The following is a 144,179-nucleotide window of genomic DNA, read 5'->3' as shown; positions in this document are numbered from 1 at the left end:
GTGTCCATCAATGGATGAATGAATAAAGAAAATGTGGCATATATATAATGAAATATTACTCGGCCATAAAAAGAAAGAAAGAAATCCTGCTATTTGCAACAACATAGATGGGCCTTGAGGGCATTATGATAAGTGAATTAGTCAGACAGAGAAATACAAATACTATATGATATCACTTATATGTGGAATATAAAAATAATTGAACTCATAGAAATAGAGAACAGATTGGTGGTTGCCAAGGGCAAGGCAGTGGGGGTGGGGTGGAAGAGTTGGGTAAAGGTGGTCAAAAGGTAAAACTTTCAGTTATAAGATTAATTAAGTTCTGAAGATGTAATGTACAGCATTATGACTATAGTTAACAATACTGTATTGTATACTTGAAAGTTGCTAAGAGAGTAGATCTGAAGCTCTCATAGCAAGGAAAAAAATTGTAACTATGTGTGGGATGGATGTTAACTAAACTTATTGTGGTAATCATTTTGCCGTATATACATATATCAAATCATTATGTTATATGCCTTAAACTATTACCATGTTATATGTCAATTACATCTCAATAAAACTGATGGGGGAGGGGAAAAACAAATTGAGGTATGACTTGGCAAAGAACAAGGAAAATAAACAGAACTAATACAGATATAACTGGTTAAATTCTTTCTATTTTATGTCCTTAGGAATATTCTGGTTTAAACATCTGACTTTTTGTTTCTTTACCCTTAAATGCTGGCTTATACCATGTACTGGACATTGAATACTGATTTTTCAAGGAGTGAAACTCTCAGAACTGATTGCTTCTAATTCACTGAAAGAAAGAAATTTAACCTTTTTGTTTTTAGCCATTCAAAAGTTCTCAACTTCACTTCTTCAACAAACATTTACTGATCATCTATTTTAGGCACAGTGTTAAGCACAGGCTACGAAGATTAACATGGCCCAGACCCTGCCCTCAATATGCTCTCAGCCTTATGGAGGCAAACACACCAGCAGGTGTTGCCATTAGCAGTACTGCCATGATACAGTAGTCAAGGACACTAAAGACTGTGTGGGAAGCAGGATAGGTGCTAAGGACAGGAAAGGCTTCACAGGCAAGATGTTATTGGAGGAGTCTTGAAAGGTGAGAAAGACTTAAATAATAGAAAAAGACAAGGAAGGCCTATCAGGCAGATGGAAGAGCATTTAGCAAAGGCACAGAGGTGTGACATATATGGACACCTGCTTTACAACAAAAGCCCTGCGGAAATTCAGTAGAGAACTGATGGTCTTTTTGATCATTGATTCTGAGTCATGGGATATTCATATGGGAAAAAAAGAACTTCAATCTCTACCTCCCACTGTACACAAAAATTAACTTATGATTGATCATAGAACTAAATGGGAAAGTTAAAACAATAAAGTATGTAGGAAAAAAAGTAGGAAAACATCTTCATGACCTTGGGGTAAGCAAAGATTCCTTAAACAAAACACAAAAGACCCCACTAACTTTAAAAAATTTGATAAATTGAATTAAATTAAAATGTAACACTTTGGCAAAAACAAAACATTGAAAGAGTGAAAAGGCAAGCCACAGACTGGAAGATACATACTGTATCCTGCAAAGAGCTTGCATCCAGACTGTAGTATGAACTCCTAAAAATCAATAAGAAATAGACATAAAGGGCAAAAGAACTGAACAGGCACTTTACAAAGAAGAATATAAAAATGGCCAATAAAATGTGAAAAGGTGTTTAACATCATTACTCATCATAGAGGTACAAGTTAAAATCACAGAGAGATACCACTACCACAAGGAGATACCATTATACTTTTAAGTGGTTAACATTTAAGATTAGTAACATCAAATGTGGGCTGCAAAGTAGAATAACTGGAACTTTCTTTTGTTCTTGGTGGGAGTGTAAATTGGAGCAACCAGTTTGAAAAAGTTTGGACAGTAACAACTATACCTAAACATACGTACATTCTATGACCCAGCAGTTCCACTCCTGGATCCATACCCAACAGAAACAAGTGCTCACGTCCACCAAAAGGTTTGTACAATAATGTTCATAGCAGCTTTGTTCATGGTAGCCAACAACTGGAAACAACCCAAATGTCAGTCAACAGAAGAACAAACAAATAAATTGTGGTGCAGTCATATAATGGACTACTACTCGGCAATGAAAAAGAATAAACTACTGACACCAGCATACCATGTTGAAAGAGAGAATTAAGACACAAAACAACACATGCTGTATGGTTGTATTTATATCAAGGTCTAAAGCAAGCAAAACCAATCTATGGTGATAGAGGTCAGAATAGCAGTTATCTTTAAGGGGTACTAACTGCCAAGGGACTAAAGGGAGCCTTCAGAAATGATAGAAAAGGCCTATATCTCAATCTGGATGGATACACATGTATGCATATATGTTTGTAAACATGTATCAAGCTGTACAATTAATATTTGTGCACTTTACTTGAAGGGACACCTCAATTTAAAAAGCATTTTTTAAGTCCAGACGTGTGAAACCACCTGACAAGTTTGGGGATTATAGGTGCTCTGGACTTATTAGAATGTGTGGTGTTGAGGACAGTATGGGAGGAGATTCATTCATTTAACGAATGCCAGGTGTGGCGCCTACTATGGGGCACTAGCAGTCTGGACTCAAGGGCTACTGCCTTCGTGGACACTGCATTTTCGTGCAGGAGACAGCAATAAGAAAAATAACCAACAAATATGTGATTTCAGGTGTAATGAAAAAACAACACGAAATCAAGGTAAAAAGATAAGAGTGACAAGAGTTGCTATTTTCATGAAGAGAGGTCCAGGAAGGCCTCTCTGACATTTGGCCCATAACCTGAAGGAGCTGAAGGAGGGAGCCATGTGGATATCCGGGGAAGAGTACTCCAGGTCGAGGGAATAAGAAGTGCAAAGGCCCTGAGGTGGGCTATGGAACAGTGCAGAAGCCAGAATGGCTGGTAGAATGAGAGAGAGAGAAACGGTAAGGGAGGACATTAGAGAAACATCAAGGGGCTAATCACAAAGACTCTCCAGGACCAACCACTGGTAAGGGCCTGGAATTTCAGCCTGCATACACTGGGACTCCGTGGGGGGACAAGGGGGTGCAGAGTCTGAGCAGGGGAGTGACATGACCCAATTTAGGCTCTCTGATGCACGTGGAAGCAGGAAGACATGTTGGTACATGAAGGGAAAAGTCAGCAGGGGTATGGTCATTAAAGACCTTATAGCCAGGACGTGACTTGCTCAGATTCATATTTTAGAAAGATCCCTCTGGTGGCCGTGAAGAATGACCTTGAAGTGGAGAGTGGGTAGGGAGGAGACTTGGCAAGGAACCAGGTGAGTGGCCATTAGAAGACTTCCAAATCTTCCCCAGGATCAACATTCTAAGCATCTATAAACAGCTTGTTCTAGACAGATGGGAGTGCTGATGAGTTGGGAGTTCTGGTTAACAGGATGCCCGATGCCAGAGAGCTTTCTCGACAGAATCCCCACAGCAAAATGACAGCATGCCCCTCAGCTCTTCCTCACAGTGTTTTACAGGGAGGCAAAATGAACAGCTGACCGCGACGTGGACTTTTTTTTTCCTTTTCTTCAAAGAAAATAGCAACCGGAGCAGAGCACAGCAGAACGTGGAGGGTTTGGCTGCTATTTTGGGTTTAGCTCAGCTTCCTAGTTCCTAGTCACTCCCATGTGCCCATGAAGAGCTGGTTTATGGGCACATAAATGAAGACCAGCTGTGAGCGAGGCAAGCGAAAGAAGGGTCATTATCATCTCATCTGAATTTCATTCTAGCGTGTCCAAACAACGGAGGAAAATTGAGAGATTAAATTCACTGAGAGTCAAATGGAGCTTTCTTACTTTCAAAGCGATGTTGCAACTCATCGCTGAAAAAATCACAGAGGCCTGGGGGCAAACAGCCATTTGCAAATACCACCATGTCAGAGAAGACCTCTTTTTGGGTTCAAGCTCAGGAATTTAGTGTAACATTCAAAGGAGTGGAGTGTAGTATAGGTGGAGTGTAGGAGTGTAGTATAAATTCTTTTTTGTGCTTTTTGAGGGGGGCTGGGGAATAGGTTTTAAACATTGAACAAGTATAAGCAAACCAGAATATTGCTTATTACACTCAAGTGCTGTAGAAATAATACGAAAGGCACTCCCTTTCATCTGAAAAGCAGGGAGCAGTGGGGTGGTTACAAGAAAACAACAGGGAATTCGGAGTTGGACAGATCTAGGTTCAAATCCCAGCTCTACCATTTATCAGCTGAATGATCTTTGGAAATTTATTAAACCTCTCTGAGCCAAGTTTCTTTCTGTAAAATAGGGATAAAATGCTTATCTTTCAGGGTTGTTGAGAATACTAAACTAAAAAGTGCCCATAAAGCATTGGACACATAGTAGGTACTCAATAAAACAAGATATTTAAACACTTTACCATCTACATAATGCTTTCATATGTGTAATTGTATACACTCGATAATAACGAAACGTATTGGAAACATCAAGTAAAATGGTCATTTTGAATATTCCTCCACCAGGCCTCCTACATGATGCTCCAAGGGCCCATTGTCACAGGACCTTCTTCCATGTGAGACCTCATGCCAGCCCAGGAGGCATTCGCAGGAGTCTCCAGGTCCCCAAAGGCCTTCAAAGGAAATAATGAGGTCTCAGGAGCTATCGTTGGTATTTCAAGAAAAGGCCAACAAAGACTTTGCCTTGTATAAATCTGCACAGACTATCTAAAAGGTCAAGTGTTATTGCTTTTGTCTGGAATTAAGACAGTATAGGTGTTAACGCATGCTGAGCAGGACCTCAGATTCTTTGCCAGACACGTTCGTGTCTTTGATGATTAAAAATAGGCAAAATGAATTATACATTTTTACTCAGATTGTCTTAGTACATTCAGGTGACATAACAAAATACCATAGACTGGGTGGCTTATAAAAAACAGACATGTATTTCTTACAGTTCTGGAGGCTGGGAAGTCCAAGATCATGGTGGTGGCAGATCTCTGAGGCTGGTGAGAGCCCGCTCCCTAGGCAGCTATCTTTTTTCCGTAATCTCACATGAGAAGGGGCAAGCAATCCTTCTGGGGCTCTTTTATAAGGGTGCTAATTCCATTCATGAAGGTTCTGCCTTCATGACCTCATCACCTCCCAAAGGCCCCACCTTCTCATACCATCACCTTAGGGGACAGGATTTCAGCATAGGAATTTTGGAGGATACAAACATTCTGGCCACAGCACAGATGAAATTTTTCTTATGGAAGCCAGAGGTCAGCTGGGGCCTCCCTGCTCCTCTGAGATCTGGGGAAACCTGGCTCTAGTCTCTCAGTTCCATAGTGTGAGAAAGTCCAAGGCCATTGCTGAGGTGTCTGCAGATCTCTGGGGCTTTGGTTCCCATGATGACCTCACTCTCTGTCTCCCGTGCTGCCTCCTCTTTGACTCCATTTCAATCTGGGGCTATATCGCCATTTACACACACATAACACTGTCCACTCACAACATGCATGGATTTCGTGAGTTTAGTTGACCTCACTAAGATTTGGGGGTCACAATGATGGGGGTCACAGGCAAGGATCCCTCCTCCTGCTGACTTCACACTAAAACCCCCTTTCTTTTCTGTCTCCCTCTTCCCTCCATTCCTTTCTCATTTCTCACCTGGTCTCAGCCAAGAAGTCTAGCCACATCCTTTGTAGCTAGAGCATAGCTTCTTTCTCCCTCCAAATATGGCTCTCTTCCTCCCATGAATGGCAAGAAATAAAAAGTTTTCCCACTTAATTAAGCTTAATATAAATTTCTTTGAGGAAAATCATCAAGAAAAGGGGTCTTTGCAATCAAGAAATGGGCAGAAGACCTAAATAGACATTTCTCCAGAGAAGACATAGAGATGGCCAACACACACATGAAAAGCTGCTCAACATCACTAATCATTAGAAAATCAAAACTACAATGAGGTACCACTGCACACCAGTCAGAATGGCCATCATCAAAAATCTACAAATGATAAACGCTGGAGAGGGTGTGGAGAAAAGGGAACCCTCCTACACTGTTGGTGGGAATGTAATTGGTGCAGCCACTATGGAGGTTCCTTAAAAAACTAAAAATAGAGTTACCATATGATCCAGCAATCCCACTCCCAGGCATATATCCAGGAACATTCTAATTCGAAAAGATACTTGTACCCCAATGTTCATAGAAGCACTATTCACAATAGCCAAGACATGGAAACAACCTAAATGTCCACCGACAGATGAATGGATAAAGAAGATGTGATACCTATATACAGTGGCATATTACTCAGCCATAAAAAAAGAATGAAATAATGCCATTTGCAGCAACATGAATGGACCTGGAGATTATCATACTAAGTGAAGTCAGACAAAGACAAATATCATATGATATCACTTATTTGTGGAATCTAAAAAAATAACACAAATGAACTTATTTACAAAACAGAAGTAGGCTCACAGACATAGAAAACAATCTTATGATTACCAAAGGGGAATGGGGGGAGAAGGATAAATTAGGAGTTCAGGATTAACAGATTCACACTACTATATGTAAAATAAATAACCAACAATGACCTACTGTATAGCACAGGGAACTATATTCAATATCATGTACTAACTAAATGGAAAAGAATCTGAAAAAGAAAATATTTTATATATATATATATATATATATATATATATATGAAACTGAACCACTTTGCTATACACCTGAAACTAACACAACATTGTAAATCGATTATACTTCAATAAAAAAAAAAAGAAAGGGGGGTCTTTGCAAACAAAAATATAGGAATTGTTAATCTAGGGCTGTGGTTCTCAAAGTGTGGTCCCTAGACTAGGAGCAAGGGCATCACCTGGGAACTTGTTAGAAATGCAAATTCTTGGCCATGCCCCAAATCCTTGGAAGCAGAAACTCTGGGGATAGAATCCGGCACCTTTCATTTTAACAAGGCCTCCAGGTAATTCTGATGTGTACTGAAGTTTGAGAAGCATTGATCTAGAAGGAGGACTTTGGCTGTAACAAGGTGGGGATTCCAAACCCAATGTCCAAAGAGACAGGCGGTAATAGAAAGGGTAGTAGGCAGAAGGGAATGTGGTGGAGATGGGAGTGAACTGTGGCTGATTTTTACCACATGAAAAGGGAGATCCAGGATGGTCAGTTTTTCTAAATTTGTAAGAGAAGACAGAAATTTGAATTTTTATGTGCAATCTCCAAATGTTTAAATGTTAGCAACAAATTCGTTTTGTCCTTCAAGGTTGATTCAAAGGCTTGTAGGCGCTGCCAACATCATCTCCCTGTTTAAATTAAGAATCACAGGTTTCCAAGCCATGCTCCTGGGTCTGCTACTTTCAGTTCAACTTTTAAAGCACAATTAGAAATGGAAAAGTAAAAAGAAACAGAGACTCTCATTTAACATGGATTCTGTGCCAAACATTAAAAATGGGTTTTTACGTTAATACAGGGCTATGGAGTAAAGAGCATATAAAATGGCGGTGAAATGGCAGTTGAACTAACGTAAGATATTGTTTCTGGGCAGCCTTTTTATTTCTGTCCTTATTTTCTCAGAAAGTCACCAGGGAATCCGTTTTGTTCCCCATATCATGTTTAAAGCCAGGCTTATAGAATATATGCAGTGCTCAGCCATTGCCATGGCAACCTATCTTTTCCTAATTCCTTTTCTTTTCTAAAAATAAAGTGCCCTTTCTCAAAGTATCTATTTCCAATTTTTATTTAAATTTCACTTTTTGCAGAGGTTCTGTCTCCCTTTGACCTGAAAGCTATTTTTGTTTTGCTCAAGAAAAGATGGTGATAACACACATTCTGGACATGACTAGCAGCTATCTCCAAGTATTACATTAGAAGACTAATGAGAGCTACAGACACTGGCCGGGTTGGAGGGTGGTTTTAAAACAACCCCACTGATTTCATAGAGGGGGTCATGGTCACATTCTTATAGTGCAGATACCACTTGGAACAGTGTTTCTCCAGTCCGTTATTATGTCTGCTGCTTCCGAAAAACAGTATTTCTACTACATGAAAGAATATTCAGACAAAGAGATGGGCTGAGGACCCAAAGCCCAAACATCTGATGAGGGATGGAACCTTGGACACTCACTCCTTTGATCCGTAACCAGAGAGTTCTCTCTCCTTGGTTCCTTGTCCTCATTGCAGGCTTTCCTTTGCCTGCAGAGGGGTCCTGATGGTCCACTTCTGAGGTATTAGAAGAGCTGCAGGGGAAGGAAATGTTGAACGTCAGCCTAAACTCTGCAGCATATTTACGTCAAAGACCAGGCCTTGATCAAAACACCCATGAAAAGTGATTGCTTGGAACTTCTGAACCGAAAGGGAAACACTCTATAGACTGCCCTTTTTGGGGCCATTTGCCATGCTGAGATGCTACAGAGATGCTACAAAGCTTGGGTATTGTCATGAGATAAGATGAAAAAATCTGCCCAAGACAAAAAAGACAAATGGCTGGGATTCTTGCCTTCTATGAGCCCACACCCAAGCAAGGCCACATTCATGTGTCCAAGCAAATGAGCAGAAGATTTCATAAAGTCACGGAGGCATCCCTGGCTCTCGGGAGGATGTGTGCTTGGAGTTTTCTCCACATGTTGGCGAGCCATCCATGCTCCTCCCTCTCCATCTCTACCATGGCCAGCCTGCTCCTTGACTCCAAGCCTCTCTGTCAAGTCTGTGATGGTGAAAAAGGTATGTTTCACCCTGCCAAGCTAAGTAGCCAAGGCAGAAATGGGAAGTGTGACTCTGACTCATTTACACCATAAACAGTTTGTGTTTGGGACACAATGGGTCTAATGAGAGTCTTAAAGCTTGCCCATTACAGATAATACAGGGTTAGGTGAAAACATTACTTTCTTTCTCTTCCTCTTGCAATTTCAAGGGCTAGTCCTGTCCAACATTCTGTCCTACTATAATGTTGTTCATTTGGATGATTGTCCTTTGGCACAGCTAATCTGGAGCCTGAGCTCTGTGGTGCCTCTACTGAGAGAATGTCACCCAGTAAATGTCACATCCGACTGTGTACCATGGCTTGGGGCCAGGCTGGACGTGATGGGTCAGCCACTTGGGACTCAAAACAGATGATTGAGGATCGCTTCTCTGGACTAGACAGCAGCCAAGAAGTCCAGGGCAGCAACTGGGGTCCTGACCATATCTTCAGATGCACAAGTTGCTCACCACAGAGGGCACTGAACTGTGGTGGAGGCACTGGGCAATCCAGCCATGAGGAGGAGAAAGTCCAGGGCTGGGGCCTTGCGCCGTGGGAGGGTGGGGTCCCCAGCGCAGAAAGGAGGAATGCACCGCGCTCTGACCGCTCCCCCTGCGTCTCACAGCCTGAGCCCTAAAGGCGCAATCACACACTCGTCAGCCGCACCTTGGCTTTCACAACACTTTCTCTAAGGTCTCATCGTAGGCTTAATAATCTTCATGTTAATACTTGATCTTAAAAACACTTGTTGACCCAAAAGAATGCAAAGCAGGGCTCAGATATTTGTACACCTGTGTTCATAGCACCCTTATTCAAAATTGTCAACAGGTAAAGCAACCCAAGTATTCACCAACAGATAAAAGGAGAAACAAAATGTGATACGTACATACAGCAGAAGATCATTCAGCCTTAAGAAGGAAGGAAATCCTGTCACAAGCTACAAAATGGATGAGCCTTAAGGACATTGTGCTAAGTGAAATGAGCCAGTCATGAAAAGACAAATACAGTATGATTCCACTTATATGAAGTACTAGGGTAGTCAGATTCACAGAGACAGAAAACACAATGGGGCTTTCCAGGCACTGGGGGAGGAAGAGAAGGGGGAGCTATTGGTTAATGGGTACAGAGTTTCCATTTTTCAAGATAAAAGGGGTTCCGGAGATTGGTTACACAACAGTGTCAATACACCTAACACTGCTGAACTGGACACTTAAAAACGATTAAGATGGTAAATTTTATGTTATGTTTATTTTACCACAATAAAAACAAACAAAAAGGAAAAAAGCACTTGTTGAGTAATTCCCCTTTTTTTCCTCAGCTACTCCACTGAGATGCACTGGAGCTCTGGTCCCGATCCCAGAACTGCTATGCATAAACCCAAAGACACCGTGAAGCTCACAAAAACTTCCTGAGCCTAACTTTCTTCATGGATACTTGGGAATAATAATGGTGACCCTGGAGGATCATGTGAGAAGAGTTTTGTGAAATAAAACGTGAATAGCACTTAAGAGATAATGAGGATTATGAAGCCATTATACCCCACACACCACGTAGCACAAGATCTTGCATCTATTAAGGATCAAACGTAGGGAATGAACGGATGGATGAAGAGTTGTGCCCTGGACAGCCATTGACCCACTGTGTTGAGACAGAACAGTGAGGTTAGTGAAACTGGTCTTCAGGCTCCACCTGGGTACCTGGTTTGGGTATCTTCCTACCCACCTAGACCCTCAGTGCTCTCATTCACCCCTTCCCAGAAAATTAGGTAAAGTTTTACACTCAGATCTCAGTTCACAGATATCTTGCACGGGTGTTTGCAGTTTCATAAGGCACACTGGGGAAAACAGAGCACTTACCCAAAAGAATAAATGCCAATGATGGAAGTTCAGGCACTAACAATAGTATAATGTGGAAGACGTGCTGGGGTAGGGGGCAGAAGAAAGGATTGTGACTTCTCAGCAATCTTTGAATCACAGCACACAGGCAGATGCTAGGTCCACCACCATTGTGCCAATGGGGAAGTCAGCAAGCAAAAACAAGGTCCTTATCCTTAAGTCATGCCACCATTTTGGTGATAAGCAGCATAGCTTAGGGTTAAGAGCAAGGACACGGGAACCCAACTAACTGGATTTGGATTCTGGCTCTGCCATTAGCAGCTGTGTGGTCTTCCACTTACCATTTAACCTCTCTGTGCTTCGGCTTCCTCAACTTTAAAATGAGGACGATGAAAACAGCACCCACCTCATAGGCTTGTCCTAAGGATTAAACGAGTCTTTACTCATAGAGTGAGTACTTAGAGAGCTCTTGGCACATAGAAAGTGCTCTATAAATATGTTAAATAAAGCCCAGAAAAATGTGTAACCCCCAGATCTATTCCCTGGCTTCTCCATTTGCTCTCCCTTCCCATTCCTCCTATCATCCGGATTCCCTGAGTGGAAAATGTACTCGCCACTCATGCCCTGACCACAAACAGATAAATCTTTCAGACTAGACTCCTGGCTGCTAATAAAGCTGGCTTTCAGACCTCATTTTCTAGTTAGCTGCCTAATTTAGAGACCTTGTCAATTGGCATTACATAGAAATAATGCAATAGGACTTCAGAGCTAGTTGGAACCATGCCCTGCAGCCCTATAGCTCTGAATCTTCCAAAGTGGATTGGAATAATCGTAAATTATTTGAGAGCATGAAACTTCTCCTTTGCCGATTCTCTTATGATCACTGGGCTAGGACACTTTTGGGGGTAACTGTATAGAAATAAATGCCAAAAGTGTGCTATTTTCTAACTACAGATGGAAGGTGAGTTGAAATTAAATGTTTTCATCATAATGATTTGGGTTATCCTGTTGTCTTTGCTGCTCTTGTTCATTTCTTTCTCCTACTTCTTTTCTTATTTTTTTTTTATCTAATAAACCTCTGTTTGAGTTTTAGATAAAATAGTGAGAATGCACAAATGCAACCTGCACCCAAATGTAAAAATATATATATTACAAGCCCCTCGAAGCCTCATCATGACCCCGTCTAGTCACTACTCCCCCCACCTTATTCCTAAGGGCACAGAAGAGTTTGGACTGTTTTGAAACTTTACATGATTGGAATCTTACAGAATGTATGGTCCTGTGTCTTTTTTCACTCCACATTGGGTTTGCAAGATTCGGCCACTTGATTGTTATGTGTAGTTGTGGTTTGTTCACTCTCACTGCTACATAGTGTTCCGCAGCGTGATTATACCACAATTTATTCATGCATCCTAGTGCACGGACATTTGTGGAGTTTCCAGTTCAGGGCTGTTTTGAATAGGGCTGCTAGGAACATTCTGATACATGTCTTTTGGTGAATGCGTATAATCTATCTTGTGGGTACGGTTGTTTTAGCTCCCCCTTTTTCTAACAAGCCTCCCTCCCTTTGTCACAGTGAGGCAGGGTAGCCCAGAGTGGGTGGAGGGTAGGAGGAAGAAGGAAAGGGGGACCCTGACTGCCTGACTTCTAGCCTCCACCTGCCTTCCTCCCCACCCCATCCCTCATACTTGGGGTTCTGTCCTACCCCAGCCGGTGGCTGCCTTCCTGCTGACGTGCTTTCCTGCAGCTCCTCCCTGGAGCTCCAGCTCCTGTGCAGAGGTGCTGCCACAACCTCTTTCACTCCCCTGCAGGTCAGAGTTCCTGGGACCTCAGGTGAGCCCTCTGAAGGCAGACTCCCAGCCCCGACCGACACTCTGGCCTGTCCCTGTCTTCACTGGATGCCATGATTCTCCTGCTCTGCCAGACTTCCTTCCATCCCTCATAGCTGTGGCTCCCGGGCTTTCATCACCCCACCAAACTTGTCTTAACCACTTTTAGTAGTTATGAGTGTAGGATTTGGGGGCAGGATATCTAGATTTGAACTTTGGTTCAAGGTTCTAGTTGTGTGATCCTTGCAAGTGATTTCATCTCTCTGCATCGCAATTTTCTCATCTGTGTTAACAGTAATAACACACACTGAGCTCATAATATGACTGTTGAGTTAAATAAGATAATACATTTATTATTCTGGTAGTCGCTATTATCTATGCTCTGTATTATGTATGCTGCTTTTTGCCTTCTAAAGAGGAATCGTTTTGCTTTAATTCTTCAAAGTCAGCCAGTTCTTATCATAAAAATTACTTTGAGAATGCTATTGAGAAGTAATCACAATCAGTCTGATTCTTTTGCCCTTTTTTGAATACAGTGTAAAGGCAGAGGGGTTGGGAAGTATTCATGATATACTGTTACATTTTTTTAAAAGGCAGGATAATAATTTATATATATATATACATAGTTTTCATTTTAGAAAAATCAAAGAAATATATAGAGAAAGACACTGCAAAGAAAGATATAAAAAGATAGCAATATTTCTCTGGATGGTGGTATTCTGGGTGATTTTTATGGTATCCCTTATATTTTTCTATAGATGCTGATATATATAGATACACACATACATGTAAACACATACACTTTTATACACATATACATACATTTATAGTCAGAATTTTAAAATAAGCCTAGTTTGATCAATGGAAAGGAAATCAAATTAATGGGCTGGTTATCTGAGGGTGGAGTCAGGAAATGGTTTAGTATTAGCCTCCTGGGTTTCCCTTGCTTTTTCTGGGCAGAACCAACTTGGGTTGCTGCCATGCAACGGGGGTGAGGAGGAATGGGTTTGGCACCCAGGTGACTCATTGGAACACCTCTTGGTATCTGCACCATTTTGACAGTAAGTATATGAGTGCAGCAAGCCCAACCTGAGAAGGGCAACAGGGGCACAGACCCCTCAGGGATGCAAATCTGAGTCAGACCACCAGGCAAGCCATCCAAGAAGCAGAGGTGCTGGTTGAGGGTGAGAGGAAGCTGGAACGGATGGTAGAGAGATGGTGATGAATAGCAGTCATGACTTTAAGACCAGATGCAACAGCAGGGACTCCAGCTTGTCTTCCTAACCTTCCTCCTCTAAGCTTCCCCCTGGAAAGAGGCCCCCTGAGCTGTGGAAGGAGCTGCTTCCAGAAAGTACATGAAGTGTGGATCTCACTACACAGGGTAGTTGCTGTGATGCATCACCTATGTCCCCTTTCGGGAACGGCTTGTGGTCCATCTCCTGGGAGTGCTGTTGGTGACTGCCTTACCTGTCAGCCCTTCACGACAAAGAAGTAACAGCACCAAATCTGTGGTTTAGAAACATTTCTCTGACAGCTGTTAAAAAGAATAATCTAGATCTGTACACATCCACACAGAGAACTATCCAAAACAAATCTTGAGGGTAAAACTCAGAATGTAGAAAAGTATATCTAGAATGTAACCATTTGTGTAAACCTTGGAACACTTACCAAACAGAGCCATATATTGCTTGGATATCCACATATGTGGATATATGTGTGTGTGTGTGTGTGTGTGTGTGTGTGTATCAAGATATACAAAATGAACACAATAGACACATTTGTGTTCATTTTGTAAATTTTCACATGCATAAATATTTTGAATTAGGTTTTTTTTGTTTGTTTTGTTTTTTGTTTTTCTGCTGTATAACAAGTAACCCCAGTATCTTAGGGGCTTACAATATAACAAATGTTTATTTTTACTCACAGTACTTGGAGGCTGCAGGTCGGGCATGGCTCTGCTCAACTCTGCCAGGCTCTGTTGTACTGTGATGACCTATGTCCTGCCTCTAGGTAGAACAAGAGGATGAGGAGGTAACAAATTATTGTGGGAAAATAACACGGACTACCATACACATCAAACTTCCGAGGGCAATTGCCTCTGGAAGAGCAGGAAGAAGAATGAAAAAAGGAGTTAGCGAATAGAGGGGTTGTTATCTAGAACTGTGGCATAATTTTAGAAAAGGCTGGATGCAAATATGACAGTTCTGGATGATGGAAATAAGGATGATTGTTTAATTATCCTTGGGACTTCGCTTTCTACTTTTACAGAAATGATAGCTTGATATGGGAAGACATTAAAGATGGAGTTGGGAGGGGGCGATTAGGAGGTAGAATTCCAGGTAAAATGATAAAGACCTGAACCATGACTAAGCATAGAAATGATATCATGGGGACTTCCCTGGTGGCGCAGTGGTTAAGAATCCGCCTGCCAATGCAGGGAACATGTGTTCAAGCCCTGGTCCGGGAAGATCTCACATGCCGCAGAGCAACTAAGCCCGCGAGCCACAAATACTGAGACCGTGTGCCGCAACTACTGAAGCCTGCGTGCCTAGAGCCCGTGCTCTGCAACAAGAGAAGCCACTGCACAACAACGAAGAGTAGCCCCCGCTCACCACAACTATAGAAAGCCTGCGCACAGCAAGGAAGACCCAATGCAGCCAAAAATTAATTAATTAATTAATTTTTAAAAAAAGCAATGATATCATGGAGTTACTTAAAAGCTAGAGTTCACGAGACTTGATGATCAATTACCTGTGAAGAGTGAGAGAGAGGTGAGTCAAGAATGCCTCCAGAGATGAATCCATGGTGATGGCAGGGCTCCCGGCTCGGGTGTCTGGGTGGAGTAACCATTCTCCACCCCAAGAAACAGAGGAGAATCAGGTCATCGGGTGGGTGGGCCAGGAGGAGGGGATGCCTGTCATCTCAAGGCTTGGTTGATAACTCTGAATCATTATGATTTTACTTTTTTCCCTGTTCATTTGTTTACTTATTTGTTCCTTTGCTTATTCTTTCCTACTACTGGTTTACAAACCAGGGGTACATACATCTAACCTTAACTGTCATTTTTTATAACAAGGCCCTTCACTTGAGGCTGTGAGTTCTGCAAAGATAAGGCCAGTGAAATAGTGTAGGCTGGTCAGGAATGAGTTGCTCTGAAGAAGAAAATGACCACAGTGACAATTCAATGACTGACCAGCACATACATACTGCAGACTTCTTAACTTTGCTTAGGACATTCCTTTGCCATAACTAAATACATGTATTTGTTTATTTGATATGAACCTGGAGCTTCTTACAGAGAGATGCTTCCATGAGAGCCTGCTAGACAGCAAAACAAGTCTTATAATTTAGAGTCTCAGTCCTTGTGACCTTCTTTTGATTTGGGTTTCATATTTGAAACCACTGTTCATCTCTCTCTGTCATTTTATCTCACCTTCAGCCAGTCTTGAGGGAGTCCCTCTGCCCTTACTCCTAGGACTTCCCAAAGGAAATTTGTAAACAAGCCAATCAATATTTAATCTCCAAATTGTTAAAAAAAAAAAATCTCTCCAACCTTTTCACATGATGAAATAACAAACAAAAGAAAAATAAATAGCTGCATTTGGCATTATGTATAGAAATAAATCCTAAACAACAAAAGGACTACTTTTTCTGATTAAAAGCCAGCCTGACATTGCATCTGGCCATGACTTAATTCTTCCTCAATCAGCTGTGCTTGAGGAGGAGACTGGAAACTAATAGCTAATTCCCTACCCACCCCTACGTTTCCATCTTACTCCATAGCCCTTCTCCACGATCGCCTGCATCTCTAGCTCATTATTTGCAGAAATGATAGATTTCAGCAGTAAAGTGCTACAATCTTACTCCACTTAAAAACAGTACTGGAAGAAACAGTGGTCCTAAAACTGCCTGGAACTCACCTCCTGCTTCCATCCCAACAGTACAGAGAACATAGTAGAAGAAATGCTGGGCTTGGAGACCCAGTCTCTCCTTTCCATTTTGTGGTTTTGAGCAAATCACATAACCTTTCAGAGGCTTGATTACCTCATCTGTAAAATAGGGAGAGTGATATCCACAATGCAGATTTTTTTATGAGGATCGAGTGAAATAAAGTATGTGAAAGTTCTCATGTTTGTTAGAGCAGAGCTTCTCTGCTCAGACATGGATTTGTGTACCAATACATGGGAATGGAAAACAGACTCTGATTCTCTAGGTCAAGTTTGGAGCCTGAGGTTCTGAATTTCTCACAAGCTCTCCAGTCACGCCAAAGCTGCTGGTCTGTAGACCATAACTTGAGTCATAGGCTGTTTTCTGTGCCGTCCATTATGGTAGCCACTGGCCATGTGTGGCCACTTAGACATAAATTAATTTAAATTCAAATTCATTTAAAATCCAGTTTGTTAATTGCAGTAGCGACATTTCAAGTGTTCAATAACCGTCGGTGGCTAGTGGCTCCCATATTGAACAGCACAGATCTAGAACATTTCCATCATTACAGGAAGTCCTACTGACGTTTACTGTGTTAGAGCATCACAGAGATGTTAGAGAGCCATTCGACAACACTCAGACTGTATGTACGGAGCACCTTCCATGAGCCAGAAAATTTTCTAGGCCCCTGTGATACAGCAATGAGCAAAATAGATAAAATTCTTGCTCTCATGGAGCTTACCTTTTAGTGATTATTGATTTGAAAACATAAGAGATCATTATTAGATGGACGTAGACATGGCTGCTGTCCCATAAATAGACTCTAACTTTATTTTATGACAGCCTCACAGTGGAACTCCACATTCCATTATATCTCCCCAGAGCACAGCCACTCAGATAACCATAAGTGAAGAATTAATCTGAAGATTTTACTGAAGATTTCTTAAAAGATGGTAAGGGGAAGTTTACATTACATAACAAAGAGCACTTTTACTATTAATTTTCTTTTTCATTTTTCAATTACACAGGTAGTAAATGGCAAATAGGATTTTACCTGCTTCCCACTCCTAAACCCCCCAAAATACCCCATATATTTCTTCCTAAGTCTTTCTCTTCCTGGCCACCCACTACAGAGATCTCCCCCAATATTTCTCTTTTTTTATGCAGAGAAATTGATCTCTGCCCAACTCCTCAAGGTGTGCACCCCTATACCTCTTACTTCTCTGGGTCCCACCACAGCTTTAATTAGAGCGAGAGACGAAGTCCGCCTGCCCTCACATTGTTGACAATAGAACACTGATGGTGTGCTGGGACCAGCTCAAAACAACTCACAGGAGCCAATAGTGAATATCTCTTCCCAACTCTGCATTCAGTGACCTCACATTGGAAAGCTTGCAGTTGACCATGGTGGAGGTATTTACACCACAGCAATAGGCACATGCAATAAATCAAGGCTCCCTGATTTCCCCCACCCCCAGAGAGCCAGCTGTTAAACATTTACTAGCACACCACTGGGTGTAGAAATTGTGGGGAGATGACATGGTACCCAATGTAATTTAGAATGACTTGGAAGACTCTTATTCTGCAGTCCCAGATGCTTCTTTCTCTTTGTTTTCTGCTATGGGGTCTGACCTGGGAAACCTGCCTCACTTCTCTGAGGGGGACCCTTCCTGACAAGATACAGGAGAAGCAGCCAAATATTGCTTGGTTCAAATGACACCAAATGGTTCAAAGTCACCATTCCATGGCTTAAGACAGTGTGATCTCCAGTGCCAGAAAAGATACCAGGGAGATAATGAGACATGAACCAACACCCCACACACACCCCACTCCTGATAGGCTGCACCTCTTACCTGTCTGCAGGTGTACTTCCTTGGGTTTGGTGGTCAAGCCAGTTGAACTCATTTCTCCTGTGAATATTAAACTGAAAACCAAAAATGTGCAGAGGTGACAAGGGAAAACTGGGCTTACTTTTCATATCTCACAACTGTCCTCAGCGGGCCATAACCATCATAAGAACACTCTGGAAGTAGGGAACACCAAGAACTAGGTGATAGTCACCTCTGCTCAGAACTGGGGTTGAGGGTGAGGAATTGAACACAAAGATGTGAAAGTCATTTGGGAGACTGACAGAAGCTCTGGGTGTGGCAGCCCCTGGGCAGCTTCTCTTCAGCTCTGTTTTCTTTCCTTTAGAGAAAGTACGTCAGGGACTGAGGCTTGAGCCAGCTCTACAGGATTGCAGTGGAAAGTGCCTCATGAGAGATTCCTACGTCCATGCCTGTTCTTCTGCACTTCCCTGTTCAGTTTCTTCTGAAGGCTGACTTTGACGTTCAGTGAAGCCTCTTTTGCTTTGGTTCAAAGTCCTGGAAGTGGAGAGGGAGAGAGTAGGGAGGTTTCCACTATGATTTACCCTATAGTTTCAGCAGGGCCCCAGGTTCATCCACTCACAACAGCACTGGATGCTAGGTTCTTCCCTAACCCCCTGTACCCTGAGGCTTCAGTGGAGGGGCCACAAGGATGGTGGCAGCTCCTGAGGAGCGGGGTCTGCCTCTGGCTGAGAAACCAGGGAGAGAAGGAAAAGAAGCACCTCTGAGAAGGGTAGGATCCATGGACGACACTTCCCTGTCGCCTTGGCCCTCAATTCACTCTCCTGCTCCTTTATTCCATTTGGATCAATTGTGGGCTCTTTCTCTCCTGATTACAGTCTATAAATGCCAAGTTTTCAATGAGTTGGCACCTAAATTGAGGCTGCACTTTTTCACAGAGCAGTTTGGTTTTTAATAGCCTAATTAACAGACAACTCAGGTGAATCAGCATGCTTGTAAGAATGTATTAGTGCTACAGGGGGGAAAATGTCTTTATAAGGTGGCCCTCTTAAAGGTAGATCCAGATGTAGCATGTCCACTAGGAACTCCATCTCTCTATGTCTCCATTTTCCTATCATGAAATAGAAATAACAGTACTTTCCACATAGAACTAAGATAAGGATTAAATGAGATCACATATGCAGAGCACTTAGAACAGTGTCTGGCACATAGGAGATGCTCAAAATATGTTAACTGTTGGAGTTGTGACTGTGGTTTTTGTGCTTGTCTAATATGCTATTTGACCAGTAGGGTATGGTGCCAGCAGCATCCTTGAGGACTGGCTGCTGGAAGGTCGCTGAGATGATTGGATGTGGACAGAAACAGCATCGATGGCTACAGTCAGTAGATAGGTAGCTATCTTAGGCAGCTCAGGAGGCTATGATAAAACTACCATTGACTGGGTGGCTTAAACGACAAACATTTTTTTTCTCACAGTTCCAGAGGCTGGGAAGTCCAAGATCAAGATGCAGATTCAGTGTCTGATGTAATCCCTTCCTGGTTTGCAGACAGCTGCCTTTTTTGCTGTGTCCTCATATGGCTGAGAGAGAAAGATTATCTCTCTGGTATCTCTTTTACAAGGGCACTAATCCCACACGTGAGGGCTCCATGTTCATGACCTAATCACTTCCCAAGGATCCCACCTCCAAATACAATCACATTGGAGATTAGGGCTTCAACATATGAACTGGGTGGGGGCCTGGGGCACATACATTCAGTCCATAGCAAAGGCAGAGCTCAGAAGTCACCTTATCGTGGAGGCCTTCCCTAACCACTGCTAAAATATCACACGCACACACAGACACAGATCACTGTCTTCCCTATTCTGCTATGACATTCATCACCTCCTGATACATTATAAAGTTGTTTGTTTGTGGTCTTCCTTTATTGTCAACCTCCAACCTGACTATGAGCTCCACAAGGGCCAAAATTTTGCTTGTTTGCTGCTTTATCTCCAGAGCCTCTAATGGGGCTGGCAATACCAGGTCTCACTAAATAGTTGTTGCCCAAAGGAATGAGTGAACGAATGGGCATAGTGTTCTGTGCCATGGTCCAGCCCTTAGGGAAAGATGAGTAGTGAACTTAAAAAAACCAAAGAATGCCAAAAGGGGCGCTTTTTTCAATCAAAAATTCTGTGCCATAGGGGAGCAGGGTCATATGTAGCAATAAGTTCGGGGCAACGAACACAGCCATCTCCAGAATAAAGTCGTGGAGTGTGGTATGGGTACAAGGCTGCTTCTGTGACATCCGCAGAGCCTGGGGATGGAAGCAACTGCAGTGGCAGGGCTGGGTGATGACCTAGCACCAGGAGAGCATTCTGACTCATTAGATGGCAGTGGCAGGCCATTTTGCAAGGGCAGAGCTGGGGCTCGGACAGCTTTAACAGCTAAGGCCATCGCCTTCAGCTGGCACATCATGGTGGAGCCAATAGCTCCTGTGGATGATGGCAGCAGCACCCTGGATGGCAGGTGCAACCATGCACGGCAACACCTGAGCTTTAGTGGGTGCCAGACCCTTTAGTGGCAGAGCCAATGGGAAAGCCACAGGAGCACCAGCCTCAAAACTCCCCGGGGCAGATACCACCAAACAGAGCCCCAAAGAAGATCCCATCAGCTGACAAATGATACCCAAGAGTAGTGCCTTTATGGATAGCAGCACTCGGAAATACTCCAGAAGGCCCACAGGAATATCAAGAGGGTATCTTAGAGAGAGCTGAAGACCCCGTAACTGTGCAGGGGGCAAGAGCCAGAGAAACGCTGGTTTTGTTAATAGAGCCCTGGTACAGAGGAGAACACTGGGATTAAACGTTGTGCTTGGCTGAAACATTGCCTGTGGTCCATAACCACCTTCGTATGCTCTCAGCAAAGCAGAAAAATTCCGTTAGGTTCTGCTGACAAGAAGCACTCACCAAGGCTAGGAGCGGGGAGGAGAGTGGATGCCATTTCTTTGCTGGTCCTGTTAGTGGTTAACCAGCGGGAGGGCAAGGACCACGGGCCCCTTCTGGGGCAGCAGCAGATTTCTGCAGTGTCTGGGCTCTAGGGACCATCATGCCTCGCTGCTTTCTGCTCCCACAGCCCTCCCAATCATTTTGTGACCTAATTCCTGTGTTAAATTTCTCTCCACCTAAAGACCTAGGGGGGTTTCTGTCTTCTGACTCATAACCCTGACTGATAAAAATATGTATCATCCATTAGTTTAATGGTTTATGGTTTTTTTAATCTTTTAATTATCTTATTTAAATTCTGTAACAATTCTGTGAGGTTGCAAAGACAGGGATCATAGTGACCATTTTTATGTGGCGGATAGAAAAACAGAGAGACTAGCAGGAACCTCGTTGCAGGTCCTGTCTTTTCTTCTGAACAGCTGAGTGATTACGGCCCTCTTACTTAATCTTTCTATGCCTCAGTTTCCTTTCCACATGAAGCAATTGGGCTAAAATCATTAGCTTTCACACAGTTTTTATTGCAACTCACAAAAAGAAAAATATTTTATATCACTACCCAATACTTACATCTGCATGTATATAAAAAACTAAAATTATTGTTTCATGAAATAAGACGCTTAAGAATCACAATGTACTCTGATTTTTTTCTATTTATTCTATTTATTTTTAAAATGCTCCTGGTAATTATTATGGACTGAACATGTGTGTTCCCCGCCAAGTTCATATGTTGAAATCTTAACCCCCAATGCGATGGTATTTGGAGGTGGGACCTTTGGAGGTAACTAGGTCATGTAGATGGAGCCCTCATGAGTGGAGTTAGTGCTCTTATAAAAGAGACCCCAGAGAGCTCTCTCACTCACTCTCTCTCTACCATGTGAGGACACAGAGAGAAGTCGGTGGTCTGCAACCCAGAAGAAGGTTCTCACCAGAATCCAAACATGCTGGCACCCTGAGCTCGGATTTCCAGCCTCCAGAACTGTGAGAAATAAACTTCTGTTGTTTAAGCCACCCAGTCTATCTTAATTTGTTTTAGCAGCCTGAACGGACTAAGACAGTGATCTACTACATAGATTTCAAAACCCAAGTACTTGGGAAAAGTAACATCCATTTCCTGAGTCTCAGTTTCATCATCTGTAAAATGGGAGAAATAGTACCTCCTTTATAGGGTTATTGATAGAATTAAGTAACGACTAATTCTGGGTCAGGGTTTAGCCCAGGATTGATGCTAGATTTATCCCTGAAACCCAACTGACAGGATTAGATCATACCTAGTAGTATGATTACATTAAAATGAAGAAGAGGGTATGAAAACAGCCCAGGGGAAAACAAAGAAACCTGAATTATTTACAATACAAGAACACCAGCTCTGCCAAGTAGTTCAAAACCTCCCCTTCAGTTGCCAGGAATTCAATGTAGAAACACTCCCGAGACATTATACATGCTTGGGGTGTGAAGCTGAAAGGAAAACAGCTCATATTGGGAATGGATATCATACCATCAAGCAGTGTGCCAGTATACGTGTAAGTGAGAAGTAGCCTTATTTGACATGCTTATGCAGCGTCCCACTGGGGTATTTTACAGTCCAAATGTCTTTACAGGTTTCTAGTTGCCAAATACCTGCCTTCTGCTGAACGGTAATGTTATTTCAATAGTTTTGCTCTCCAAGAAGTTGTGAGAAAATTGGATTTTTATAAATCAGCTATCATCCCCCCACTGGCTTAAATTATAACTTGCAGAGGTTTTGCTTCTAATTCCTCATTCGTTTTCAACCCTAACACTTCATTGAAAGTGTCTCTGCCTCCTCTAACCTACCTGCATCAGTCAGAGTTCTCAGCTGAGAAAAATAGAAGACATTCTAGCAGTTTACACAGAGAAAGGAATGTATTAAATGATACAAGGTCGCTTAAGGAAATTCCTGGAGGGCTAGCCTCACATCTTGTTTTATTTCTTTAAGAGTACATACTTTTATAGGCAGTTACTTCATTTATTTGTTTCCAGTTAATTGTTGGTCTTCTCCTTTTGGAACATAAGAACCATGAGCAGGAGTCTTGTCTGACCAGCTCCCTGCACCCAGGACAATTGGTGGCATACATTAGGTGCTTAATAGGTATGGACTGAATGAATGATTTAAACCTTAAAGGATAAGTAAAAGTTTGTAAAGAAGGAAAATAGGGACAGGCATTCTAATCTGAGAGAACAGAAGAGTGTATGTAATTAGCACTAATGAATAAAACAGCTTGACACTTCGAGGAAGCGGCCAAATGTAGGTAGGCAGAGGTCAGGAGAGTCCCGTGTGCCATGCTGAAGAGTGGGAACTCATTCCTGTGGGAGGTGAGGAGCGATTGGTAGTTTCTAACCAAAGGTGAAAGGAAATACACTGAAATGGGACCAACCTGCAGAGATAAAGACAATGGAAGGAGAAGGTACTTAACATCAGGCTGAAGACCTTGGATTGGATCTGTTACAGGCACTCTTAAAAAGCCAGGTCATTATATGGGTTTGGCAAACACTGTGTAAGATGCATTGGGGTAGAGAGAAGCTAGAATCAAGGAGACTAATTAGGAGTTGTACATATCCCAAACAATATGTCACTAGGGTCTAAACAAAGACGGTGTAATTTACAATGAGAAATAAGGAGCCATGAGACACTTTAAAGAACCAAGAGGATCTGGTAACAGATTGGCTATTGTAGTCAAAGAAAATGACTGGGCTCTGGTGAGACCCCTTTTCCAGACTGCAGACTGCTGACTTCTGTTTGTAACATTCCCTGGCAGAAAGGGGGCTGGAGCACTCTCTGGGGTCTCTTTTACAAGGGAGCACATCCAATTCACGAGGGCTCCATCCTCATGAACTAATTACCCCCCAAAGACCCCACCTCCAAATACCATCACATTGGGATTAGGGTTTCAACATATGAATTTGGGGGGACACAAAATTTCAGTCCATGGCATTGGCCCTGATCCTCCCTTTTCTCCCCTGGCTCCTGCCTGTGCTTGGAGGCTGGTTCTCCAGCCATCTCTCCATTTCTGTGGTCTATCATCTCACACCCTCCAAATACATTCACTTTCCACTCAAGCTAACCAGACTTATTTCTATTATTTGCAGCCAGGAACCCTGACTATCCCAGCACCTAATAAAGAGACTTACAAAATAAGACAAAAAACAAAAACAAAACAAAACCCAAGATATTTGATTGTTACCTGAAGAACTTGAAGTAGTGAAAATAAAGAGAGAAACTTTCTTCCAAGCATATGGTAGTTGCACCTATACTTTAAAAGGCTCCCTAGCAGAAATCCCTGTATTCAGAAGGAATGTTCACAAAAAGTAGCAGCTGGAATAATAGTAAGATGCCAGCGCATCCTGCTCCAATACTCCTTATATTCCTGTGGTTTAAACCAGAGTAATAACATCCAAGTCATTGTATGGGATGGATACTGATACATGCCTAGGAAATAGCTGAGATGTAATTCAAAAGTCATAGAAGGCCCCCAGAGATAAAAGCTGGGCTGTTATATAGCAGTCAGGAGAGACAAATTGCTACAGAACATAGAAGTTAAATTCTTAAAAAAAAAAAAAAGGTGGGGGGGGGAAGGTACTTAATTGGTGCAGTATATGATGGGACATGTCTTCCAGGATTTAATAAAGTTTAGATTATGTGAATCAAATTGTGAGGCCATTTGCAACATCAAGTTACTAGACAGCGTTTTTCAAAATGACTAATGTTACCAGGAAGGGCTGTAGCACAAATGATTCCCTGCATTATCCCTGAAGGGGGTTCTGCTGGTCAGGAAGCAAAGCTCCAGGAAAACCTATCACATGTTATATATAAAATATGGGGTTGACAGTCACCTCTAGCAGTGGGGAAAAGAAGAAACTTAGTGAGCATAACAAAAAAGCAGGTGAAGGTGACCACTTCTCATCACCTCCTGGTCCATCTCACACCTGGGTTTCTGCAATGGTTTTCTAATGTCTCCTTTTTTGCGCTCTTATCCTTTCTGTCTATTCTCATCACAGCAGCCAGAGTGATCCTTTTAAAACCTTTATGATTCTAATCAAACTCTCCAATGATTTCCCACCTCACTCAGAAAAAAAGCAAAGTCCTTACAATGGCTTACAAGACCCTAATGATCTGTCAATATCTACACACACACACACACACACACACACACACACACACACACCTCTGACCTCACCTTGTGCTGCTCTCCCCCTTACTCACCTCCAGCTGTACTGATCTGCTTATTGCTTCTTGAATAACACCAAGCTTGAGATGTTCCCTCTGCCTGGAACCCTCTTCCCCAAGATACCCACGTAACTTCTTCCCTCAACCTTCCTCAAGTCTGTGCTCAAATGTCATCTTCCCCACCAGCCCTACCCCATCCCCTCTATTTAAAATGGCAACTTGTGGACTTCCCTCGCGGTTCAGTGGTTAAGACTCTACGCTTCCAATACAGGGGGTATAGGTTCGATCCTTGGTCGGGGAACTAAGATCCCACATGCTGCGTGGCATGGCCAAAAATAAATAAATAAAATCACAACTTTCTGCTCCCCTGCACACTCCTGACCCCTTTCTCATGTTCTATTTTTCCCTCATATGTGTCCTCTCCTAATACACTATATACTTTACTTATTGTTACATTGATTTACTATTGTCTGTCTTCTCTTCTTGAACCCAATAAGTGCCATGTTCACAAGGATTTTGTGTATTTTTTCCTCTACTATATCCCCATAGCTTAGAACAGTATTAGCATTTAGAAGATGCTCAAAAAATGAATGAACGTCTCAGGGGAGATATACAACCAGGCAGAGACTAGAGAAAGTCTTCCTCAGTTTTTAAAACTCTAAGCCACTGAGCAATAGGAAGGGTAGAGTGTAGACAAAACTTTTGGAAGAAACTTGAAAGGGAGAAGGATTCCTCCCTGCCCACGTATTAGAAAAATATTTGAGGAGATTGAAAAAGACTGATGAAAGCAGAGAGTCTGGTGAGTTCTGGAGAGTGAAATCTATGTCTTGCCTTATGGACTCGGGCCTCAAGACCCCCGAGGGGGATGTCTGGGTGCTGCATCCATGTAGAAAGGACCAAAACAGCGTCTCAGAGAAGCACACAGCCACGAGCGAGCAGAGCAGCAGAGAGAGGTACAGGACCAAGATTGCCACGTGGACAGAAAGGAGGGAGGTCTCAGTGACAACGTGTGTCCCCAGATGTCCCCTCCCCAAACCTGACAGTATGGAACCAATCCCTCAGCAAAGCCTTCATACAACCCTAAGAAAGTGAAGCGATCCCAAAAGACATTAAATTTTCCCACCATCCCATTGGGATAAAAGTAGAAACCATAACTAAGTTGAGTTGTGTAAAAATAAAACTCTATTTCTGCATGCCAAAGCTCTAACCTGCCTCATTTTATTTTATGTCAAAACAAGCACTAATATTTTAAGGCATGGAATGAATTTTAAAGACATTTTGATCATGTGCCAGGCAGAGACCAATTTTGTCCCCAGGAGTCTGGGGCAGGCACTCTGCTTCATCCTCTGCTGACCTTGTGCGCCCTTCTGCACACAGCTGAGTAATTGCCATGGCAACCAGAGGCCCATCACCTGAGCTTTATTCCAAACTGCTTTATCGGGAGTGAACTGCAGACAATCTCAGAAAATGAAAGATGGATATTCATATTCTCACTCTCTCTTTTTTTCCTCCTTTCTTGTGTTTTGATACTGGAGTTCTAAAAGTGGCCCATCCCTTCTCCTCCTAAATTATTCTCCGTGCCTTTTATTTCTGTCTTTGATGTGCCGTCTGATTCATGAATGCTTGTGCTTGATGAGGTGAAGGATTGGGATAGAATTAGCACACAGCAGTTCCTTGGGTGTGACCCCCCGTGTCACATGTTGGCAAGGCTGGCAGAATGACGGTGTGTCTCTGAAGAGGCCACACTGGGGCGAGCACATCTCGGTCTGTTGAAGGGGATCCATGACCCTGTCACTCTATTGTCTGGAGGGGACCATACAAGATAGAAAAGTTGTCATGTCAGGCAGTTTCTGGACTTGGAGTGGTGTTAACGAATAAATGATGACTTGTCGACCAGATCTTTGTGGGTTTTTTTCTCTCTGATCTATCATTTAAAGTAGAAGGCAGTAAACACGAAATCATGTGAAATATGGTTCAGGTGATGGGTTCTTTCGTTGCTATGGTGATAACTCAGCTATGAGTCAATGTCCCTTCTAAAAACAGTTCTACCACCTTCATAAGCCTAAGAATCGACTACAGAGCATGTCTAAAATGTTTATTCCTAGGACCCTTTATTCCCCAGGATCTGATTCAGAAGAGATGGATATAGGGCCCAGGAACTTGTGTTTTTAAAAAACACCCTCTCCCCAAGCGGATTTTCTTTCGTATGGTCTTCAGCACACACTGTGAGAAACAATACTTCCAAAAGCTGCCCCTGTGAGTAAGGTTAGGTTCCACCAGTACAGGTGTGGTGACATGCCAGCGGGTACCAGCTGATTCGGAGGCAGAAAAGCATGGCTGCAGTAGGGTCTGCTACTTAAGTATGTGCCCTTGGGCTAGTTATGACCTCAGTTTTCTCATCTATATTTCCTTTATGCAGGGCTACTTGGACTACTTATGAGTGAATAGCTAATACAAAATCACTAACCCCTGAATATCAAACGTATGCACGGGCAGGCAAAAAAAAGTTAATTCTAGTGTGGTTTGTATGAAAATAGACATTATTTTTTCAGAAACGTTGCAATAATGATTTTTCTCATGTGAAAGGAAAAGTTCAGTCTCCTAACTTGATGTTGAGATTGCGTAAGAAATGTGTTTTTATATCTCTGAGTCTCCAGGGCAGGTGTAATAAGAAGTAATATAGATTTTATGAAGACTTTTATTACTTTGCCTTAAGGGGATATACATATACATTTTGGTGTGGAAGATGTAAAATCATTACATATATGGTTATATTGGGCTGCAGAGAAATGGATGGAATTAGATTAATTGTCGGAACTGAGCTAAATCTGTCACTAATTATCCCTTGAAAAAGAACAACCTTATAGGTCAGTTATAACTTATAGACAAAATTATGGGTTTCAAACAGAAAAAAAAAAAAAGAATCATGGAATTTTAGGTTGAAAAAGACCTAAGAGATCCTCTATTCCATTATGTACATTCATGGATACTCAGAACTACCCAAATATTGTACTGGAGTTTTATCTTGCTGATTATAATGAAATAGGTTTCCCTAGTATTCAAATATCTTTGCCATTCAGGTTTTATTTATTTGTTTGTAATTTCTTTGTTTTTTAGTATTTGGATTTGACTTCTATTTTTCAAACTCCATTTTGAGTTTTTTGTTTCGTTTTGCTTTAGAGAATGGAGTCAGATGAAGAAAGTTGTTTGAAATAATAGAAAAACAAGCTGATACCAGGACTTTGGAAAAAAGAAAACAAACATTTTTTTAAGGGATAATAAGGCTGTCCTAGTCACCTTGGGCTGCTATAATAAAACACCATAGACTGGGTGGCTTTAAGAACAGACATTTATTTCTCATAGTGCTTGAGGTTGAGAAGACCGAGATCACCGTGCCAGAAGATTCCATTACTGGTGAGGGCCATCTTCCTGGCTTGCATAGGCTGCCTTCTCACTGTGTCCTCACATGGCAGAGAGAGAGCAATCTCTGTCTCTCTTTCTCTTCTTACTAGTCCCATAATGGGGGCTCCATCCTCATGACCTCATCTAAATTTAATTACCTCCCAAAGGCCCTACGTACAAATATCATCATATTGGAAGTTAGGGCATCAATGTATGAATTTAGGGGGAGCATAAACATTCCGTCCATAACAATGGCCTCGTAGAAAGAGCATTTGATGTGGCTCAGAAGACCTGAGCTTACTGTTTCTTTTCTCTTGACCTTCCCACAACATCTAATGTGACCTGGCTTAGGAATCATCTTCAGCTGGCAGATCTGGGTATCATCTTCCCTGGCCGTTGATGATCTCAAGCCAGGCCTTTCAACATTCTGGACAATTACCTTATCTGAGAGACACGAAAGGGAAGGATTGAACACTCTGTATAAGTTCTCTGGCTTCAAAATGCTATGACTCCATGGTCAGCTAGTGTCTAGCTCCTGGTAAGCCCTCCAAAATGTGACCAAATGAATGAATAGATGGATTGGGTGCCTATGGAGAAAAAGAAATCCTCTGGCCTCTAGGAGCTTCCCGGATCCTTTATCAAAAGTCACAATTTTGAGATAAAAGAAATCATCCAGTTGAGAAGCACAACTGTTGAGGTAGCTGTACAAAATTGTTTTAGTGGAAGATGTTCCCACTTCTTTCCTTTTAGCAATTGCTTTATTACATAAATCCAAAAAGCAACACATTTTCCTGAATATTTGATAAAGCTTACTGTTTCTTTTCTCTTGACCTTCCCACACATCTAATGTGACCTCGTTCAGGAATCATCTTCGGCTGGCAGGTCTGAGCATCATCTTCCCTGTATTTCATGTTGGTCTTGTCTGAATCTCTGAGCCTCTTACAAACCCCGACATTTACCTAGATATTTACCATCAACACTCCATGCTTTAGTTAACTCAGTGCTTGAAACAACACTATATCATCTTCAGATGAGCTTTCCCACATTTTTTGGGTAAATAACTGTAAGAAAATATGCCTATAATTGGTATCTGAGTTATGCTGAAGAAGAGATACACAATCTAATACAGTGCCTGGCATAGAGTGAGCCTTCAAGAAAGGTTTGTTGAACGAATAAATAACTGGCATCTAAATATTCTTACCAAGATATCTCTTTCCCCACTGCCTGCAAACATCCCTTCACTGGCTGGCCATTCCTGCCCCAGAACTTTGAGCCCATGTGTTCACCACAGACAAAGATGTGGGCCCCAATTTTACACTGATTCTGTCATACCTCTAATAGCCCTTATTCCTCCCAGCAGGCTTGTATTTCTCCCATGTGGACTTCACCATGAACATGGCCCTTGGCTGGCAGTGTATTCTTCCTTTGAGTCAGAGCTTTTCATCAAGAATATAAAAGAGAGTAAGGAAGAGGTTCATTTTTCCAGACCCTGTAGGGTGTGCAGCCAGTGCTTTTCCAATTTGCAGAAGGGAACATCAATCTCTCTTTTATTAGAATACCTTTCCTGTCATGGCCCAATGTGCCCAAAGCACCATTCTGTCCTATATGATCTACCAAGACTTTTGCTCTTAAAAGTACCTTAAAATTCTCTTTCAGAGAAGACTGGCCCCAGTAAGGTGATGGGAAGTAACAGACTTCATTCAGAGACTTAGACCATTCATTATACCCGTACACATCATCCCCTGTTGTGGGTTAAATGGTGTCCTCCAAAAATTCATGTCTACCTGGAACCTCAGAAATTTGGAAATAGGGTCTTTGCAGAGGTAGTTAGTTAAGATGAGGTCATACTGTAGTAGTGTGGCCCCTCAATCCAATAACTGGTGTCCTTATAAGAAGAGGAGAGGACACATACAGACACATAGGGTAGGAGGCCATGTGACGATAAAGGCGATGACTAGAATGATGCAGGTACAAGCCAAGGAATGCTGAGGGTTGATGGCCACCTAGGAAGAGGCCTTCAGAGGGAGCCTAGCCCTGCTGAGAACTTGATTTTGGACTTGGACTGGGACTGGGACTTGATTTTGGACTTGGACTGGGCCTGGGACTTGATTTTGGACTTGGACTGGGACCATTGTGAAAGGAGGAGAAAGAGAAGGAAAGAGATCAAGCACACACTGGCTCAACAGAAAAGCACTGAGCTAGATATTTAGGACGTAAACATACATAATCTTATTTACTACCCGAATCCAAACCCTGTGAGGTAGTTTATCAATTACTATGCTTTCAGGAATCAGACAAATTTAACAGATAAAAAAGGCAGTAAGGACATATGTATATTGAATAATAAGATAAATTAAATAGAAAAAATTGTTTGTACATTAGAGAAAGAGAAAAAAATCTGATATCTCTTATGTAGAGAATAGATATTTTTATGTCCATGGAACACATATCAAATGTAAGGTAAGTCTTCCTGAGAATTTATAACCAGATGCCACAAGTCACAAGAAGAACTGTGAACAAAGAAACTGGCCATCACATAGGTATATCTAAACAAGCATTAGCAACAATAGTAACAAATGACTTTTTTGAGAGATATAGATACAAGGTGAGATTAAAGTACTCGTAACATGTTACCACGTAAAACTGGAGGATTTTGAAGTATGCAGGGAAAGGGTGGAAATATTAAATTTAAAATAGGCTTAAATTGAGTATGTCTCTTAATATTAAGAATAACTGCTAAAGACACAGAAGTGATTCTGAAACTTCCAGATCAGTAGAGAGAAGCTAAACGGAATATTCTCTGACTCTCCTCAAGGGCAACCTTAACTCATCTCTGCCTTTCAGTTCACACCACAGTGAGAAAGAGCCAGCCAATGGATTTGCTACTCCCCGTCCCCGCAGCTGAGGCAGGAGGGGTGGGGGTGGTGTCATGCCGTTTAAACAGTGTCTGTGGTTACGGAGCAGATCCTTCCCAGAGAGATCATGGACCTTAACAATATGCCTATTCCATGTGGTTGAGTGATGCTGCTAATGTGAGCCCCCATGACTATAAAGATTGTCTCTGTATTAAAAGCAAATAGGGCTTCCCTGGTGGCGCAGTGGTTAAGAATCTGCCTGCCAATGCAGGGGACACGGGTTCGAGCCCTGGTCTGGGAAGATCCCACATGCCGCGGAGCAACTAAGCCCGTGAGCCACAATTACTGAGCCTGCGCGTCTGGAGCCTGTGCTCCGCAACAAGAGAGGCCGCGACAGTGAGAGGCCCGCGCACCGCGATGAAGAGTGGCCCCCGCTTGCCACAACTAGAGAAAGCCCGCGCGCAGCAACGAAGACCCAACACAGCCAAAAATAAATAAATAAATTTAAAAGCAAATAGAAGATTTTGATTTCCCAAAAGGCACCTACAGCACAACTCTCAGGATGAGATTAACTTGCAATAAAAAAAAAATTAAAGGAAAGAATATGATGTCCTCCACTACACATACACCTACACACACACACACACACACACACACACACGAATGCACAACGAAACCACCCCACAGTACCCCGAAGGTGTAATCTGTGTGGCACCATGTGGGCAGAAATGGATGTGTGAGCGAAGCCAGCACAGAAAGTGTCTCCAAACACTTATTCATCCTCCCACTGCCTTCCAAAAACATTGTGTTGCATTCACGGCTTTGAAACTGTAATTGACACTTTTACTCATGGGAGAGTAGGTCCTGAGAATTTTAACAGGACATACTAGAAACAGATTCAAATCTCAATGAGCAATGGTTTACCCGAAGGATAAACCAAGTGCAGCCACCATTTCCTGGTCTCCTGGGAATCTGGAGACCAGCATGGGCGTGGGCCAACCTTTCTTGAAATCCCGCTGTCATTGTTGTCATATCCCTCCATCAGATTGGAAAATTAAACCCCGCCGAGTACAGCTCTAAGCAATACCATGGTGAAAACCCCAAAAGTCTATTTAAATGACTAGGACCTAAAACTTTCTGGCTTTCTGCTATAACTTCACCAGCCACTCTCATGGCTTTGGGATTTGCAAGAGCGGTGTCCCTGCCGAGATGGTTGTGCTTGGTCGTCCAGGCTCGTGCTGCTCACCGCATGACAGGCCAGTAAGTAGACAAGTTGCTGGGACAGGGAATAGCAAGCAGACAGAGAAGATGGTAGGCGAGTGTCCCAAAGAACCATCTTGCCCAGATTTGGATGCTAGTTTCTTTTTAGGGCAAAGAGGGGGAAGTAAGGCTGTAAGGTGAAAAGGCAATAAGCTGTGCAAATATTTCCTCGTTCCAGCAAGAGTCCAGAGGGGATGTGTTCATTTCTTCTTTCCTGCAGCCATTCACAGCCATTCAAACACCCTAGTCGGGAGGTTTTCTGTGAGCTAAACGAAGGTATTTTAGCTTAAGGCTCAGGCATGGGAGGCAGAGTTCCCAGAGATGGGCCATTATGTGTACTTAAAGCTATAGGCAACACCCCTTTAGCGATAACTTGTAACAAAAGTAACAGAATACAAAGGTAAAAGTAGAAGAAACAGACCCATTATGGAGTCAGGTTTGTTCTTCAACTGTTATAGCAGCTTTCAGGGTGTGAGCTCAGGGATGCCGTGGAGCAGGGATCCCCAAACCCCCAACTTTGCTTTGCACAGCAAGCAAAGCTTCATGTACCGCTCCCCATCGCTCGCATTACCACCTGAGCCATCCCCCTCCGCCGCCCCCGTCCGTGGAAAAATTGTCTTCCATGAAACCGGTCCCTGATGCCAAAAGGGTTGGGGACCACTGCCGTGGAGCTCTCCTGGGCCCCAAGTAAGTCTCATGTAAGTCTGCCATGATGTCTGAAATCCCATGTGAAACTACAGGTATTTTACTTAGGAGGGAGAAACACACGAAGTTGTACACATTAGACAGCATACGGCATAATCTTGGAAGAAGATGCAGAACTGGCAGATTTGGGTAAAAGGACATAAAGGTCCAGAACAGGAGACGCTGCGGAACAGGACAGGATAGACTCCTGAGCCCTGAGCAAGGGGGAAAGGAGGCTGTGTGAGCCAGAGGGGGAGGTGGGGACAGGAAGGTGCTAAAAAAGGCAAACCTCACCCACTTAATTCTTCTACATAGAACTAGAAATAGAAGGATAGAGTGTGGGTACTGCTGGGGAAACCACAGGCTAAATTATAGACCTTTGCCCTGGAACAGCTGCTTTATGTGAAAATGTGAGAAATATATTATTTTTATATTAAAACAAATATAGATTTGCTTTGGGGATAATTGCAAAATCCAGGTGACTATTTTTTTTATTGAAGTATAGTTGACTTACAATGTTTCAGGTATACAGCAAAGTGATTCAGTTACCTATCTATCTATATACACAAGTGTGTGTGTGTGTGTGTGTGTGTGTGTATATATATATGTTTTTTTTTTCAGGTTCTTTTCCATTATAGGTTATGAGAAGATATTGAATATTTTTCCCTGTGCTATACAGGAGTTCCCTGTTGTTTATTTATCTTACAGCAAAATTGAGAGAAAGGTAGTACAGAGATTTCCCGTATCCCCCCTGCCCCGAGATGTACACAGCCTCCTTCATTTTCAGCATCCTTTTCCTTTTATATATAGCACAACAATCCAAACTATTACCCGAAGGTGGAAAGAGTTGAGGATGTGACGCTCTTTGATGGTAGGTTGGGGAACGTCTTTCAACGCACGTCATTCAAACTCCAGTCCCCACACTTGAAAACTGGTTCCGATTGCACAGACTTGATCATTTGCGCTATGTAATACATGCTGAGCCACGTTCCTTGGAATCCCCTTCTGAAGTCCACAGACAACCTTGCTGCTGGCCACTCAGCCTCTTTATCTATTTTGCATGGGGTAGTGTGCATTTGTTAATCCCAAACTCCTAATTTATCCCTTCCCCTCCGCTTTCCCTTTTGGTAACCATGAGTTTGTTTTCTATGTCTGTGAGTCTATTTCTGTAAATAAGTTCATTTGCATCTTTTTTTAGATTCCACATGTACATAATATCATATGATATTTCTCTTTCTCTGTCTGATTTACTCCACTTAGTATGATAATCTCTATGTCCACTATTTTAAAGAGAAAAACCCAGGAGGCTCCAACTTCAAATGTCCTGCTTACGGTGGACCTCTTGGGTGGTGACCTGGACTCAGATTTTCTCAGCTCAGTCACCTCCCCTCCTCCTGCTACTGAGTGTCACTGTAACACCTGGAAAAGCTACTTGCTGATGAGCTTCATGAATGTGAAACTAAGAAGTCTTGTGCTAGGAAGCCATATCAGAGCATAGCTCAGTACTAAGAACACAGGTTCTTTTCAATCAAAGTTCTTGAGACATTTTTTTCTAACTGAAATCCTATCAGTGACTATAAAACCAAAGTAAGCCCGCTGTAAGCTTGCACAGGTCAGAATGCAGGGTTTGAAACACAGCCCGTTTCTGTCAGAGCCATTTGGGGTCTTCTGCTTCTTCCTTTGGAATCAATGAACATCCTCCATGCTTACTCAGTGTGATGTATCTAAAGATGTACTCAGAGCTATTTGAGGTAACCGTGCTTCTAAACACAGCTCTCCTTTGCCTGGAAAGTTTAATGCATGCAGCTTTGCCTTTCAGTTCATCTCTGTGTTATTAACAGTCTGCGTGGTTGAGAAAGTGGAAATGAATGGTGTAGAAGGGAATAGAAGACCTGTTGTTAAGTCCCTAATCTGTCTCTTACCAGCTATGTGACTTTAGGTGGATCATTGTATCTCTCTGAATTTTGTTTTCTCATCTGGAGGATGGGGATATGAATTGCTGGGTTGCTAGCCCCGCAGGGTTGCTGAGAGGATCAGAGAAGATCATGAAAGCACTTTGTGACCCGTAGAACTTGTGGAACCCATTCTGATGGGAGACATCTCATTGTTTGTGGACCATCTGTTCTCTGTCACACCTCATTTCTCAAATTTGTGGGGAGCTACCAATTCATCTTCTAGTTTTGCTAGTTTATCGGTTCTTTTTTTTTTTTTTTATAAATTTATTTATTTATTTATTTATTTTGGCTGCATTGGGTCTCCGTTGCTGCATGCGGGCTTTCTCTAGTTGCGGTGAGCGGGGGCTACTCTTTGTTGGGGTGCGTGGGCTTCTCATTGGGGTGGCTTCTCCTGTTGTGGAGCATGGGCTCTAGGCACACGGGGCCCAGTAGTTGTGGCTCGTGGGCTCTAGAGCGCAGGCTCTGTAGTTGTGGCGCACGGGTGTAGTTGCTCCGTGGCATGTGGGATCTTCCTGGACCAGGGCTCGAACCCGTGCACCACCAGGGAAGCCCAGTTTATCGGTTCTTAACTGGTTGAAAGAAGATAACATGCCAGGATGCTGAGATTTCCAGCTATGCCTTTTACTATCCAGGTATCCTTGGGCAAGTTATGTAACTTCTCTGAGGTTTTCACCAAGAAAATGGGAATCATAATAGTTAATGTGTAGAACTGTAAAAATTACAAGCAGCAGGCACTTGATACATAATAATTACTTATTATTTTGATGTCCTTTCTCCCCACTTCTGTTCACAAGTATTTCATGAGGGTCTCAAAAGATGGCCTAGATCCTTCAGTTTAAAACCCTCTCTCAAGGAGTCTGGGACACCTCTCATTGACACTGTACTGGATATCTCCCATTCGAGTTGTATTAATAGGTAGACTCTTTAATAGATATAGGGCTATTTAGGTTATCTATTTCTTCTTGAGGGATCTTCTGTAGTTTGTGTCTTTTGAGGTATTTAGAGGTGAAAGTGCTCTTAGAAACCATGTAGCAAAGTGGTTCTCAAAATTTAGGGTACATCAGAATCCCCACAGCCTACCCCCAGACACTAGTTGTAACAAATATTATAATGGAGAAAACTGTAGTAAGTATTAATGTTTTTCTTTCCCCCAAATTCCTGTTTCATGAAATATTAGAATATCACATAACTCATAGACCCACTTTTGTGAAAAGACAGAAATCTTAAGAAAACTATTTGTTGCAAACCGTAATTAATGAAGCACCATCTGTGATAGTCAGTGTTCTTTGCATGAGCTGTGACTAGGCTATTTTTTATGCTTTTTAGCACTCATGGGAAAGAGAAAAGGGTGTAACCAAGCAGAAGTGTGGCATGAACTATCTGATTGGCTGCATATTCAATGCAGTTGAGAGATTTTTGTCTATTATCTAGTGTAAATATATTCATTTTCACAGTCTTCCTAGAAAACTCGATTTAAAATCTATATCCAACTCTATATTCTCCAATTAATCCTAAACATTGTCCCCAGGTCAATTCTTACAAAATAGCTGCTTCCTTTTCAGCCCTCAGGTGAAAACTCCTTAACTCGGGGTTCAAAACCTTCTATGTGCCAGTCCTTCCTGAGCCTCCAAATCTAGCTCTCGTGACCTGCCTACTCCTGCTGCTACTGCCCAACTCCCATCCAGCCAAATGCATGTTCTAATGGCCCCCAAAGCCCTGCCTGGAATGCCTCTCCATAGTCTCTCTCTCCTCTCTGGTTGTCAAAATGCTACTGATCCTTCATCCAGTGATTTCTCCCATACGCTCTCGATCCTTGTTATTTAAAAAACATTTACAGAGCTCCTAAACTTTTATAGCCTTAAAGTATTTGGGGAAAAAAAAAAGTATGGCACTTCAGTTAACTGTGATATATTTATTTTTTTAATCAGGTCTATTAAAGTATAATTTACATACGGTAAAACTGATTTTTTTTGTAACGGTGTAGAATTCTATGAGGTTTGTTTTTTTTTTTAACTTTTTATTGAGGTATAACTGACATACAACAAACTGTAAATGTTAAAAGTGTAAAATGGGATAAGGCTGACATACATATACATTGATGAAACTCTTACTACAATTAAGATAATGAAGGACTTCCCTGATGGCACAGGGAAGAGTTAAGACGCTGCACTCCCAATGCAGGGGGCCTGGGTTCGACCCCCGGTCAGGGAACTAGATCCCACATGCATGCCACAACTAAGGAGCCAGTAAGCCACAACTAAGGAGCCCGCTGGTGCAACTAAGGAGCACATGTGCTGCAACTAAGGAGTCCATGAGCTGTAACTAAGAGCTGGTGCAACTGAATAAATAAATAAATAATTTTTTAAAAAAAAAAACACATCATTAAAAAAAAAAGATAATGAACATATCTAATCACCCCCCCAAGTTTCCTCATGCTCCTTTGTAATCCTCATAATCCCTCCTACTCCTCCCTGTATCACCCCACTCCTCTCCCCAGGCAACCACTGATCTGCTTTCTGTCAATATAGATTAGTTTGCATTTTCTAGAGTTTTATATAAATGGAATGATACAGCATGTGCTTCTTTTTGTTTGGCTCTTTTACTCAGCATAGTTATTTTGATATTCATCCATGTTGCACATATATCAATAGTTCATTCCTTTTCATTGCTGTATAGTATTCCATGTGTGGATATGCCACAGTTTATCCATTCACCTGTTGATAGACATTTGGATTGTTTCCAGTTTGGGACTATTACAAATAAAGTTGTTATAAACAGTCATGTCCAACTCTTTTTTTGAATGTATGCTTTCGTTTCTCTTTGGTAAATACCAAGGAATAGGGATGCCTAGATTGTATGGGAGGTGTAAGTTTAACTTTGTAAGAAACTGTCAAGCTGTTTTCCAATGTGGCTGTACCAATTTACACTCCCACTGCCAGAATATGATAGTTCCAGTTGCTCTACATGCTAACCAACACTTGGTATGGTCTGTCTTTTTAATTTTAGCCGTTCTAATTTAATTTTAATTTGCATTTCTTTAATGAGTAAACATATTGAACATCTTTTCATGTGTTTATTTGCCATCCATATAGCTTCTTTGGTGAAGTGTCCATTCAAATTATTTGCCCATTTTTAAATTGTGTTGTTTTCTTATTGTCGAGTTTTGAGAGCTCTTTTTCTGTGTGCAAATTCTTTATCAGATATAAGGTTTGCCAATATTTTCTTCTAGCCTATGGCTTGTCTTTCCATTCTCTTAACAATGTCTTTCAAAACGCAAATTTTATAATTTTCATGATGTCCAATTTATCAATTTTTCCTTTTTTGGAGTGTGCTTTTGGTGCTATAGCTAAGAAACCTTTGTGTAACCCATACTCACAAAAATTTTCTCTTATGTTATCTTCTAAACGTTTTATATTTATAGGTTACGCATTTAGGTCTATCATCCATTTTAAGTTAAATTTTGTATACAGTGCGAGGTATGAATCAAAGTTGGGGTTTTTTTCTGTTGTTTTATTTTGTTTTGTTGCATTTGATACTTAAGTGTTTCAGCATGCTGAAAAGACTATCCTTTCTTCATGGAATTGCCTTTGCACCTTTGTTGAAAATCATTTTCCATATACCTGTGGTTCCATTTCTAACTTGCTTTTCTGTTCCATTGATCTATTTGTCTGTAGTGATACTGATACCACCTTGTACCAATTGGTAGCTTTAAAGTAAGCCTTGAAATCAGGTAGCGTTAGTCTCAAATTTGTTCTTTGTCAACATGTTTTGACTATTCTTAGTTCTTTGCATTTCTATATTAATATTAGAACCAGCCTGTCAATTCTCACCCCAAAAAGCTGGGATTTGGCCTGGGATTGTATTGAACCTATAGATGAATTGGGAAGGAAATAACATCTTAAGAATATTGAGTCTTCCAACTAATGAACATAGTATATCTCTCCATTTATTTAGGTCTTCTTTAATTTCTCTTGGCAATATTTTTAGAAGTCTTGTATATATTTTGTTAAATTTATCCCTAAACATATATTTTTGATGCTGTTATAAATGGTATTGACTTGTAATTTCAATTTCCAACTGTTAATTGCAAAGATATGGAAATACAAATGATTTCTGTATATTGAGATTCTACCCTGCAACCTTGCTAAATTCACTTTTTAGTCCTGGTAGCTTTTTGTAGATTCCATAGAGTTTTCAACATAGACAATTATGTCATCTGTAACTAAACATCGTTTTATTTCTTTTTCTTGCCTTATTGCACTAGTTAGAACATCTAATACAATGTGACTAGAGGCAGTGAGAGCCAGCAACCTTGCCTTATTCATGATCATAGGGGGAAGCACAACTGTATCAGTTTCTCACCATTGACTATATTAGCTACAGGCTTTTTGTAGGTGCTTTTATCAAATTGAGGAAGTTCCTTTCTATTTGTAGTTTGATGAGTGGTTTTTTAAATAAAAAATGGGTGTCAAATGCTTTTTCTCAGTTTATTAAGATGATTTTTTCTTTTTTGTTTGTTTGTTAATATGGTGACTTATATTGATTGACTTTTGAATATTTTAACAACCTTGCATTCCTGATACAGGAGCTTAATGCTATAAATTTTCTTCCAAGTACTACTTTAACAAATTACCACAATTATTTTTATGCTTTGTTTTCATTTTCATGCAGTGTAAAATAATTTCTAATTTCCATTTCAATTTCTTCTTTGACCGTATATTGTTTAAAAGTGTGTTATTTAGTTTCCAAATATTTAAGGGGAGGGGTGTTGAGATATCTTCCTGTTATTGATTTCTAATTCAATTCTATTACAGTCATAGAGCACACTTTGTATGACTTAAATCTTTCTAAATTTGTTGAGATTGACTTGATGACCCAGAATACGGTCTACTTGGCCTTTCAAATTCTTGATGCTGTTATACTGGTATTGATTTATAATTTCAATAGAAATATGTTTAATATGCATTTGAAAATTGTTGTTGGGTGGAGTGTTCTATAAATGTCAGGTTGATACTGGTTGTTCAAGCTTTCTATACTCTTACTGATATTCAGCCTTCTTGATATACCAATTACTGAGAGAGGTCTATTCAAATTTCTCCTTGCATTTGTTTTTGCTTATGTCCTTTTGATGAACTGACCCCCTTATCACTATCAAATAGCTTTTCCTATCCCTGGTAATATTCTTGGCTCTAAAATCTACTTTATCTGATATTAATGCAGAATTTCAGCTTTCCTTTCATTTGCATTAGCATGGTATATCTTTTTGTGTACTTTTACATTTAACCTATTCATGTTTTTATATTTAATGTGTGTTTTTTGTAGGTAGTATGTATCCGGGTCTTTTTTATACAGTCTTAAAATCTCTGCCTTGTATTGGGGATAATTACATTTAATTTAGACCACACTATGGACTAAATTGTGTGCCCCCAACCCCCAACCGCAGCCAAATTCATTTGTGAAACCTCAACTCCCAGTGTGGCTATCTTTGGAGACAGACCTATAAGGAAGTAATTAAGGTTAAATGGGGTCATAAGAGTGGGACCTTAATTCAATACAGCTGGTGTCCTTAGATGAGGAAGACAGGCCAGAACTTTCAGCCATGTGAGGACATGGCAAGAAGGCGGCCACCTACAAGCCAGGAAGAGAGCTCTCATTAGGAACCTTGATCTTGGTCTTTCCAGGCTCCAGAACTGTGAGAAAATAAAATTCTGTTGTTTAAGTCCATATAATACAATTATTGATGTGGCTAGGTTTAAATGTACTGTACTACTTGTTTTCAACTTGTGCCATCTCTTCTTTGTCTACTTTTCCCTCTTTTCTGCCTTCCTTTTCTTATTTTGATTTTTTGTTTGTCGTTGGTTTTCATTTTGAGGACACAGGGAGGTGCAGGTACATTGTTGTGGGACTTCAGAGATAGGTGACACCTAATTAGGAAGCACTTCCTGAGGGAGCTGGATCTGAAGGGGTCCTAAGCTTTGGACATACAGAGGTTGAGGTTAGGAGCATCTAAGGCTGACAGAAAATCACACCCCAAACCTCAAAGGTGCATTGAATATTCTGAGAACTAACACTTATGTTTGGCTGGCACACAGGTGACATAAAGGAAATAAGCGTAAAGGGTGTAACTGAAAGTAGTTTTGAACCGAATGCTGGCAGGATGAAAATACCTGAGACATCAGTTCAATTTATAACAAACTCCATTTGCTTTAGGTACTATATATGTTTTTTGAAATTTTCCAAAATTAATAACTTGCCTAGAGTCTCCTCAGCCAACACGTAATTTTGAAAGTCTTTTCATGGGAAGAAAATGCACTTCTCTAACTTTTCCTTTGTTTACTCTGCCACTATCACCCTAAATTATTACTTGCACCTGAGTTTTACCTACATATGTTGTCCCCTAGATAAGAAAAAAATAATAATGTCAGTCAAAATATAATATAGTAGGTAGCTCTGAAATATAAAATTAGTGAGAATGACCAAGCAATTCCTACAAGAAAAGTAGGAGTCTGCAAGTCTCTGATCTGGTAGGATAGCCTTTTAAAAAGCAAACAATCTTCATTACATAATATGAAACACTAAAACATCCGTTAGATTTTTTTTAATTTTTTAAATTGAGATATAACTGACATATAACATTACGTTAGTTTTAGGTGTACAATGTAACAATTCAACATATGTATATATTTCAAAATAAGCAACATAATAAAGCTAGTTAACATCCATCATCACACATAGTTATATTTTTTCTTGTGTTGAGAACTTTTAAGATCTATTTTCTTAGCAACTTTCAAATATACAATATAGTATTATTAATGATAGTCACCATGCTGTACATTACATTCCCATGATTTATTTATTTTATAACTGGAAGCTTGTGCCTTTTGACACCCTCCACTTATTTCACCCCACCCCTCACCTTCCTTTGGTAACCATCAATCTGTTCTCTGTATTTATGTATCTCTGTATCTATTGTTGTTTGTTTGTTTTTAAGATTCTACACATAAATGGAATAATATGGTATTTGTCTTTCCCTGTCTACTTACTTCACTTAGCATAATGCCCTCAAGGTCCATCCATGTTGTTGCAAATGGTGGGATTTCCTTCTTTATGGCTGACTAATATCTATATCTGTATATATCACATTTTCTTTACCCATTTATTCATTGATGGACACTTAATGTTTCCAAATCTTGGATATTGTGCATAATGCTTTGGTGAACGTGGTGGTGCAGGTATATTTTTGAGTTAATGCTTTCATTCCCTTTGGATAAATATTCAGAGGTGGAATTACTGGATGTATAATAGTTCTATATTTAAGTTTTGAGGAACCTCCATACTATTTTCCATAGGGGATGCCCCAGTTTGCATTCCTACCAATAGTGCACAAGGGTTTGCTTTTCTCCATAACCTCACCGACACTTGTTATTTCTTGTCTTTTTGATAATAGCCATTATAACAGGTGTTAGGTGATATATCATTGTGGTTTTTTGGTTTGCATTTCCCTGATGACTAGTGATGTTGAGCACCTTTTCATGTACCATTGGCTATCTGTATGTCTTTTTAAGAAAAATGTCTATTCAGATCGTCTGCTCATTTTTTAATCAGATTGTTGTTGTTTGGTTGGGGTTTTTTATATGAATTATTTATATATTTTGGATATACGGTTTGCAATTACTTTCTCTCATTCAGTCGGTTGTCTTTTCATTTTATCAATGGTTTCCTTTGCTGAGCAGAAGTGTTTTAGTTTGATGTAGTCCCACTTGTTTATTTTTACTTTTATTGCTTTTGCTTTTGGTGTCAGATTCAAAAAATCGTTGCCAAGACCTATGTGAAGGAGCTTACTGCCTGTTTCCTTCCAGGTGTTTTATGGTTTCAGGTCTTATATTCAAATCTTTAACCCATTTTGAGTTAGTTTTTGTGTATGGTTTAAGATAGTGGTCCAGGTCCATTCTTTTGCATGTGGCTGTTCAGTTTTCCCAGCACCATTTATTGAAGAAACTGTCCATTCCCATTGTATATACTTGCCTCCTTTGTCATAAATTAATTGACCATCTTTGTGTGGGCTTATTTCTGGGCTCTCTATTCTGCTTCATTGATCTATGTGTCTGTTTTCATGCCAATACTATTTTGACCACTATAACTTTGTAATATAGTTTGAAATCAGGAAGTGTGATGCCTGCAGCTTTGTTCTTCTTCCTCAAGATTGCTTTGGCTTTTCAGGGTCTTCTGCAGTTCCACTCAAATTTTAGGATTGTCCTATTTCTGTGAAAAAATGTCATTGGAATTTTGATAGGAATTGCATTGACTCTGTAGACTGCTTTAGATAGTATGGACATTTTAAAAATATTAATTCTTCCAATCCATGAGTGTGAAATATCTTTCCATTTATTTGTGTCTTCAATTTCTTATATCAATGTCTTATAGTTTTCAGTATACAGGTCTTTCACCTCCTTGGTTAAATTTATTCCTGGGTATTTTATTCTTTTTATGAAATTGTCAATGGGATTGTTTTCTTAATTTCTCTGATAGCTTGTTGTTAGTGTATAGAAACACAACCGGTTTTTGTATATTGACTTTGTATCTTCTAACTTTACTGAATTCACTTTTTAGTTCAAACAGTTTTTTTGGTGGAGTCTTTAGGGTTTTCTTTATATAATATTATGTTATCTGCAAATAGAAACAATTTTATTTGTTCCTTTCCGATTTGGATGCCTTTTATTACTTTTTCATACCTAACTGCTCTGGCTAGGACTTCCAATACTATATTGAATAAAAGTGGCAAGAGTGGGCATCTTTGTCTTGTTCATCAACTTAGAGTATAATTTTTCACCTTTTCACTGTTGAGTATGATGTGAACTGTGAGCTTGTCATATATGGTCTTCATTATTTTGCAGTACATTCCCTCTATACTTACTTTGTTGAGAGGTTTATTTTTATCATGAACGGATGTTGAATTTTGCCAAATGCTTTTTCTGCATCTATTGAGATGATCATATGATTTTTATTCCTCATTTTGTTAATGTGGTGTATCACATTGATTCATTTGCCGATGTTAAACCATTCTTGCCTCCCTGGAATAAATCCACTTGATCGTGGTGTATTATCCTTTTAACATACTGTTGACTTTGGTTTGCTAATATTTTGTTGAGGATTTTTGCATCAGGGTGATGGTGGCTTAATATTGTTAAGATGGCAATAGTCCCCAAATCAATCTACAAGCTCAACAAATTCTGCTGAGGGAGGAGCTTCAAGATGGCAGAAGAAAAAAAAAAAAAAGATGGCAGAAGAGTAAGACGTGGAGATCACCTTCCTCCCCACAAATACATCAGAAATACATCTACATGTGGAACAACTCCTACAAAACACCTACTGAACGCTGGCAGAAGACCTCAGACCTCCCAAAAGGCAAGAAACTCCCCACGTACTTGGCCGTGTGGATGACAGGCTCATGGTGCTCCAGCCAGGCGTCAGGGCTGTGCCTCTGAAGTTGGAGAGCCAAGTTCAGGACACTGGTCCACAAGAGACCTCCCAGCTCCACGTAATATCAAACAACGAAAATCTCCCAGAGATCTCCATCTCAACGCCAAGACCCAGCTCTACTCAACGACCAGCAAGCTACAGTGCTGGACACCCTGTGCCAAAAAACTAGCAAGATAGGAACAAAACCCCACCCATTAGCAGAGAGGCTGCCTAAAATCATAATAAGGCCACAGACACCCAAAAACACACCACCAGACGAGGACCTGCCCACCAGAAAGACAAGATCCAGCCTCATCCACCAGAACACAGGCACTAGTCCCCTCCACCAGGAAGCCTACACAACCCACTGAACCAACCTTAGCCACTGGGGACAGGCACCAAAAACAATGGGAAATACGAACCTGCAGCCTGTGAAAAGGAGACCCCAAACACAGTAAGTTAAGCAAAATGAGAAGACAGAGAAACACACAGCAGATGAAGGAGCAACGCAAAAACCCACCAGACCTAACAAATGAAGAGGAAATAGGCAGTCTACCTGAAAAAGAATTCAGAATAATGATAGTAAAGTTGATCCAAAATCTTGGAAATAGAATGGAGAAAATATAAGAAAGGTTTAACAAGGACCTAGAATAACCAAAGAGCAAACAAACAGTGATGAACAACACAATAAATGAAATTTAAAATTCTCTAGAAGGGATCATAGCAGAATAACTGAGGCAGAAGAACGGATAAGTGACCTGGAAGATAAAATAGTGGAAATAACTACTGCAGAGCAGAATAAAGAGAAAAGAATGAAAAGAAATGAGGACAGTCTCAGAGACCTCTGGGACAACATTAAATGCACCAACATTCGAATTATAGGGGTCCCAGAAGAAGAAGAGAAAAAGAGAGGGACTGAGAAAATATTTGAAGAGATTATAGTTGACAACTTCCCTAATATGAGAAAGGAAATAGTTAATCAAGTCCAGGAAGCACAGAGAGTCCCATACGGGATAAATCCAAGGAGAAACACGCCAAGACACATATTAATCAAACTATCAAAAATAAATACAAAGAAAAAATATTAAAAGCAGCAAGGGAAAAACAACAAATAACACACAAGGGAATCCCTATAAGGTTAACAGCTGATCTTTCAGCAGAAACTCTGCAAGCCAGAAAGGAGGGGCAGGACATATTTAAAGTGATGAAGGGGAAAAACCTACAATGAAGATTACTCTACCCAGCAAGGATCTCATTCAGATTTGACAGAGAAATTAAAACCTTTACAGACAAGCAAAAGCTAAGAGAATTCAGCACCACCAAACCAGCTTTACAACAAATGCTAAAGGAACTTCTCTAGGCAGGAAACACGAGAGAAGGAAAAGACCTACAATAACAAACCCAAAACAATTAAGAAAATGGTAATAGGAACATACATATTGATAATTACCTTAAATGTAAATGGATTAAAGGCTCCAACCAAAAGACATAGACTGGCTGAATGGATACAAAAACAAGACCCGTATATATGCTGTCTGCAAGAAACCCACTTCAGACCTAGGGACACATACAGACTGAAAGTGAGGGGAAGGAAAAAGATATTCCATGCAAATGGAAATCAAAAGAAAGCTGTAGTAGCAATTCTCATATCAGACAAAATGGACTTTAAAACAAAGACTTTTACAAGAGACAAAGAAGGACACTACATAATGATCAAGGGATCGATCCAAGAAGAAGATATAACAATTGTAAATATTTATGCACCCAACATAGGAGCACCTCAATACATAAGGCAAATACTAACAGCCATAAAAGGGGAAATTGACAGTAACACAATCATAGTAGGGGACTTCAACACCCTACTTTCACCAATGGACAGATCATCCAAAATGAAAACAAATAAGGAAACACAAGCTTTAAATGATACATTAAACAAGATGGACTTAATTGATATTTATAGGATATTCCACCCAAAAACAACAGAATACACTTTCTTCTCAAGTACTCATGGAATATTCTCCAGGATAGATCATATCTTGGGTCACAAATCAAGCCTTGGTAAATTTAAGAAAATTGAAATCGTATCAAGTACCTTTTCCGACCACAATGCTATGAGACTAGATATCAATTGCAGGAAAAAAATCTGTAAAAAATACAAACACATGGAGGCTAAACAATACACTACTCAATAACCAAGAGATCACTGAAGAAATCAAAGAGGAAATCAAAAAATACCTAGAAACAAATGACAATGAAAACACGACGACCCAAAACCTATGGGATGCAGCAAAAGCAGTTCTAACAGGGAAGTTTATAGCAATACAATCCTACCTTAAGAAACAAGAAACATCTCAAATAAACAACCTAACCTTACACCTAAAGCAATTAGGGAAAGAAGAACAAAAAAACCCCAACGTTAGCAGAAGGAAACAACTCATAAAAATCAGATCAGAAATAAATGAAAAAGAAACGAAGGAAACGATAGCAAAGATCAATAAAACTAAAAGCTGGTTCTTTGAGAAGATAAACAAAATTGGTAAACCATTAGCCAGGCTCATCAAGAAAAAAAGGGAGAAGACTCAAATCAGCAGAATTAGAAATGAAAAAGGAGAAGTAACAACTGACACTGCAGAAATAAAAAGGATCATGAGAGATTACTACAAGCAACTATAGGCCAATAAAATGGGCAACCTGGAAGAAATGGACAAATTCTTAGAAAAGCACAATCTTCTGAAGCTGAACCAGGAAGAAATAGAAAATATAAACAGACCAATCACAAGCACTGAAATTGAAACTGTGATTAAAAATCTTAGAACAAACCAAAGCCCAGGACAAGATGGCTTCACAGAATTCTATCAGACATTTAGAGAAGAGCTAACACCTATCCTTCTCAAACTCTTCCAAAATATAGCAGAGGGAGGTACCCTCCCAAACTCATTCTATAAGGCCACTATCACCCTGATACCAAAACCAGACAAAGATATCACAAAGAAAGAAAACTACAGGCCAATATCACTGATGAACATAGATGCAAAAATCCTCAACAAAATACTAGCAAACAGAACCCAACAGCACATTAAAAGGATCATACACCATGATCAAGTGGGGTTTATCCCAGGAATGCAAGGATTCTTCAATATACACAAATCAATCAATGTGATACACCATATTAACTGAAGGAGAAAAACCATATGATCATCTCAATAGATGCAGAGAAAGCTTTCAACAAAATTCAACACCCATTTACGATAAAAACCCTCCAGAAAGTAGGCATAGAGGGAACTTACCTCAACAAAATAAAGGCCATATATGACAAACCCACAGCCAACATCGTCCTCAATGATGAAAAACTGAAACCATTTCCACTAAGATCAGGAAGAATACAAGGTTGCCCACTCTCACCACTATCATTCAACATAGTTTTGGAAGTTATAGCCACAGCAATCAGAGAAGAAAAAGAAATAAAAGGAATACAAATCAGAAAAGAAGTAAATCTGTCAGTGTTTGCAGATGACATGATACTATACATAGAGAATCCTAAAGATGCTACCAGAAAACTACTAGAGCTAATCAATGAATTTGGCAAAGTAGCAGGATACAAAATTAATGCACAGAAATCTCTTGCATTCCTGTACACTAATGATGAAAAATCTGAAAGTGAAATTAAGAAAACACTCCCATTTACCATTGCAACAAAAAGAATAAAATATCTAGGAATAAACCTACCTAAGGAGACAAAAGACCTGCATGCAGAAAATTATAAGACACTGATGAAAGAAATTAAAGATGATACCAACAGGTGGAGAGATATACCATGTTCTTGGATTGGAAGAATCAACATTGTGAAAATGACTATACTACCCAAAGCAATCTACAGATTCAATGCAATCCCTATCAAACTACCACTGGCATTTTTCACAGAACTAGAACAAAAAATTTCACAATTTGTATGGTAACACATAAGACCCCGAATAGCCAAAGCAATCTTGAGAAAGAAAAACGGAGCTGGAGGAATCGGTCTCCCTGACTTCAGACTATACTACAAAGCTACAGTAATCAAGACAGTATGGTACTGACACAAGAACAGAAATATAGATCAATGGAACAGGATAGAAAGCCCAGAGATAAACCCACGCACATATGGTCACCTTATCTTTGATAAAGGAGGCAAGAATATACAGTGGAGAAAAGAGAGCCTCTTCAATAAGTGGTGCTGGGAAAAATGGACAGCTACATGTAAAAGAATGAAATTAGAACACTCCCTAACACCATACACAAAAATAAACTCAAAATGGATTAAAGACCTAAATGTAAGGCCAGACACTATCAAACTCTTAGAGGAAAACATAGGCAGAACACTCTATGACATAAATCACAGCATGATCCTTTTTGACCCACCTCCTAGAGAAATGGAAATAAAAACACAAATAAACAAATGGGACCTAATGAAACTTAAAAGCTTTTGCACAGCAAAGGAAACCATAAACAAGGCGAAAAGACAACCCTCAGAATGGGAGAAAATATTTGCAAATGAAGCAACTTACAAAGGATTAATCTCCAAAATTTACAAGCAGCTCATGCAGCTCAATATCAAAAAAACAAACAACCCAATCCAAAAATGGGCAGAAGACCTAAATATACATTTCTCCAAAGAAGATATACAGATTGCCAACAAACACATGAAAGAATGCTCAACATCATTAATCATTAGAGAAATGCAAATCAAAACTACAATGAGATATCATCTCACACCAGTCAGAATGGCCATCATCAAAAAATCTAGAAACAATAAATGCTGGAGAGGGTGTGCAGAAAACGGAACCCTCTTGCACTGTTGGTGGGAATGTAAATTGATACAGCCACTATGGAGAACAGTATGGAGGTTCCTTAAAAAACTAAAAATAGAAGTACCATACGACCCAGCAATGCCACTACTGGGCAAATACCCTGAGAAAACCATAATTCAAAAAGAGTCATGTACCAAAATGTTCATTGCAGCTCTATTTACAATCGCCAGGACATGGAAGCAACCTAAGTGTCCATTGACATATGAATGGATAAAGAAGATGTGGCACATATATACAATGGAATATTACTCATCCATAAAAAGAAACGAAATTGAGTTATTTGTAGTAAGGTGGATGGACCTAGAGTCTGTCATACAGAGTGAAGTAAGTCAGAAAGAGAAAAACAAATACCATATGCTAACACATATATACAGAATCTAAAACAAAAAATGGTCATGAAAAACCTAGGGGCAGGACGGGAATAAAGACGCAGACCTACTAGAGAATGGGCTTGAGGATACGGGGAGGGGGAAGGGTAAGCTGGGACAAAGTGGGAGAGTAGCATGGACATATATAAACTACCAAATGTAAAATAGATAGCTAGTGGGAAGCAGCTGCATAGCACAGGGAGATCAGCTCGGTGCTTTGTGACCACCTAGAGGGGTGGGATAGGGAGGGTGGGAGGGAGGGAGACACAAGAGGGAAGAGATATGTATATATATGTATATGTATAACTGATTCACTTTGTTATAAAGCAGAAATGAACACACCATTGTAAAGCAATTACACTCCAATAAAGATGTTAAAAAAATAATAATGAACAAATTCTGCTAATGGGTATGAAGTTTCTGTTGGGCATAGCAAAAGTGTTTTTAAATTGATTATAGTGATGGTTGCCTAACTGTGAATATGTTAAAAGCCAGAAATGGTACACTTTAAAAGCAAGAATTGTGTGGTACATGAATATTATCTTTAAAAAGCTGTTATGTTAAAAAACAAAAACACTCTGGATTTGCTAATGACAGTCATTAATGACCTCAGCGAGAGCAGCTGAGTAGTGGTAGGGGTTGAAGCCAGACTGAAGAGGGTCAAGAAACAAATGGAAGATGAGGAAGTAGGCAACAAACATCACCTGCCCTTTCAAGATGTTCTGACATAGGAGATAAGGTAGTACTAGAAAGGGGAAGGTTTACAGGGACTGTGATATTTTAAAAAGGAGAAAGAGAGAAAATCCAGTAGAGAGAAAATGTTGGAGCCCCTAGAAACTTGAGTTTCAAACGCTGGAAGAAGATCTATCTTCTCTGATTTAAAACAGGAAAAATATTTCTTCATAATATCTGTCTAAATATGACCTTTTCTTCCCTAAGATAACGTGGTTGCTTTCTCCAAGAGTTCCCATCATTTACATTTTACCAATTACTCCTTATCAGTCAGGATTCAGGTAAGGGAAAGTATCACATTGCAAGAAATATAGCCCCCAAGGATTATAATTTAATCTTTATTTAATCCTTATTCTTTAATCTCCAGAATTGGGCTTTAATACTGAGGACGTAAAATGACAGCATCTCTCAAAAATGTTAAATTTTTAGTCAGCCAAAAATAGGACTAAGGCCATCAATATGGAAGGATGTAAAACTGTGGTTATTTTCAAATTGATACATAAACGTTTTCCCCTAATATCTGAGCCTAGATAACCATTTTAGAACTCTGGAACATATCCAGTGATCATTCCAATTTACCTGTTCCCTAGAATTTAAAACTATCCAGTAATGGCCTTTTACCAAAACTTAATTTCTGGGTTCATTATTTTCCAGGGCTGAGTCCTCCTGCGGTAGTTCTAAAATCTTTGTTGTTTTTCTGAATGCTTAAATTCAATTCCAGCTGAAAGATCTTGATAAAAATCCCTCATATTGGTCTTCCCTGGTGGTGCAGTGGTTAAGAATCCGCCTGCCAATGCAGGGGACACGGGTTCGAGCCCTGGTCCAGGAAGACCCCACATGCCACGGAGCAACTAATCCCGTGCGCCACAACTACTGAGCCTGCGCTCTAGAGCCTGCGAGCCATAACTCCTGAAGCCCGTGCACCTAGAGTCCGTGCTCCACAACAAGAGAAGCCACTGCAATGAGAAGCCTGCGCACCGCAACAAAGAGTAGCCCCCTCTCGCCGCAACAAGAGAAAGCCTGCGCGCAGCAACGAAGACCCAATGCAGCCAAAAATAAATAAATAAATATTTTAAAATGACCTTCATATTAATAAAGAGTTGGTGGTGAAACTATAGTTATGTGTTATCTTTATTCATTTTCCTATTTCTAGGCCATAAATTATATCCTGATGGGTGCTCTGATGCAGGGAAATACCATTCAGAAATGTAACAGAACAGTAGTACCATAGGGAACTGGTTCAGATGTGACCCTTTTGGAAAGGAAGAACTTCTAACCTCAGCAATTATTCATTGTAGGCAGCCTTCTTGCCATATCTCGTTTTCATCAGCTGGAAGCTCAATAATGTTAGTTATCGGCTGAACAATTTATATATGGATAGAACACTTTTTTAATCATGGTAGAAGACAATTGTTAACCTTCCTTATATAGAAATGTTGGCACAGAAGCCAGAAGTTATGCAGTCCAGAAATAATTTTGCTACAAAATATATGTAGCTTCTGATGCAGTGTTATGTCATCATTTTGCCCTTAGCCATCCTGACTCATTCTTTGCATTGGTGTTCACATTGAATTAACATAAATTCAAGACAAAAATCTCTCCATATCACCTTAGGAATGCTGGCTCATTAATTTTTTTGCTGTGTTAATAGTCCCTTATTATTCAACTTTACTAATGCATGTAACATTCATTTTAAACAATAGCAGTTTTATTTACAGGAGAAACACTAAGAGGAGATTTGACGTAGTAGTTAAGAACACATACTCCAGGGCCACACAGAAATCTGCTGTTACCCTTATACCCATTCCTTTATAAATAATGTGCATTTGGCTCCCGAGTATGTGCTCTTAACCACTACATTAAATGTGCATTTGAATCCCAGCTCTGCCATTTAATAGCTTTAGAATTTGGGAAAGTAATCTGACTGCTCTGTGCCTCATTTTTTTCATGAGCAAAATGGGAGTAACAGCATTTCATAGGACTGCAATGGGAATTAAATGAATTACTCCATATCAAGTGCTCCAGAACAGTGCTGGGTACATACAACATCCTCAGTAAACACTAGCCACTGTTATTAGTTCTTATTTTAAATTAACTAAGAAAATAATTCACAATATAAAATTTGAACCTAAATATTGCATACAGTGTTAGGAAATTTGATAGTGCTTGAGGAAATTCTCGCAAGCTGAACAAGCACTAGCGTTATCATGGAGAACCAGGGGAGGTTTAAGCCTGAAGTGCAGGAACAGGTCTTGTTTCCAGCCATACCAACCAGCAGTGTGACTCTGGGCCTGGCCTCCTCCTTCTGTCCCATGGAGAGATTCATCTACATAGTCTCTGAAATTACTTCCAGCCTCAAACAATCTATTCCTTGAATTCACATTTTTTGTGTTCTGTCAGCTAAGTAGTACTATTTGTATAATCTGAACAGAAACAAATAAATACCTGTAAAATAGTTTTCATAAAGTTAAAAAATGTAAAGTAACATAGATAGAGCTCAAAGCCCAAAATATGAATGTGAGTGGCCCTGGCCCTTTAACACATTTCATTGTATGAACACTTCAATGAGAATTCCACTAAATACTGGAGAGGAGAGCCTGTCTAGGATTTTACAACGCATGGTATTGGGGTCCAGCCTAACCTTCTCAGGGCTGACCACAGTGAGACTTCTGGCCTATGACTCCATTTCTAATCCTGATATTCTTATATTGACAACATGATAGCCCATAAATAGCTTCTCAGGAAAAAGCAAAATTGATCATACATCATTTCAAATAAAATTAGAATAACGACTTGATTTCTAAGATTCCTGGACTTCTGGAAAACTTTTTTTATCTGAGATGACTGAAATAAAAACTCCTGAAAAATAACAGAATGATGGTGTTTTACACACATTTATTTTAAAGCATAATATATAAGAAAAAGTAGAGTGTCTCACAAAGCATTTGATAAAAAATAGCTTTAAGTACAATTTTTAATCTCTAAAGTCTCTACCAAGGATAAGTATATACACTTTTAGTCATAAAAGTGCAATTTTAAAGGCAGATTTCAGACCTCTTAAGCTACATGATAGCTAATGGCCAGGACATTAAAAATGTGCATTTATAAAAATTCGAGGAAATTCATGAAAATGTTTTGTAAACATTATAAACAAACAACTACCATATAATGTGGGAGGTTTCATAATCTGCTTACAAATGCTTAAATCCTGTCTTTTATAACATTATCTTATAAAGTTATCATTATAAAGTTTTAAACATTCTGGTTTAAATTCCCTTATGTCACCTTCACTAACATCAAGCACGGGTTTGTACTACACATATATATATATATATATATACACACTACTTTTTCCCTTGCATAATGTTCCTCCCTAAGAATATCTTTAGTCTGAGGAAAAATCAGAGCATAGCAAAATGCTGCTTTAACTGCTTAATTAAGTGTTGAGTGTCCACGTGATCTGGAAATGCTGCTTCAGACTTTTGAGCAGCAATGTAGCTCCTCTGTAGATCTCCCATCTGTAAGAAAGACCAGACCAGAATAAGACCACAGAATGAGAACCAGAAAAAAAAAAAAAAAAAAGACATAGTATCTGCACAATGTAGAAACACAAGGTGAATTGCTTGATTGTGCTACTTTGATTTAAAATTTTTTTCACCTAGATTACAATTCAATCTTGAAAAAATATGAGAAAAGTAAAATAACCAATTCCATAAATAATTTCTGCTCTGTTACAGTTGTCTAGTTATGAATTCATAAACCTGTGTTTTCTTTCCTGTCACTGATAGTTATCATAAAAATAAATTGATGTCTGCATGCTAAAACAGCCGGCTCTGTAAGAAAACTATTTGTAATGTACCACAGACAATGACATATTTTGATTAGGGTATTATCTTTTAGACAGAAAATTCAAGTAAAAACTATTGCATTTAAGGTACAATAACATGCTCTGGGAGCTTTTAAATGGTTGCTAACACAGTAATGTTGGGCAGATAACCTGGTTTTAAAAGTTTATAAAGGACATATCTGATTTTCAATAAACTTTGTGTTCAAGTCCAGTCCCCAAGAAAAACACGCACAGTAACCGAATCCATCTGAATGTATCTTGATTCATGTATACATTTCTAAAAAGAGAAAGCTTTTTAGTGTGTACACACCAGAAAAAACAAAAAAAATCTAGATCATTCACTTCTGGTAGTTTTCTGGTAACATGCATCTGAATTAAAAACATAAGTTTCCTTTTTTAAATCATAGCATTTCTTTTCAACATGCAATTTTCTCTTATGGAAGTGTAGCCTTTGGCTTAAAGAAACATTTCATTTGCATTATATATTATTAAAATGTAACAATAGTCCTGAAAGAGAGTAATCAAGGTTTCTTTGTGGTTTAACTAAGTGGCAGCACAGTGCAGTGGAAAACATGTGGGAATCCTCGGGAGCTGGGCATGAATTCTGCCATGGGACTCCAGGGAAGTCTTTTAAGTTCCAGAAGCCTTGGGTTCCGTTAGAATATAAGCTGCATGAGGTAGAGGTTTCTGTTTTACTCATTGCTAACATCCTCTGTGCCGACAACAGTGCCTGGTACGTAGCAGAGGCTCAACAAATGAAACATCAGTTGTATGAAAAAATGAGTAGGGGAGGTAAGTGTTACCTACATCGCAGGGTTGTTGAGAGAATTAGCGGTTCAGAGGGCACCTGGAACAGTGGCCAGCGCTTAACAAGCACTCAAAAATGACAACTTATGAATAACAGCTTATTTTATTTTCAAAACAGAAATGAAAGTGCAAATGACCTCACATTCATGCTATGAAAAATGATTTTTATAATGTCTTTTGGTCTATAAAGAAAGAGTCTTTACATCAGCAAACATTTTTAGCCATTTCCTTATCCTCAAAACTCACCTTCCATGTTAAAGTAAGGTTTCCAAGTAAAAGTTATTAGATGACTTTTGTTTGTTTCCTCTTATTGTTAAAACAGCACATGATTAGCTTTTAGCTCTTGGATGTTAATTGACTTGTAACACAGTATCAATGGTTGCATTTTTCCCATATTGTTCATAGCTAAAACAGCTTTCACTAATATCCCTAATTTTACAGCATCATGCCAGACTTGATGGCAATATGACCTACAAATAATATACAGGATTTCCTTGCTGCAAACACTAATTACTAAATCCTTCCCAAACCAGGAGTTAATGAATAGTTTTTCAATGATTAAATGTCATATTTGAGAACATAAAATAATTCTTCTGCAATCTATAATGGTGTTAAGTTTAGCTAATATTCAGTGATAAATATACTTAAAGTGTATTAAACTGTCCCTCGAAGTGAAGACATATGTGTACATAATAATTAAGTGTTGAAAAAAATAATTTCTCTCAGGAAGTTATGGGTAGAATGTCCTTATTTAACTGTACATTTTTTAAAAGCAAGAAAGAAAAACAAACAGGTCAGATGATAAATTGACAAAGAAAGAGAATACCTTATCAGATACTGTTGCAAAATTAAAATGCGGCTCATACATGTGGGGTGCTAAAGACGAAGCAGTTTGTAACAGTGCTCTTGCCTGTGTTAAAAAAAAAAAGAAAGAAAAAGAAAAGAGAAACCAAAGCTATATGAGCATATATTAGCACTGTATTTGTGATTTTTTTTTTGGTAAAAGAATACTTTACCCAGGATAGGACTTTAATAAACATAACCCTGTAATAAATAAGATGAATTCCTCATGAAATACAACTTACTGATAACCATGAACTCCCTATATCTTGCCAAAATTATATTAATAATAAAATGCTTCAAAATATGGAGAAAATGATGGAATCAAAAAGTTATGTGAGAAACACTGTTCTTACAAAGTTTATATTTCAGTATGATGTACAACTGAAAAATAATCCTCTCAATGCTAAAAAGTCTTATTAATCTAGTTTTTGTTGATGTTGATTGATTTAGTAGGCTTCTAATTACCTGTTCTCTAATGCAACAACAAAACCCACCAAAAAACCATTGTAAATTCAAATCCCCAATTTCTGTGCTGGATGACACTGAGCAAGCATTTATTATACTGCTGACCTGAAAATGACAACTGAAGGCGACTGAAAATGACAAGCTTTCTCTTCTCTAAAGTACTCAAAAGACAAAATTCACATCATTTTTTTGTCCCCTCTAGACTCAAAGGATCACACATTGCAGAGACCACTGAGAGACATGAAATGCCCGTACGTACACTCATTGTTAAGATCACAAACTCAGCATTCCAAGCTGCCAAACAGCCTTTCAACTTGTAGCCAAACTTCTATGTACGACCCTGAGGACAAATTCTTATATCTTTTTTTAATGGAAAATAAATAATAGTTTAAATAGGATGGTGGATATTAATTTTTTTGTTTTATGATCTGCTATTTTTTTTAAATTGAGCTATAATTTTTAATAATAATGAAACCTTTCACCAAAACATTTCAAATCAATTGTATGCTGGAGAAACTACAGTAAGTAGGAGGGAAAGAAAATCACCAACATGGAAACAGAGAAAATCATAAAAAACACTTGCTTCAAATGGGCACAGGCAAAGTTCTATGACAGAACAAGTTCCCATTTTAGAGTAGTTAGTTTTTGTTTAAAAAATACAAATCCATCTTATTTACTCTGGGAAAATTTTGTGAAACAAAGGCAGCATCCAGTGACGTTTCTTTGCTTGTTTTATTAAGTTTATCAACGTGCTTAGGAGACCAGGCTGGAGGTTAACATCCTGGCGTGCTGCTCACTGGGTCTGTGACCTTGGGTAGTTACTTACCCTCCTCTAGTCTGTTTCTTCATCTGTAAAACACAGAATGTAATATCTATCGATGTTGATTGCCATTAATATTGTATGAGTGTATTCAGCATTTTAAACTTCTTGTTATGTAAATAATAACAGTAATAATAATACAATTTATTAAGCATCTATCATGCTTTTACTATGCCAAGGGCTTTGCATGCACCATCTGCTCATCTTCACAAGGACACCTTTGGGTCAGTACTGTTATTACCCTATTTTATTTATCATCCACTCATTCCACCAATACTAAGCACCTACCAAGTGTCAGGCAATGTTTTCGATACTGAAAATATAGCAGTTAGAAGACAGAGAAGGTCCCTGCTTTCACGCAGCTAGCATTCTACATTCTACACATAAAGATGAAAATATCTGACAAAATGATAAGTATTGTGAAGAAAAAAATAGTAGGAGATGTGATAGCACCTGAGGGCTCCTTTAGACTGATGTTCAAGCAGGTCTTTCTAAAAAGGTGGTAATTAAGCTAAGACCTGAATGATAAAAAGAAAAGGGTCATTTTAGGATCTGAAAGAAATATTTTCCAAAGGCGCTACAGTAAGAACAGGCACTGCCCAGCAGCAAGCAGCTAATGTGTCTGGAAGTCAGTAGTGAAGGAGTAGTGGCAAAAGATACAGTCTGGCGGGACCCAGAGGCTAGATTAGGTGGGGCCCCGTAGGCTAAGGTTTGAAGTTCAAATTTTATTCCAAGTGCAAGGAGAAGCCTTTGGAGGATGCTAAGCAACGTAGTAATAAAATAATCTTGTTTTTTAAAAATATCCTCTAGGCCAGCGATCCCCAACCTCTTTGGCACCAGGGACTGGTTTTGTGGAAGACAGGTTTTCCACGGGCGGGGGTGGGGGAGGGGGGGTGGTTCAGACGGCAATGCGAGCGATGGGGAGCGATGGGGGGCGGCAGATGAAGCTTCACTCACTCGCCCGCCGCTCACCTCCTGCTGTGCAGCCCAGTTCCTAACAGGCTTCAGCCCAGGGGTTGGGGACCCCTGCTCTGGGCTGTTCTGAGGGAGATGTATTAGAGGGTGCGCCTACTTGCTGATGGAAGTGGAAACAAAAGCAATAGCTAGGAGACCCTCGTAGTCATCCAGGCAGGAGATGAGAGCAGCTTGGAGAAGGGGGCCGGGAGGGGAGAACTGAAGAGGTGGGGGTAGAACTGACAGGGCTCACTGGACACGACGGAGGCAAAGGGTGGCAGGGAAGGCACTCAGAAAAGACAGGTTTCGAGGGTGGGTCCTAGGATTTTGGCTTGAGCAGCTGGAGGGCGGATGGCGGGGGTGTGAGTGGTGGAACAGCTCACGAAGATAGGGAAGCCTGGGGAGGTGCAGATTTGTCCTAATAAAATCAAGTGTTCTATTTTGGATACTGAAAGGTTAAGTAACTTGTCCAAGGTCACAATGCTAATACGTGACAGAGCTGGGATCAAACCCAGGCCGGTCAGACTCCAGAGCTCATTTTAAAATTATAACGTAAAGAGAGCTGCACGTGACAGCTTTTCTTTGAAGAAAGAAGACTGTCCACAGTAACCCAGTAGTTCGCTGACCTGTTCGACATGGCCCTTCCGCATCTCCAGCACGGCCAGGTTGTTGTAGGCCTCTGCGTGGTTATTGTTGTTGACCAGAGCCAGCCTGAAGCACTGATGGGCCAGATTCGTATCTCCTATTCCCTACAAAGGAAAAGCACACACAAATCCATTCACTTCCTCCTGCCATCTCCGTCCTCCTTTCCTCATACAAATCTTTTCGGCCACCACAGGAAAAACAAGTACCAACATAGGAGTCAAGTGTGAATTGTACGTAAGAGGATTTAACCTAAGAAGATAAAACGAGCTGCGGTGACTCCTAGCAATCTCCAAATTGCTACAAAGACTGTACCCAAACCTGGATTTCCAATATCTGAAAACTTCTTCAAACTAACATGTGGCTACCTTCTCTATTACAGAAATTATATTACAGAAACAACATACCACAGCTACATGTCCCAAGTTGTACCAGACGTCAGCTACCTCTTCTTCATTTTCAGCCAGAGAAAGGGCACGTTCAAATGAGGTCAGAGTCATATCATACTGCTGGGCATAGAAGCAACAGAGCCCCAGGTTGTTAAAAAGCTGGCAGTTATAAACACCCATCTGCAGGAGTCGCCTTTTGGAAAAAGAGCACACATATTTTGGTGTCAGACCAACTTTATAAATATTAAGACATATTTTTTACAAAGTTAGAAATGAATTCACTTTATAATTTTTAATACCCTCCAAAGAACATAAAGTATTATGGTAAATTAAAAATATTTTAGAGCAAATACAAAAGCATGTCTTTTGTAATGGTACTAGTCATAGGAAATGCATCCAGAGGCAAGGTCAGAAATAACTTACATAACTTTTTTTTTCCCCAAAAGCTTTGTTAGAGAATCAAAATGATCAATAAATAGTCACATAAAGTAAAACCCACACATTTTTGCCTCACACAGCTTTGGTGCTTGCAGGTAAATTTCTAAGAGCTTCTAGTCAAATTTGAGGCCTGTGTTTAGCATTTACCGCCAAGTTTTCAGTTGAGTTGGATGCTGTTTCTGGTTATTTGTATTGTGTGGTTTGGCTGCATCTAACGAGCTCCGATGAGCTTCTACTCAGGAAGACAAGATTGTCAGGGGATCCCCATGTTATCCACTTAGCTTTCACGCTGCAGCTCAAGAACCCCATTTTGCTCCTATGTGTCATTAATCCCAAAGGATGAGAGTTCAAATAAGCATATGAAAATCACCCCAGCTGCCCCGAGGAACCCATGAGCCACTGTGGGGGTAGGCGAGTGTAGTCAGCTGTGTGTGCACAGCCTACATTCATATTATTGTTTTATGCTTCAACATATATTTGGAAAGAACTCTTGTCAGCTGCCAGTTATCTCCTTGTATACTACCCAGGGGCTAAAGAGGAAATCATAATTTAAAAATTAATTTCAGGAACCATCTATAGGATAAAATATGTATGTGTTCAAAGAACCAGTGAGAATAATTTGTTTAGATTTTGAAAAAATATTTGGACAAGAGTTGACAATACTTCACAAAACCGGAATCCTGTTTAAAGTCCTCATCAGGATTAGAGCCTGGGGCCCACTGCTCTTTGCAAATCACATTACTATTTTACCTTCAGGGTCTTGATATTATGTACAGTGGTATTAACGGAGGCAGTGATGTGGAAGTGCTTCTAGGAACTGTTAACCTGTTATTGGCGGATAACAAAACGGCCAATTTATACAATGACAAGGTGTTAAAAACTCAGGCAATTATCCAGGTGTGTTTCTGCAAGATGCCAAATACTTGTGCATTTCCAAATTATCAGATATAGCTTTAATATTCATAAAACATCTGGGTGCTTGAATTTTTAGTCTCATATAGACATGGCCTACTCATTATTTCTCTACATTTTCATCCCATCTTTATTACTTTATTACATCCCATCTTTATTACTGTTGCATCACTATTTCATAGGAAAGCAGTTCTACAAATTGAATGTAAAGTGCACCTGTAAAACCGGAGAGCTACTTCTGGTTGATCAGAGTAAAAATGGTTGCTTCCAATGCATGCAATGGCTTCCACATGAGTATTGTCCTGTTTCAAAACCTCTTTGTAGTATTCAGTGGCTGATGAAATATTGTTCATTTCCTATTCTCCATCAAGACAGAAGAGCAATACTGTATTAATATTGGACAAGAAATTATTTTTATTCTGACTGGTTTACATGATTTTATTCAATTAAATATTTATTAAGAGCCTACCATATGCCAGACTCTGTTCTAGGCCCTGGGGACACAATGTGAACAGTAAGATAAAATTACAGTCAGCCCTCTGTATCTGCAGGTTCCATAACCATGATTTCAACAAGCCGCAGATCAAAAATATTCAGAAAAAAATTCCAGAAAGTTCCAAAAAGCAAAACTTGAATTTGCTGCACTAGCAAGTATTTATATAGCATTTACATTGTATTTATAGCTATTTATATAGCATTTACATTGTATTAGGCATTACAAGCAATCTAGAGATGATTTAAAGTATACAGATGGATGTGGGTAGGTTATATGCAAATCCTACGCCATTTTATATAAGGGCCTTGAGCGTCCATGGATTTTGGCAACCAAGGGGTGCTGGAACCAATCCCCCCTGGATACGGAAAGACGGCTGTACTATCCTCAAGGAGGTTACATCTGGTAGGAAGACAAACACATGAACAACTATCTAAGAGGAAGTTCTTTCAGTTTTTCACCACTGAGTATGATGTTAGCTGTGGGTCTGTCATATATGGACTTTATTATGTTGAGGTATGTTCCTCTATACCCATTTTCTTGAGAGTTTTTATCATAAATGGATGCTGAATTTTCTCAAAAGTTTTTTCTGCATCTATTGAGATGATCATATGGTTTTTAGTATTCAATCTGTTAATGTGGTGTATCACATTGATTGATTTGCAAATATTGAAAAATCCTTGCATCCCTGGGATAAATCCCACTTGATGATGGTGTTATCCTTTTAATGTATTGTTGGATTTGGTTTGTTAATATTTTGTTGAAGATTTCTGCATTTCCTCTAAGATCAGGAACAAGACAAGGATGCCCACTCTCACCACTTTTATTCAACATAGAGTTGGAAGTCCTAGCCACAGCAACCAGACAAGAAAAAGAAATAAAAGGAATCCAAATTGGAAAGGAAGAAGTAAAACTGTCACTGTTTGCAGATGACATGAGACTATACATAGAAATTCCTAAAGACACCACCAGAAAACTACTAGAGCGCATCAATGAATTCAGTAACATTACAGAATACAAAATTAATACATAGAAATCTGTTGTATTTCTATACACTAACAACAAACTATCAGAAAGAGAAATTAAAGAAACATCCCATTTACCATTGCAACAAAAAGAATAAAATACTAGGAATAAACCTACCAAAGGAGGTAAAAGATCTATACTTGGAAAACTATAAGACACTAATGAAAGAAATTGAAGATGACAAAAACAGATGGAAAGATATACTATGTTCTTGGATTAGGAAAAATCAATATTGTTAAAATGACTATACTACCCAAGGCAATCTACAGGTTTGATGCAATCCCTATCAAAATACCAATGGCATTTTTCACAGAACTAGAACAAATAATTTTAAAATTTGTATGGAGAAACAGAAGACCCTGAATAGCCAAAACAATCTTAAGAAAGAAGAACAAAAAAAAAAAAAAAAAAGAAAGAAGAACAGAGCTGGAGGAATCATACTTCAGACTATACTACAAAGCTACAGTAATCAAAACAGTATGGTGGACTTCCCTGGTGGCCTAGTGATTGGGATTCTGGGCTTTCACTGTGGTGGCCTGGGTTCAATCCCTGGATCCCTGGTCAGAGAAATCCCGCAAGCTGCACGGTGTGGCCAAAAACAACAACAACAAACAAACAAAACCAGTACGGTGCTGGCACAAAACCAGACAGACATATAGATCAATGGAACAGAATAGAGAGCCCAGAAATAAAACCAGGTACTTATGGTCAATTAATCTACCACAAAGGAGGCAAGAATATACAATGAAGAAAAGACAGTCTCTTCAATAAGTGGTGCTGAGAAAACTGGACAGTTACATGTAAAAGAATGAAATTAGAACATTTTCTCACACCATATTCAAAAATAAACAAAATGGATTAAAGACCTAAATGTAACACCAGAAACCATAAAACTCTCAGGAGAAAACATAGGCAGAACACTCTTTGACATATATCGTAGCAATATTTTTTTGGATCTGTCTCCTAAAGCAGGGGTCCCCAATCCACAGGCCATGGACCAGTATCGGTCCGTGGCCTGTTAGGAACTGGTCCACATAGCAGGAGGTGAGCAGTGGGCGAGTGAGCAAAGCTTCATCTGCAGCTCCCCGTTGCTCCCCATCACTCACATTACCACCTGAACCACCCCCCTGCCCCCGTCTGTGGAAAAATTATCTTCCACAAAACTGGTCCCTGGTGCCAAAAATGTTGGCGGCCACTGTCTTAAAGCAAAGGAAATAAAAGGAAAAATAAGCAAATGGGACCTAAATAGACTTAAAAGCTTTTGCACAGCAAAGGAAACCACTGACAGAATGAAAAGACAACCTAATGAATGGGAGAAAATATATGCAAATCATATGACTGATAAGTGGTTAGTATCCAAAATATATAAACAGCTCATACAATTCAACATCAAAAAATAAACAACCCAATTAAAAAATGGGCAGAAGACCTGAATTGATATTTTTCCAAAGAGGACATTCAGATGGCCAACAGACACATGAAAAGATGCTCAATATCATTAATCATCAAAGAAATGCAAATTAAAACCACAATGAGATATCACCTTACACCTGCCAGAATGGCTGTCATCAAAAAGACCATAACTAACAAATGCTGGCAAGGATGTGGAGAAAAGGGAACCCTCGTACACTGTTGGTCAGAATGCAAATTGGTGCAGCCACAGTGGAAGACAGTATGGTGGTTTCTCAAAAAACTAAAAATACAACTACCATATGACCCAGCAATTCCACTCCTGAGTATATATCTGAAAAAAACAAAAACAAAAACACTAATTCGAAAAGATTCATGCACCCCAAAGTTCATACAATTGCTAAAATATGGAAATAACCTAAATGTCCATCAACAGATCTATGGATAAAGAAGATGTGATTATATATATATATATATATATATACACACACACACACATAATAGAATACTACTCAGCCATAAAAAAGAGTGAAAATTTTGCCATTTGCAACAACATGAATGGACTTGGACTGTATTATGCATAATGAAATAAGTCAGAGACAAATACTATATGATGTCACTTATATATGTAATCTAAAAAATACAACAAACTAGTGAATATAACAAAAAAGAAACAGACACAGATATAGAGAACAAACTAGTGGTTACCAGTGGGGAGAGGGAAGGAAGGATGGGCAAGACAGAGACAGGGTATTAAGAGACACAAACTATTATGTATAGAATAAGCTACAAGAATATATTGTACAACACAGGAAATATAGCCAATATTTTATAACCATAAATGGAGTATAACATTTAAAAATTGTGAATCATTATGTTGTACACCTGTAACTTATACAGTATTGTATATCAACTATATCTCAATTCAAAAATTACATCTATTAAATTTATCACCAATTTCATCAATACTATTAGTATTATGAAAATGGTTTTGACCCTATAGACTCCTAGAAAGGACTTCCCCAGGAATCTCTGAACCACACTTTGAGGAATGTTGATAATTAGAATGATTTGGGGGCCTTTCTTCCCACTCCTATTCCCTCATTCCCATGAGGCAAATGAGTATGGCTGTCTCAGCCCCTTCTGGGTCTCTTTAGAAGTCAACTGTCCTATAAGATGCCCACATTCTCTGCCCTGCTGTGTGGAGCAGGCTCTCCTGGGTAGGGTACACTCATGTCTGTGACAGGATGGATTAGTCTGTGTAACTCAGACGTAGAACAATATTAAGTCCTTTTGGTCATAACCTAGAGCCACATGCTCCAATTCTGCTTTTATCAATAATAAAATGAATGGTTTATCCTCCATTTGTGTGAATCTTGTATCTATTTTTCAGTTGGTTCTCAAATTGGAGAAACAGGAGTGTTATTTATTAGTCCCATAAAACCCTGATAAAACATCCACAGGTTGATCCAAACTCATGCTTTATATATATTTTTTCACATGCTTTATATTTGAAATTCTTATTCAAAGTGCTTCCAGGATTTGGTTCCTAAAGAGAAGAGGCTTTTTCATTCATTGCTTATAGCTGAAAAATAACTAAACTTTTTTCAAAACACAGGGATGTTGATACATTTGTTAGTTAACTCTGAGTTAATTTTCTCCTGAATTCTACACTGCTTTTATACACAACTATTCCACGTTCTTAATATTTTAAGAACATAAGAACCCATTGAAAAGTATAAAAAATAATTTCAATGGAAGTGTATTTTCTATTTTTTGGTAAAACAAAAGCCTCGTAAAACTAAAAGGAAACAACAAATGAGCATCTTAACTCACCACCCTGTAATCCCCACCCCTATACATACAATAAGTCCTTCCCTGACATGGGCTGTTTGTGTCCTCCCAAAATTCATATTGAAGCCCTAATCCCCAATGTGATAGTATTTAGAGGTAGAACCTTTGGGAAGTAATTAAGACATGAGTGTGGAGCCCTCATAATTGGGATTAGTGCCCTTAAAGAAGAACACCTGAGAGATGATCTCTCCCTCCACCATGTAAGGATAGAGCAAGAAGGTATCCAGACCAGGAGGATCCCTCACTAGGAACTGAAATGGCCAGCACCTTGATCTTGGACTTCCTAGCCTCCAGAGCTGTGAGAAATAAATTTCTGTTGTTTAAGTCACCCAGGTTATGGTATTTTGTTATAGTAGCCCGAGCAGACTAAGACTTTCTCCTTCCAAAGAATAATCTTCACACTCAGGATGTGACCTGACCAGTGAGCCTTAATGGCCCCATGAAGCATGGGGCCCCCTGAACATGACTTATCTGGTTTCCAGGGCAACAGCACCCCACAGTACAAGGCTTCATTCAGTGTTACAGCTGCCAAACTTGGTGTATTAGTCTGCTCGGGCTGCCATAACAAAATACCATAGACTGAGTGGCTTAAACAATAGAAATTTATTTTCTCACAGTTCTAGAGGCTAGAAGTCCAAGATCATGGCGTCAGCATGGTCGAGTTCTAGTGAGGACTCTCTTCCTGGCTTGCACCTTCTCACGGTGTCCTCGCATGAGAGAGAGAGAAACAGAGACAGAGAGAGGGTTCAAGTGCTTTCTGGTGTCTCATCTTATAAGGGCACTAATCCCACCATGAGGGCCCTATCCTCATGAGCTCATCTAATCCTAATTATCTCCCAAAGGCCCTATCTCTAAATACCCTCACATTGGGGGTTAGGGCTTCAACATATGAATTGGGAGGTGGGGGGAGGGGACACAACTCAGTCTGCAACAGGTGGTAATGTCCAATTCAAAGAAGACTCCAGCCTCAATGGTCAATTGTTTCAAGGCTTTCAGTTCTATAAAATTACTTTAGTAGTCTGTATCTGTTAATCCCATACTCCTAATTTGTCCCTCCCCCACTCCCTCTCCCCTTTGGTAACCCTAAGTCTGTCTTCTATGTCTGTGAGTCTGTTTCTGTTTTGTACACCTGAAATTAAGACAATATTGTAAATCAACTATACTTCAATAAAAAAGAAAAAAAGAACATCTTAGAATGTTTGTATACTTGATTGATGGGCATGGACTTAATTTATGTAATCTCTAGGAATTTTAGACTGAAACTAACATGTTTTGACAACCTTACATGCAGTTTTTCAAACTTATAAAATACGTGCTGATGTTAAATAAATTTAAATGCATGTTTAAAAATCTCATAAGTAATTACAAATAGCCTCCAAATGGCTTGTACCAATGTACACTCCCAGCAACAACGTTCATACGTGACATCTGTTCCTCCACACCCTTGACAAGCTTAAATGCCAGGGAACTTATTCATCTTTGTTAACCTGATTAAGTAAAAAATGACATTATTGTTTGAATTTTTATTTCTTTAATCATTACTGAGGTTAGACATTCAACACACCAGGTATTTACATTTCTTTTTCTGTGAATTGTGGATTCGTGTCTTTTGCCAGTTTTCTTATCCTGTCTCTTGTCCTTTTATTATTGGTTTATGTGTATGAGGGGCTTGGGTGGGAAACCACCCTCCTGGGCTCAGGAGAGCTGGAGACACAGCTGTGGCTCAGGGATCCCTGGACACCGACTGTTTTCTCCTTCCGGATGCAATGAGCCCGTGCTGATGCTGAATTCAGTTCAAAACCCAGCGAGGCCCTGTGTTTATAAACATTCCCTTCAGAGGAGAAGCACAGATGGTTTGTTTGAGTTCTTCCAGATGTGTGTTAACCGGCGCCGGTATGAAAGGGCAGCGGGGTAGCTGAAATGCAGCTGGGGTTTGGCTGTTGTCTCGTCTCTGGGGGGACTTTACTGGCGTGGAGACGGTCAGCAGCCACTGTGTGTGCTGGAAGGACAACAACGGTCACACCGTGATCTCACCTCCACAACTGCTCTGAGGAAATACCGAGTTTCCGTGTTTACATGCTTGACCAAAATGAGAATTTATAAGTGTGTGTATGCACAGGTATGTGTCTATGTGTAATTCTCCATCAATTGGAAACCACCTGAAACCCAGCAATTGTTAAGCAATGTATAAACTGAGGAAATGAAAAGTAGCCTTTTTTTCTGTCCCAGGTATGGCAAATATGTGCCCTGTTTGATATTTTTACCTTTTTTTGTTTGGGTTTGCTTTTATTGGTATTTTTGTTTTTACAATATAGAAAAGTTAACTTTTACATTCTCAAATTTATGAATTTTTTTCTGTTATGGCTTTCTGACTTAGTATCATGCTCAGGAGGGTCTTCCCCATTCCAAGTTTATACAGATAATTCATCTGTATTTTCTTCTGGAACATTCATGGTTTTAAATCTTTGAGGCACCTGGTAGCAATGGGTTCTTTTAGTATACGAAATCATTACTCATCCAGCTCTATTTCTAAACTATTAAATAATCCAATAATCCAATTGGTTTAATAGACAATCTTTAGCACATAAATTTTCATATGTATGAATAAACACAGATTCTATTTTTGTCCTTTAAATAATATCTTCAAGCATATAAATGTCACTTCAAGTGTATAAACAACCGTGGTATCATTTAAGTGATTTTATAGTAGCTATTAGTGGTTATTTTTGAACCAATTCACAGAATATTAACTCTAATTAGATTTTTAGTTATTTAAAACAAAACTGCAAAGAAGGAAGTGAATTTTGCAATGATTCTCAAACTCTGTTATACTTCAGAATCACCTAGTGAGCTTGCTAAGCAGACAAAAACCTACATCCCACCTTCCAGGACATCTGATTCAGAAGGCAGAAAATGGGCCTCACTCTCAAAACACTCCCAAAGTCACTTCTATTCACAGTAAAGTTCCAAGGACCACAAGAATAATATTTCCTAGGGTAATGTTTCTCATTTCAAATACCTTTTAACATAGAACAATTCAAATAAAGTTTACCATACAAAGATTTCCAGTGTATTCCTTTTCTCCTTATGTGACAATGGATTGAGGGTTAATTACTAAAGTTTGTTCCTTAGCGTTGCAGCCTACACAATATATGCCTTAAGGGGTTTCTGCATGTATATCATACTTTTCTCTGGAGGGATTCTTTTCCTTTATGTTCTTTTTTTTTTATTTATCACTTTCATTTTGGTCTTGTTTCTTCTAAATGAACATGTTGTGCTGCCTATTGTTCATTGCTTGTTCTGTACAGAAACTTGTTTTAAATGATTTATCCTTGCTAATCTTATTTGGTTGTGGTTTTAATTTTTCTTGGGGCCTTTTGTTTATTCATTTGAAAGCCAGGCCTTTATTTGAACTGTTCTATGTTAAAAGGTATTTGAAATTAGAAACATTTAAATCCCTATCTCATACCATTCTCTATACTCTTCTATATGTTTGAAATACTTCATAATAAAAACTTAGTTTGACTAATGCATACACTAAAATCTCTTATTCTGTTGGTAAATCACAGGCCAACAATCATAATTTTATAAACTGTTATCCTTTGTAAGACCCCAAGAGGCTATGACCTTACTTAAGTAGCATATAACCTCAATTTTACATCAACTTTTTGAATGATATGAACCTTACCTCATAGATCCTGGCAATTCCACAAAGTAGGGCTACTTCTCCTGGAAACTTATCTAAGCCTTGTTTGAAAAGATTTAAAGCAGTCACAGGTTGATCCAATGAGATGTAAACCTAAAACCAAGATACATTTCAATAAAAGTACTGGTTCTTAAAATAATAGCATTTGTTATGACAAGTTTATAATTATTGCTTAGTAACAAATTATCTCCTAGATATTACAGTAAAAAAATTTCAGAAATCTGTTGGATTAATGTCCAATAATGATACTATACTTTTATCTCCACATGTTGTATATGAAGCATTCATTCATTTATTCATTCAGCAAACACTTACTGTGGACTTACTATTGTCACAGAGACTGGCCAGGACTAGAAAAGAAAGGATCAAGGGAAAATCTTTTTAGGATGGAACAGACATAAGTATATCTATAGGCTGGCACTAAGGACCAATTATGAGGCTGATTTTGAAGATGCTGGAGAAAGAGGGGATGACCCATGGAAGAAGGTCTGAGAAGGAGCCGCCGGGGAGAGCCTCTGTAGGTGGTGGTTTGGGAGAAGGACCCTCGGAAATAGAGGAGAAACAGATTTGTAGGGTACAGGGTCAGGGAGTTGAGAGGGTTGGCACTTCATAGTTTCTGCTTAATTAGCAACTGGAACATTAGCGTGGATAAACCATATACTTACTAGGAATTTCTAAAATAAGAGAATTATAGTTTTATGTATAGAAACATAAGATTATGACATTTTTTCCTTCATGATCTTGGATCCTCTGTTTCTTCCTAAACATTCAGACTGTGCTTTGAAGAGGCCCAAATGGATACACAGAAAACTGCTTGCAGTGTTTACTGCTAAAGTATGAGATTAGAGGGAAGGGTATGGATGAAAACTTTTCAATTATTACCTTACATGCTTCTGAACTGCTTTATAAAATATAGTAAGTATATAATTCCATATACTAAGTAATATAAAATATTTAATAATTTTTAAATTAACAATCTAAAATTTTAAGAAATAATATGGTTCCTAAAATCTGCTTGGTCTCTATTACTGAGCAATAATTCCTTCACATATTAAAGAAAATAAGTAAATTGTACCTCTATATAGTCATGTAGGCAACAATGGATTTAAACAAATCAATTTATGAAAAAATAGTCGAATTAGAATTATTAAATATGACTCTAGTCATATTTAACAATAGTTAAAAAGTACATTTTTTTAACCACGTGGCAAGTGATTATCAATTAAGATGATAGTCAAATACTGTGACCTGAGTTATAATTTCAAGCTGTCAGAAAAGTTTACTGTGATGTTTAGAAAACTCTTTAAGAATTTTAACATATAATGTATAGAAGATACTTAGAACCAGATAGTTTCAAATATTTCTGAAAAACCACTATAAACATACTAAGATTATCACAGTAAGTTTATATGGCAGAACTTCCATTATGTTTCTTTTTAGTATGCAAACGTTAATACCATATTTTTTTTGAATTTTATTTTATTTTTTTTTATACAGCAGGTTCTTATTAGTTATCCATTTTATACATATTAGTGCAATACCATATTTAGAAAGTAGTAGCACTTCCTTTTATATCTCATCTTCTTTTCAACCTCCTTTACCACATTTTTTTTTTTTTACCACACTTCTTAAATTTAAAAAATTCTTAAAGATATAGCAAGATGATGTCCTAACCACCACTTCAACAAATGTTTCTTTAAAGTAGCCTTGGTGAGGGTAAAGAAGTAACTTTATTCCAATACTGAAAATTCTAGGTGGCCCTTCACTTTTGTTGTGGTTTGTGGATGGCACTACAGGGCAGTGGGTCAGCTCTGGAATCAGAAATTCCTGGGTTTGAATGCTGGCAAATAGCTTGAAAATCTTAGTTACCCTCTTTAAGTCTCCCTTTCCTTAAGAGTACAAAGGAAATGTTAAAATCTGCCTTGTGGTGTTGCTATGAGGGTTAAATTGCATATGGAACAGACCTGATAGAAAACCTTACCACTAAGTAGGTGCTCAGTAAAGGGGAAATATTGTTTTTGTAATAATGGCAGAGCCAAAAAGTGAAGGACCTACATAAAAACAATCCCTGCTCTCTATAGTCTGCTTAGGTGGGAGACAAGTGTGCTGCAGAAAAGTGCCTCTCTGGGGCTTGTTACCCATGGGGGTAGTAGGCCTGTGGCATTTTCTCCTGTTCCAATGGGCAATATTTCAAAGGTGTTGTCTTATTTTTCACGGCAATCAATTTTTCCTGAGATGGGTATTCTCCATATGTTCTCACCTTTTCCCTTATTATTAAAAAAGAAAAAACAAACAAACAAACAAACTTAAGTCTGAACACATTAACTTGTCAAATATTCCTAAAGAAACTGGTAACTCTCCCCATGCACTCGTCAGAATTTAAACATTTACCCTGAGAAGACAAATTCCACTCAAATTAAGAATACTTACTTTTGCCAAGTAGAGAAATGTATCTACCATTTCCTGCTGCTTCAGGGCTGATTTAAATTGTTTTTCTGCTTCACGATACATTCCTAACCTAAGAACAGCCATTTAAAAAATTAGACATTCAATTTAAAATAAATACTACAGCATTTATTCATACCTTGAGGATATGAATTAGAGACAAATTACATCTGTAAGAGTAAGCATGTAGCAAAGAAGGTGATGTCATACACACATACATATTAACATGTATGTTTATATAGTTTAGGAAGAAGATGCCTGTTTTCCCATATTCACTGCCTAATGCTTAAATGGTATGTAAAGAGTCTGTCTGAAGCCTAGTCACAGCAGGACTAATAGCTGCCAGGGAGCAAGGTCACACCAGTTCACCACCCAAAGAGCTTATGATCAGCTGACATATGTCACATGACCTCAATAAATGCTTAGAGCCTCCATTTTATTGGAAGAACTGAAGATGACATTTCTTTGAAAACATCTGCTTTGAGATAAAAGCCCATTTTTTTAAAGTGAGGTATAACTGACATACAACGTTATATTAATTTCAGGTGTACAACGTAATAATTTGATATTTGCATATATTGCAAAATGATCATCACAGTAAGTCTAATTAACATCCGTCACCATACATAGTTACAGAATTTTTTCTTGTGATGGGAACTTTTAAGGTTTACTTTTTTAGCAACTTTCAAACATGCAATACAGGATTAACTATTGCTGCAATGCTGTATGTGACATTCCCATGACTTGTTTATTTTATAACTGGATGTTTGTACCTTTTGACTCCCTACACCCACTTGCCCACCCCCTACCCTCCAGCTCTGTCAACCACCAATCTGTTCTCTGTATCTATGAGCTTTGTTCTTTATTTTATTTTTTTAGATTCCTCACATAAGTGAGATCATACAGTATTTGTCTTTCTCTATGAGACTTATTTCACTTAGCATAATGCCCTCAAGGTCCATCCATGCCATCGCAAATGGCAAGACTTCATTCTTTTTCATGGCTGAATAATATTCCATTGCATATATACATATATATACACACACATATATATATATATATTATATATATATATTTCTTTATCCATTCATCTGTTGATGGGCACTTAGATTGTTTCCATATCTTGGTTATTGTAAATAATGCTGCAATGAACATGGTGATGTAGATATCTTTTCTTTGAGTCAGTGTTTTCACTTTCTTCAGATAAATACCCAGAACTAGAATTGCTGAAGCATATGGTAGTTCCATTTTTAATTTTTTGAGGAACCTCCATACTGTTTCCCATATGGCTGCACCAACTTACATTCCCACCAACAGTGCATGAGGGTTCCCTTTTCTTCACATACTACCAACACTTGCTATTTCTCATCTTTTCAATAATAGCCATTCTAACAAATGTAAGGTGATATCTCATTGCGGTTTTGGTTTGAGTTTCCCTGTTGATTAGTGATGTTGAGCACCCTTTCATGTACCTGTTGGCCATCTGTAATGTCTTCTTCAGAAAAATATCTATTCAGAGCCTCTGCCCATTTTTTAATCTGATTTTTTTTTTTTTTTTACTATTGACTTTCATGAGTTTTTTTATATATGTTAGATGTTAACCCCTTTTGGATATATGATTTGCAAATATTTTTTCCCATTTGGTAGGTTGCCTTTTCACTTTGTTCATGGTTTCCTTTGCTGTGCAGTAGCTTTTTAGTTTGAAAAAGTCTCACTTGTTTATTTTTGCTTTTGTTGCCTTTGCTTTTGGTGTCAAATCCAAAAACTCATCACCAAGACCACTGTTAAGGAGCTTACTGCATATGTTTTCTTCTAGGAGTTTTATGATTTCAGGTCTTATATTCAATCTTTAATCCATTTTGAGTTAGTTTTGTATATGGTGTCAGATGGTGGTCCATCATTCTTTTGCATGTGGCTGTCCTATTTCCCAACACAATTTATTGAAGAGACTGTCCTTTCCCCATTGTACCTTCTTGACTTTTTATAAATTTTTTTAAATTAATTAATTAATTAATTTGTTTTTGGCTGCATTGGGTCTTCGTTGCTGTGCACAGGCTTTCTCTAGTTGCAGTGAGGGGGGCTACTCTTCATTGCAGTGCCTGGGCTTCTCATTGCAGTGGCTTCTCTTGTTGCAGAGCACAGGCTCTAGGCACACGGGCTTCAGTAGTTGTGGCATTCAGGCTCAGTAGTTGCGGCTCATGGGCTCTAGAGCGCAGTCTCAGTAGTCGTGGCGCAAGGGCTGTTGCTCCTCGGCATGTGGGATCTTCCCGGACCAGGGCTCGAACCCGTGTCCCCTGCATTGGCAGGCGGATTCTTAACCACTGCATCACCAGGGAAGTCCCTCTTTTGTAAATTAATTGACCACATGTGCATGGGTTTGTTTCTGGGCTCTGTATTCTGTTCCATTGATCTATGTGTCTGTTTTTATGCCAACAGCATACTGTTTTGATCCCTATAGTTTTTTTTTTTAATTTAATTTTATTATTTATTTTTTATACAGCAGGTTCTTATTAGTTATCTACTTTATACAATCCCTATAGCTTTGTAATTTGGTTTGAAGTCAGGGAATGTGATGCCTCCAGCTTTGTTTTTCTTTCTCAAGGTTGTTTTAGTTCTTCAGGGTTTGTTGTGGTTCCATACAAATTTTAGGATTGTTTGTTCTATTTCTTTGAAAAATGTCATTGTAATTTTGATAGGGGTTGCACTTAATCTGTAGATTGCTTCAGGTAGTATGGACATTTCAACAATAATAATTCTTCTAATCCATGAATGTGAAATCTTTCAATTTACTTATGCCTTCATCAATTTTTTTCATCAATATCTTATAGTTTTTGGTGTACAGGTGTTTCAACTCCTTGGTTAAATTTATTCCAAGTTATTTTATTTTATTTTTTAATGCTATTGTAATTGCGATTGTTTTCTTAATTTCTCTGATAGTTTGTTATTAGTGTACAGAAAGCAACAAATTTCTGTATATTCATTTTGTATCCTACAAATTTACTGAATTCACTTATTAGTTCCAATAGTTTTTTCAGTGGAGTCTTTAGGATATTCTATATATAGTATCATGTCATCTGTAAACAGAGAGTTTTACTTCTTCCTTTCTGATTTGGATGCCTTTTATTTCCTTTTCTTGCCTAAACTTCTCTAGATAGGACTTCTAATACTATGTTGAACAAAAATGGTGAGAGTGGGCATCCTTATCTTATTCCTCATCTTAGAACAAAATCTTTCAGATTTCCACCAATGAGTATGACTTTAGCTGCAGGCTTGTCATGTACAGCCTTTACTATATTGAGGTACATTCACTCTACACCCGCTTTGTTAGGAGTTTTTATCATAAATGGATGTTGAATTTTGTCAAATGCTTTTTCTGCATCTACTGAGATGATCATGTGATCTTTATCCTTCATTTTGTTAATGTGGTGTATCACATTGGTTGATTTGCATATATTGAACCATCCCTGCATCCCTGGAATAAATCCCACTTAATCATGGTTATGATCCTTTTAGTGTACTGTTGAATTTGATGTGCTAATATTTTGTTGAGGATTTTTGCATCTATGTTCATCAGTGATATTGGCCTGTAATTTTCTTTTCCTGTGGTGTCCTTGTTTGGTTTAGGTATCAGGGTAATGCTGGCCCCATAAAATAAGTTCAAAAGTGTTCCCTCCTCTTCTATTTTGGGAAACAGTTTGAGAAAGAGTGGTATTAATTCTTCTTTGAATGGCAGAATTTACCTGTGAAGCTCTCTTGTCCTGAACTTCTGTTTGTAGGGAGTTTTTAAATTACTGATTCAATCTCCTTACTAGTACTTGGTCTGTTCAGATTTTCTATTTCTATGACTCAGTCCTGGAAGGTTTTATGTTTCTAGTAATGTATCCATTTCTTCTAGGCTGTCCACTTTGGTGGCCTATAATTGTTCATAGTAGTCTCTTATGATCCTCTGTATTTCTGTGGTATCAGTTGTAATATCTCCTCTTTCATTTCTGATTGTATTTATTTGAGTACTCTCTCTTTTTTTCTTGGTGAGTCTAGCTAAAGGTCTGTTAATTTTGCTTATCTTTTCAAAGAACTAGTTCCTGGTTTCATCGATCTTTTCTACTGTCTTTTTAATCTCTATTTCATTTATTTCTGCTCTGCTCTTTGTTATTTCCTTCTTTCTACTAACTCTGGGTTTCATTTGTCCTTCTTTTTCTAGTTCCTTGAGGAGTAAAGTTAGGTTGTTTATCTGAGAATTTTCTTGTTTCTTGAGTAGGCATTTATTGCTAGGAACTTCCCTCTTAGGACCGCTTTTGCTGCATCCCATAAGTTTTGGTGTGTTGTATTTCCATTTTCACTTATTTCAAGGTATTTTTTGACTTTGCATAAACCCATTTTTAAACTCTAAACAATTTTGAGGTAAATAGTAATTGCCACTTGAGTAAAATAGCTGTACCATTTTATTATTCTACAAACATTTTCTTTTCCTTTTTTTGTATCTAGTCTATGAACTTCAGACTTGTTCCTTGCCTAAATATAACTGTCCTGATGTCAACACCCACTTCTTCTGCCCAGGGAAATGAAATCAATCATTAAAGCACACTTCAGCCTGTCCTTAATAGATCTGTTGGGCTTTCTCATAACTATTCATCCCCAGACATCTAAGAGCTACTTAGGCACTTTATGATAATGTTTTTATTTTGTAAAATAAAGTCAAAACAACATACAATATGGTCCATTATGTTACTTTCATTCTTGAAAGAATAGCTTTGTTCTTTTTACCTAGCCTAAGCCTCAAGTGCTGGCATGTCTATACCCAGCTATTTGGGTATAGCCACACCAATGGACAATGTGGGACAATGAGGTTAAAAGTGACCCCAAAATCTGGCCTAAAGTTAGAGGATGTGTGATGTGGTAGAAGCCCCTACCGCTTCAAAGGTCCCACAACTTTTACAAGGAGTATTCATAAAATGTTATCAGAGAACTCAAGTTCTGAAGAACGGCTTTATATTTATATACAAAGCTTCAACTGAACATTCAAGTCTTAAACACGTGGCTGAAGTTCAGTCACTGAATTCCATGAACACCTAATTATCCATGAGAGTCTGTATATTTGTACCTTTGTACCTAAGTTGTACCTAAGTTGTCTCTTTCGAAAAACGATTTAAAAGGGATTACAATAAAAAGATACCTGTAAAATAAGAATATGAAAACAGAAATAGATTTTTTTAAAAAACAATGGAGAATAAACAAATTAAAAAGCAAACAAGCAATCAGAGCTATTGAACCACCTGCAAACCAAAGAAAGGAAAGAAGAATGAGTCATATGTGTTTTATTACTGTACCCTTAAGAGATCATTTCTTCTAGTCCTATCAAAAAGGAATTTATCACATGGGTTCCTGTGCAAAGGAAATGGAGTGGGCGCCATATGTAAAGAAAGTCTAGGAATAATGAAAACATCAGTCAAGTTCATAAACACAGGACAATATCAAAGAATCAGAGTCCAGAGATGATCTCCACCACCCGCCAACTTTTTCTCTCCAATTTAATTCAATAAACACTGTCAGGGATCAACTGCATGCACATTTAATGATGGTAAGGAGTTGCAAAAATGAAGATAACAACCATGTTCTGAAGGCACCAGTAAAGATTGAAACAAAACATATTTTAAAATAAATTTAATTGCATTATGGTCAATGAGAAAAAAAGTGTTTTGAGAGCACAGAGGAGGAGCAAACTAAGACAGTTTCAGCGAGGAAGTAACAGGCAAGATTTTGACAGCTAGATAGGATGGGGTGGGGGTGAGGGAATATCTCTGATGGAAGCAAACTATCAGCATAAGCACACAAGCAGGAAAGTACACAGCATGTTAGGGGAGTGCTGAGTTGTTGGGTTTAAGTGAAAAGGAAAACACAAGAAGGAATGAGAGAAGTAACAGAAAAGTGCAAAGCTGTAGACTGGGACAAAATCATGGGTGCCACACTTAAAATCTAGACTTCATTTCAGAGATAATGGAGATTAACCAAAGAATCCAACAAGAGCTGTTTTTTTTGCAACAGTTACTCTGACAGTGGGGTATACAGGAAGGATTGATGGGACAAGAAAATGGAGGCAGAAAACCCAGATAAGAACCTAATGTAGCAATTCAAACAAATGACACTAAAAGCCAGGATTAAAGTACTGGAGTGGGAATGGGTAGTAGTGGAGCAACTGTAAGAGCTACTGCAGAGGAAGAACCAGTAGAACTTAATGATCAGGAGCAAGGAGACAGAAGTCAATCTGGGGCTACATCCTCTGGCAATCCATCCTTGACCTCTTTCTCTGGGCTCCCACTGCACCCTGCACTTGCTTCTATCATAATGGGAACCACATTTATAATTGTTTCCTGTTCTCTCTCCTCCATTCAACTGTAAGCCATTTGAGCGAATGAATAAATGAATGAATGCTGAATACATAATAAGACAAGAAGCTATTAAGGAACAGAGGAGAACAATAATTAATATGACAAAATATACTCATTTAAATGCCACTTTATATGGATGGCAGAAGGAATCCAAGTTGTGCTTTTCTTTCATTATTAAAGATTTCTGAGAGTTTTGCTTAGAGGCTCAAGATTTCAAGCTTGTCTTCAGAAATTATATTCATAAGAGTTTAATGTTATAATGGTCCAAAATTACCTTTTAGCAGAAAATACTTCCTCAATCTAACAGTAGGAAAAAATACTTCAGAGTTCTATGTGAAATATCTAAATGGAAAATAGTCTTAATTTCAATAGTAGAAGAATAAGCATCCTTTTTATTCTATTTATATATTTCCTTTTCCTCACAGTGTTTAACTAATAACTAAAGTTAATAACCATCGAAGGATGCTCACAGTACCTAGTCTACCTTGTTTTTGAATAATAAAAGACATATTTATCTTTATAAAATATAATTGTTCATTTGTCTCTATTTTTCAAATGCTCCAAGTGCATTTCAATATCAAGCAATCATTTCAGATCCTATTTACCAGTTGCTATATAATATTCATAAATTATTACAACTTTTTTTAATCTCTCAATTACTTGGCTTAAAAATGTGTTTAAACATTAAGTGAATTAGTGTAAGACTATTTAGATCCTAGAGAAACACCATGGGATTGTGCAAATAGAAAAAGAACTGGCATCAGAAAGCTGAGCTCCAATTCTCGTTCTGCCACATACTAGCTACATGAATTTGGGAAAGTCACTTTATCTTTCTGAGGCTCAATTTCTCTCATCTGGACAAAGGGTTAATAATAGCAACTATATCCAAAGTGCCGTAAGATTTAAGTGAGATAATGTAATGTGTGGACAAGCTATCTCAACTATAAAGCACTTTACAGATGTGAGGCATCAGTAGAAATAACAACTTGATGGGGAAAGAATTTAAAAAAAAAAAAAAGTGTATGTATAACTGATTCACTTTGCTGCACACTTGAAACTAACACAACATTGTAAATCAACTATACTCCAATAAAAATTAAGAAGGAGGGAAGGAAGGAGGGAGGGAGGGAGGGAGGAAAGACTTGAGAGCCAAGAGGAGTGGAGTGAGAACCAACAGACTTGATTCTAGTCCCAGGTCTGTTACTGACTAGTTCCTGATGCAAATCACAACCTCTCTCTGGCCTCAGCTTCCTCATCTGAAAAGGAGTGTTGGATGTGATGGTCTCAAAGTTTCCCCTTCCCAGCTCTAAAATTTTACTATTCTAAAGGTGTCAGTTCTTAGTGCCATCATGTGATTGCTAAGTAAATGCTTCCTCACGTAAGCCAAAGACACAGTTCTCATTTCTCCATGAGGAAATCTATCCCCCAGAAAAGGCTACCAGATTTGAGACTCTAAAATATGTTGCTGCTTCTAAGCCTTTTCCAAATAATCAAAATTTTACCTGTAGTAACATTTTCCAATCTGCACTTTCCACCACCAGTCCTTGTACTGAGAATGTTCTGTGGAAAGGGCAGCCAAATCCAAAGCCTTTGAAAAACAATTCATTTTAGATTAGGATTTTCTTTTCTAACAATAAACAGAAACAATAAATAATGGAATAAACCATATAATTAGCATCAATCAAAACAGGTATTAGAAATCAGACAGAAACTCAAGTTGCTCATGTCTCCAGATGGCCCCACCAATCTTCCCTAAATAATCAGTTCCAGACCAGAGGACTGACAGCAGATGAGAAGTAAACAGTGAGCAAAGGGAAGCAGATGTACAGTCTATTTGAAAACAATTTTAATATACAAGGTACAAAACTGGTATTTAAAAATCCGTAAGTTTTTACCCTCTCCCAACCAAAATGCCTCCAAACCCAGTGGGAGTCAAGCCTTTACCACGTAAGGCAGGCCCAACTGCAGGCCCCACTTTAAAGACAGGTGTAGAGAAATAGAGAAAGATCAAGTATGCAGATAGAAGAAGGTTTGAAAACAGGGTCGTGAAGAAGAGTGAAAGGAGCTGGGGTACTTGGGTAACTGCTGTCTTTTAACAACCATCATTCCATTATTCTGACATTACCTTACATGCCCGTAATTCTAAAGGTCAGACTTTCCTTCGCTGCAGACTGAAAAAGATCTTCTTAACTGCTTTTGTATTTTACATGTGTTTATCCCTTTCTCTCTAACGTCTTCTAGTTTGTTCCTTCTAGTGATTATTTAAGATCAGACAAGAGACATCTCATTAGGAATTAGGATTCTATACCAAAAAAGTGGAAACCATTTGGACAAAGAGGAAAGCAAATCAATCTTTATACAAATTTAAAGCTCACAGAAATCTGAAGCTCATATAAAGATTTGGTGAATAAAAACTCAGGTTATTAGTTTAAAAAGAATTCTGATTTTTTAATAATACTTGTTATTCTTTCTCTTAAGGTTGAAAACCTTTTATTCTTTAGTCAGTGTTAACATCACGATGATATCCAACAGCTCAGTTAAAGTAACTCTTAGATTTTCAGTTCTATAATCTCAGAATGCATCCCATATTATTGCCCATTTCTTAATATTAACTCTTTTCTGAAATGAATGCCAGAAGAGCTCCTTGAATCTCCTACTGCAAAATAAATAACTTTCCTTGTGTTCCCCATCTTCCCTCGCTCCAGGGGAGACTTCTAAATATGCAAACTATTTATAAAGGAATGGTGTCACCATGCTGAGGTTCTAATGGACTTGAAAAATCAACACCTCTACTTGAAAGCTATGGAAATTAAAAACACGCTACACACTATGTTCATATGCTTATTTTTCTTTTTCTCCCCAAGCAAGAGGTAAAAATGGAAGTGAAAAATGAAGAAAAAAAGTATAATTTCAATTATCATTATCTCTGGAAATAGCAGAAAACCATATTTCAATCAGCTCAGTTCAGGAGTAAATTGTAAATATCTAAATATATTCATTTTAACTTAATCCTTTAAAAGACCTGTTCCAGAGAATAGATCAGATTCACTTTCATGTTTAATGTAACAGACCTTCTATTTTTCAGAAAAATATGTCATTCTAAATTTTTTTTACACATTCTAATTTTTCCAAGATTAGACTTAGTGCTGATTACAGGCTGCTGATTTTGCTTTCAGATATGGTTCCGATGTAGGACCCACATGTTTGTCTAAACCAATTAAGGAAATTAATATGAATTACTGATGTAGAATAAAAATGGTTTAAAAAATTACATATTAATGACCACTCTTCATTTGAAGACTGGGGCTGCACTAGACAAAACCGCTTGTGACTATTTCAAATGGACTCTCAATTCCCTGAGGACAGGCATCCACTTCTTAACACATCTGTTGTTCTGCAATGTCACTGTGCGGTTAAGAGGCCCTCAAGAATTATTTGTTGACTGAATTAATGCTATTCTTTACCTCTGACTTACGTTGAAAATAACTTAAGAACCAAACAAAACTGTCATAGTAATAAGATTTATAATTAAAAGCTATTAACATTTTAAAATTTTAAAGAGGTTACAGAGAGCTATATTTCTTTAAAGTCTTCCCCGGTTTTTTAAAATAAATTACTATATACTTATATTTAAGGATCTTTGAATAAGTCAATCAATCCGATATCTAGATATTAATAAAGACCTAGAAGGTCATAAATAAAAGGCGTAAGTTTATAAAAGTCCATAAGAACAGGGAACCTTGGCAGATCTCGACAACATGTTTGTGAATACATCCAACTGGGCCTCCCAGTGACCTTCCTAAGTAATAGTGCTCCAACCTCTAAAGTTTAAAAAACAGTCATCCTTTCACTATTGTCAGAGTTGCAACAACTTCAGCATGACGAAATTAAAGAGCATATGGAAATAAAGATTCCAGAATCACCAACCCACATGCCCCTTCAGTTTGTCAATATTGCCAATACTGCCCCAAGAAGGGAGAGGAAGGGAGGAAGTTATTAAGAACTCAAAGGCAGAAATACAGTTTTCCATAGAACAAATTCTATTTTTTTCAATGTAGCTGAAAAAACAACATTCCTCAACAAAATTATGTAAATGCCAAGATGCAAAACAACATCTTCAAGATGAATAAAGACATCACCATGACCTATAAACAGCATATGATCTGTCAACTTTCTGAACCCATTGCCTGCAACTCTTCCCCTTCAAAGACCTCACTCCAGCCACAGTGGCCTCCTCACTGTTCCTTAAACAATCCAAGGATGCTAATATTCAGGGCCTTTGCAGTTAAAGTTCTCTCTGATCTACGTCCTCTTCCTCCACCTAACCATATGGTTTGTCTCCCTTCATACAGGTCTCTGTTTAAATGTCTTTTCAGAGTGGACTTCACTGACCACCTCCCAGCCCATATAAAATGACATCTTCCCCCATGTCATCTATTCTCTTACCTGGTTTCCCTGCTTTATTTTTTACTGCTTAACCCATGACATTTTATATATTTTTAAGTTTGCTAACTGTCTCTATTCCTTGCCCAACCAGAACGTAATCTCCAAAAGAGCAGAGATTTTTGTCTGCTTGCTTCACTCTGTAATCTCAGGGCCTAGAACAGTGCCTGGCACATTGTAGTGGCTCAAAATATGTTGGATGAAAGAATAAATGTCCCTGCAATAAATGAATTAATCTTCAAAAAGTCAGGATATAGCTTTATGATACTCTAGTAACTACAAATATTTACTCATTTATAAAATGGGATGGTATTTGAATGTTTCTTTTTAATGACAGTGTAACTACGTGATTTTATATATCACCCTGAAACCCTCTGACCAGCTTTATATTAAGTGAAAATGGCATGTACTGACTTTTATTTACAGAAATGTGCATGGTTTCTCAGTTGCCCCGACCTTAGTTTTCTCTTTTCTCAATGTGACCACATTCACTATCACTTCATTATCGATAACTCCCATACTCTGTATCTGGCCCAGGCCCCCCTACATTTTAGTGCCACAGCTTCCAATACATGCAGTGACATCTCCACTTGGATAGCCTTTCACAATTTCAAACTAAAAATGCCTTCAAGTGAATTATTCAGCTTCTTTACAAACTGACTTCCTTCCCTAATAATCCCATTTCTGTTAGTAAAATAGTCATTCTTATAGCATCTTTAAGAGGCAAGTTTGAGCTGTGTCTTTCCTTTGTCTCCCATACCAAATCTAGCATCACATTCTGTCACTTCTTTCTCTAAAATGTCTCTTTGACACCCCCATTTTTGAGAATATGGTTTATTTATTTCTCTTTCCATACCCTGCTCATGTTTTTACCCTTCTTTTACATTTTTTCCCTCTCTTTCCAAATCCTACTGATTTTATGGATTTTTACTAATATTATCCCCTGATTTTTCCCCTTGATCTTCGGTAACAATTTCACATTCCGGCAATTATCTTTCTAACTGTTTCATTATGTCAATTTTATTTCCTCAGCTAGATTACATGGCTTGCAGCGGCAGGAACAAATATCATATTTTTATTAGTTTTCCTAGTACATAGCATAATGGTTGACATATAGAAAACACAATTGAGAAAAATGCTTTTGTCTTCCTGAATACTTAATATATAAGGTTTTTTTCCTTGAATAAGAAAATGACAGAAAATACTATCATTAGACACTGTAGAATTAACTACATTTGATTGGACAAGATTTGTGAAGTTACTTCTCATTTGCATATTAGCATGTTGAAAAATGACACAAATGGAGAAGTCCTGAGCATGTAACCTTAAAATTCTCTGTTGAAAGGCTACCAAGATGACTGATTATTGATTATTGTTGAAGCTGGGTGATGGTTGATACAGGCTCATTATACTCTCCACTTGCACATGTTTGAAATTTTCTATCATAAAATGTTAAAGGGGAGGAGATGGGGAACACTACAAAGAGACCAGAAATACATGTATTAGTAAACTTATAATCACTATATGGACCAAAGAAGAAAATGGATCAACAATGCTAACTATTAGTATAAAAAATAAACTTTAACACAAACATACTATGCAGCATTCTCAATTATCTATATCTTGCCCTTTAATGGAGATCTACTACTCTATGGATCAGGCACAAGTCTTCCGACCTCTATAGTTATACAAAGTTTCCTATTGGAACTGACAGTGGATTTGAAAGTATCATTAATTCTCCAATCTTCATAATTCCATCTGTTTATAAGGTAAGAAATAGAACATTTCAGAATCTAAATCCCCAAAGTCATAAAAATCACATTAAAAAATAGTGCAAATTCAAAACTTACAGTCTTAACATCATTTTCATGATGAAAGATATACTCAAACAAAGCCTGTGAAGAAACAATGCAAACAATACATTAGATTTTATTTTAACAAAGGTACTTTATTGTTATATCAAAACTCAAAGGCCATTTTGACAGCAGCTAGATCGAACCAAAATAACAAAGTACTCTAAAGTGCCTGGGATTTATAAGTAAAGGTCTACCCAACATTTGTTACAACCATTCATTTTAAAATAAGGCTACTTATAACTGATTCCTGTTTTCACAGAATACGAACTGGAAAGCTCAAATAATTCAACAATTTTTTTCATATTACACATACTATTTTATCAGAAAGAGACAAATGAAAAGACCAACTTTAGGACTGTCATAAAACTGCATGTATTATACAGTGATTATGATATTAATAATGACACTTTAGACATGGGAAAATCTGGAAGTTCTTTCTGAAACAAAGTACAGTTTAACTGTAAAGTAGGGCGTTTTTCCTTAATGTGCAGATGCCTCTATGTGCAGCCAGGGCTGAGAATCATTATTCTAATACTGCCCCCAACCTATCTGGATAAATAAGCATTTACCAGACTACCTCTTGGTGGTACTACATTTGTCCATAATACCATTATTTTATACTTGCAAAGAGGCTAGCACCCCTGAAAGATATCAAGGTTATTAACAGAGATGACTTGAAGGTAACCAAAAAAAGAAAAAAGAAATCAGGATAAGGCCCTCTTTAAAAAACTATTCCTAATCCTCCATTTGTTCTCTTATTAAAAAAAAAAAAAAAAGTTATGAGTGCAGTTGGTGTTACCACTGCCATGAAAAGGATGTTATAACACCCAAGACAGTGTCAAGGTGTCACCAGCCACCCCAAGCAATATACCAATATTAGAAATGAGTCCTGATAAGTCAAGGCAAGTTGGGGACCAAAGACAGAGAAACCTGGCATTATTTCTACAACACACTAAATAAGTGCAAAATCTAGTTCAGTCTAAATCTAGTAACATAGACCAGGTCTGTCCTGGAAGCATCCTAATTTGAGGGAAATGCCTCTACTGACTACACTCCCTGGTTAGAAAACAACAATGGTATTACGTAGCCATTCAGCCACCTCAAATAAATGGCCTAAAAAGATAAGGCATCAGATATTCCTCATAAAGGAAAGGCAAATAAGTAAAACTTTATGATTTTGCTAAATGAAGTTGACTGGGTTGCTATCAAATAAGAAATTAAGAAAAACATCATTGGCATTATTATAGTCTGATTCCTTGTTTGCCAACTGGCATTCCTTTTCCTGATTTAAATTTCAAGTCTGTATGGCTAGTGTCCTTTTTCATTTTCCCTAGAGTGTTTAATATTTACTAAACATGTTAAACGCCAGTAGAAATGATAATAGGAATGAGCTCAGCACTCATGCACAGAATTCATAGAGATTACAGCTAAAAACCTGAGCTAGGCTTACACCAGTTTCCAGAAGCTAACTGCTCCTGGCTCTGAATTATTCCATGCTCACCTCTAAACTTTTCTGTACTGGAAAGGTCACGAACATCCTCCTTTCTCTCCCTCTCCCTCTCCCTTCTCACTCTCTTATCACTTTTTCTCTCGTTCTCACTTTCTCTTTAATTTAGAGGAGCATTTAATAGTTAGAATTACTAATGTAGTTGGCTTGACACTGTCTGGCTCAAGTAATCCTTATTGAGATGGCTGATTAATTACTAATTAGAAAGAGAACATTTTTTTTATCTTCTTTTTGACAGTTCTAAAATCCTACAAGGATAGAAAATTATTTTTCTGAGAACAGTCCAAGCTGAAAAAGAAAAATACACACACATACAGTTGATCTCCTAAACTTCACTACCCAAAGATGGTGCTGCACATCTGCTTTCTTTGTTATAAATTGCTGTTCTTTATTAGGAGAAAAAGAATTTCCTATTATAATGGTATATATGCTTTATTTCTTTTTTTTTTTTTTTTTTTTTAAACATCTTTATTGAAGTATAATTGCTTTACAATGGTGTGCTAGCTTCTGCTTTACAACAAAGTGAATCAGTTACACATATACATATGTTGCCATATCTCTTCCCTCTTGCATCTCCCTCCCTCCCACCCTCCCTATCCCACCCCTCTAGGTGGTCACAAAGCACCGAGCTGATCTCCCTGTGCTATGCGGCTGCTTCCCACTAGTTATCTATTTTACATTTGGTAGTGTATATATGTCCATGACACTCTCTCACCCTGTCACATCTCACCCCTCCCCCTCCCCATATCCTCAAGTCCATTCTCTAGTAGGTCTGTGTCTTTATTCCCATCTTGCCACTAGGTTCTTCATGACCTCTTTTTTTTTTTTTTTTTCCCTTAGATTCCATATATATGTGTTAGCATACTGTATTTGTTTTTCTCTTTCTGACTTACTTCACTCTGTATGACAGACTCTAACTCCATCCACCTCATTACAAACACCTCCATTTCATTTCTTTTTATGGCTGAGTAATATTCCATTGTATATATGTGCCACATCTTCTTTATCCATTCATCCGATGATGGACACCTAGGTTGCTTCCATGTCCTGGCTATTGTAAACAGAGCTGCAATGAATATTTTGGTACATGACTCTTTCTGAATTATGGTTTTCTCAGGGTATATGCCCAGTAGTGGGATTGCTGGGTCATATGGTAGTTCTATTTTTAGTTTTTTAAGGAACCTCCATACTGTTCTCCATAGTGGCTGTATCAATTTACATTCCCACCAACAGTGCAAGAGTGTTCCCTTTTCTCCACACCCTCTCCAGCATTTATTGTTTCTAGATTTTTTGATGATGGCCATTCTGACCGGTGTGAGATGATACCTCATTGTAGTTTTGATTTGCATTTCTCTAATGATTAATGATGTTGAGCATTCTTTCATGTGTCTGTTGGCAATCTGTATCTCTTCTTTGGAGAAATGTCTATTTAGGTCTTCTGCCCATTTTTGGATTGGGTTGTTTGTTTTTTTGTTATTGAGCTGCATGAGCTGCTTGTAAATCTTGGAGATTAATCCTTTGTCCGTTGCTTCATTTGCAAATATTTTCTCCCATTCTGAGGGTTGTCTTTTGGTCTTGTTTATGGTTTCCTTTGCTGTGCAAAAGCTTTTAAGTTTCATTAGGTCCCATTTGTTTATTTGTGTTTTTATTTCCATTTCTCTAGGACCTGGGTCAAAAAGGATCTTGCTGTGACTTATGTCATACAGTGTTCTGCCTATGTTTTCCTCTAAGAGTTTGATAGTGTCTGGCCTTACACTTAGGTCTTTAATCCATTTTGAGTTTATTTTTGTGTATGGTGTTAGGGAGTGTTCTAATTTCATACTTTTACATGTACCTGTCCAATTTTCCCAGCACCACTTATTGAAGAGGCTGTCTTTTCTCCACTGTATATTCTTGCCTCCTTTATCAAAGATAAGGTGACCATATGTGCGTGGGCTTATCTCTGGGCTTTCTATCCTGTTCCATTGATCTATATTTCTGTTTTTGTGCCAGTACCAAACTGTCTTGATTACTGTAGCTTTGTAATATAGTCTGAAGTCAGGGAGCCTGATTCCTCCAGCTCCATTTTTCGTTCTCAAGATTGCTTTGGCTATTCGGGGTCTTTTGTGTTTCCATACAAATTGTGAAATTTTTTGTTCTAGTTCTGTGAAAAATGCCAGTGGTAGTTTGATAGGGATTGCATTGAATCTGTAGATTGCTTTGGGTAGCAGAGTCATTTTCACAATGTTTATTCTTCCAATCCAAGAACATGGTATATCTCTCCATCTGTTTGTATCATCTTTAATTTCTTTCATCAGTGTCCTATAATTTTCTGCATACAGGTCTTTTGTCTCCTTAGGTAGGTTTATTCCTAGGTATTTTATTCTTTTTGTTGCAATGGTAAACGGGAGTGTTTTCTTAATTTCACTTTCAGATTTTTCATCATTAGTATACAGGAATGCAAGAGATTTCTGTGCATTAATTTTGTATCCTGCTACTTTACCAAATTCATTGATTAGCTCTAGTAGTTTTCTGGTAGCATCTTTTGGATTCTCTATGTATAGTATCATGTCATCTGCAAACAGTGACAGCTTTACTTCTTCTTTTCCGATTTGGATTCCTTTTATTTCTTTTTCGTCTCTGATTGCTGTGGCTAACACTTCCAAAACTATGTTGAATAATAGTGGTGAGAGTGGGCAACCTTGTCTTGTTCCTGATCTTAGTGGAAATGGTTTCAGTTTTTCACCATTGAGGACAATGTTGGCTGTGGGTTTCTCATATACGGCCTTTATTATGTTGAGGAAAGTTCCCTCTATGCCTACTTTCTGCAGGACTTTTATCATAAATGGGTGTTGAATTTTGTCGAAAGCTTTCTCTGCATCTATTGAGATGATCATATGGTTTTTCTCCTTCAATTTGTTAATATGATGTATCACGTTGATTGATTTGCGTATATTGAAGAATCCTTGCATTCCTGGAATAAACCCCACTTGATCATGGTGTATGATCCTTTTAATGTGCTGTTGGATTCTGTTTGCTAGTATTTTGTTGAGGATTTTTGCATCTATGTTCATCAGTGATATTGGCCTGTAGTTTTCTTTCTTTGTGACATCTTTGCCTGGTTTTGGTATCAGGGTGATGGTGGCCTCGTAGAATGAGTTGGGGAGTGTTCCTCCCTCTGCAATATTTTGGAAGAGTTTGAGAAGGATAGGTGTTAGCTCTTCTCTAAATGTTTGATAGAATTCGCCTGTGAAGCCATCTGGTCCTGGGCTTTTGTGTGTTGGAAGATTTTTAATCACAGTTTCAATTTCAGTGCTTGTGATTGGTCTGTTCATATTTTCTATTTCTTCCTGGTTCAGTCTCGGCAGGTTGTGCATTTCTAAGAATCTGTCCATTTCTTCCAGGTTGTCCATTTTATTAGCATAGAGTTGCTTGTAGTAATCTCTTATGATCGTTTGTATTTCTGCAGTGTCAGTGGTTACTTCTCCTTTTTCATTTCTAATTCTATTAATTTGAGTCTTCTCCTTTTTTCTCTTGATGAGTCTGGCTAATGGTTTATCAATTTTGTTTATCTTCTCAAAGAACCAGCTTTTAGTTTCATTGATTTTTGCTATTGTTTCCTTCATTTCTTTTTCATTTATTTCTGATCTGATCTTTATGATTTCTTTCCTTCTGCTAGCTTTGGGGTTTTTTTGTTCTTCTTTCTCTAATTGCTTTAGGTGCAAGGTTAGGTTGTTTATTCGAGATGTTTCCTGTTTCTTGATGTAGGCTTGTATTGCTATAAACTTCCCTCTTAGAACTGCTTTTGCTGCATCCCATAGGTTTTGGATCGTCGTGTCTCCATTGTCATTTGTTTCTAGGTATTTTTTGATTTCCTCTTTGATTTCTTCAGTGATCACTTCGTTATTAAGTAGTGTATTGTGTAGCCTCCATGTGTTTGTATTTTTTACAGATCTTTTCCTGTAATTGATATCTAGTCTCATAGCGTTGTGGTCGGAAAAGATACTTGATACTATATGCTTTATTTCTGATTGACTTTCCTTAACTCAATACTAAGAGAAATTTTAGATATTAGAATAATTAAACATTTCCATTTCAGTCAAGACAAGGTCTTTTCTTCACAAATGTTTATCCATTTCCTGCAATGTTATAATAAGAGTTTGAACATTACTTCATAACATAAAATAATTTTAAGTACATACCTTTGCCAATTTAGGTTTCTGGGCATATTTTGTTAAATTCAGTCTAGATAAATTTATAAAAGGTCCATCAGGACTTGTAAGCATGGAAGCCTATGGGGAAAAATGATAGAACAGGAAATCTGAAACTTTCTCTTGAAACACAAATTGAGTTTAATGTGCATAAAATTATAAAGCCAACACAAGTAAAAAGAATCACCTTCAAAAATCTTCCATATAATTCTCTACTATAAAAATAGTGAAAAATGATTAACATAACATAAATTACTTTGGTCATACAAGGCTATGGTAAAGCTGACAGAATTTACCGTTCCCAGCCTGACAAATCTTCCAGATGAGCTGGTGATAGGGCGAGCTGTGTAGGCAGTTCTGGGTGTTCTGATGGCCTGTTCCATAGTGCCTGGCCTTCCACTTTGTGTGCTGGGTCTAAGGAAACCTGTAATGGGTCTTCCAGCTTGAGTGATCGGCCTGTGAAGATTGTAAATTGTTAAAATACAAAGAAGATCAATAAAGGGAGATTCTCATGCAGCCTGGTCAATATTTAGTGGCAAAGGGAATGAAATAGGAGTATACTGAACATACCTGACAGCTGGACTAGGCCCTCCTGTCTGATTAGTTCCAGGGAGTTTCAGAGATGTTCCAGGACCTATGAGATGAGATGGCAAATTCAATTTGTATATTATTTATTAATCTGTAAAAACTGTCCACTAACGCAATTTTCACAAATGTGCTAGCCTGGTGAAAAAGACATTAGTAACAGGAATGTATCTAGAAAAATGTGTTTGAGATTAATATTTATTGAGTACCTATCATGTTACTTTTGTTATTACATTTAATCTCCACACTAATTCTGTAAGGTAGGTAGTACTAACCATTTAGCAAAGGCTTAGAGATTTAAGTAAACAGGTCAACCTGTTAGTAGAGCCAGCATTCAAACTCAAGACAGGCAGGCTCCAAAGCTCCAACACATCAAAATGACAGTTCTATACTCATAGTTTATTTTTCATACAAACTTCTTCTCCCAATAAAAGATCATTTACCCCCAATATCTAGAATTTAGATATTTTAACTCCAAAAGAGCAAAATGATAGGGGAAAAAGACATCTTAACATGAAACATATGTACTTTTTTCTCAATTTCCACTGAAGCATTAAACAGCTATTACCTTCCAAACATATATAAATGACTGATAACTGTCACAACTAACAATTTACCAGCAAGATACCATATGTCACGGTAATCATCCAATACCATTCACAGCAGCACACCTGCAAGCTGGGACTAGGCCATTGTGAGAATCCTGATGGACATTCACTGCCTAGCAAATCACTCCATCACCTCACATCATGCATTAGAGCAAATCATCTTCAATTATTACAGTGAAGTGATGTTTTCAAATTATCATTTTTTTAGAACACTTCTGTTGTTTGGATGCTTCCTGTGTTTAGACTCTCAGATAAACAATCTTTGATATATTAGATAAGCAGTTCAGATAGAATGCCTTTTTATAAAATATTTTAAAATGCATAATATAGCTTCTACTGAAAGATAGTTATATATCAATCTCACACCTTAAGTTTAAGATAATATAATTAAATTGTACCTTTGTACTATAAGGCAGAATAGAGGTAATATTTTTTCATACATACACGTGTTTCATGTATATGTCTTATTTTTATTATAAAAAAGTACACATAGAGAATATTCCTCCTCTTAATGGCTTTTCATTTACTTAACTGAAAAACCAGTACTTACGTGGAACCTGAGCAATAGCATTTTCATCCAGTATCATTTCTGCAATTCCTTCCTGATCTACATCAATTTCATCTATGTACACCATTTCAGTTAGTGCTCGTGCTTTTAAAATCCAGGCTGCCTAAAAAGCATAGATAAGATAAAGCATATCTTAAATTGCATTAGAAGTAGTGCATAGCCTATAGAAGCCAGCCATCCTTTATTATTATCTAACTTTTTATCAAACATGTTTACCACACTTAATGCATGATACTAATTTAAAGGGCTATGTCCAGGAGCTAATACAAGAAGGCAAGGTCATTATTAATCAAGAAACAACCAATATATCAATTACCTAGTAAACAAAACTGTGGTAATTACCTAGTAGTCTTCTAACATGCCTTTTTATAAGTGAAAGAAGATCTTTATAGAAAATTTTACTAGAATAATAATTTGAAAACAGATGAATAAAGCTGCAACCATGTGTTCTTTCTGCCTTCCTCCTTCAGGGCCAAGTCCTTCATGAAGACTTCCCTGATAGTTTAACTCTGAACCTACTTCCCTCTTGTCTTTCTTATAAAGCACTTTCTTTTATACTTCTATTATTATGTACTTACCATATTCAACCAACACTATAATTATTTGGGCATATGTTTGCCCTCCCTTCCCCCAGAACACAAGCTTTTTTACCTTGTTCACTTTTGAATTTTCTATAACACCTATGGTTTGTGTACACAATAGGTATTCCAAAAATGTTGACTTGAACTAAGATCAATTTTTCCCACTTCCCAATAACTAATCAACACAATCTTGGTTGCTTTGTGATCTAGCCAGTAGAAAACCTGCTAGAAAGTAGGGGAAAAAATGGAAAGGTAATTAAGGAACCTAGAAAGTATCTTATCAGCTTTGCTTTACCCTGAGAAATTAGATGTAAAGGTGAGCACAATTAAATACCTTGTTAAATATTTAAAACTGCTTTATCAGAAAAGTTTACCTTTCTGCTTCAATAGAAGCAGAGAGCAATAAAGCTTGGTGTCCTGTGGCAGATTTGGGGAGAAGGCAACCCTTGAGGCAGCAGTGTAGGACCGACTCTGTACTACAGGGGGAGCAGCAGCAAGGGAAATCTGGAAAGGGGTTAGGCCTCATCATACTAGGAATCTGACCGTGAAGCATGCTGCACGAAGGCAAGGGACCGAGGGAGGAACAGATGGAGGCTACAAGAGGACCAGAGAGTCCTCACATAAGGATATCGAGATGCACTGAATCATCAGCGTGTATTTACTGAGCACCTCCTACTTATGTAGCACTGGGCTAGGTTCTGAGAAGGAAACGCGAGAAGATGAAAACACGGATCCTCATTTTCCTGAACATATCACCTACTGGATTAAATAACAAGGCAAAGCAATGCATGATATGTGACAAATGTGCTACATGGAAAATGGTTTTACAAGAATTAGAAGGCAGAGATCCTTTTGTGGGCTAAAGTAATTGGCATGTATATTTTTTAAAATTTTTAAAGAAAAAGAATTTTTAAAAGTCTTCATGCTTTCCTTTTAATGGGAACAAAAGGAAATTACATTGTTGCCTTTGGTCCTCACCATGAGGTATTGTCTCCCCTGTGTGAGTCCAGGTCCTCCCAGAAGCAGATGCCAAGAGGGGATTGAATGTGCAGGGCAGAAATACAGACACAGATGTAGAGAACAAACGTATGGGGGGAAAGTGGCGGGGGGAGGATGGGGTGGTGGTGGGATGAATTGGGAGATTGGGATTGACATATATACAACTAATGTGTATAAAATGGATAACTAATAAGAACCTGCTGTATAAAAAAATAAATTTAGGGCTTCCCTGGTGGCACAGTGGTTGGGAGTCTGCCTGCCAATGCAGGGGACACGGGTTCGAGCCCTGGTCTGGGAAGATCCCACATGCCGCGGAGCGACTAGGCCCGTGAGCCACAATTGCTGAGCCTGCGCGTCTGGAGCCTGTGCTCCGCAACAAGAGAGGCCGCGATAGTGAGAGGCCTGCGCACCGCGATGAAGAGTGGCCCCCACTTGCTGCAACTGGAGAAAGCCCTCACACAGAAACGAAGACCCAACACAGCCATAAATAAATAAATAAATAAAATTAAAAAAAAAAAAAATAAATAAATAAATAAATTTAAAAAAAATGTTGAAATGAAAAATATATATATATAACATCAGTTGTCCACAGAGCTTATCATCACAAGAGACAGCCTACCACAGGAAAAAAAAAAAAAAAGAAGGCTGTCTTCACAATATATTTAGGTTCCTCAAGTGAAATTACATTTGATTAGATTATTGGGGTTTTGTCTTGTACTTTTCTAGTTGAGGTTTACTGGATTCTTATCAGGTAACTTAGAATAAAATATTTCAAACGTTATGTGTAAATTTAACACAATTGAATGAGCAGAATATGGACCCAAAGAACTAATGTGTTTGTTAAAAAAGTCAGTTCCAATTGGAACTGCATCTAACTGTGGGAGCCACCAAAGATTAGGAAAGGTGCCAGATCGATACAGCTATTCTCAGGGGTCAAGGACGTCGTCACTCGTCACTGGCTTGGACTAATGGTTTAATTTAACTTTAAAGATGGAAATAAGTAATCCTGATTTATCTTAGGTCCTCACAGTTCCTATTGCCCTGCAAGTATCTGATGGCTTTAATTTTTCAAAAGGCCATATTCTTTGCTCAGCACCCCTGGTGGACAGGAGGAAGGACTGCAGCATTTTCTGTTCACACAGTAAAGCAGGATGTGGGCTTCACTAGTTCATTCCCATATTCCCAGGGAGCACCTACTGCACGGCGGGTCCTGGGAACAGAGATGAGTCACAGCCCAAGTTCTAGCTCATAAGAATTTCAGTGTTATGGGGAAAGTGTAAAAACGAAAACCTGGAACATGCTATAGAAGGACAAAGAAAGGCAGGCAGCTGCCTTGGGGTGGAAGAAAAGGTAAAGGAGGAGAGTTTGCCCCACAGCCAAGACAGGAGAGCACGCGCCAGGTAGAGCGCATAGGGCAAAGGAAGGCCAGCTTGAGGGCTCATTTGGAGAAACAAGAGTGTGGTAGAAGAATCAGGTTCAGCTGAGGAGAAGCTGCTTGAGAAGAAGCTGGAGAAAAAGGCAGGGGCCAATGAGGGATCCTGTATGCCACCTGTATGCCATGATGAGGAGCTAATAAAGCTTCAGGAGTATGATTTGGAGTCCTAGTTAAATTGACTCTCTAAAAGTCAAGTTTTTATTATTACAGTATCATTTATACAGTTGGATATTAATTATCCATGCACATATTTTTTAAATTATTTTCATACTCATTCTGTTATCTCATAGTCCAATCCATCATGCTTCTTGACTTCTATCCTTCTACTAACCCCTCAAATATTAAGAAGGTGCAAATTATTTTACATCAGGCTAAGCAAAACATAGGAAAGTAAATCCACTATTCCCTCCCAACCAAATGAACATATGCTTCAGAAGCCAAATAGGAAGATTTTTTTTTTAATTTTATTCCATAAGAATTCACTTTTTCAAAAAGGTAAATCTATATTTGTTTCAGTTTCTAAAACCTCATTATTAAGAAGTAGAAATAATGATGTGAATTTCTGATATTTAAAGATCTGCAATAAGATCTACTTGCATCATTACTTAATTTTAAATTTCATCAGTATTTGAGAATATTAATTTTCCTGACTTTCCTCCTTCTATCCTAACAAAAAATGACCTTGAAAATCATGTATCACTGCTTGATTAAACATCAGATTGTATTCAAAGAACTGCTCTGGGCAACAGGAACGATTCTTGGAATTTTAATGAAAACATTTTATTTTGGAGGCAAGCCAACTATGTTTTACAGCCCTAAATTCCTCTGCCTGCTTAAATTTTTTTTAAGTTCAAAACTAATCAGTGATTAAAATAAAATGCATACAATATTGTAAATCAACTATACTCCAACAAAAACTTTAAAAAATAAAGTAAAATGCATAACAAAGCAAATTGGTAACCCTACACTGCCACTTGAATCTGAATAAAACTATAAATTGGTTTTTATCAGAAATACTTAAGTTGTTAATAAATGACAGGGTCATGCAGTTTATGTAGATAAATTTGAATACCTACGTATTGGAAGTCCTGTAAAATCGATAAAAATAATAGATGCTTAGGAATTTTTTTTTAAGGGAAAAGCATAGATTCTCCCAATCTAAATGAGTAATCATCACATCAATTATTTCCTTTTTTAGGCCATTACTCTTGAGGCAACTATCTGCCAGCTAACATCAGGAAAATACTGACTTACCTGTACTACCTTCTGTGAGGTTAATCCAATTTTAGTGATAAAAATAGACAAATGAAAAGGTTAAAACTCTACTAACTGAGTAAAACAGGTTTACACTGTTTTGTTCCTCTTAATACAGACTGCAAGGCGATGTAAGGCCTTTTAAGGCATGTAAGAAACAATTTTACTAAGTTATTCTTAGAATAAAGCTACCAAAAGAACAGTCTGTCTAACCTGATTTAGACATCATGAGAATCAGTAACATTTGACACTCTGCCTACTCTATGAAAATGAAAATTTAGGCACAAAATGTTGAATTGTTATTGTAAAGCCTCATTTATTTTGAAGTGATAAAAACCTGCAAAAGAGGAAAGGCAAAATGTGTGAATAGTGAGCTCAAAAGAATCCAGTCAGCCTTGTTCCCTTCTGATTCTTTTAGATCACTATCCAATTAAGTCTATAGTAACAGAGCAGGAAATATCAAATACAGGTCCTTCATGAAGTCCCTGTGCTGGTTTGAAACTTTCAAATACCATTGAAAGTTTTCAAACCATACCAACAATGCAAATTATTGATGTTTTAATTTAATTTTAACTTTAATCAAAATCTTCCAAAATTGGGCTTCCCTGGTGGCGCAGTGGTTGAGAATCTGCCTGCCAATGCAGGGGACGCGGGTTCAAGCCCTGGTCTGGGAAGATCCCACATGCCGCGGAGCAACTAGGCCCGTGAGCCACAACTACTGAGCCTGCTTGCCTGGAGCCTGTGCTCCGCAACAAGAGAGGCCACGACAGTGAGAGGCCCGCGCACCGCGATGAAGAGTGGCCCCACACTTGCCACAACTAGAGAAAGCCCTCCCACAGAAACGAAGACCCAACACAGCCCAAAATAAATAAATTAATTAATTAATTAATAAAAAAAAATCCTCCAAAATTACTGAAAACAAAAGGCACATTACTTACTCTATTTATACCTTAGGTGATTCTTATGACTTGTACATGTATTATACAAAAAATAGTTTTGCACCCTCTGTCAATTTGGAAATCATGATTATGAACATTCCAATGACAAATGTCATCCTTTTAAAGAACAGAGTACTACATTTTAACCTATTTACCATGTTTGTTTGAAACTACACAGGCCTCCATCAGAGTATTTTGTATACTACTTTCTTCTAAAAGGTTTGATAATTACGCATGTAAACCCCATGAGGTTCAAATTGTTTATTTATCTAAAAAACACTTAAAATTCACTCTTGCTTGGCAGGGCAAACCCCTGGCAATATTTAAGTTCTCTGATTTACAGCTCTCTCGTCCCTTCTCCTTATTCCCAGACTTACTGGAAACCCTCTTGGGCTAAAAGCTTCACTGGCCAGGAGGCCCCCTAACCAGACCTCCTCTTCCTGCATTCCCTTCCCACTCATCTACTGTCTCATCCAGTTAGCAGGTCTCTCTGGCCACCTCCCATTTCTAACAAAGTTCATTTGGTAGATGTGGCTGTCTGGCTAAGTCTCTTCTTCCTCACAGCGGCAGGCACCTCTATCTAAAAACAAGACCTTCCCAAGCAGAGTCGGCCTACTCTTTACTCAAGACGTATGATCCAATCCATCACAGTCTTTTCAGACACTCCTGACATCTTGGCTCCCTTTCTAAGCCTCTGACTCCCCTTGCCTCCGCCTTTATTTTTCTCATCCTCTAGGTCAATACTGGTCATTTCTATTTAAGCTACAAGTCTTAATGAATAGAGTGCCCTAGTTTTACATCCATAGACACAAAGTATTGGAAATATAATAGTTTATAGTTCTATAAGAAGGTACAGAATGCCTGGTAGATATAGCTAATTTTATAACAGCACAAGTAGATAGGCAGCTAATTTTCTAATCTATTGCAACAACTAAGCAATAGTAATTAAACTATTCTCTAAACTAAAGGTTGCAGCTAAACCTTTACCTGAGACACTGGCAATTCTGGATCTGGTTCCTGGAAAGCATTAAGAAGGTAGTAAACATTTTTAGGATAATACAGTTTCTAAAATTAAAAGTCTTAATGACCAACCAAGTATTTGTAGGTGGACTCAAACTCATTCAATAAAAACCCAAACATGAACTTTAATCTTTCCCCAAAAGTGCCCTCACAAGTTCTGTAAAAGTAACACCCTATCCACTGAAGAGTGCTAAATTTTCTACGATCAGAAAATTCTAATTACTCTAACCTCACTTAGAGCACAGAGAAGAGATCTTTACATATTTAATGAATTCACAGTATTTCAGGAATTAAAAATAATTTTATAACTATACCAAGGAAGCTATTTTTATATTCAAAAACAAGTTCATGGTAGTTAAAGCATTCAGACTTTAATCACTTGAGGAGGAGGAGGAAAATCCACATACTATAAACCCTTCTATTCCCCATAAACATAATGGGATCAGTGGCTAAAGATAAGAAATTAATTCTGACGGCAATGTCTTCCGAGAAATTTTTGTGAATAGACTATGTAATATATATCAGGGCCAGGTGCTGATAAACTCAGGGTTTTTTTCTGTCCAAAATTAAATAGAAATGCATTGGTTAAAAAAACAGATTTATAACAAATTTATTTATAAAAGATCTACACTTTCACGTCTACAGTCAGCAGCCTCTGAATACTCAATCTGCAGCATGTTTTACTGGGAAAGCTACTAAGAAACAGAAAAAGGAAAGAAAAAAAAAATCCTTGCTTTCCTTGCTTTCTACAGCTCTAAAATCCAAAAAAAAAATACCAGAAATATTTTTTTAAGAATATATTATGTGTGCAAGCAATGTGTAAACCATCTGGTCACCAAGCAAGGATAAGCAATTTCTTTCGCATGACACACAGTAGCAACAAGAGAGGAAAAGGCTAAACTAAGCTAGAAAGTGAGAGCCCTAGCGGGTGGGAGTTAGAGAATACTTGGCAATCAGCTGAACAGAACACAAAACAGCAACTAAGAAGACACAGTAATTGGAGGTTTTCAATGCCAGTGTGCAGAAGAAATAGTTGGAAAAAGAACAGATTTCCTAGATCCCACAATCCATATTTAGAGAAATACACTGATACAGGCAATGAGATGACAGAAGAAATAACCCCTTCTATTCTTTCTTCTATTTATTTGTATATGTGTCTAAATGACCCCCCATTATCTCATTTGAGTCCCACAACAACCATTTCAGGGAGGCAGGTAAGTGTTATTATGCATTTTACAGATCAGGAAACAAACTCAGAGATGTCATGTAATTTGCTCAAGGTCACACGAAGAAGCCAGAGCTCTTTCTTGCCAGTCCTCCTTGGAGATTAAAAAAAATGAGTTGGATGCATAGTAAGGCAGGATTGAAGGGTAAAGTGTAGGAGAGATACAAGATAAGTTCCATATAGAAACAGGTAAAAAAGTTTACCAGAGGTGATTGTAGACAGCGTTTGAAAAGGAAAACAGTTAAAGGAGACAGAGCCACAGAGAGTAAGTAAACGCTGGACGCTTGTTAGTTGGCCAAGGGCAGGGAGATTCCTCCAGTGGCCCAAACTGACCCCGGCAGCTCAGCCTCAGAGCGCTCTGTTCACCAGCGAACGCCTCCATGCTCTCTGTGTCTCGTCCTGCCCCGCAGGATCGCACTTACGACTTACCAGGCAGGTAAGATGAAAGGTAGAGAAGCAGGGGTCCCCAGTGAGCTGTATGTTAGTAGTTGGTTGAGACAATGATCTGGTGATCCAAGCCAAATAAACATCTTTCTGTATGATTATCTTATTTATTTCCTCATTGGGGCCATGGAGACTTATAACCAGGCGTTCTTTTGATTCTGTACTCTGCAGAGCAGTTCACGTTGCTGAATTTCAGCCTTTTCTGCACCTTCAAACCACTGACAGTAATAACCCCCTCCTCTCTGCAACATCTCTCATTATAAGCAGAGATTGGGGGTGGGAAGAAAAATGTGAATTACCCCCATTCTGATAAACAGCTAACCCTCCCACTCCCAGAATCACAGATTTTAACAATTTAAAAATCTATCAGAAATCTACCCCATTAAGAAAAGTATATTAACTTTAAAAAAAAAAAAAAAAACAACCACCTCTATGTTTTATGAACTGTTGAATTATACTGGAGCTAAAATCGGGGCTGCTTTTAAAGCCATGAATCTGACATATGGAACACAAAGAACGGTAATTAGATTAAGCAACTGATCAGGACGACCGACATGAGCTGTAGAAGCAAGCATTCCCTCTAGGTCATGTTGCTGCATGGAAGGCCATTTTGCATGTCTCTCTTTTATGTCTTGTAACTTTTAACCACTTTTCTAGTCACGATTTAGAGAAAACTTTGAAAAAAGACAACACTTCTCTATGAATTGATTGTTCCTACTGTCTTTTGTCAAATGGGGAAACTACGATGAATTAACCAGTTATCCTTCTTTATTCTTAACTGATCAGAACTTTAATGTCCTTCATGCTTACAGACCCTGCCCTCTGTTTCACACCATTCTGCATCTCGGAAAAGCAGTTCAGAATCCATCTTTTTCAGGAACCCACCCCAAACTTCATGTTATTATCTTCAACCTACCCTTCAGTCCTTCCGTATCCAAATAAAATTGTTCTACTCTAAGGAAACAAGCTGGTCCATAGTATATAATACCTCTCCGGCCAACCTGACTACTCTGACTTGGCAAGAATCAAAACTAAATAAAATCCACATGTCCTAATAGAAAATAAAAGGCACTAATTAAATATTTTTGATGATACTATACCAAAATGGTATCTCTTAAAGGAGAACTAAATGTAGAAGAAATAGTCTTAGAGGTGGGCTTCATTCCAAAAGGTTAATGTATCACCACCGAAACGTCTTTTTGAAGCTCCCTGGACCAGCTTATAAAAAGATTAGCAAATAGCAAATCACTTTAGAGAGGTTCTCCTCATCTGGGAGAAAAATAAGCAAAACCTAAAGTGAATATTAACATAAAAAACAAAAGCTATTTTTGTTCTAGAAAAAAAAAAAGCAAGAGCAAAAATGAATCCATTTGGCACTCAGGAGAAATATTTTAATTTCCTTTCTCTTCCATGTGTCCAGGCACTGCTTCAAAGTCACTCATTTGTAATAAAATCAGTTGCGTGGCACAGGAATGGTAATTCAAGAAGCTGCAGAGGAAAAATATTCTGCTTTAAAATGTAGAAGCCTCACAAAAAAGCCCATGAGGCTAAAGGGGTACATGAAGATAAGCCAGGGAAACCGCAGGGGCTGAGGACCACCTGCCTCTGCTCTGATCATATTACCGTTAGCTTTTCATAGATTGCTAGTCTCTCCATTTAACTTCCTCCACTGAAACAAGAGCGTTGTGAAGAAATACCAATGATGATAATGACTATCAGAAATACTCTCCTGGAGGGATCCAGGAAGAATTTGCTCAACTGATTTAAAAAAAAACAACTGACCCTCAAAATAAGAAATGAATTAAGAATGTCCATAATGCAATTACATTTGTATGAAAAGGTGAATACAGATAAGAACCTATGGTGCTGAGAATTAGGATGGGGGGCAGGGAGAAGCAAAGACCACCAGGCAATTAGGGTGATCTCCATAAACAGAGGGGAAGCTGGCACACATAAATAACACCATCCAGATGCATATATGAATATGATCAAGGCAGTCATTCAGCAAAATACATAATGACGGCACCTGTGTGCCAGATTCTGTGCCATTCCATACAGATCTGCCATCCTGGACTCATATTCTAAGAGAAAGAATGAGAATTTTCAAGCTTTTAATCAAAGGAACCTCCTAAAGCTTCCTAAAGCTCCTCATTAAATGCATCAGCACTCTAACATAAATATTTAAATTCTTTTTAATTAATTCAGAAAAAAGCAGGATTTCTTTAAGCTTGGGGAAATGATACTGGAAAATATTTCCAAAATGAAATAACAATTGGATACAAAATGCACAAATTGGTGCTAAGAGAAGCATACAGAGAAAAAGCGCAGTGTTTAAAGGTTGGATCAAAGAATAACTAATAGGAGTGAACCATGTAAACTTTTCAGAGGCCCTATCCAGGCATCCAAAGGCCAGTTTGGTAAGGTAACATCAAGTTAAAACTTCTGTTCCTGGTGAAGTGCTACTCGTCATTCTGACAATATATATAGTTCCTCCTTAAATAAACTATCTCAGCATAACAAATAAAAAGGATTAGAAAGGGAAAAAATGTCATAAATTTCTTCTAGATCTGGTACAGATTCTCCTCAGCAGCCTTTGATACTTGTAGGAGCTAAACATACCAACCCCTGCTTATAACAATAAAACAGTAACAAAGAATTACATTTTAAAAAACATTTCTAGGATATTAAAATTAATTATGTATCACATTATGAAGTATTATTTCAAATCCACAATAAATAGGACAGTGGAATAGGCCAGGACTTAACAAGATCTGTTGCCATAATGATCTTAACCATGTCAGATGGTTAACCAATGACAACAGCAATATTTCCCAGTATGATCCTGTATCTTTTATTCTTCACTACCATTACAAAATCAGATCCACTAAACATTCCTTGTAACAAGTCTTAATTTTCCAAGAGGGCCAGCAAGGCCTAAAGGGAACTATATAAGAGGCCCAATAAAAAGATCCAAGTTACTACCTTGTTTAGCTGTTAATTTTGGAGACTCTAAATGAAGTTCTTAATTTGTTCACCCTGTTCTCCCTAGGTACAAGGAAAGGGGTCAAGATCTCCGCTACAGCTCCTTCTTAACCATTAATAGAAACGCTGATGCTTTGCCTATGCAGTTCCCAAAGTGACAACATCTCCCCAGGATAAATTTGTACCTCTCCCCTAAAAAAGGAATCAGTCAGCGGTCAAGTAAGTTTCAGAATACTGCCTTAATCAAAATTAGGCAGGTTACCTTCCTTCAGGACTTCTCAGCGCCTTTAATCCATGTACACAGATATGTCAAATTCCCATTTAGCTAAAAATCTTGAAAAAGGAACAGCAAATGGGAAAATGTACTGGAAAAATTTCAGAAACACAGAGTTTTGAAAAATTAGGCTACATAAGCACCAAAGAAGCAGCACAGGATAGACAAAGGGAATGGGCTTACCAGCTTTGTACCTTTGGACAAATTACTTCACCATGTGCCTCAGTGTGCTCTATCTGTAAAATGGGGGAAATAGTACCAACTTCCTAAAATAGCTGAGGATTAAATGAGATAACATATAAAACCCTCTGAATCAAGCCTGACACAGAGTAAATACTCAATAAATGTTACCTGTTATCTTTGTTACATACTTTGCAAGGTTATTCTAAGCAAAGAAATACACATAATTTATAGAATTTATCCCTGGCAAGTAGTAAGCACTCAATAAAAGTTCACTGAACACTGTAAAGTCCTGATCACAGTGTCTAGCACAAACTAAACCTGAATTGCAGTACTGAATGTCACTATGATTACGTCATTAAGATTAGAGACACGGAAAACAAACTATGGTTACCAAAGGGGATAGCAGGGTGCGGGGGTGGGGGGGGCGGGGGGGTGGTGGATAGATTAGCAGTTTGGGATTAACATATACACACTACTATATATAAAATAGATAACCAACAAGGACCTACTGTATAGCACAGGGAACTATATTCAATATCTTGTAATAACCTATAATAGAAAACCTGAAAAAGAATATATGTATGTATAACTGAATTGCTTCGCTGTACACCTGAAACTAACACAACATTGTAAATTAACCATACTTCAATGGTTAAAAATGGTTTAAAAAAAGATTATAAGGTCTTAACCATTAATAAAAACACTGCTGCTTTGCCTATAACACATTTCCTAATGTGACAACATCTCCCTAGGATGATAACAACAAAGATATCTGAGCCTCGCCCACTGCCAAAAAAGGAATCGGTGATCAAATAAGTTTCAGAACTATTGTATTCATCAAAATTAGGCAAAGTTTCTTTCTGCAGAACTCCTCAGAACCTTTAGTACGAATCTCTAAGTAGGGAATATACATTTCCCAAATGCATTTAATGAGGAAACTTTCTTTCACTGAGCACTCTTGGGACTGTTGTTCTTTGGAACACAGAATGGAAACTATCCTTACTCAATGGAAAAATAGAACAATGTCTGGTACATCACTGGTTTGTAACAAACTTTGGTTGTACAAATGTAAAGGGGTCCATATTTTGTCGTGGTTCCCAAACATATTTGCGGGTAGAATCCTTTTTTTTTTTTTTTTTTAAGCAGCATTTGTGGGACTACAATGCCAGGAAACATACTTGGAAGCGTGCTTGTCTATGGAAATGCAGTCCTATTAACCAATGTGACCTAACACAAGCACAACCTAGTTTAGCATTCCTACTAACACAGATTGCTCTGTGGGAGATGTGCTATCTATCTGAAGGCCAGAAGATTCACTTTAATAGGTTATCCTCAATCCATTTGCTGGGCGCTAAGGCAGAGCCTAGTGACAGTTTTCACGCCTCAGTTTACGGAACTCCCCCTCAATTTTCCTTTTTTTTCTAACATCTCCAAGGCAACACCACTAGAGGAAAAGCTGGGAAACTATAACTACATGGGTACGTTCTGCATTTAATAGACGTACTGACAAGCTACCAGAGCTCTGCTCTCCCTTTTTCTCCTTTTTTGTCTCTTCCAGGATCTGCCTGACCACCAGTTGTACCTCTCTTATACCTAGCATACAAGGCTTTTCACTCACTTTAATATTATACTTTATTTAAGAAACCCTAAATACACTACTATAATCAATGCCATCTTTCCTTCTTTTACAGGAACTTTTTTCCCATCCCTCCCTCCTAATAATGAATGTATCTTTTCCTCTCCTAGATTCTCATTCCTCTAATTTGCATTATTTGCCTCAAGTTGCACTCAAGCCCCAGCATCAAAGGCTCCCCACGCTTGGACAACAGTCTTAACATGAACCAGAAGGATTACACGTTTGATCCAAAAGAAAAAAAGGCAGCTATTTCAACAGGGAGTGGGAAGTTACAGATCTTTATGTTTATACATAATGGTTTTAGAAATCAACACCGTACGTGCAGCGAGCTTAAGAGCCCATCCACATGCAAGTATAAAGGAACTAACAAAGTTCGTCACCAAATTGTTCCTTTAAGCGACGTTTGAAGGAAAGGGGCTGCTGAAGTTTGAGGAGGGGGCGGTCGTCGCACAGCACTCGTGGGTCCCGCGGGCAAGGACCCACCGGCCAAGGCTCCAGGGGGTCTCGCTCCAGGTGCCTGTGCTGACCACAAGGTCAATCTCGCCCTGCGCCTTCTTCCCTGGAGACCCCTCCCAGGGACCTGGCAATCCCCCAGAGCCCTCAGCCTTATTGCCGGGATCCACAGGTCTGACGGGGTCCGGCCTGTACCTGGTCGTAAGGGGACTTCTCCAGCATCTGCGTGCACAGATCGGCGCAGAGCTGGAACTTCCTGCGCCTAAAATAGCTCCAGGCCAGGAGCAGCGGCTCCATCTCCGAGCCCATGGCGGCAGAGAGCCGGCAGCGAAACACCAGGGCCCGGCTCAGGGAAGGCGGGGGGGCGAGGAGCAGGCGGCCTCCAGCCCTGCCCGGCAACGCGCGGGGGCAGGGGCCTTGCCAGAGAGGCGCCCTGCATCGCGCCTGAGAATAGGAAAAACAAAACCCACCTCGAGTAGAACTCAGCTATAGGACTGCCAAACCTTGGCTTTAAAAATTGTATACTTTTAAAGGCTACATATTTCATTAATTTTCTAGAAGAAGGAACCGTGGCTAAAGTAAGAGGCAGTGACTTAGACACCTCCAACTGGGGTCCTCCACCCACCCAGAGGAGGACCGGTTGCCTGGCAACCGAACTCTCCGCATACTCTGCCAGTCCCAGAAAAATCCCGAGAGTTGACCGTCCGGCCGGTCGCTGTCATACTCTTACCCTTCAGGCATTCTTACCCCTATCACTTATCCCTCCGACTTTAGAAACACAAACATGAGAACAGTTTCTCCAATACCATCTCGCCCACCAGAACCCAAAGACCTAAATCCTAAAACTCCCAGTCTGTTTCTCTAAAACCCTCTCACCCAATCTCGGTGTCCGAATGAAAAGGTACATTGAGGATTGCTTAGTCCAAACCGTTCGTTTTACAGATAAGAAACTGAGATGAGCTCAGAGAAATTATTAACCTAGTGTGGCGTGGAGTTAGGGAGCTGGATTGTAATCCAGATGACTAAAAACTGTTAATACCATTTGTTAATTCCACGATGCCTAGGGGTTCTGGATTATAAATCGGTGACATTTTTGCCAAACAAAATAATGTACGAAAAAAAAATTTTTAAGGAGGTTTTGAAACACCATCTCCACGCACTTGTTGTTTGTCAAATGTTTACTTGTGCAGAGTGATTTCTTCAGGTACAATTCTGACTTTCCTCTAGAGATTTACACAGATGACAAATATCTTTAATGGTTAGGAAAAGAGAAGTGTGACCAAGCTGCTAAGTCCAGGTTGACTTCATTATGGAGGACTAGGGGATATTTTTTCCTTGCCTTCTTCCTACCACAGTGAGAGAGGCAGGAGAGGAAAAGTTAACTCAATATTGAAGAACTTTCTAATCAGGTCTAACTCTCCTTTACAGATAAAAAGCGAACTAACAGCTCTTAGTAAAGATAAATCACTCGTAATTTTCTCAAACCACTAGGGTACCATAATGAAGACATTATACTGAATCCAGATATATATACATCTCATATATATCAAAATGAAAGCTTTCTAAAATAAAAAATGAGTTGTGAGTAGTTTTTTCTCCTTTACTAAGCAGTCATTCTTGAATTTTTGTATCTTGGAAGCAATTATCAGGATTGTGATTATTCCAGTTACGTTTATTGCAATTAGTCCATTTGTGTTTCCCTGGAGGTGCCTCTAGAAATGTAACCTGTTCTAATGCAGCAGCCCACTGTTTCTAGGGGTCAGGACTTTAGGACCGTACATGCTGGAATTGGCACTTGGGCTCAACATTTCACAGGGTCCTTTTGTTTTCTGGTAAAACGTAAGTGGAATCTATGTAAGTGATTCTCAACCCTGGCTCCATATTAGATAGATTATTTTAAGTAAACTATTTTAGAATATATTTAGATTTATGTAAAAGTTACAAGGATAGTACAGAGAGTTCCCATATACTCCTCACCCAGTTTCCCATTGTTAACAACATTACTACAGTACATATGTCACAACGAAGGAACCTACACTGGTATATTACTATTAACTCCAAAATTTATTCAGATTTCCGTAGTTTTCCCCTAATACCCTTTTTCTATTCCAGGATCCCACTTTGGATACCATATTACATTTAGTCATCATGTCTCCTTTGCCTCCTCTGGTCTGTGACAGTTTCTCAGACTTTTCTTGTTTATGATGACTTGACAGTTTTGAAGAGGGCTGGTCAAGTATTTAGTAGAATGTCTGCGGAGCTTTTAAAAATACAGCTGCTCACATTCCATTCCTAGAGATTCTGACTTAAATGGTTTGATATAGGGCTGGAGCATCGGTTTTTTTGTTTTGTTTTGTTTTGTTTTGTTTTTGTTTCCCATGTAAGTCTAATGGGCAGCCAGGGTTAAACAACCACTGTGCTGAGTTCTAAATGGTTTTGTATACATTGTGATTATTGCCAACTTCCTAGAGAAAACTTTGTGTGTGTGTGTGTTTGTGTATATATATATATACATATATATATATGTATATATATATATAATTTTAAGAACATGTAATTCATCTTAGCTTCTTCCAGAAGGCTGTTAATTTTTTTTCTTTCAGAAAAGTCAAGTGGACGAGAAAAACTGTAGAATATTCAGCAAATTGCAGATTAAGCATTTCCAAATGTGGCATAAAATGTTACTTTAAAAGGTTATAAACATTTGTTTTTTTTAATCTTGTTAATATGTGTATAGTTAATTTTATGAATATATAGATAGATTTTGTTACATATTTTATAATTACTAATCCATAATGCAGAAACCTTTTTGGGTTTTTTGGCCATGCCACGCGGCTTGTGGTATCTTAGTTCCCTGACCAGGGATTGAACCTGAGACCTCAGCAGTGAGAGCGTGGAGTCCTAACCACTGGACCTCCAGGGAATTCCCAACCATTATTTTTTTTAATGACATGCTAGTGATAGGAAAGATAGTAGATGTAACAGTTCCTGGTGAAGGGGATAGATAAGAATTACTAGGGCTATTTTCCTACTGGAGAAAATGAAGCATAGAGAAACAACTTAATCTCTTTGAACGGGTCAATTTCACAATCAGAGCTAGATCTCAGTTCATGGATCCTTATCTTTTGCTCTCTAGCAACTGGATCTCTTTAGGTTAATTCAGTTTAAAATCAGATATGGAAGACTGTGTAACTTTAAATGCAAAAGGTTAAATTTTCTTAAATGTTACATTGGAATCACTCAGGCCATTTAAACTTAACCCAAAACAAAAACGGAAATGTAACATGAGGTACTCTCTTGATCAACAGGTCCTATGCTTGGTGATAAGAATGCAGAGAAGAAAAAGACAGATCTGCCCCAAGGGTACTTATACATGAAAAGCAGTTACAGGAAAAAGCATTGGGCTTGCGGTTAGACTTGCTAGCTGTGTTTTCTCCGGCAAATTAGGAATCAAGATAGGATGGTGATTAAAAAGTGGGCTCTAGAGCTAGATTTCCTATATTTGAAACCCTGTCTCTGCCATGCACTAGATGTGAGGATCTTAGGCAAGTGGTTTAATGGCCCTGTACGTCAGAAATGTGCTTCATCCATAACATAATATGTGTTTTCTGTATGCTTTAAGAATTTTAGATTCTGCTTTAAGAATTTCAGACTCTGCTTTAAAGAACAAGAAAAACAATGGGATGGATGAAATTCATAAGAAATGTTAAGAATAGCTAGTAAGTACATCTTTAACCTATAGGACACGTTAAACATAGATAGAATAAATAGACACTTATGTGTTAAATGTAGATTAAACTGATGAAACAAATGAGAGTGTTAATTTGTAGATAGAAAGCGATGGAAAGCAAAACCTTAAATATTCATAAAGCATGGTTCAGCTTTTTCTACCTCAAATTGGCCATCCACTGGTATCAACCCATTCTAGCCCACTTATCCTGTGGTTAAAGCATGCACTGCTGCTCACCAAGTCATCACCGAGCTATAGCTGTGGCCATGCATACTTGCCTTTTCATCTCTTCAGTAGAACAAGCATTTTGGGACCATGAACCTTCCATCTCCGAACTTTCTTGTTTGCCCTCAACTCTGGTTCTTATAACCACACAATCTGTGGTATAGGCAGTTGAGGCAAAGAGTCAGGATATAGGAGACTTGAGTGACCCACAAGTAGTGTGGTCATTCTACCTGCTTTCACTAAATGTCGTAACCTACCTAATCTCTTTCCTCTTGCTTCTCACTGTATGTTTTAAGTAGATTTAACAAACTAAATGATTTGAGCATCTTAATTTGGTTTATGAGCATTTCAGTTCCAGGACCTCTGGGATAGCCTGCTAGGTTGTATACTTAGAGGCCACCATAGCATTTCCCCACTACATATAATATGGGGGGGATGATGCTGATCAGGAGGAGGATTATGGACGATGATGATAATAGTAACTATTTTATGGGATGGTTGTAGAGATCAAGTCAATTTAATTCAAGTAAGGCATAATTACATTGTCTTTTCAAAGAACATAGACTCATTGGAGTGGAAACCAGCAATATGTGCAACCAGAGATCACATCAATTTTCAGTCAGAAAAGATTTATTACATGCTAGAGACAGAGCACTTTGAGACAATGTCAAAGACATTGAAGGTAGTTCTCATTTTCCCATTTGAGGAAGTGCTTGATAAATATCTGTTGATATTGATGTTGATGCAAAAAAAAAAATGGTTTTAAATACAAACTATGAGATGCCGGAGATACAGAATGAATAATGCATGTAAACAAATAAGTTCAATAAAACCTATCAGGGTAATGGATACAAGTGAAGACACAGGACTGGGCAATTCTACTTCTGCACACGTGGTTGGTGAAGGGCTCTGCAGTCAGCAGCTCAGGAAAAGGTTCACAACAGCATGGAGCCATGTGACCAGGAAAGAAAGTGTGGAAGGAAAGAAGAGGCAAGGGTGGGCTGAATGTGACACATGATGCAGTGGAGTTTGCATGAAAAACCCCCAGAGAAGTTTTATAAGGGAATAAAAGCAACTTGACTGATTAAGAGTGAAGGCCAGGAGATTGCTTAGGATACTATGGCAGGAATCAAGGTATGAGAAGCTGGGAGTAAGGAGAATGGACAGCAGAGGCCTAAAAATGTTCAAGTAGAATCCATAGGACTTGGACACTTGATTGGATATGTGGAGGGCATTTGGTTAAGGAAAAAGAGAAATCTAAGCTAGCTCCCGGGTTTCCAGGTTGTGAGGGGGCGCCAGTCACCAAGATCAGAATGAAGGAGAAGGAATAAGCTGAGAAGAAAAGAGATTAAATTCAAATGGGACATAATGATTTTAAGTGTCTCTGGGACAGCCAGATGGAGATGTTGTGTTGATAACTGGAGACAGATACATGTCAGAAGCCATAGAAAGAGGTCAGGGAGAAAGAGAAAATTTGAGACTCATCTAATCATACGTCTGCTCATTGAAGGCAATGGAGAGGATGAGATACACCATGGAGAGTTTGTGGAATGAGAAGAGAGCCAAAGAAAGTACCCTGCAGACTCCCAGCATTTAGGGACAGCTAATGAAAAGAGGAAAGATGAAACATACCAAGAAGAAACAGTCAGAGATGTAAGAAAGCAGATGTAAGAAAACCAGGTGAGTGTGGCTTCATGAAGCCAAAGCACAGAGAGAATTTCAAAAAAGCAGAGGCATTTCAACCATGTTAAATTCTGAAAAGAGATGATGGAAACTAAAAGCTAAAAAAAAAAAAAAAAAAAATCACTGGATTTGGTCATTAGTCATCTATTTACAATATTTGTCAGAGAAGTCAAAAGAGAATAGGCACAGAAATCTGAGTGCAATAGGCTGAGGCAAGAAATAGACATATAAATACAGCTTACTCTTCCAAGGGACAGACACTAGTGCAAATGATTTTAAAATACTTGCAAAGCCACATGCATATGTGTGAACTAATAGAAGTGTTATGCTTTCTGGCTATTTACCATGTAGTAGATGTTCTTTCAGAATTTTAAAGCTATAGAGTTCTATTACTGGAAGTTGCATAAACCACTGATTCTGGGGTGGAACTTTTTCTCTAAAGTGGATATGATCCGAGGTAACATGTTTACAGTCTTTTTGCTCAGGAGGAAGTGATACTTCCTCTTGGGTTCTTTACGGAAAAGTGAGCTCATTATTAGCACTAACATAGGAATTATTCTGCTTTTTAAATTAAAAAAAAAAAAGACATGAGGTAAATAATTCTCAGCACTATATAAGCAAATCACTACTTGATACTACTTAAAGGAGTCACTAACAGATTTATCTATATACCAATATAAAGATGACTAACATTTATTGAGTCTTGCTCTAGGTGAGTTAGGTTCTATACACGCTCTTAAATCTTCCTACTAATGCTGCAAGCTTGGTACTATTATTAGCTCCATCTTACGGAGGAAAGAACTGAGACTTAGTTATCTGCTCAAAGTCATCCAGCTAGTGAGTGGCAGAATCAGAATTTCAACTCATATTGACTCAAGATCCTACACCCTCAACCAAATGTGTAACTTGAACTTTTGAAAGTACAAATACTCTAGTCACACTGCATTTCTCGCCATTCGCTGTACACTTCATGTACTTTCAGGATTTTGTGCCTTTGCACATGCTGTCCCATACCTGCAGTGTCCTTATCTCCTTCCCCCATGCCTTGTGTCTGGTTGGTATAGATCCAAGCCAAATTTCAACTCTACTTTGAACTCCAATTCTCCAAAGACCTGTCTGCAAGATACTCTCAATACTACAAACAATAAATGCTGGCGAGGGTGTGGAGAAAAGGGAACCCTCTTACACTATTGGTGGGAATGTAAATTGATACAGTCACTATAGAGAACAGTATGGAGGTTCCTTAAAAAACTAAAAATAGAACTACCATGTGACCCAGCTATCCCACTACTGGACATATACCCAGAGAAAACCATAATTCAAAAGGGCACGTGCACCCCAATATTCACTGCAGCACTATTTACAATAGCCAGGACATGGAAACAACCTAAATGTCCATCAACAGAGGAATGGATAAAGATGTGGTACATATATACAATGGAATATGACTCAGCCATAAAAAGGAATGAAACTGGGTCATTTGTAGAGACATGGATGGACCTAGAGACTGTCATACAGACTGAAGTAAGTCAGAAAGAGAAAAACAAATATTGTATATTAATGTATATATGTGGAATCTGAAAAGATTGGCATAGACGATCTTATTTACAAAGCAGAAATAGAGTCACAGACACAGAGAACAAACATATGTATACCAATGGGGAAAGGGGGGTTGGGATGAATTGGGAGATTGGGATGACATATATACACTATTGATACTACGTATAAAATAGATAACTAAATGAGAACCCATTGTATAGCTCAGGAAACTCTACTCAGTGCTCTGTGGTGACCTAAATGGGAAGGAAATCCAAAAAAGAGGGGATATATGTATATGTATAGCTGATTTGCTTTGCTGTACTAACAACTAACACAACATTGTAAAGCAACTATACTCCAATAAAAATTTTTTAAAAAAAACGATACTTTCAGTACTCCTCTTATAAAACTTATTGTGCTACATTGTAATGTCTGTCTCCCTAGCAAACTTTAATGTTATTTAGCCCTTTTCCAAAAGCCCAGCACATGGTACATAGTAGTAGGCGTTTCATAGATGTTTGTTGAATGACTAGCTGAATAAATTTCAATAAATACTATACTTTTCTACTAAATGCAAAACTAACAGTTATATTTTGAAATAAATAATTTAATGTTTGAATATACACTTTGGCATCTATTTAAATGTTTAGGGAACTAATTTTAACCATTTCAAAACTTAGTGCTATATAACTTTTTTCTTTAAAATGCCAAAGCCTCTGAAGATTAGTCCATGTAAGTAGTGTTTACCTAAAGCAATTTGAAAATTATTTTTCACTTGAAGGAGGTAAAACTCAGTCAAACTGGTTTTTGTTCTTTATTTTTTTTAATGACCAGTTTAAAGAGCTTTATGCATTTTAAGGTACTTTAATTATTGTACAAACTATCAAAAATTTCACTTATTTTAAGATAACGGATATATTTTTCTAATACAACTTTTCTCTTTTTTTTAGTTTTTAAAATTTTTATTGGAGTATAGTTGATTTACAATGTTGTGTTAGTTTCTTCTGTACAGCAAAGTGAATCAGTTATACATATACATATATCTACTCTTTTTTAGATTCTTTTCCCATATAGGTCATTGCAGAGTACTGAGAAGAGTTCCCTGTGCTATACAGTAGGTTCTTATTAGTTATCTATTTTTATATAGTAGTGTGTATATGTCAATCCCAGCAATACAACTTTTCTATATGTATAATTCCAGTATTGTTAGATAAATTATTAAGATCTCAAATTTTTTCAGATAATTTTATTGACACTTCATATGTTTTCTTGATACAATCCTCTTAATTTCTTATTCATTCGTCAAGCATTTATTGAGTGCTCACCTGTGCCAGGCACTTTCTAAACTATGGGGATACAGTACAGACTGGAGCAAAATCTCTCTCCTCTTATGGATGGGAGAGAAAATTATAGCTATTGGTAAACTAGGAATATAAGGACATTTCCTTAGCATGTTAAAGTATAGCTATCTTAAACCACATTCAACAGTACAACCTTAGAAGCATCCCCAGTAAAATCTAAGATAAGACATGCTAGCACTACTATTATTTAATATTGTTCAGAAAATTATAGTCAATGCAATGAACAGAATAAGACATTTGGCTATTGGAAGGCAAAGCCAAAGTAATTATTATTTGCCAGTTGCAGATAATTGTCTTTCTAGGAAATTTTGTTATGCAGGAAAGCTCTTGGGCTTTTAAAAATATTTATTTAGTATTCCATAATTTATTAGACACTTTGATTCAGTGATTTTGAATGCTACCTTAATTATGTGCTAAATTATAGTATAGAATGAATGCTGTTTCTGGATTGTCTATTCAAGGCCATTGATATGAAGGTCAATATTTATGAAAGTATAACACAACTTTAATTACTACAGCTCTATTTACAAATCTTCACATTTTCTCAAGTCTTCAAACTTATGTAAAACTTTATTCATAGAAAAACTACTTTATGCAATGAAGTTAGTCACAATCTAATATTCCTGGCATTTCAAATACTTGAACAATAATTTTTCCTAACCTGGTGGGAAATATTCTCTGAACACTCTGCTACTACCATTGTAATTTCCAAATTGAAAAGCACTGTAAAACTAGTGAATTCCCTAAAAATAAATAAAATGCTTCTCAATTTCTGTACATGAGCTGCATTTCATTATCCCCAAATTGCTGACCATCTGCCAAGATCCATTTTCTTCTTGTGGCTCTCCAATGAAGTCATCACCTGTTATTTTCGCAAAAGTCTTAGAAACATGAAAGTACAATTATTAAACATTCCGTTTTATTCTAAATTTGCTTGTTTCGGTCTGAATTTCCCAGGCAATTACACATCCACTAAGGTGAGCATCTAGGCGTTCTAACGAATATTTATCAAGTCTCTCTGATTCATATCACATACGACAGCCTAAACAGTTTTAAACCAAACACATAAGGAGAGGCTGATTGCATTCAGCTGCTTTTTCCATCAAGCTTCTTGTACTCTGAAAATCAGATTCTGAAGTCTGAAAATGAATTAATTTTCAACAATTGAAGTAAGCTTAGAACTCTGCTGGTATAAATTCTATTTATGTGACAATCACTTCTGGCTCCATATCATACTCTTTCGATTGAACATGATATGAAAGAGTGCCTTATTTCTATTCATTGGTAAGGGGTCGTGCAGATCCTTTTCAAATTATTTTTAAAAAGAAAAATAGACCTAGTTTTTTTAAGCTAAAATAATGACATTTTGATCAAACCAAAGTCTACCTATCATATGGCATTTATATATGGGGAATCCTGGTATAAATATTTAAAATGCAAACTAAAAGTACTGGTTTTTAAAATGCAATATACATTATATTCTTACATCCCTGCCTGCTATAATACTTTGATCTACCACAAGGACACTTATATACACCTATGACAGGAGGGCAATGAGTAATTAAATGTCTTTGATTTGGCGAGAGTACTGCTCTTTTAAAAAAATTAAGTTCTGTAATGCTCTAACACCACCAACCAAACTCCCTACCAAGGTCTAAAGGTCCTACAGGTCCTAGATCCTGCCTACTTCTCTGGCCATATCTCACCCCCTCTGATTTGCTCACTCCACTGAAGTGACAATGGCCTCCTTATTGGTCCTTGACTGGGCTTAGCAGAATAGTGTTTGCTGACAGCCACACTCTTCCCCCAGATAGCCACCTGCTTCACTCTGTCACCTCATAAAGCTCCCCACTGAAATGTCACCTTATTAAAGAGGTTCTCCCTGCAAATCATTCCCAACTCATTTCCCTGCCACATTTTTCTCCACAGCACCTACAACCACCTGATATATTTCATTTGTATGCATATATATATTTACCATCTCTCTCTACCCTTACCCACTCTTCCCCAGGACGCAAGCACTGAGAGTAGAAAATCTGCTGCATCCTCAGTGCCTAGAATAGTGTTTGGCACATAATATGTACTCAAAAAATACTTGCTGAAAATGGCTTTCTTTCCAATAATATTATACTTAATAATACAAGTTCTGGATCACTATTTGAGTTTAAAGATCCAACTATTAATTAGTATCTTGATAAATATTAAGACTTGGTAGTGTAGATTATTTAACTGAACATAAAACCTACACCTCTTCATCAAACCAAACAGAAAACTGTCATCTCAAGAACGTCTGCACCTTTATTCCATTCTCTTCACAATGCCTGGCCTTGGCCCTCCCTCCGTTGTTAGAGGCAATAACAGAGTGCTACCCTACAGTATTCTTACTAGATGGGTTTAGGAGAGAAACACAATGAAGAGAGAATCCAGAAGAGTCATGTGCCCAGCAGACCTACCTCATTCACATCCTGACCACCCATCCCTGAACCCCCACTTGCACCTGAGAAGAGGAGGAATGGCTAGGTTAACATCTCACTGCAAGGTGGAACATATTTTTGTCTTCTTGTGAAAGTCTCATATTTCTACTTACTGGCATTCCCCTTTCCTTCCCTCATATTCTGAGAAATTTTCCATTTTACTCTGGAAGTTCCAAAGTTTTAAGCATTTATAGGGCTTTGAATTCCATGACATAATTCCATTTCCTTAGGATACTGTGGCAAACTGTATTATTGTCCCCAGTTATTCATTCATCCTTTCTCTACAGGAAGATTAAACATCCACCCCCTACTGCCATGTGACTTCCCTGCCCCCACTGACATTGGAGTCGGCCATGTGACTTGCTGTGGTCAATGGGTTATGAGCAGAAAAAATACACTCCATGTTTTACCAGAATCTTTAAGAGCCTTTGTGTGGTTGGCTTTTGCTCTTTTCCCTCTGCTTCTTCAGCCTGAGTTCTAGAATGAGATGGTGGGGGGAGCAAAGGACAGCCAAGCGACAGCACTGCAGCTGACCCTCAACTCCCAACATGCAATGTGAACAGGAAAGAAATGTGATTGTTGTAAGTTCCTGAGATGTTTGGGTCATTTGTTATTGCAGCAAAACTGACAAATGCTAATACGTTCACACTCATTTTTTTCCTCCCACGATTAGATTTCGGACATCCACTGATAGAAAGTTAGCAAGACATGGCTAACTTCCACAGGAAGAACACTGCTACATTTTCCTGAAGGGCACATGAAAAGAAATATAAATATATACCGTGTTCCTAGATAGGAACATCAGATAGTGATAAGTTTCAGTTCTCTTCAAATTACCCTATAAATTCTGTGTATTTTTAGTAACTAGAATTATTGAGTCTGACAATCATCAGGAAGAACAGCCCCCTCCAAAACTGAGAAAGAATAATAATAAGGGGAGATTTCCCTTACAAGATATCAAAAACTTACATTAAAGCTATAGTAATCAACAAGGAGGTACTAGAACAGGTTCCCAAAGAGACCAATGGAATAGAATAGAGAAGCCAGAAATGGCTGCAGATATATGACAACTTAACATATGACAAAGATGGTATTTCAAAATGGTAAGGAAAAGATAGCCTTTCCAACAGATTGTGTAGGGGATAGTTAGCTTTCCGTCTGGGGGAAAAAAATGAGTCAACTCACCAGTGTACAAAAATAAAGATCTCCTGGTTAAAACAAATTCCAAAAGTAAAAGAAGAAAAGTTAGAAAGCTTTTTTTTTTTTTTTAATCTTCAGCAGGAGAAATTTTTACCAAACAGGCACAAAAACCCAAAAGTTGTCATTGAAAGATTGGCTTATTTGACTACGTAACACATTTTAAACTCCTATAAAGCAAAAGAAACCAAGAATAAAGTTTTAAAAAATTGTAAAACACATGACAGATAAAGTATAAACATATGAGGAATTGATCCACCTCCCTGTTAATCAGAGAAATAAAGATTAGAGTAGCACTTATTTTTCACTCAGCAGGTTAGGAAGAGTTAGAAAGATAAAAATTGTGTTGGCAAGAATACGAAGAAAGAAACCCTTTCATCCATTGTAGGATTACTGGGAATTTTGACAACCTTTTTAGAAAATAACCTAAAGTTTAAAATACAAAAAACCTTTGATCTCACTTTTGGAAATTTAGCTTTCAGGGAAAAAAAAGCATGCTTTTAATATATCTTCAATTTTTATGATGAAAATCAATGTATTAGTTTTATAATATAAATTTTAAAATTTAATATCACACTTCCAACCTCCACCCCATGTGCACCCCTATTCTTTTCAATAGCTTTACACATTCCAGGAATGTCCTCCTTCTCCTTTACAACTTATCTACCTACCAAATTTTAGGCCCAGCTTAAATTGCTTCTACTCTCAATTTTTACTTATTCCTGCAGAGTATACTTGTGATCCTACCTTACACAGCAGTTTTTATACCCCCAATTGAACATTGTTTTATAATTAAACTTTTTTTAAAAATATAGTAGCGTTGTCCCCCTAACTATTAGTAGTCACTGCTGAATACACCTAGACCTGAGATTCTCAACCCTGGCTACCCACTAGAATCATCTGGGTAGCTTTCACAAAATAGAGATGCTCAAATCTCACTCAAATCCAATTAAGTCTGAGTCTCTAAAACTGAGTCCTTGGTATTAGTAACTTTTGAATGTTCCCTAAGTGATTCTAAGGTGTAGCCAGGGTTGACCACCATGACACTAGATGCTCCATAAAAAATTACTTGTTAGTTGACTGCACTCTTCCACTTTGCCAAATCCAGTGGCCAATCGTAATTGATCTTTCAGCAGAATTTGACCCTGTTGACCATGCCCTCAGTCCTTAAACTCTCTCCTTCTGGGACTCTACTTCCTCACTGGCTCTTTCTGTGTCCTTCATCAGTTTGCCTTTATCGCTCAGGCCTAAAAGTTAAGAGTACCCCAGCATTCAGTTCTTGGATCTTATCTCTCTATCAATATTTATCCACCAGGTGGTATGATCCAGTCTCATGGCTCTAAATATCATCTACCTGTTGCTTATATTTTCCCCCAAGACATTTCCCCTGTACTCCAGACTCATAAGGATCAATGGACATCTACACTTGAGACAAACAGGCATCTCAAGCTTGATACAGCCAAAATGAACCCTTGATTTCCTCTCTGTACTGCTTAACCTGTTCTTTCTGAAGTCCTTCCAATCTCAGAAAATGGCCCTTCCATCTTTCTAGTTGTCCAGGCCAAAAGCCTTACATATATATTTGTCTCCTCTTTCTCTAACACACCTATCCAAATTCATCAGCAAATCCTGTTGGTTCTACTTCCAAAATAGATCTAGAATCCACCTCTACCTAAACCATGTTGCCCCAGGCAGTGTTGGTTATCTCACTCAGATTAGAAGCCAGAGTTCTTACACTAGCTCATAAGACCCTACATGATCTACCCACTCAATGTACCCAGCTCTCTGACCTTATCTAATGCCATTTTACACTGGCTTATTGTACCCAAGTCACACAGGATTCTATGCTATTCCTTGAACTGATCAAACATGGTCCCATCTCAAGTCATGTGCACTTACTCTTTCTTCTACCAGGAATGCTCTTTCCCCAGAGGTCTATGGGAATATCTTCCTCCCATCCCTCATGTCCCATATCAAATGTTACCTTATTAGAGTGGTCATCCCTGACCACCAGGACTAGCTACCTAACTTACAGGGCTCAGTGCAAAATGAAAATTCAGGACCCCTTGTTATCAAGAGTTTCAAGACAGCAACCCGACATCAAACCAAGCACGGGACTCTGCTAAGCACGGGACCCTGCTAAGCATGGGGCCCTGTGCCACCACACAAGTCACACACCCATGAAGCCAGCCTCGCTGACAATGTCACATAAAAAAGCAACTTCACTCCCACATTCCTTATCTCCTTATTCTCCTTTATTTTTCTTCATAGAGACATGTATTTATGTGCTTATTATGTGTTTTTCCCCACTAGGATATAAGCTCTGTGAAGTCAGGGACTTTGTTTTATACACTGTTGTGTCCGCAGGATTTAGAACAGAGCCTGATACATGATAAACACTCAATACGTATTTGTGAATGAATGAATATCCAAACACAATACATGTTTATAGGTTTTGAAAGAAAAGCATATGACTATATTTAGAAAGAAAAATAAAATTAGAGGTGTGAGTTCCTGTCTTTAAGAATGCAAGTAAGTGACTAGTCAGTAAATTGCTTGCTTTCTAGGAAAAAGTTCAAAGCTAATACATATTTTTCTGTCACTTTATTAATTGCACATTAAGCCACTGACACGAAAGGAAGACAACAAATTTTACTAGCGTTTATATCATTTTATGTTTCTGTTACATACATTAAGACAATCTCAATGATAATGTTGTTTCAACTTCTTTTATGATTTAGCTAAACAATATTTCACAAGAAGCAGTAACTCTTAGAAAAATTAATCACTGTTCAAAAATTGCATCAGGGCTTCCCTGGTGGCGCAGTGGTTAAGAATCTGCCTGCCAATGCAGGGCACACGGGTTCGAGCCTTGGTCCGGGAAGATCCCACATGCCGCGGAGCAACTAAGCCCGTGCGCCACAACTACTGACCCTGCGCTCTAGAGCCAGCAAGCCACAACTACTGAAGCCCACGCGCCTAGAGACTGTGCTCTGCAACAAGAGAAGCCACCGCAATGAGAAGCCCAAGCACCGCAACGAAGAGTAGCCCCTGCTCACCGCAACTAAAAGAAAGCCCACACACAGCAACAAGGACCCAACGCAGCCAAAAATAAATAAATAAATAAATAAATAAATTTATTTTTTAAAAATTGCATCAGATAAGGTCAATGATTCAACAGTATACTTCCTAAGCTTTTCTTAAAGGTGCCTTGTGTTCAAAGGCTACAAACCTCTCAATATATGATTATGTAATGGAAAGCTATCCCATGTTCTCTTCCTACTAAGGTAGACTATCTTTTTAAAAGTGATTTCTGACACTTTTTCTGAAATCCAAACTTAATACATCACGTTTTTTTTTTTTTTTTAAATTTTATTTATTTATTTATTTTTGGCTGTGTTGGGTCTTCGTTTCTGTGCGAGGGCTTCCCCCAGTTGCGGCAAGCGGGGGCCACTCTTCATCACGGCGCGCGGACCTCTCACCATCGCGGCCTCTCTTGTTGCGGAGCACAGGCTCCAGACGCGCAAGCCCAGCAACTGTGGCTCACGGGCCCAGTCGCTCCGCGGCATGCGGGATCCCCCCAGACCAGGGCCCGAACCCGCGTCCCCCGCATTAGCAGGCAGACTCCCAACCACTGCGCCACCAGGGAAGCCCACATCAAGTTTTTATGTATACGTAACCAATCCAGACTTTCATTCTATGGCACAGATTTTTATTTAGGTGTATTCCCAGTCCCTGTGTGTAATATTGCTTGAAAAAAATCTTTACTCTTCATCTCTGATAACAACAACAACATAATTACAATAAGTATTATATAATTCCTTATGTGATTCTGGTCTCCTTTGTGACCTGCCAGTTCACTGGAACCTGAGTCAAGTTCACTTAATGTGTAACGAAGTAGGAGCAATCAACGCTATTGAATTACTTTACTTCAATACTTCGTTCTGTTTAATTCCTGTTTTGATAAGGATTATCTTAAAATTTTTTTATTGTGGTATAATTGACATATAACATTATATTGGTTTCAGACATACAACATAATGATTTGATATTTGTATATGTTGTAAAATGATCACCACAATAAGTCTAGTTACCATCTGTCACCATACAAAGTCAACCTTTAGGATTTACTCTCTTGGCGACTTTCAAGTATGCTCTAGAATATTATTGTCTGCAGTCACCATGCTGTACATTACATCACCATGATTTATTTATTTTATAACAGGAAATTTGTGCCTCTTGATCCTCTTCACCTGTTTCGCCTGCTCCCCACTCCCCCGTCGTCTGGCAATCACCATTCTCTTCTCTGTATCAATTATTTTTGTTTTGTTTTGTTTTATTTGTTTGTTTGTTTTGTTTTTGAGATTCTACATATAAGTGAAATCATACAGTATTTGTCTTTCTCTGACTTATTTCACTTAGCATAATTCCCTCAAGATTCATCCATGTTGCTGCAAATGGCAAGATTTCATTCTTTTTTTGCCTGAGAAGTAGTCCATGTTATTTATATATCACATCTTCTTTATCCATTCATCCATTGGTGGACATTTAGGTTGTTTCCATATCTTGGCTATTGTGAACAATGCTGCAGTGATCATGTGGGTGCATATATCTTTTCAAATTAATTTTTTGCTTTGTTTTGTTTTCTTCAGATAAATACCCAAAAGTGGAATTGCTGGATCATATGGTAGTTTTATTTTTAAATTTTTTGAGGAAACTCCTTAATGTTTTCCAGTTTTCATTCCCACCAGCAGTGCTTGAGGGTCCCCTTTTCTCCCCATGCTCACCAACACTTGTTATTTCATGTCCTTTTGATAATAGCCATTCTAACAGATGTAAGGTGTGGTATTGATTTGCATTTCTCTGATGGTTAGAGATGTTGAGCATCTTTCCATTTGCCTGCTAGCTATCTGTGTATCTTCTTGGGGAAAATACCTATTCAAATCCTCTGCCCATTTTTTAATCTGACTGTTTGATTTTTGCTATTGAGTTTTATGAGTTCTTGATAAATTTGAATATTAACCCCCCATCAGATACACAATTTGCAAACATTTTCTCCCATTCAGTAGATTGTCTTTTCATTTTGTTGATGGTTTCCTCTGCTGTGAAGAAGCTTTTTAGTTTAATGTAGTCCCACTTGTTTATTTTTGCTTTTGTTGCCTTTGCTTTTCAAGTCAGATCCAAAAATTCATCAAGTCTGATGTCATACATTTTTTTCTAGAAGTTTTATGAGTTCAGGTCTTACATTCAAGCCATTTATCCATTTTGAGTTAATTTTTGTGTATGGTGTGAGACAGTGGTCTAGTTTCATTCTTTTGCATGTGGCTGTCCAGTTTTTTCCAACACCACTTATTGAAGAGAATGTCCTTTCACCACTGTATATTCTTGCCCCCTTTGTCATAAATTAATGGACCATATATGCATGGGTTTATTTCTGCGTTCTCTATTTTGTTCCCTTTATCTATGTGTCTGTTTTTATGCCAATAGTGTATAGTTTTGATCACTATAGCTTTGTATGATAGTTTGAAATCAGGGAGGATAGGATTATTAGTTAGGTAAATCATTGCTTCCTTTTGGCATATTGCACAGTTCCTTTTTGAAATGATTATATTGCATAAGTGCCTTTTTAAAATTTACTACCTAATTTCTGTAGCAATGTTATAATTTTAAAACTGCTTTTCTTGTATATACATTTTATAATCTAATTTCAACATTGAGTTTTCACCCTTCCCTCTAGTCATCGACTCCAACCTCTGCCCATTTCTCTGCTTTTGGCTAATGCTCTGAATAACTGTTCAAAATTGTTCGAGTTAAAATTTAAAATTTTTTCACAGTCTTGCTCAGGAAACAAGCAGAGAAAAAGTCAAATAACTCATTGAATAATGAGTTAAATGGACCTACTTATCCTGTAGTCTTCCAAGAATCCTGTGGCTCTACCACTGTCACTGTGTGAACCCTGTTGGAATATTGGTCAACAGAAATGATCAGATATTCATAGTGGTTACTTTCTATAAGCAAATTTTTATTTACAGTCCTGTGTATTATCTGATCTTTAAAAATTAATAGAAAAGGATTAAAAAAACCTCAGCCACAAAAATTAATTTTCAGGAAAGAATGTGTTTTAAGATGTGCCAATATTCAAAATGCTTCATTGTGACCTTTTTAAAAAAATTTCAACCTGTAATAGACTAGCTGATTGTCCTTTGAACAAATTTAATTACTATAAGAGTGAGATTTTTATTCTGAGCATTCATAGAAAATGCTCTACAGAATTTAACAAACATTACTTAACAAACAGACTAAAGATGTTGTCACATGCAATTGTCAGTCAGAGATTAAAATAATGATATTCTAAATCAGTAGTTTATAATCTTTTTATTACCCCTCAAACACCCTTCATGAATAACATGGCTTGAAAGATTATGTGTACCAAACTGTAATTATTGTCAATTTATTTGCCAGTGCTTATGAATCAAAATTTCATATTAAAAATTTTTAATTAATTCCCCACAAGATACTAATTAATTAACTGTAACTTTATAGAGGAGAAACCCATCAGGCACCACCTTAACCAAGTGGTCAAAGTTAGTATAGCCAGTAATAGAACAAATAGATATCATTTGCCTCTGGATATGATGTACTGAGATGGATAGAATACTGTTTTTTGTATTACTGCCAAAAATGTATAACCTGAATCTAGTAAGAAGGAAACATCAGATAAAACCAACTGAGAAACGTCCTGCAGAATAACTTACCTGTGTTCCTCAAAGTGTCAAGATGATGGAAAAGTAAAGACTTGGAAACTTTTTCCAGATTAAAAGAGACATGAAAATTAAATGCAGCACATGAATAGAATCCTGGATCAGATTTTTTTAATTCTCCTGTAAAGGCCATTAATTGGACAACAGGCAAAATTTAAATGACTTGTAGATTAAACAATAGTAGTGTATCAATGTTTATTTGATGATTTTGATAATTATCCTATAATTAAGAGAATGTCATTTTTAAAACAAAATACACACTAAAAAAGGGGAATTCTGTCAACAAATTACTCTGAAGGGATTTACATACACATATACATACACATATGTATGTACATACCTATATGTGTATATACATATTTCCATACACACATATGGAGAGAGAGAGAGAGAATGGTAACGAGAATATGATAAGTGCTAATTAATATTCAGGGTATCAGGAATATGGATAAATATTAAAATATACAGGAATTCTTTTATCATTTCTATCTGTCTGAAATTATTTCAAAGTTAAAATTAAAAATTAGAACACAAAAACATCTTATTGAAATTAAGTAACCATTGTATCCAAGGTGAGATCCAGTCCAAAACAAGTTGATATTTTAGCTTGTGCTGGAAAGTATACAATTACCTTTCTATAGTTGAAAGATTATTACTTTCACAGACTTCTGATGATCTGAAGGCCCCAGAAAGAGAAATACTGCTTTAAATCATTTGTTATTGTTATCCAAATTACAGTACCTAAAATTTTTATAGAGCCTTAGATTATGCCTCTGCAAAGCTATTTGCTTGCACACTTTTTTTTTTTTTTTTTTTTTTTTTTTTTTGGCTGTGTTGGGTCTTCGTTTCTGTGCGAGGGCTTTCTCTAGTTGCGGCGAGTGGGGGCCACTCTTCATCGCAGTGCACGGGCCTCTCACTGTCGCAGCCTCTCTTGTTGCGGAGCACAGGCTCCAGACGCGCAGGCTCAGTAGTTGTGGCTCACGGGCCTAGTTGCTCTGTGGCATGTGGGACCTTCTCAGACCAGGGCTCGAACCCGTGTCCCCTGCATTGGCAGGCAGATTCTCAACCACTGCGCCACCAGGGAAGCCCTTGCACACTGCTTTTAATGAACGTTTCATCAAAGACCTTCACCAAAAAAGTTTAACAAACTGTTTTTGAATTACAGTAACCATTAGTAAAAAAAAATTTTTTTTTTTATATACTGACCTTGTTTATGTGACCCTTCTAAACTCATTTATTAGCTCTGGTAGCTTTTTTGGGTAGACTCTTTAGGATCTTTGTTCTTCTGAATGTAATCTTTTTTCTTCAGAAATTTTCTCTTTAGCTTTGATTTTCAGTGGTTTGACTGTGATATGTCCAAGAGTGCGTGTGTGTATGTTTTAATATCCTTCTTGAGATGCTCTGAGCTTCTTGGATCTGTGGTTTGTAATTTTTCATTAATTTGAAAATTATTTCTTCAAATGTGTCTTCATCTCTGTTTTCTCTCCTTGTGAGACTCCAATTACATGTGTTCGACGATTTGATATTGTCTCACAGCTCTTACATGCTCCGTTTTCCTTTTTCCACTCTTTTTTTCTCTTTATGCTTCATTTTAGACACTTTCTAATGCTTTAACTTCAAGGTCACTATACCTTGGAATGGAGGTGGAGAGATAGGACCCTGCTGGGGTCCTCGGCCTTGCTAAGATTTTGGTATTTATTTTAAGCAGTGGGAAACCTTTAGAGAATTTCAAGTTAGGGTTGGTGATGGTAGGGGGAGTAATTGTAGTTAATGCAACATACAGTTCAGATCCTACAATGTTTGTATTTTACATATTAAAGCCTTCAAGTTCTTGAAGATAAACCAGAATGTGCTAGAAGGGATCACAAATAAGAGAGTAAACAACATTTGAACTACTCAGTGATACGCCAGTATTTTGTATTTGGTTATAGAATAGGCATAGGCAGCTGACCTCTCCACACCATATTGCATGGATATAAGTTGTTTAAAAGAGTTACAAAATATGTAAATCAAGTATTTATTGAATATTTATAGGGTGCAGGGATTAAAATAAAAACAAATATTACAAAATATAAAGATATTACTTAGAGATGGTATTCCATTTGTTGACCAAAATATTTTCCCAGTGTAGTGAAGGCTGTAACTTTGAAATATATATGGCATTTTATTACTGTCCTGTCCTTTATACGTCCCTGCTTTATCTACTTTTAGCTCCAATTATCATATCTCCTTTTTCTAGAACTGCCCTATCTACAACTAAACTGTATTTGCCTCTCTAGGAAAGGTCCTCCTACATCAAAATTAGCTTAAGACATTCTTTCATAAAAACTTCGCACCTAAGTTTACTTTTTTGTACAAACTATGATACATTTACTTTTCTTTCTTATCGTCCCTACATCCACCTTTTAAATGTAGTAGGTGTTAATGATGAGTAGAATTCAATAAAGTCTCTTTTGATAACAGCATGTTTATTCTATAATCCTTTTGTAATTTTTTAGATATGGCATTTAATTGTATTAAAAAATTGTATATATAATTCACTTGTTTATACATTTTTCACTTGTCTTTAAAGGTCTTTATGGCTTCATCTTGTTTTCTTCTCTCAAACGTAAATTCTTCAAAGCACAGACCGTGAGTTCATTCTCCTTGACTACTCCTTCATAGTACCAAGCCCAGTGATTCACACGTCGGCGCTCAATTTATGTTTAGGGAAGATTATGGTGGTGGTTCTTAACATTTTTCTTTCTGTGGCATGCTTTCAAATAGTAGAATTTTTGGTGATGTATTTGAGGGCATTAGAAACATGAAGCAACTTGAAACAAGTCAACAATTATTACAGAATAATTGCTACTACAGTATATAAAAATGTCTTCAGTATCTGTGCGAGCATTTACAGTTACTTCACTGTTTGAATAGAGTTATTTATGGTCCTGAAAGTGTTCTGTTAAAAGTTCGTTGAACAAAAAATTCTCATGTTTCCTGTTATTACATTGATGTCAAGATATGCTTCTTACTTCCTACTAGTAGCTAGTTATACAACTGCTATACTGAAAACCGCAGAACTCTTGGCATATAGCAATTCCACCCAAACCTATGCATTAAGAGACTTGACAGTCTCTAGGAGGATTTCCCTGGTGGTCCAGTGGTTAAGACTCTGCACTTCCACTGCAGGGGGCATGCTGGGGAACTAAGATCCTGCATGCCACGCAGTGCGGCCAAAAAAAGAGAGAGAGACTTAACAAACTCTAGCTTGGCTATAGCAGCTTGAGGCCATGTCCCTAGAAGGACCCCAGACCCCTGAGAAAGCTCAATGCTCCCAGGAGTATTTACTGTTTGTTCGAGCCGAAACCTGGTGATAGAGCCCTGAACTCCCTCTTAGAGCAGTTACTTGAGAATGCTTGCAATTATAAATCCTTTCTTTGCCCTCTAAGATGTAAATCTACCACCCAAAACTGTTTCTTCAAAGACTTGAGAGTTGTCTCTTTGAAATGCAAACATCCACGGAGATAACTCTCTCTCTCACCCTCAGTCCCTGCATCTGCATAAATAAACAATTTCCTAAAATTCAATATGATGTGTGCTATCATACTGGGGATAACCGCCTAACTTCAGTGGCTGCCTGGCTTCAACTTGCACCAATGCCTCCTGCCATAAAGGTAGATGTTTATTTCTCCTCTGGATAAACTCCAGTGAACAACTCCAGGTGTCCTAGTCACATAAACTAACGCCCCTTAATACCCCTGCAGTGCCTTTCCCTGAACACATCCAGCCTTTTAAAAGTCTCCAGCCCTTTGTTTCAAGGAAGATGAGTTCAATTCACACTGGACCCTCTTTCCTATTGCAATAGTATTACTGAATAAAATCTGTCCTCACAGCTTTGACTACTGTCCAGTTTTGTTTTTGAGGATATTATATTGCGTTACCTGCAGTTGCTGTAGAAATGTATTTTATACGTTGATCACAATTTGGTAGCATTTCCACTCAGGAAATAAGCACTGGGCAGCCGCATATTGGATCTGTGTTAGGGGGCGATGCTCTAAGGGTCTCCTGTGTTTCTGCACATCTTGTTTACACTGAGGCACTGACTGCCTTTGTTCCAGACAATCTTCTCACAGATGTTTGTGTAGTGAACAACCTTGGAAGGTAAAGTTAGTATCTCCCTTTGGAGCAAAAGGTAAGTCTGTTTATTGTCCAGTATAATAGAGATGATACCTCCCTTCACGGCAAAAGTCAAACAGGCTTACTGCCCATTATGAAAGATTTAGGTTCCCTGACCTTTGCTGAGATTCCTCTCCTGTGATGCAACTCACTGTGTGTGTAGTTACTGAGCAGCCCTCTTTCTATTACCCTGTGGGAAATGGGGCTCAGGGAGCCAGTGGCCCAGAGATCACAGAATAAACTGGATGATGCCACCTGGAAGTGTGGGCATTAACTCCAACTCCCCATGGGGTGAATTTGAACCAGTGGGAAAGACGAGACAAGAGGGAGCTGGACAAATAAATTCCCCCTCCTTCCCCTTCCTCCTTCCCATAGACTACTCCAGGCCCCGCTTTGCCCTTGCAGCCCATTAGGGAAATCCTGTGTGCCTGGCGGATGCACCTGCATACTGGTCTGCTCTGTCTCTTGAAGGCGTCTTCTAAGGTGGTAGCCAGGCAGTAATGTACTACACATTGTTTCAAGCTTTTCTTACCTCACTTTCTATTCCTCAACCTCACTGCCCTGGGTTTGCCCCTCCCAACTGAAAGAGCCATGCCTTAATCATTGTCTCAGTTTTCTTGAGAATCCAGGCTGAGGTAGTGGCTAAGTAAAGAAGGAGGACTATAGATTGTAAAAGGATAAACAGGTAAAAATATGGTCTCAGGAACACACATTTTAGAAGCATAAATAAACAATTTCCGAAAGTTCAGTATGATAAGTGCTACTATAGAAATATGTACAATTGGCTTCAAGGAGGCAGCCCTGAGAGAGCACTATGGTGTTGAAAACATCTGGACAAAGTACACGTGACTCAAGGCAGAAATGACTTAAAGCAGAATGGACTGATTAAGAAGCAGTTAGGAGACCTTCAAGATGGCGGAGGAGTAAGACACGGAGATCACCTTCCTCCCCACAAATATATAAGAAATACATCTACATGTGGATCAACTCCTACAGAACACCTACTGAACGCAGAAGACCTCAGACCTCCCAAAAGGCAAGAAACTCCCCACGTACCTGGGTAGGGAAAAGAAAAAAGAAAAAACAGAGACAAAAGAATAGGGATGGGACCTGCACCTCTGGGAGGGAGCTGTGAAGGAGGAAAAGTTTCCACACACTAGGAAGCCCCTTCACTGGTAGACATGAGGGGTGGACGGCAGGGAAGCTTCAGAGCCACGGAGGAGAGCACAGCAACAGGGGTGCAGAGGGCAAAGTGGAGAGATTCCCACACAGAGGATGGGTGCCGACCAGCACTCACCAGCCCGCGAGGCTTGTCTGCTCACCCGCCGGGGCGGGCGGGGGCTGGGAGCTGAGGCTCGGGCTTTGGAGGTCAGACCCCAGGGAGAGGACTGGGGTTGGCTGCATGAACACAGCCTGAAGGGGGCTAGTGCGCCACGGCTAGCTGGGAGGGAGTCCGGGAAAATGTCTGGACCTGCCTAAGAGGCAAGAGACCATTGTTTCGGGGTGCGCGAGGAGAGGGGATTCAGAGCACCGCCTAAACGAGCTCCAGAGATGGGCGCGAGCCGGGGCTATCAGCGCGGACCCCAGAGACGAACATGAGACGCTAAGACTGCTGCTGCAGCCACCAAGAAGCCTGTGTGCAAGCACAGGTCGCTATCCACATGCCCCCCCCACCCCCCCCACTGGGAGCTTTGCAGCCCGCCACCACCAGGGTCCCATGATCCAGGGACAACTTCCCCGGGAGAACACACGGTGCGCCTCACGCAGTTGCAAAGTCACACCAGCCTCTGCCGCCGCAGGCTCACCCTGCATTCCAGTTATAACCACCTTACCCCTCCCTCCCCACGGCCTGAGTGAACCAGAGCCCCCTAATCAGCCGCTGCTTTAACCCCGTCCTGTCTGGGCAAGAACAGATGCCTGAGGGCAACCTACATGCAGAGGCGGGGCCAAATCCAAAGCTGAACCGCAGGAGCTGTGCGAACAAAGAAGAGAAAGGGAAATTTCTCCGTGCAGCCTCAGGAGCAGCAGATTAAAAGCCCCACAAGCAACTTGATGTACCCTGCATCTGTGGAATACCTGAATAGACAATGAATCAACCCAAAATTGAGGCAGTGGACTTTGAGAGCAACTGTAGACTTGGGGTTTGCTGTCTGCGACTGACTTGTTTCTGATTTTTATGTTTATCTTAGTATAGTCTTTAGCACTTGTTATCACTGGTGGATTTGTTTATTGATTTGGTTGCTCTCTTCTTTTCTTTTTTATTACTTTTTTATTTTAATAATTTTTTAAATTTTAAAATTTTAATTATTTTATTTTATTTCATTTTATTTATTTATTTTTCTTTCTTTTTTTCTCCCTTTTCTTCTAAGCCATGTGGTTGACAGAATCTTGGTGCTCCAGCCTGATGTTAGACCTGAGCCTCTGAGGTGAGAGAGCCAAGTTCAGGACATTGGACCACCAGAGACCTCCTGGCCCCACGTAATATCAATCAGCAAGAGCTCTCCCAGAGATCTCCATCTCAATGCTAAGACTCAGCTCAACCCATCGGCCAGAAAGCTCCAGTGCTGGACGTCCCAGGCCAAACAACTAGCAAGACAGGAATGCAACCCCACCCCTTAGAACAGAGGCTGCCTAAAGTCATACTAAGTTCACAGACACCCCAAAACACACCACCGGACGCAGCCCTGCCCACCAGAAAGACAAGATCCAGTTCCACCCACCAGAACACAGGCACCAGTCCCCTCCACCAGGAAGCCTACACAAGCCACTGAACCAACCATACCCACTGGGAGCAGACACCAAAAACAATGGGAACTACGAACCTGAGGCCTGCAAAAAGGAGACACCAAACAGAGTAGTTTAAGCAAAATGGGAAGACAGAGAAATATGCAACAGATGAGGGAGCAAGGTAAAAACCCACCAAACCAAACAAATGAGGAGGAAATAGGCAGTCTACCTGAAAAAGAATTCAGAGTAATGATAGTAAACATGAGTCAAAATCTAGGAAATAGAATGGAAAAAATACAAGGAGCGTTTAGCAACGACCTAGAGGAACTAAAGAGCAAACAAACAATGAAGAACAATACAATAAATGAAATTTAAAATTCTCTAGAAGGAATCAATAGCAGAATAACTCATGCAGAAGAATAGATAAGTGACCTGGAAGATAAAATAGTGGAAATATCTACCAAGGAGCAGAATAAAGAAAAAAGAATGAAAAGAATTGAAGACAATCTCAGAGACATCTGGGACAACATTAAACGTACCAACATTTGAATTATAGGGGTCCCAGAGCAGGAAGAGAGAACAAAGGGACTGAGAAAATATCTGAAGAGATTATAGTTGAAAACTTCCCTAACATGGGAAAGGAAATAGTCAATCAAGTCCAGGAAGCACAGAGAGTCCCATACAGGAGAAACACACGAAGACACATATTAATCAAACTATCCAAAATTAAATACAAAGAAGAAATATTGAAAGCAGCAAGGGAAAAGCAACAAATAACACACAATGGAATCCCCATAAGGTTAACAGCTAAGCTTTCAGCAGAAACTCTGCAAGCCAGAAGGGACTGGCAGGACATATTTAAAGTGATGAAAGGGAAAATAAACACAACCAAGATTACTCTACCCAGCAAGGAACTCATTCAGGTTCTACGGAGAAATTAAAACCTTTACAAATGAGCAAAATTAACATAATTCAGCACCACCAAACCAGCTCTACAACAAATGCTAAAGGAACTTCTCTAGGCAGGAAACACAAGAGAAGGAAAAGACTTACAATAACAAACCCAAAACAATTAAGAAAATGGTAATAGGAACATACATATCGATAATTACCTTAAACATGAATGGATTAAATGCTCCAATCAAAAGACATGGACTGGCTGAATGGATACAAAAACAAGACCCGTATATATGCCGTCTGTAAGAGACCCACTTCAGACCTAGGGACACATACAGACTGAAAGTGAGGGGATGGAAAGAGATGTTCCATGCAAATGGAAATCAAAAGAAAGCTGTAGTAGCAATTCTCATATCAGACAAAATAGACTTTAAAATAAAGACTATTACAAGAGACAAAGAAGGACACTACATAGTGATCAAAGGATCAATCAAGAAGAAGCTATAACAATTGCAAATATTTATGCACCCAACATAGGAGCACCTCAATATATAAGGCAAATGCTAACAGTCATAAAAGGGGAAATCAACAGTAACACAATCATAATAGGGGACTTTAGCACCCCACTTTCACCAATGGACAGGTCATCCAAAATGAAAATAAATAAGGAAACACAAGCTTTAAATGATACATTAAACAAGATGGACTTAATTTATATTTATAGGACATTCCATTCAAACACAACAGAATACACTTTCTTCTCAAGTGCTCATGGAACATTCTCCTGGATAGATCATATCTTGGGTCACAAATCAAGCCTTGGTAAATTTAAGAAAATTGAAATCATATCAAGTGTCTTCTCCGATCACAATGCTATGAGACTAGATATCAATTACAGGAAAAAATCTGTAAAAAATACAAACACATGGATGCTAAACAATACACTACTAAATAACCAAGAGATCACTGAAGAAATCAAAGAGGAAATCAAAAAATACCTAGAAACAAATGACAATTAAAACACGACGACCCAAAACCTATGGGATGCAGCAACAGCAGTTCTAAGAGGGAAGTTTATAGTAATACAATCTTACCTCAAGAAACAAGAAACAACTCAAATAAACAACCTAAACTTACACCTAAAGCAATTAGAGAAAGAAGAACAAAAAAACCCCAAAGTTAGCAGAAGGAAAGAAATCATAAAGATCAGATCAGATATCAAGGAAAAAGAAATGAAGGAAAAAATAACAAAGATCAATAAAACTAAAAGCTGGTTCTTTGGGAAGATAAACAAAATTGGTAAGCCATTAGCCAGACTCATCAAGAAAAAAAGGGAGAAGACTCAAATCAACAGAATTAGAAATGAAAAAGGAGAAGTAACAACTGACACTGCAGAAATACAAAGGATCAGGAGAGATTACTACAAGCAACTATAGGCCAATAAAATGGACAATCTGGAAGAAATGGACAAATTCTTAGAAATGCACAACTTTCTGAGGCTGAACCAGAAAGAAATAGAAACTATAAACAGACCAATCACAAGCACTGAAATGGAGACTGTGATTAAAAATCTTCCAACAAACAAAAGCCCAGGACCAGATGGCTTCACAGGTGAATTCTATCAAACCTTTAGAGAAGAGCTAACACTATCCTTCTCAAACTCTTTCAAAATATAGCAGAGGGAGGAACCCTCCCAAACTCATTCTACAAGGCCACCATCACCCTGATACCAAAACCAGACAATGATCTCACAAGAAAAGAAAACTACAGGTCAATATCACTGATGAACATAGATGCAAAGATCCTCAACAAAATACTAGCAAACAGAATCCAGCAGCACATTAAAAGGATCATACACCATGATCAAGTGGGGTTTATCCCAGGAATGCAAGGATTCTTCAATATATGCAAATCAATCAATGTGATACACCATATTAACAAATTGAAGGAGAAAAACCATATGATCATCTCAATAGGTGCAGAAAAAGCTTTCGACAAAATTCAACACCCATTTATGATAAAAACCCTCTAGAAAGTACGCACAGAGGGAACTTACCCCAAAATAATAAAGGCCATATATGACAAACCCAAAGCCAACATCATTCTTAATGGTGAAAAGCTGAAACCATTTCCACTACGATCAGGAAAAATACAAGGTGTCCACTCTCACCACTATTATTCAGCATAGTTTTGGAAGTTTTAGCCACAGCAATTAGAGAAGAAAAAGAAACAAAAGGAATCCAAATCGGAAAAGAAGAAGTAAAGCTGTCACTGTTTGCAGATGACATGGTACTATACATAGAGAATCCTAAAGATGCTACCAGAAAACTACTAGAGCTAATCAATGAATTTGGTAAAGTAGCAGGATACAAAATTAATACACAGAAATCTCTTGCATTCCTATACACTACTGATGAAAAATCTGAAAGAGAAATTAAGGAAACACTCCCATTTACCATTGCAACAAAAAGAATAAAATACTTAGGAATAAACCTACCTGAGGAGACAAAAGACTTGTATGCAGAAAATTATAGGACACTGATGAAAGAAATTAAAGATGATACAAACAGGTGGAGAGATGTACCATGTTCTCAATTGCAAGAATCAACATTGTGAAAATGACTATACTACCCAAAGCAATCTACAGAGTCAATGCAATCCCTATCAAACTACCAATGGCATTTTTCACAGAACTAGGACAAAAAATTTCACAATTTGTATGGAAACACAGAAGACCCCAAATAGCCAAAGCGATCTTGAGATAGAAAAACAGAGCAGGAGGAATCAGGCTCCCTGACTTCAGACTAACTACAAAGCTACAGTAATCAAGAAGGTATGGTACTGGTACAAAAACATAAATATAGATCAATGGAACAGGAGAGAAACCCAGAGATAAACCCACGCACATATGGTCACCTTATCTTTGATAAAGGAGGCAAGCATTTACAATGGAGAAAAGACAGCCTCTTCAATAAGTGGTGCTGGGAAAACTGGACAGCTACATGTAAAAGAATGAATGAAATTAGAACACTCCCTAACACCATACATAAAAATAAACTCAAAATGGATTAAAGACCTAAATGTAAGGCCAGACACTATCAATCTCTGAGAGGAAAACATAGGCAGAACACTCTATGACATAAATCACAACAAGATCCTTTTTGACCCACCTCCTAGAGAAATGGAAATAAAAACAAAAATAAACAAATGGGACCTAATGAAACTTAAAAGCTTTTGCACAGCAAAGGAAACCATAAACAAGACAAAAAGACAACCCTCAGGATGGGGGCAAATATTTGCAAATGAAGCAACTGACAAAGGATTAATCTCCAAACTTTACAAGCAGCTCATGCAGCTCAATATCCAAAAAACAAACAACCCCATCGAAAAATGGGCAGAAGACCTAAATAGACATTTCTCCAAAGAAGGTATAGAGATTCCCAACAAACACATAAAAGGATGCTCAACATCACTAATCATCAGAGAAATGTAAATCAAAACTACAATGAGATATCATCTCACACCAGTCAGAATGGCCATCATCAAAAAATCTACAAACAATAAATGCTGGAGAGGGTGTGGAGAAAAGGGAACCCTCCTGCACTGTTGGTAGGAATGTAAATTGATACAGCCACTATGGAGAACAGTATGGAGGTTCCTCAAAAAACTAAAAATAGAACTACCATATGACCCAGCAATCCCACTACTGGGCATATACCCTGAGAAAACCATAATTCAAAAAGAGACATGTACCACAATGTTCACTGAGGCACTATTTACAGTAGCCAGGACATGGAAGCAACCCAAGTGTCCATCGACAGATGAATGGATAAAGAAGATGTAGCACAAATATACAATGAGATATTACTCAGCCACTAAAAGAAACAAAATTGAGTTATTTGTAGTGAGGTGGGTTGACCTAGAGTCTGTCATACAGAGTGTAGTAAGTCAGAAAGAGAAAAACAATTACTGTATGCTAGCACATATATATGGAATGTAAAAAAAAAAAAAAAATGGTTCTGATGAACCTAGGGGCAGGACAGGAATAAAGACGCAGACGTAGAGAATGGACTTGAGGACACGGGGAGGGGGAAGGGTAAGCTGGGACGAAGTGAGAGAGTAGCATTGACATATATACACTACTAACTGTAAAATAGATAGCTTGGGAAGCAGGTGCATCGCATGGGGAGATCAGCTCAGTGCTTTGTGACTACCTAGAGGGGTGGGATATGGAGGGTGGTAGGGAGATGCAAGAGGGAGGGGATATGGGCATATATGTATACATATAGTTGATTCACTTTGTTATACAGTTGAAGCTAACACAACATTGTAAAGCAATTATACTCCAATAAAGATGTTTAAAAAATATGTATGATTTTATATAATGCACTAGAGACTTCAGTGAAAGCTGATTAATTCTGGAGAGTGGATGGGGATGTCACAGCAAACCACAGAGAAGAGGTGTGTATTAGTTTGTTTGGTTTGCTGTAACAAACTACCACAAACTGAGTGGCACAAACAATAGAATCTTACTGTCTCACAGTTCTGGAGGTAAGAAGTTTGAGATCAAAGTGTTGGTCGCATTGGTTCCTTCTGAGGGCTCTGAGGGATATATCTGTTCTATATCTTTCTCCTAGCTTCTGGTGGTTGTGTCATTTCCTGGCACGTAAATCTCTGCCTTCATCTTTACATGACATTTTCCCTGTGTGGGTGCCTATGTCCAAATTCCTCCACTAACCCTTTTTAAAAAATTTTTATTGGAGTAGAGTTGACTTACAATGTTCTGTTAGTTTCAGGTGCACAGCAAAGTGAGTCCCCTTTGGTAACCATAAGTTTGATTTTGAGATCTGGGAGTTGGTTTCTGTTTTGTAAATAAGTTCATTTGTATCATTTTTTATTAGATTCCACATATAAGTGATATCATATAATATTTGTCTTTCTCTAAATTTCCCCTTTTTATAAAGACACCAGTCATTTTGGATTAGGGGCCCACCCTATTCCAGTATGACCTCATCTTACTAATTACATCTGCAACGACTCTATTTCCAAATAGGGTCACATTCTAAGGTACTGGGGATTAGGATTTCAGCATATAATTTTGGGAGGACACAGTTCAACCCATAAGAAGATGGTACATTTGAGCTGGACCTCAAATCTTCAGTAGGAATTTGCCAGGCTGACAGTGGAGAGCTGAGATTATACACATTATGAATGACACATGGGTGCATGGAACTTTGGAAATGTCTGGTTAATTTTAGGGAAGACCAGAATCTAGCATGGCTGGATAGTAGGGCTTGTTCAAGGCAGGGAGGAACTGACTGGAGATGATTGTGGCAAACAGGTTGGAGGTTTCATGTGTCCCAATGAGGAGATGGTCCTTTATTCCGTAGTCCGTTGGAAGCTACCCAATGTTTGTTAAAGATTACTTCTGTTACTTCTTCTTAATTATAGAAGCAACTGGTGTGTGTAACTGACATGTCAGCTGGGACTTCCCTGCCACTTGGAGGGTTTAACACGGCTTGATCCCCAAGTTTACCACCTGTTGGAATCCTGGGCTTCCCCTACTGCCTCCCCAGCAACTTTATAATTCTCTTCATGGGGTGTTGCTTACTACTACACCAATCTAGATGAGAAGCCCTGTTTCTCTAGTTTCCAGTAAAAAAAACAACAACTAACATTTCAGTGTTTAGAAACTTAGAGAGGCTTTGGAGAGGGTTGCATGGCAAAACTTGCAGCTTTGTCAGCTCTCCAACTTCATTCCTTCCTTATCTTCCTGGAGCAACAAATCATTTCTCATTCCTCACGAGGAACAGTTCTGCCTACATTCAACTCCTTTGGGATCTCATTTTCTGTGCCAAGCACGCATTCGAGTATTTTTTCCCAAACAAATATAATTCTCTTCCCATCTCAGAAATAAAATTCTCTCATCTCATTACATGTATGTTTTAAAGAGCTTAGAAAACACACCAATAAAAGTGTAAAAATTACCCATCATATTATAAAGCTGTTAATATTTGGTATCTTTTGTTTTAGCTATTAATATATTCTATAACTGGGCTCATTCTGTATATATTAATACATTTTTGTAACTGGATTTAAAAAAATTTTTATATTACATTAGAGGAAATTTCCAATGTTGCCAAAATGTATTTGAAAACCTAATTTTCAATGGTTTTATAGTATTTTTCATATGGGCTGAATCAATTTACGTAGAGTTTTCCCTATGGTTGGACAGTTAGGTTTCCTGATTTTTTTTTTTTAATTAATTAATTTATTTTTGTCTGCTTTGGGTCTTTGTTGCTGTGCTCGGGCTTTCTCTAGTTGTGGCGAGTGGGGGCTACTCTTCATTGCGGTGCGCGAGCTTCTCACTGCGGTGGCTCCTCTTGTTGCGGAGCATGGGCTCTAGGCACGCGGGCTTCAGTAGTTGTGGCTCGTGGGCTCAGTAGTTGTGGCTTGCGGGCTCTAGAGCGCAGGCTGGGTAGTTATGGCGCATGTGGGATCTTCCCGGACCAGGGCTCAAACACGTGTCCCCTGCATTGGCAGGCGGATTCTTAACCACTGCGCCACCAGGGAAGTCCCAGGTTTCCTGATTTTTATTGTTGTAAATTATGCCATGGTAAATGTTTTGATACATGAATCTTGATCTGCATTTTTAATTATTACATTATGACAGATAACTAGATGAGAAATTATTGTGTCAAAGGATAAGAATATTTCAAGGCTCAAGATGCCTTCATTGCTTCTAGAAAAGTTTCTTGAAACAGGGGAGTGGCATGATCAGATACGTGATCTTTGTAGATAACTCGGGTTGCAGAATCTTGGGAAAAGATAATTAGAAGTTGAATGGCAAATGGAGATTGGGAGGGTGTAGATATAGAGATGGGGATGCAGTTTAGGGATATTTGTAAAATGGAGTCAAAAGGGCTTGCTGATTATGGAGGTGAGAAACCAAAGAAAACTGCCTTGCTTTCCAACCTGCCTAACTGAGGGAATACTGAAGTTGCTAATACAGAAAGAGAAGATGGCAAGGTGTGTAGATGTGTAGAAGAGGATAATTTGGTTTGAGACTTTTTTTTTACTTGAATTATACACCTATTTTTAATGGCTTTAAGTGGAATCAAATAGGCATCTGGAAATATGTTTACTGGTGGGGAACATCTGTAATTTTTGCCTCCCCTAAATATGGGACTAACTTTAGAACTTTTTCAAGAGGAGGGCATTGGGGTGACAAGCTGGTGAGAAGAAGTCTTGTCTTAAAGCTGCATTTTTTTTTAGCAAACTCCTGTTTCTGTTTTAATTTAGATAGCATGTGTATTTAGTTATGTAAATGGAGATTGGAGAACACTAAAGATTGTAAGTCAGCCCTGGATAGCCACTGCTGGCATCCATTCCTTCTCATTCTGGTAATACCACTTCAGTTTTCCTTGGGAGAATCACCCCTCTCCCACCCCTGCTTCCTGTGGTTTTAGCGCACCTGGCGCTACTCTAAGGATCCAAGGGTGGGCATGTATCTCAAGTCAGCCAATCGAGTCCATGGGGTTGAAGTCAAGGAGTTTCCAGGGGAACTGCTGAAATACTCTTTCCACAGGGATTGCTGAGAGAATAAGATGGTAGAACTGGAGCTGTTAGCAGCTATTTTGCTGGTCTGGCAATGGAGTCAACCCAAAGGAAAACAGAACTGAGTTAATTCTGATGACCTGGTTCTGATGTTATCTCTTGAGCCCTAGGATCCAAGGGCATAGATACCAGTTCTAGTTGCCGTCCTTTTTGGCATTAAAATTCCATTTTTATCTTAAGCCATTTTGAGCGGGTTTCTGTAACATACAACTAAAAAAGTCCTGACTAATACAGTATTGAAGATCAGAAAAATGTTCAAGTTTTCAAAAGTTTCAACTATTCAAAATAAAACTAAGAGAAAACCTATTATGACTACACATGCATTCTCTTTTATATTTAATGGTTGACCAATATGTATGGAACATCTACTGTAGGGCCAGGCACTATGTTATGCTCTGTATATAAAACAGGTTAATTAAAGGTATGGTTACAGAAACATTTTTATGGACGGCATATTAAAAAATCATTATAATTCATAAGTTGGCTGAATTAGCTAGCTGGAATTAATAGCATGAATTTTGGCTTTTATGCTTTATATACTTTGCTTTTCATTTCTTTTGTAAGGACCTGAGGGTAGCTAAAACTAGTAGCCAGGAAAAAATTTATTTGCTTGAATTTTAATATTTCAAATGTTCGGAATATAGAACTCCATACTAGGAACTCAAGTTTCAAGATATAGATTACCGATGGGTATTGTAGCTTATATTTAAATGCCTAAGGGAATTCCCTAGCGGTCCAGTGGTTAGGACTCCGTGCTTCCATTTCTGGGGCCAGGGGTTCGATCCCTGGTGGGGGAACTAAGATCCCACAAGCCACGTTGTGTGGCAATAAAATAAAATAAAATAAAATAAAATGACTAAAAAATGCCCACCTGTTGATATGTAGAATTTGGGGGTCTTTCTCCTGCATCCTTATTTGCATTACTTTCAAAAGGTACAGATGGTGAAATCACATATAGCAATAAAAGCTTGATTAAGCTTTCTGATGTGACATTAGTAATAACAGATTATATATAAAGTTGTAGGGGTAAGAACTAATCACAGTTTTTTTTTTTCTCTCTAATATTCATGAATGTTTTACTTTTTAGCCACCCTTGTGCCTCAGCTGTCTCTTTTGGTCTTGAGTTGTCAGTTGAGGATGGTTTAATTAAGAATGTTTTTCCTTCACACTCCACCCTTGGGTCATTAAAAATTGCAATGGAAAAATAAATTATTTCAATCTGTTATTAATGAGTACTACTTAAATATATATCATGGGATCCATAAGACATTGTACTGAAAAAGCCCGAAACATAGAGAAAAGTATTTCTTACTCCTCACTATCCTACATCTCATAAAATTTACATGTAACCAGCAATTAATGTACCACAATTGTACAGCAACAAAATATTTCATCTTTTCTAAGTTCACTGCTTAAATTTAAATAAGCAACAACTTTTTCTTTTTCTCACCAGGGGTTTTCAAGGAACTCAGTAGTGGGTTAGAAAACATATTCTTATTAAAAAACAAATACATGTGACAAAGAGAAATTGTATGTGCCTTTGTCCGGGGAACCCCACACAGGCCTTTCTATGGCTTCAGAGACACTTCTCAAGCCTGAGTTCTTTCTTTCTTCCCAGCAGGTGCCAGAAGCCTAATCTGCATTCCTCTTCTCTTTCTGCTAAAATTCTTGTTATCCGAAGCCAAAGACAAGCGGTTGAGTGTGGCACATTTCCCCCAGTCTTGATCTCCACCCCCTTCTAATTTTTGGCTGCCCTCATTACAAGAGTTTTGATGGAAGAAATTTTCACATACTGAGGTATGTGGAAGTCATTCTGGCTCATACATGATTTAACTTAAACCTTATGCTAACTAGAAGTCTGTTTTGTGGCCTATTAAACATGCATTGTACATCTGCTTCAACCATTAAAGAAAAGAATGCATTTAAAAATCAAAATGGAAAAACTGTGGTTCAGGCATCCAAAATGGAGCTGGGTGGCCATTGTGGATGTGGTTTCAGATATGTTGTGCATCACTTAGAACTTCTTAGAACTTAAATTTTCTGAACTGTATCAGTCTCAAGGACACCACCAGCCGTTCTCAAAACAATTATCTGCTAGCAGCTGCCAGCCACAGTCTTATGGTCCCAAGGTCTCCCCTTGTAACTCTGCAATCATTTCGGACCCCAACAAATTCTTGCTTAACAAGCACCCTTACTTCTTGCCAGCTCCAGTCCTAATTCTTGACAAACAACTTATGTAATTTTACGGTTTTTGCCTTTATAAGCCACTCCCTTTTTGTAGTCCGGCGGAACACAATTCAGGTGCTTCTTGAATCTGTGTATCCCAGGCTATAGCCCTCAGTTTAGCTCAAATAAAACTGTTTTCTATTTCTATCATAGATTGGTTAATTGATTATTTCTATTGACAGTTTTATAGCTAATCACTCTGGGAATAGCAAAAATAATACACTTTAAAAAATGTCTGAAAGCTTGGAAATTGTATAAAGCTCTTACAGTCAGTTTTTCCTGCATCATAGTTCCTCACTACCCTGTTAGATGATTATTCTCAACTACACCGGATTGGATTTCTACTTTCAGCCTTCCTGGTGGAGCTCACCAAATCTACTCACTCCTTCAGAGTTTACTTTTCATGGTATTTATGCAAATTCCTTCCTCTGAAATGGCCCTTCTTTCCTGCATGTAGACTAGAGGTCATAACTAAAACTGAAAAGGTATCCTCTTGTCTCAGATTGGTAATTTGCATCTTTGAGGAAGCAGAGATTGGGTAACATCCATTGCAAGGTATGGGTACCATCTAGGAATCATCACCTCTGTGCAGTCACATTTCTTAAAAGGATGCTAGTTTATTCTAGCTTTTCTCAGATTTCCAAGTTTTGGTATTTCCCAGGGAAATCAAAACGGATTTTGTTTAGAAACGAAAGATTCATATTTGTATTTTATAAGTTATTATTTCTCGTTGTAAACCTTATGGCTATCATTCTGCATTTAAAACCTTTTAAAATATGGATTTCAAATTATTTTACAGGTATTGGTTTTATCCTGTGAGAGAGGGGGCACTTAGAAAACTGAGTAGGAGGGGAACTGACAGAGGAAGTCGTCGCTCCCAGTACTTGTGTTTACAGGCTCATTCTCCAGAATTATGACTCAAGACATTTTCAACAACACTACAATGCAAGAAGTATCGAGTTCATTGGTGTTCAAAACCGTAATTTAAAAAATTCAGGTACCACTGCTATTTCTTAAGAAATTGGATCTGGCGTGTCATTTTACGATTTAAATTCTACGTTAAGCTTTGAGGTCACGTATACAAATAAGAAAATGTGCGCTTAGGAAGTCAGGTTTTATTCCCACTCAATGTCTGGTATAGTGAGCGCTATGAAGCAGCTAGAAAACACACGCACACAAGGTATCAGGAAAAAAAAAAAATGAGGTTAACATCCTAGTGTTGATTCTTCCACGCATAAGCGTAGCCCTGGCCGGGTACAGGGGCCTTGTGAGACAGGCGCTTCCCGGGCGAGACCTCCCAGCAGCAGGGGACGAGGGTGGCCCAGAGTCCCCCCGGGGCCTGAGCGGGACGCGGTCCTGGCCGAGGATAGCGGGACTAGACGTTAGGTGAAAGCGAGAGCACGGGAACCGCTACCAGGCGACAGTACCCAAGGAGCTCCCGGCGCCTTCGTGCTCCCCCGCTGGGTGGGGCGGGGCTGGGCGGGGCGAGCGCGGGCGTTGGCTGCGACGGCGGCGAGGGGGCGGAGCCGCGCGAGGCCGCGCGCTCGCCGTTTTCCTGCGCTCGGGGGCGCGCGGCGCGGGTCCGCCGGGCTGTGGGACGAGGCCGCGGCGGGACGTGAACGCTGCAGGTGACCCGGGCGAGGAGCTGGGTGCCCGGGCGGTAGCGGAGGCGTGGAGGCGGGAGGCGGGCCCTCGCTCGGCTCGGCTCAAGGCTTGGGCGCTGCGGGCTGAGGAGACAAGGCGACCGAGGTGGGCGAAGAGAGGGCGCGCGGCACCCTCTTGACGGCCGGCGGCGCCCGCGGCCCTCAGCATGTTCCGCGAGGCGAGGATTTTCCTCCCGCCCGTGGGCTGAGGCGGCGCCGGCGGCGGCCAGGAGAAGCGACATGCACCTGCCAGGCGCGGCTTAGAGGACGCGGCAGGCGGCGAGTCCCGGCCGCCCGCGGGAGGGCTTGTTTCGCCCGGACGCCGCCGCCTCCCGTCTCCCGCCGCCGCCGCGGGCCCGAGCGGAACGGCGGGGTGGGCGCCCCGACATGGCGGCCCGGAGCGCCCCGAGCTGCCACCTGCGGCTCGAGTGGGTGTACGGCTAC

At 38.7% G+C, this 144,179-nt stretch overlaps 2 protein-coding genes across 4 annotated transcripts in view; one reads left to right on the top strand and one right to left on the bottom strand.

The window, feature by feature from the left end:
- Window positions 1-53,941: 53,941 nt before the first annotated feature.
- Window positions 53,942-105,868, bottom strand: TTC8 (tetratricopeptide repeat domain 8). Of its 2 annotated transcripts, XM_061182793.1 has the most exons (14): window positions 105,693-105,868; window positions 92,056-92,176; window positions 90,883-90,946; window positions 90,609-90,768; window positions 90,304-90,393; window positions 84,610-84,654; window positions 79,819-79,904; window positions 71,916-72,003; window positions 69,468-69,578; window positions 61,213-61,352; window positions 59,665-59,839; window positions 59,242-59,364; window positions 56,360-56,443; window positions 53,945-54,397 (listed from the first exon to the last, which is right to left on the bottom strand). In XM_061182793.1, exons 1-14 carry the CDS (start codon window positions 105,804-105,806, stop codon window positions 54,281-54,283), a joined length of 1,518 nt encoding a protein of 505 aa, XP_061038776.1. In that variant the 5' UTR covers window positions 105,807-105,868; the 3' UTR covers window positions 53,945-54,280. The 2 variants fall into 2 exon arrangements, with proteins under 2 accessions (XP_061038775.1, XP_061038776.1); XM_061182792.1 differs by lacking the exons at window positions 79,819-79,904; window positions 84,610-84,654; window positions 90,304-90,393; ... (1 more) ...; window positions 92,056-92,176; window positions 105,693-105,868 and having other exon boundaries at window positions 53,942-54,397; window positions 71,916-71,998; window positions 90,609-90,652.
- A 38,249-nt stretch (window positions 105,869-144,117) lies between these two features.
- Window positions 144,118-144,179, top strand: part of EML5 (EMAP like 5) — a 163,913-nt gene continuing 163,851 nt past the window's right edge. For both annotated transcript variants that reach the window (XM_061181152.1, XM_061181151.1), the window contains exon 1: window positions 144,118-144,179. This exon is cut by the window's right edge and continues 140 nt beyond it. In XM_061181152.1, coding sequence (XP_061037135.1) covers window positions 144,123-144,179 — 57 coding nt within the window. In that variant the 5' untranslated portion in view covers window positions 144,118-144,122.

This window comes from Eubalaena glacialis, chromosome 2 (assembly GCF_028564815.1).
Source record: "Eubalaena glacialis isolate mEubGla1 chromosome 2, mEubGla1.1.hap2.+ XY, whole genome shotgun sequence".
Taxonomy (NCBI): domain Eukaryota; kingdom Metazoa; phylum Chordata; class Mammalia; order Artiodactyla; family Balaenidae; genus Eubalaena; species Eubalaena glacialis.
Note: the sequence above shows the minus strand (reverse complement) of the source record. Positions and strands in the feature narration are given on the sequence as shown.

Bases quoted from the DNA above. Each gene is read 5' to 3' on its own strand.
- TTC8 (XM_061182793.1), bottom strand. From the start codon at position 105,806: ATGGGCTCGGAGATGGAGCCGCTGCTCCTGGCCTGGAGCTATTTTAGG. The intron at 84,655-90,303 runs GTATGTACTTAA...GTTTCTTCACAG, and splicing joins AGAAACCTAAATTGGCAAAG to GCTTTGTTTGAGTATATCTT. The intron at 79,905-84,609 runs GTAAGTTTTGAA...TGTTTTTCAAAG, and splicing joins ATGAAAATGATGTTAAGACT to GCTTTGGATTTGGCTGCCCT.